Source organism: Carcharodon carcharias (assembly GCF_017639515.1).
Source record: "Carcharodon carcharias isolate sCarCar2 chromosome 13 unlocalized genomic scaffold, sCarCar2.pri SUPER_13_unloc_6, whole genome shotgun sequence".
NCBI lineage: Eukaryota > Metazoa > Chordata > Chondrichthyes > Lamniformes > Lamnidae > Carcharodon > Carcharodon carcharias.
In genome coordinates, this window is record NW_024470550.1 from 122,014 (window position 1) to 266,192 (window position 144,179).

The following is a 144,179-nucleotide window of genomic DNA, read 5'->3' on the forward strand; positions in this document are numbered from 1 at the left end:
CACTTTTTTACGCCCGATTGGGTCAGGCATGTGCTCACCTGTGAGGTGTAAAATTCTGCCCATGATGTTGTGGTTATAACAGAGACCTGACTCAAAGAAAGGCAGGACTGAGTGTTAAATATCCCTGTTTACAAGGTGTTCAGGAAAGATAGGAATGGAAGAAAGGAGGAAGGCAGCAATATTGATTAAGAAGAGCATTGCAGTGCTGGAGATCTCCCAGAGGTGTCAAAGACAATCTATTTGGCCAGAGTTAAGGAACGAAAAAAGGTGGATATACATTGCTCAGTGTAATCTTGGCCACCAAATAGCGGGAGGGATGTAGAGGATCAAATTTTCAAGGGAATTACAGAGACGTGCAAAAATTAAAGGGTACTTATAATGGGGGACTTTGATTATCCAGATATAGGGCAGAATTTTCTGTGCCCACTCGCATCGGGTGTGATCGGTAGAATGAGCACACAAGATGGTGTGATCAGTTTAATTACGGCGGGAAACCAGTTGGTGATCATCCGCTCAGCCCGTTGATGGACAGCCGCATTTCCCACCATCGGACATTGGGAGCATCATTGTATTACACCAGCATATCATTATTAGACTGGCTCACTGGAATCATCCCCCCACCACCATCATTAGATCATCCATCCACATTGGTGAGAAAGTACGCTGATGTGTTTTACAACAGCACATAAACAGCGCAGTTGGTGGCCTGCACTGTGTAGGGAACTCGGAGATAAGTGCACAGTAACATTGTGCAGTGCTCACCAGGGCCGTCTGTTGGACTTCTAGCTTCGGGGCATTTGGGTGCCATAAAGGTGCTGAGAGCACATCGGGAGAATGAGGGAACGCTGTGGTGTATTCCCACCACATTCTGGCAGCAATGACCAGCACCGCCGAGGTGCAGGCATCAGTAATGTCTCCAGGGAGTGTGAGGCTGGACCATCACTGTGATCTGAAGGCTGCACAGACACAGGGAAGAGGCCCTGGACTGAGACACCTGCCTTTCCCTTGTGCAGAAAGATTTCACATCTGAGTGACATGAACATTGTTCATCAGAACAAGGAGCCACAGGCAGGGAGACATTCTTGGGAGTTTATTGACAATAGTGAACAGTTTGTACAAGTGATTAACACCCATGCCCAGACTCAACGTTCCTAAACCTGCCGCTATGTCTTGGTGCTCCCCGGACATTCACAGTGGAGGTGGAGGCAGCCTGCTGACTGTGACACCCTGTCTGTGATGACATTGGCGGGCATCCTCTGGAGGGCCCAGACTTGGAGGGCCCTGGCCTGCTTTCAGGGTCCTGCTGTGTAGCAGTGGCATCCTCCTCAGCCTGTGGAGCTGGAGCTGCTGGGGTCACAGGAAGAGAGGAGTCAGATGGGCTGGACACTCCCAGAGTCACCTGGATGGATGGCCCCGGGGTGTGTACATGTGGATGCCTGAGGGCCCCACACTGACTCTTTGATGAGAAGGGGTAGCTGGAGTGAGATCAAGCTGCCCAGCACCCCTCTCGCACACACACTGTTGGAGGCCAACTATGGCATCAGTGATGGAGTTGAGCCCGTGCAGCAGTGCAGGAGTGATGTCCTGGACCAAGGTCTCCAGGGCGGCCTCCATCCTGCCAATGTTGACTTCGGTGCATTGGCAATGCCGGTGCTATCACCTCAGCCTGAAGTCAGATAGACTCCTCCATTGTGCCTTGCAATCTGAGGAGTGCAGCGGACATCCCTTCCTGATGTTCCCGAGTTTGCCTTTGCAGCTCCAGCAACTGTGACATGACCGAGTCCAGGCCTCCTCCATCCTCCGAGTGCCAGACACCTGGGAAGTCCCTGCCTCCGCCTGCTGTAGATCAGACAGTGCGATGTGTTCACCAGATTGTGATCCCAGGGCTACTCTAAAACAAGGTCTCACCGAGATGTGTGTCTCTGCGTTGGTGGAGGGTGTGGGTGAGCGCTGTGATGGGACTTCAAGGAGGGTGCCTCCAGATTCCTCTTCAGATGTTTCTTCAGGGCTTGATTGAAGGCCCTGGGTCATGGACTCTGTCGGCTGTTTGGCAGATGTGCCCGTGAAAGTAAGGGGAGATAATGAGTGCATGGCAGTGGCCTGTGAAAGAGGACACATCACTCACAGCATAGCTGTCTGATGGATGTTGCATTGCTGGATCCTCACTTGGTAGAGCAGCACTGACCTCACTGTCAGCACAGGACCAGTCCCGGTCATCGCCGGCCAGCTGGATGGCTCTGTTTACATAGTCCATGAGGACATTGATTTTGAGCATTCCGCCACCGGTCTGTGACCTCTTCCTCCTGCTGTGAGCCAGCTTGTCCTGGATGAATAGAGATGGAGAAAGTGTAAATAGGCCATCTGCCGGGCCAGATGATAAGTATGCCTGGCCTGTGTAGGTGGTGAGTGGTCACATGGACGGGATGAGGATAAGGAAGGTGTGTGTGAGAGAGTGAATGGCAATGTCCCTTGAGCTGGCGGTGAGTGAGGGCCCTGTGGGTGTGTGATAGGTTTGTGAGTGTGTGAGTTGAGAGTGATGAGAAGAGTGACTTACCCTGGCGTTCTGGAGGAGATCTTTCATCCTCTTTGGGCACAGGGTGGCTACCCTCTTTTGAAGGAAGTTGGCGCTGACCACCACTGCCACTGACTCCCAGGCTGGGTTAGTGCTGTTGCTGCCCACCTTGCAGTCAGAGCTGGGGTAGAGGATTGGGCCTCTCACACCACCCAAAAGTTGCTCGAGGGATGTGTCGCTGAGCCTGGGGCCTCCAGTCTTCTTCAGTTTCAGGGCCATGTCTTCCATGCAGCAGTGGTTGCCTGGGAGCACTGAGATGCCTGCTGTGGCTGGACTTTAAACATTATGCCCAGCGTGATGCAGCAGTGAGGTGATGGCATGGTGGGCGAATGAGAGCCCGGCTGCCATGGAAATGGCGTGTTTCCTGGGAGTGCATAAATAATGTGGCCAGTTTGGGATGATACAACATGAAAACCTGTCATTATGGTTGGAGGGCTTTACCTGCCTGCTACCACACTTAGTGCAAATCTGGGACAATTCCACCGATAGCCTGGGATAGTAATAGTGTAGAGGGCAGAAAGAGGCAACAGCTCCTAGTGGGCGATTAAGGCCCACCCAGCGTGACGTGCACCCGAAAGCACTGAGTGCTCCCTGTGCGGACAAGGGGGAGGAGGGAGAGTCGGGGCCTGCGCTCTTTCACGCATGCACACAGAAATCTCCCTGAGGCACAGGGCTGCTTCAGGGAGATTAATTTGATTTTTGAATGTCTATTAGGGAAGGAAATCTGTCATCCTTACCCTGTCTGGCCTACATGGGATTCCAGATCCACAGCAATGACTCTGAACTGCCCTCTGAATTGACCCAGCAAGCCACCCAGATCAAGGGCAATTAAGGGGAGCAACAAATCTCGTCTTGCCAGCGATACCCACAACCCATGAATCACAGAATTTTAACAACACAGAAGGAGGCCATTTGGCCCATCATGTCTACACTGGCTCTCCAAATGAGCATTATGACTTAGTGCCATTGCCCTGCCTTTTCCCCATGCCCTTGCACATTGTTTCTATATAGATAATCATCTAATGAATGCTTTGACTGAACCTGCCTCCACCACACTTCCAGGCCGTGCATTCCAAACCCGAACCACTCATTTTGTGAAAAAGTTTTCCCTCACATCACATTTGTTTCTTTTGCAAATCACTTTAAATCTGCGCCCTTTTGTTCTTCATCGTTTTACAAGTGGGGACAGCTTCTCCCTATCTACTCTGTCCAGCCCTCTCATGATTTTGAACATCTCTATCAAATCTCCTTTCGGCCTTCTCCTCTTCAAGGAGAACAGTCCCAGCCTCTCCAATCTATCTTTCTTACTGAAGGTTCTCATCCCTGGAACCATTCTTGTAAACCTCTTCTGCACTCTCTCCAATGTGGCACCCAGAACTGTACACAATACTCCAGCTGAGGTATAACGAGCGTCTTATATAAATTCAGCATAACCTCCCTGCTCTTGCACTCTATGCCCCTATTAATAAAGCCCAGGATACTATATCATTTATTAATTACTCTCTCCACCTGTCCTGCCACTTTCAATGATCTATGCACATACACACCCAGGCCTTTCAGCTCCTGCACCCCCTTCAAAATTTCACCCATTATTTTATATTGTCTGTCCATGTTCTTCCTACCAAACTGCATCACCTCACACTTCTCCACACTGAACTTCATCTGCCACCCATCTGCCCACTCCACCAACTTGTTTATGTCCTCTTGAAGTTCCACACTGTCCTCCTCCCAGTCCACAACACTCCCAAGCTTCGTATCATCTGCAAACTTTGAAATTGTCCCCTGTACACCAAGATCTAGATCTTTAATATATATCAGGAAAAGCAAGGGTCCAAATAACAACCCCTGGGGAACTCCACTACAAACCTTCCTCCAGTTCGAAAAATATTCATCGACCGTTACTCTCTGTTTCCTATTACTTAACCGATTTTGTATCCATGTTGCTACTGTCCCATTTATTCCATCAGTTATAACTTTTCTCACAAGTCTGTTGTGTGGCACTGTATCAAATGCCTTTGAAGGTCCATGTACATCACATCAACAGCATTACCCTCATCGAGTTTTTTGTTGCGTCTTCAAAAAACTCCAGCAAGTTAGTTAAACATGATTTCCCCTTTAGAAATCCATGTTGGCTCTTCCAAATCAACCCATATTTTTCCATGTGACTACTAATTCTATCCCGAATAATTGTTTCTGGAATCTTGCCCACCACTGAAGTTAAACTGACTGGTCTGTAATTGCTGGGCTTATCCTTACAACCTTTTTTGAACAAGGGTGTAATGTTTGCAATTCTCCAGTCCTCTGGAAGTGAAGGTGGTCCTGAGTCCAGGAAAGGCTGAAAGATTATGGCCAGTCTTCCTTAGCCTCAGGGATGGTGCCAGAGGACTGCAACATGAAAGAATAAAAAACAAGGATGCCTGTACTGAAAATAGATAAGGCACTAGCTGGGACCAGAGGAGATGCACCCAGAAGTACTGAGAGAAATGAGGGTGGAAACTGCAGAGACAATGTCCAAAATGTTCAGTCTTTGTTAGACTTGGGGTGGTCCCGGAGGACTGGAGAATTGCAAGCGTTACACCCTTTTTCATGAAAGGGTCTAAAGATAAGCACAGCGACATAGGCCAGTTAGTTTACCTTCGGTGGTGGGAAACTTCTAGAAACAATAATTCACGACAAAATTTATAGTCGCATAGACAAATGCAGATTAAATAAGGAAGGTCAGTGTGGATTTCGTCAGGGAAAATCATGTTTAACTAACTTGCTGGTGTTTTTGAAGAGGTAAAAGTGAGGGCTGATGAGGGAGATGCTGTGGTGTGGTGTACATGACCTGTGGTGTACATGACCTGTGGTGTACATGACCTGTGGTACATGCTGTGGTATGGTGTACACGACCTGTGGTGTATATGACCTGTGGTACATGCTGTGGTGTGGTGTACATGACCTGTGGTACATGCTGTGGTGTGGTGTACACGACCTGTAGTGTACATGACCTGTGGTACATGCTGTGGTGTGGTGTACATGACCTGCAGAAAGTATTTGAAGTAGTGCTGTACAACAGACATGTGAGTAAAGTTATAGCTCATGGAACAAAAGGGGCAGTATCTTTGCCTGATATATGTTAATGACCTAGATCTTGGTGTAAAAGGCGCAATTTCAAAGTCTGCAGATGATATAAAACATGGACGTATTGTGAACTATGTGGCGGATAATGTAAAACTTCAAAAGGACATAGATAAGTTGGTGGGATGGCAGGACAGGAGGCAGATGAAGTTTAATGCAGAGGAATGTGAAGTACAAGAGCAAGGAGGTTATGTTGAAATTGTGTAAGTCACTACTTTGGCCTCAGCTAGAGTACTATGCCCAGTTCTGGGCACTGTACTTTAGGAAGGATGTGAAGGCATTAGAGAGAGTGCAGGAAGATTCACAATAATGGTTTCCAGGGATGAGGAACTTCAAAGGAACACAGGAAATATAAGAGCTGGAGTAGGCATTCGGCCCACTAAGCCTACTCTGCTTTTCAAACATTTGAAAATATTACATTTGGTTTCCATATCCGAATTATTTATACAGATTGCGAACAGTTGTGGACCCAGCACTGATCCTTGCTGTACCCCACAAGTAACAGCCTGCCATCCTGAGAATGGCCCATTTATTCCTCCTCTGTTTTCTGTCTATTAACCAATTCTCAATCCATAGCAGTGTATTACTCCCAATCTCATTTGCTGTAATCTTGTTTACTAACCTCCTGTGTGGGGCCTTATCAAAAGCCTTCTGAAAATCCAAATGCACCACGTCCACTGGTTCTCCTTTACCCATGCTACAAGGAACGTCCTCAAAAAACTCCAACTGGTTTGTCAAACATAGTTTCTCTTTCATAAATCCATGCTGATTCAGCCCAATCATATCATTACTTTCGAAGTATCCAGTTATCACATCCATTAAAATAGATTCTAACATTTTCCCACTATTGACGTCAAACTAACAGGTCTGTAGTTCCAGTTTTCTCTCTCCCTCCCTTAATAAATAGTGAGATTACATTTGCTACTTTCCAGTCTGCAGGAACCTTTCCAACATCTATAGAACTTTAAAAGATAACCACCAAAGCATCCGCTAAATCTCTAGCCAGCTCCTTCAACTGTCTGGGATGCAGTTCATCTGTTCCAGGGGGTTTATCAACCTTTTGCTCCTGCACCCCCTTTAGAATTGTACCCTTTAATTTGCAATGTCTCTCTATGTTCTTTGTACCAACATGAATTGCTTCACACTTCACTGCATTGAACCTCATCTACCACCCATCTGCCCAATCCACCAACTTGTCCATGTCCTTTTGAAATTCTACACTATCGTCCACACAGTTCACTTTCGAGTTTTGTATCATCCGCAAACTTTGAAATAGTGCCCTGTACATCAAGGCCTATATCATTAATATATATCAGGGAAAACAAGGGTCATAACACTGACCCCTGGGGAACTCCACTACAAACATTCCTCCAGGCTGAGAAACATCCAATAGCCACTGCTCTCTGTTTCCTACTGCTCAGCCAATTCCATGTCCAAGTTGTTACTGTCCCTTTTATTCCATGAGCTATAACTTTGCTCATGATTTGTCAGCGCAAATTGTATTCAAATTTGTATACTTGTGTAGGTCCAAACATCCTTCCACTTTGTATACTGAAATGGATGTACTCATAGACTTGGCAAGTGATGATTCAACTAACCACTGCCAAACTCACTGTGTACAATGGCTTGCAGGCTCCATCTCTGGGATTTATTACAAACAAGTGTCACTATAACAATGCACCCTGATCGCCCCAGATGTTTTATGTTATGGAAACCACAGGTCCAGTGATCACAGGCATACCAGAGAGCAGGGACCTGTCATTGGTCACCAACCATGGTATTGTCAAGACAATGATGAGAAACACAGATTACAAGAAGCACCAGTGGAAATCCTATACTTACACTGGAAGAAAACCACCTACCTCTGCAATGCAGGCTATCAGCTGATTGGCTATGTGGCACAGTTGAAACCAAATATGCATACCCATTCCAAATTGCAAACTTCATCATATTGGAGAACCAATGCAGAATTATTATTTGGCAGACAAGTGCGGACAACCCTCCCCAGTCATTAATTCTTGATACTGCTACTGCCAGGAGTACAAGATGCTTTAATTGAAAAAACAGAGAAAGACGAAAGATGCCCATGAGCAGCAAACGGGTAACGAATTACCCAGCCAAAAGTCCAAGTACAACAGCCAACCGATGGCAAATGGAATCCAGCAGAAATCGTCATCATAGGTCCAGAAACAATATTGTATCAAGTATAAACACCAAATGGCCTGAGTGTGATGAAATAGATGCCAAATCAGAACAATAGTATAGCCAGAAACACCAAGTGAATTATTACAAATAGAACACAATCTAAGATGTAACACAAACAAAACACTCCTAACCAGCATTCTGAACCAGTATAGCAACCTCCAACCAAGATCACTATAATTAAGTCTGGACAGATAAGCAAATTGCTGATACATTTCAGAGACTTATACATTTATTGCTTTGTGCAAAGCTATATTGAGACACATTGTGATTTTCTTTTGCTGTCATGTAAATAGTTTGATTCTTTAAAAAGCAAACCTCTAGTTTAGAAAAAAGGATACTGTGATATGATGTACCTGTACTTTTAAGGGAGCATATTTAAACTGCTGTCAATCATTACTCACCTCTGTGCAACACTATGACTTTACTCAGAATGTAGCAGCTGTAAGGGTCAGACGTGCCTAAACATGTCAGTGTGAACACTGTGGGCAGAGTTTTTAGCTCGGCAGCAGGGCACGCCTGACCCGCTCGAGAGTTAAGTAAAGCGCATTGATGTCGGCCGAGCGCACTGACATCAACACGCATTCTCGATGGAGGCGGAGGCGCATCTGTCATTCATTATGATCACGGCTGATCATCCAACTCAATAACCTGCTCCCACTTTCTCCCCATATCCTTTGATCCCTTTCACCCCAAGAGTTATATCCAACTCCTTCTTGAAAACATACAATGTTTTGGTCTCAACTACTTTCTGTGGTAACAAATTCCACAGGCTCACCACTCTCTGGGTGAAGAAATTTCTCCTCATCTCAGTCCTAAATGGTCCACCCCATATCCTCAGACTGTGACCCCTGGTTCTGGACTCCCCCACCATTGGGAACCACCTTCCTGCATCTACCCTGTCTAGTCCTGTTAGAATTTTATAGGTTTCTATGAGATTCCCCCTCATTCTTCTGAACTCCAGTGAATATAATCCTGATCTACAATCTCTCCTCAATTGTCAGTGTCGCCATCAGAGAAATCAGTCGGGTAAGCTTTTGCTGCTCTCCCTGTATAGCAAATACATCCTTCCTCAGATAAGGAGACCAAAACTGCACACAATATTCCAGGTGTGGTCTCACCAAGGCCCTGTATAATTGCAGCAAGACATCCCTGTTCCTGTACTCAAATCCTCAGGCTATGAAGGCCAACATACCATTTACCTTCTTTACCACCTGCTGCACCTGCATGCTTACCTTCAGCCACTGGTGTACAAGGACACCCAGGTCTCGTTGCATATTCCCCTCTCCCAATTTATAGCCATACAGATAATGTTGTTTTCCAGGCCCCTGGAGGATTCACACTGCACGGGGCCTTCCAGGTGTCAGACAGCCTCTTTTCTTACCCTGGTAATGGGGATTGTGGTCTCCGCTGGAGGCCCCTCCTCTGAGGAGGAAGCGAGGGGCAGAAGGGAGAGGAGGCAGGTGTCCCAATGCAGCCTCCAGGGGAGGGACCTGTGGGAGGAGAGGCGCAGGCACAAGGGGCGCAGGGTCAGCATGAAGTCCAAGGTGGAAGGGGCCACAGAAGATGCCACTATCCTGCTGCCAGGGTTTACAGGCATTGATGCAGCTCCCTCAATATGTCTGAGGTGCAATGCCAAAGGAGGCTCCACCTCTCCAGGGAGACAGCGACCTCCATTTGTCAGAGGATCAGGCCTGAGATCAGCTCCGACTGCGTGAGTAGACAGCCCATGCCAGTGGCTCTGAAGGTCACAGTGGCCCCCAGCTCTTCTCTGCCTCTGGCTCTTTCCATGGTCAGTGGGGGATTTTTGTGGACTCTCCCAATCAGCTGTCTATAGTTGTGTCAAGCTGGTGACAGATGCTCTGTTCAGGTGTACATTGACTTTCATTCACTACCACACAGGCAAGGCCAGCCAGGCTGAGCGAGCCAGAGGCTTTGCAGCGATTCCCGGGTTCCCCCGTGTCCAGGGTGCTATAGACTGTACACATGTGGCCAGCAAGGCGCCAGCAGGTGAGCCCAGTGCCTTCGTCAACAGGAAGGGCTTCCACTCCATGAACGTGCAGATAGTGTGTGATCTGATTCTACAAGTCTGTGCAAGCTCCCATGACACCTATATCCTCAGACAGTCCCAGGTACCGGGGCTCAGCTGGATGGATGGCAGCTGAGTGACAAGGGCTATCCCCTCAGGAGATGCCTCATGACACCTCTCCGCCATCCAAGAACAGACACCGAGCGGCGGTAGAACAGGAGCCACGGCTCCACAAGGGCTGTGGTAGAGAGAACCATTGGTCTTCTCAAGGTGCACTTCCGATGCCTGGACCATTCAGGGGGTGCACTGCAATACCCCCCAGATCATGTGTCACAGATAGTGGTTATATGCTGCACTCTCCACAATCTGGCGCTTTCAAGGGGGGACCCAGTGGAGGAAGAAGATCTTGACACAGCTGCACAGGCAACAGATGATGAGTCCAGTGGTGAGTCCAAGGACGAGCACAGTGAGGAGAACGCTGAGGGGATAGACACTGACCTGGATAACCTCCAAGGAGACAGGGACACCCGGGACACTTTGATCCATAGCTTCTTCAGCTAGTCCACCAAATAAGAACCACCACCACATGCCAGGGCTGTAGGCTCCACACTTGATCCCTGACAGGACCAGTTCCTTGGTCAACAACATACACTTTGTGCCTTTGCAATAAAGTTTCAGGAGACACATGTTCATCATAACATCATGGTTTACCCTGTACCTACAGAACAAATGAAGCATACAAAGACCAGTTGCACAAATTAACATCTCATTTACTTGTGAATGTGAAACATTGCTGAAATTAACATTAACCGGTGTTTTCCATCATACCATTGAAAAATGGGGGAACCAAATATCACCCATGATAAGCCCATGTTGTGCTTAAGGTACTTTACGTTTTTGCTTACAGGTGCTCTCCCCTCGCTGCACCGGTATTGGGGACAGCTGCTCACTCTGCTGTCCTGTTGACCTTGATGACCTTGGTGGGCGTCCTCTGGCCAGTGGAACCTGTGCTGGCCCTGCCTGGGAGGGAGCAGCCAGTGGCATGGCTGGCAACTCACCAGTCATTGCAGCCTCATCAGATGCCCTGGTCACTGGCAGAGGGGCAGAGGAGCTGCTGCCATCATCCAGAGCGCCCTGAGAGTAACCCACAGAGACAACAGGCAGCTTGCACACCATCAGGTCGCTTTGGACCTCCCTGCTCACTATTGATGGATGGGCACCAAGCTGGGATACTGGGGGCCCAATCCATCTCCCACACTGGCACTGACCAGCTGAGGTCAATGCCGGTGTGAGGACTGCAGGTCCGAGCGCATCCCCAGGAACCCCTGATTGAGTCCCTGGAGGAGCCTCTCCATGAGAGTCGCCACTCTCTCCATGGGGGAGGCATTGTGCTCAGCCATGAGGGTTATTGCATTGCTCGTGCTCCACATGGACTCCTCCACAGTGGACACCATGGCACACATTCCCTCATGTATCTCCACCAGATCCTCCCCCACACCCTGCTAGACTTCCAGCATCTGCTGCCTCAGAGACGACTCCAGAGGCCCCCATCACCAGCCGTCGACTGAACATGTTCCTGGTCATCAGCAGTTCTCCGACTGCCAGAGCCCTGGACACTCTCTGCCTCCACCTGCACCTCAGAAGAGTGTGAATTGCCCTCACCAATGTGCACCGATTGACTACACAGCGATGTTATGCCCACTGAGGCGCTGGTAGCTGCGTTGGTGCCTCCCTGGCTGAGAGGGTGTGACACAGGTGCGGGTGAGCATGGTGGTCCTCGGTTCAGGGGTGAGCTCAAAAGGTAGAAGAAGGACATGTCATTAGTTTAAGTTATGGCACTGTCACTGTGCCTGCCTGGCACCCTGGTGAGATGGAGATATGCATCATGGTTCCCTTGTCTTTCCATTATCCATGGGATTCCAGTTTCGAGGCTCACTTCAATATAGAGCCTACACTGGAATGGTTGCAATAACGGACATTCTCACCTCAGTGCACTACACTCTCACCTTCCTCTGGCACCCCCACCTCACCACGGCTGCTTGATGGCACCTCTCTAGCTCCAGGGCTTCCTGCTTGTATCGTGTGAGGATGAGGAGGTTTGGGATCCCCCCGCCAGTCTGTGACCCTTTTGCTTTATTCATTCGTGGAATGTGGACATCACTGGCTGGGCCAGCATTTATTGCCCATCCCTAGTTGCCCTTGAGAAGGTGGTGGTGAGCTGCCTTCTTGAACCGGTACACCCACAGTGCTGTTAGAGAGGGAGTTCCAGGATTTTGACAGCGGCAGTGAAGGAACCTCTCAATATTGTTAGGGGATGTTTTCTCCTGAAAGGACAGAGGAGCCCACTCTCTATCTGCAGCGCCATTGCCGCCTGGCCAACCCCACCTGAGGAACACCTCGCTGGGCTCAGCTGATTCATGGCCCTGGAGATGCAAGGCACTCAGTCCAAGCAGCCAGGGCTCACTCCCTTGACCAGCTCCTGCCTCATTGATATTTGCCACTCACACTCTAACACAGGTCCACAGGGGGATGGGCAACTCTTAACTGTTCTGCAAAGTGACCCTTGTCAACACGTTACTCACCCTTCCTGATCGCAGAAGATCATTGAAGCGCTTCTGGCACTGGACCCCTGTGCGTCTCACCATGTCATGGCTGCTGACCCTGGATAACACTTCCTCCCAGGCCTTATTGGTGATGGAGGGGGGCCTCCTCCTCCCATCCCTGGGGACAAGTGTTTCTTCTCTCGCTGCCGCCTCCTCCTGAAGGGCTGTGAGGTACTCACCCGAGAAACACAGGGCCGGCTGCTCTGCCGGCTTGCCCTCTTGCCTGCCGTCTCCAAGGTGTGGTTTCCATTCAAAAGGATTCCAGTGGCTGCCAAGGCCGCATTTGAATTGGCCACCGGGTCACATTTGAACCCGGCGGGCATCATGCCCCCTGCCCGCGCCCACCCCTTTGCACTCATTCCCAGGTTGCGTATCATGTTGGTCATGCCTTAATTGGCCCGCCCGCGGTGTGCTACTAATCATGGGTGGCGATCGGCTTCCCGAATGTCCCTGCTCGCCCCCACCAATCCCACATGCCAAGGGCAAAATCCTGCCCTATTTTTATAATCTCATCTTCTAATAAAGGATCAAAATTATTCCTTTACCAATCCTTGTCATGTGATTGGTACATTTGTGACAAATAGAAGAATGCAACGTCCTCCATATCATCACCATCATGAGGGAGCAGCTGCTGCCTCCTACAGTCTGGAGAAGGAGAAAGGAGGAAGGGTGTATTCTGGACCCTTTGCCGTGGATAGGCTGTCTAAGATTGCCAGCTCAGACACTGCTTTCAATAAAATAGCTTCTGCTGACCAATTATACTCACCATTCCTCACCGTCATATCCAACTGAGATGCCCCAGCACACATTCCCCTGGGTCTCCATTCAACAAAAAAATTAACCCATGAAAACATTCTCAATTACATTATGTAATGATCCAGTTATACAAACAGAAATGAACTATTCAGCCTTCTGCATTCCCTTGGTGGCTGTCTTGTAGGTGCCTTTGTCTGGTCTCATGTTCTTACATCAGGCTACCCCAGTGGTTGCAGCATGGCTGGTGGAAAGCTGTTCACATTCACTGGGGGAGGCTGCAGATGGTCTTGGAGGGCATGCTTGAGCAGCTCTGGGTCTTGAGGTCCTGGCCTTAGGCTGCACAACCTTGGTATGGGTGGAAGCAGGTCTGGGATGGCAGACAGGCAACAGCAAGGGCACTAGCAGAGGTGGTAGGCCAAATATTATCATCTGATAGAGGATGGCAGGTTCAGGCACCATGGAGTCACTTCCACTCCTCTGAGGCAGTATTTCGGCAATTGTTTTAATCTGCTGGAGCACAGATTGCTGTGAGAAGCTCTTTAAGCACTGAGATCCACATCCTCAATAGCAGCATGACTCTGCATGGCAGCAAGCACAGATCTCATCACCCTCACCTGAAATTAAGGCATCGACCATCAGACACTGTATCATGGCTGGATCCACAACTGCCAAGATAGAAAGAATGGATGTTTCATTCCAGAAAGCCAAGTGGTGAAGGATAGAACTGGGTCAAATTTTTGTGTTATTTTTTGTTTATGTAGAGAGTTACACATTACAATCATTACAAGCACAGTTTTAGTCTGTGTCTATTTATTAGAAATCCCGAATTGATGCCCACCTCTTGCATATTATTAAACAATGAATATGCATTAACAATGGTCTCCAAGCTCTGTGTGATTCCCTGTTTCATGTTGGAATCAAATTCTTCTATGCCCCTTGACAGCATCATGTGGCTGTTTGGCAGACATCCAATGCATCAAGTATCTCTGAGTGCATGTCCCTCAGTGTTCTCCTGTACACTGCCCCATCAAAGTCCTCATCCATGTCCTCTGCATCAGAAATGTTCTGCAATCTCATGCTCCGCTACAATGGCACACAAACTATTCTTTCCTCTGGCCTGGTTACAGCCCATGCATACCTGGTGACTCACTACATCCAAATCCCAACTCTATACTACCCTCTATGCTGGTGGCTACGAGTGCTTCCTCATCACTAGTATGCTGCTGTTCTCTCTCTCTTCTTCCTGTATGAGTAGTGGCTGGTCAGGCAGCAGGTCTTGGGTATCTGAAGCAGAAAGAGAAGGTTGGATGATAAATGGGAACTGGGTGCAAAACATGAGGTCCACGATTACATCATCTATACTTTGCACCTCACACCATATGGAGCAGGATGAGGATGAGAAGTGACCTCCAGAATGATCTCAGCAATGTCAAGAGCTGCAGGTGCTATTGTAGTCAGCTCCATGATGTGGGATAGCATCACCTTCGTCAAGCTCAGGGGATGAAAGTGTAGTTATCCCCTGCAGTTCCCTTTTAGGGCAACCTTGCCCTGTTAGAGGGCAGAATGTCAGTGAGCATCTTGCACTGTGTACAGGTGATGTGCCTGCCGTAGCTGAATATCAGGAGGCATGTGCAGGCAGCAATAGATGGATGAGAATTTTGCAGCATTGGAAGGGAGATGGAGTATGTGAATAGGAGACATGAGCCCTGAGTGCCAAGGGGTGCTAATGGTTGAGTGATGGGGGTGTGGTGCATTGAGGGGCAGTTGGAGCAATGAGTTGGTGCTGTCATGTAAAGATGCATTTGCTGACCTTGACCATCTAGGTGAGCTCTCAGTAAAATTCTTTCACCCCTGCAGCCAGATTTTCAGAACTAGGCTTCACCTATTGACCTGCACAATGGTTTTTACAATCAGGAGGGAGCTGCCCTGGGAATCCTCAACATCGCCTCCAAGCCATATGATGTCTCATGGCATCAGGTCAAACGTGGGCAAGGAATCCTCCTGCTGATTACCACATACTGCGCACTGCACCACCACCACCTTGCACCCCCTCCCCACCCCCCAACCGCCGACCCTCAGCTGAGGAATCAGTGCTCCTCCATATTGAACATTACTTTGAGGAAGCACTGAGGGTAGCAAGGGCGCAGAACGTACTCTGGGTGGGGGACTTCAATGCCCATCACTAAGAGTGGCTCGGTAGCACCACTACTGACCGAGCTGGCCGAGTCCTAAAGGACATAGCTGCTAGACTGGGTCAGGGGCAGAGGGGCAGATGGCGAGGGAACCAACAAGAGGGAAAAACATACCTGACCTCATCCTCACCAACCTGTCTGCCGCAGACACAGCTGTCCATAAGACTAAGGAGTAATCGCTGCACAGTCATTGTGGAGACAAAGTCCCATCTTCACATCGAGGATCCCCTCCAACGTGTTGTGTGGCACTACCACCATGCTAAATGGGATAGATTTTGAACAGATTGAGCAACTCAAGACTGAGCATCCATGAGGCGCTGTGGGCCATCAGCAGCAGCAGAATTGTACTCGAACACAATCTGTAACCTCATGGTCCAGCATTTCCCCCACTCTACCATTACCATCAAGCCAGGGGAACAAACCTGGTTTAATGAAGAGTGCAGGAGGGCATGCCAGGAGCAGCACCAGGCATACCTAAAAATGAGGTGTCAACCTGGTGAAGATATAACACTGGACTACTTGCGTGCCAAACAGCATAAGCAGCAAGTGATAGACAGAGATAAGTGATTCCACAATCAACAGATCAGATCTAAGCTCTGCAGTCCTGCCACATCCAGTCATGAATGGCGGTGGACAATTAAACAACTCACTCGAGGAGGAGGCTCCACAATTTTCCCCATCCTCAATGATGGAGGAGCCCAACACATCAGCGCAAAAGATAAGGCTGAAGCATTTGCAACAATCTTCAGCCGGAAGTGTCGAGTGGATGATCCATCTCAGCCTCCTCCAGAGCTCCCCAGCATCACAGGTGCCAGTCTTCGGCCAATTCAATTCATTTCTCACATGATATCATGAAGCAGCTGAAGGCACCGGATCCTACAAAGTCTATTAAGACCGAGATAGATAGGTTCTTGATTGGTAAGGGGATCAAAGGTTACGGGGAGAAGGCGGGAGAATGGAGTTGAGAAACTTATCAGCCATGATTGAATGGCGGAGCAGACTCGATGGGCCGAATGACCTAATTTCTGCTCCTATGTCTTATGGTCTTATAGGCCCTGTGACAATATTCCAGCAATAGTTGTGAAGACTTAAGCTTCAGAACTTGCCGTATCCCTAGCCAAGCTGTTCCAGTACAGCATCAACACTGGCATCTACCCGACTATGTGGAAAATTGCTCAGGTGTGTCCTGTACACAAAAAGCAGGACAAATCCAACCCAGCCAATTACCGCCCCATCAGTCTACTTGCAATCATCAGTAAAGTGATGGAAAAGGTCATCAACAGTGCTATCAAGTGGCACTTGCTTAGTGATAACCTGCTCACTGGCACTCAGTCTGGGTTCCACCAGGGCCACTCAGTTAGTGACCTCATTACAGACTTGGTTCAAACATGGACAAAAGAGCTAAACTCCAGAAGTGGGGTAGAAGGCAGCATTTGACCGAGTGTGGCATCAAGGAGCCCGAGGAAACTGGAGTCAATGGGAATCAGGGGGAAAATTCTCCGCTGGTTGGAGTCATACCTAGCACAAAGGAAAATGGTTGTGGTTGTTGGAGGTCAGTCATCTCAGCTCCAGGACATCACTGCAGGAGTTCCTCAGGGTAGTGTCCTAGACCTAACCATTTTCAGCTGCTTCATTAATGGTCTTCCTTCTATCATAAGATCAGAAGTGGGGATGTTTGCTGAATATTGCACAATGTTCAGCATCATTCGTGACTCCTCAGATACTGAAGCAGTCCATGTCCAAATGCAGCAAGATCCGGACAATATCCAGGCTTGGGATGCAAGTGGCAAGTAACATTCGTGGCACACAAGTGTCAGGCAATTACCATCTCCAACACGAGAGAATCTCACCATCTCCCCTTGACATTCATTGGCATTACCATCACTGAATCCCCCACTATCAACATCCTGGGGGTTACCATTGACCAGAAACTGAACTGGACAAGCCACATAAATACTGTGGCTACAAGAGCAGATCAGAGGCTAGGAATCCTGTGGCGAGTAACTCACCTCCTGACTCCCCAAAGCCTATCTGTCATCTACAAGGCACAAGTCAGGAGTGTGATGGAATACCCTCCAATTGCCTGGATGAGTGCAGTTCCCACAACACTCAAGAAGCTCGACACCATCCAGGACAAAGCAGCCCCGCTTGATTGGCACCACATCCACAAACATTCATTCCCTCCACCATCAATGCACAGTAGCAGCAGTGTGTACCATCTACAAGAGCATAAGACAATAAGATGCAAGAGCAGAAGTAGGCCATTCAGCCCATTGAGTCTGTTCCACCATTCAATGAGATCATGGCTCCTCAACTCCACATTCCTGCCTTTTCCCCATAACCCTTGATTCCCTTACTGATTAAAAATCTGTCTCTCTCAGCCTTGAATATACTTAATGACCCAGCCTCTACAGCCCTCTGCGGTAAAGAATTCCACATATTCACTACCTTCTGAGAGAAGAAATCCTCATCCCTGTCTTAAATGGGTGCCCCCTTAATCTGAGATTATGCCCTCTGGTCCTAGGCTTTCCAACAAGGGCAAAAATCCTCTCAGCATCTACCCTGTCAAGCCCCCTAAGAATCTTATGTGTTTCAATGAGGTCACCTTCATTCTTCTAAACTCCAATGAGTACAGGCCCAAACTATTCAACCTAACCTCGTAAGAAAATCCCTCCATACCTGGGATCAACCTAATGAACCTTCTCTGGACTGCCTCCAATGCCAGTATATCTTTCCTTCACTGCAGGAACTCAGCAAGGCTCCTGAGACAGCACCTTCCAAGCCCATGGCTACTATCATCTAGAAGGACAAGGGCAGCAAACACATGGCAACACCTGGAAGTTCCCCTCCAAGCCACTGACCATCCTGACTTGGAAATATTTCATGATTCATCACTGTCACTGGGTCAAAATCCTGGAGTTCCCTCCCTAACAGCACTGTGGGTGTACCTACACCACAGGGACTGCAGTGGTTCAAGAAAGCAGCTCACCACCACCTTCTCAAGGGCAATTAGGGATGGTCGATAAATGCTGGCCCAGCCAGTGAAGCCCACATCCCGTGAATAAATTAAAAAAACTTATGCTGTACTGTACATTAACAATACTGATGCTTCTAAGACCTCCAAAAATGTTACTTTATAGATCACCAGAAATGAGCAATTCAATTCTGACTGTCATAGCAGTAATTAAATATGTAGTAGAAATCCAGTTTATTAACATACCAATTGTTCCAGTGTTTTACGCTGGAAGGTGAGACTTTCAAGTTGTACTTTTGTGTTAATTACCTCTTTGTCATTTTATTTGCTGGAAAAAAATATGCTCTCTATTACAGCTACCATGTTAAATGAAATAATTTGCAACAATATCATACTCTATTACAGAAACATTACATGGTGTTTTACCTATCATAAATTATTATTTCCCAGTGACTTCTGTTCTGTAGGCAAACATAGCATCAGTTTTGCAGACAGTCAAGTCCCATTTACAACAGCGAGATAAATGACCAGTCAATCTGTTTTTTGGTTCAATTGCTTAAGGGAGTAAGGTTGGCTAGGTTAATCAGTGAACTTGAACTCTTCTTTGATCGTGTGATTTTTAACATTCACCTGGACTTGGCACAGAATGATGGTTACAGAGTAACTTTCTAGTCCACTCGAGTGGTTGAGCCTCTTGATGATCCTCCAGGAGCCAATTGCTGATCTACTGCTGTGGGTCACACTGTGACCCTTTGTTGTGGCAATGGCTGTGGCTGCCAATGCCTCTTGGCTCCCTGTGGCCAGTACTGCTAAGTGCTGGAATCTTCAGCACTATTTCCAACTCACTGTCGGCAATGCTAGAGATAATCTGCTAGTTTTCCCTCAAAGCAAGGTCAGAAATCCTCTTTACACCTGTTGCCCAAGATTATGTCAAGGATTATGCCAAATTATATTCTACATTTTGGCAAATATTATTTTCTGTTAGTCATAAAGGTCCTGTTGCATCCACTTTTTCTTTATTCTCTCACTGTGAAACACACACATTCTGGTGATATTAGTCAAGACATCCCTTTAGGGAATCTGGGCTTTGAGTTTTAGATTCAGCATCTTGTATTTGATTTTTCAGTTGCTGCTTTTTACTTTTTGCTCAGTCTTTTTATCTAAAGCTGTCTGCAGTAAACTGCACTTCAATTAGTTTGACACTTTCCAAACTGACCCATGTCAATCACATTATTCTAGGCTGATCCCTTTAAACAAGGGTGTGTTTTACAAAGGAATACTCGCTGTTTAACCAGTTCTCACAGTATCTAATTTAATAACTTTATGAAAATAGAATTATATCAGTGTTATACACCAAAATTGTTTGTGCACCAGACAAGAAAGTAGCAAATGAAGATGTTCTGATGTTCAACCACAATTTTTGGATAAATCGATGAACTAAAATTAGTTTCTAGAAGTTTGGAAAATAAATTAAACAAGAGATTAAAACAAAAACACCAGACAGAAACTCCTTCAAAGAAACAGAATATAAAGATTAAAGGTCCACAATTCGGCTGTTCCACTGGACATGGCATCTCAGATGCTGCTGTTGGGGGAAGGGGGACTGTGGCAGAACCCATTCCACTGGCCAAATGTAGATAGGAGACTGGGAAATTCGAGTAAGGAGACTGGCTGAACCTACTGTAGTTTTCCCCCTCATTGAGCAACTGTGACTGGGAAAGTTCCGAAGAAATGATGTCCTGTATTCTCCTGAAGGCTCAACAGAACTAATGTCTGTGAGAATGGGTGTAGATTTCACTGTGGATCTCAGGATGCCAAAACAATCAGATAACTAATCCCAAAGAGGATTGATTATCTTACATGGATATCTTGATAACTCATTTTAAACTCTTGTAGTTGCTGGACAAGGCCCAGCCTATATCAGCTGCAGTAATAGCTTGAAGTAGGTCCAGCCTACTTTGATTCATTTGGGGGTTCAGAGTCTCAAGGCTTCTTCAAATTCAATTCCTTCTTTTCTCTAATCCAGAAATAATCTGCTCCATTGTTTCCTGAGTTTTCTAGCCTTACCTTTCCCTTTAAACTGTTGAAGGCTCATAATGAATGGCTGCTCCCTAGATATTCTACCCCTCTCAAATGTTGAGCTGCTGAAAAGCAGCATGACTGTGCCTGCAGATCACATGTTCAACATTAAGGAAGCCCAATCACCAAAATTGTTTGAGTCTCTTGCCCTCTTGATCTGCACTCCACATCAAAATAAATATCCCATTAATTATAAGCTATAGAAAATATGTTTCTCTTCAATACAAACAACACTTTTTGAAATCCGTTAGCTTCTGCACATATCAAGCTTGAGATAAGTTTTACTCAAAGATTTCTTTCAACTTGCAAATATGGCAAGTTATAAATAGTTACAGATCCTTCTTGCACAAATTAATAAAAACAAAGCACTTTAATGAAATTAATGGAATGAAAGTAAAATTATCCATTTGAACTTTATTGAGAAAGTAACACAAGGAAAATGGGGTGTGAGGAAATTCACAAAGTGAGTGGCACAGTAAAGAGATTGCTAGGTCTCTGGGAGAATTTCTGTCAGATGGTGAACCTTCAATCTCAGTCAGATTACTTTATATACCACAGAAAGTAGGAGATAACCAACAAATGCAAAAAAATGGTGGACAAAATCAAAAGCAGGGGATTCCATATCAGGTTGCACTTTAGCATTTCATTATTGTCATAGAGTCATAGAGGTCTACAGCAGAGAAAAAGGCCCTTTGGCCCATTGAGTCTGCACCGGTCAAACAAGTACCTAACTATTCTAATCTCATTGTCCAGCACTAGGCCCATGGCCTTGTATGCCATGGCATCGCAAGTGCACATCCAAATACTTCTTAAATGTTATGAGGGTTTCTGCCTCTACCACCCTTTCAGGAAGTGACTTCCAGATTCCCACCACCCTCTGGGTGAAAAATTCTTCCTCACATCCCCTCAAAACCTCCTGCCCCTTACCTTAAATCTATGCCCCCTGGTTATTGATCCCTCCACCAAGGGGAAAAGTTCCATCCTAACTACCCTATCTATGCCCCTCATAATTTTATACACCTCAATCATGTCCCCCCTCAATCTCCTCTGCTCTAGGGAAAATAACCCCAGTCTATCCAATCTCTCCTCATAACTAAAACTCTCCAGCCCAGGCAACATCTTGGTAAGTCTCCTCTGCACTCTCTCTAGTGCAATCACATCCTTCCTGTAATGCAGATTCCAGAACTACACACAATACCCTGGTTGTTGCCTAACCAGCATTTTATACAGTTCCAGCATAACCTCCCTGCTCTTATATTCTATGCCTCGGCTAATAAAGGTGAGTAACCTATATGCCTTCTTAACCACCTTATCTATCTGTCCCGCTACCTTAAGGGATCGGTGGACATGTACACCAAGGTCCCTCTGATCCTTGGTACTTCCCAGGGTCCTACCATTCATTGTGTATTCTCGTGCCTTGTTTGTCCTGCCCAAGCGCATCACCTCACACTTATCCGGATTAAATTCCATTTGCCACTGATCAGCCCATCTGACCAGCCTGTTGATATCCTCCTGTAATCTAAGGCTATCCTCTTCTCTATTTACCACCCAGCCAATTTCCGTGTCAGCCGCAAACTTACTGATCAACCCTCCTACATTCAAGTTTAAGTTGTTTATATATACCACAAACAGCAAGGGACCCAACACTGATCCCTGTGGAACCCCACTGGACACAGGCATCCAGTCAAAAAAACACCCCTCGACCATCACCCTCTGCTTCCTGCCACTCAGCCAATTCTTGATCCAATTTGCCAAATTGCCTTGGGTCCCATGGGCTCTTACCTTCATTATCAGTCTCTCAAGTGGGACCTTATCAAAAGCCTTGCTGAAGTCCAAGTAGATTACGTCAAATGCATTGCCCTCATCTACACACCTGGTCACCTCTTCGAAAAATTCAATCAAATTGAGTCAGACATGACCTCCCCTTAACAAAACCATGCTGACTGTCTTTGATTAATCCCTGCCTCTCCAAGTGTAGATTAATTCTGTCCCTCAGAATTGCTTCCAATAGTTTCCCCACCACTGAGGTTAGACTGACTGGCCTATAGTTTCCTGGTTTATCCCCTCCTCCCTTCTTGAATAACATTGGCTGTCCTCCAGTCCTCTGGCACCTCTCTTGTGACCAGAGAGGTATTGAAAATTATTGCCAGTGCCCCTGCTATCTCCTCCCTTGCTTCACTCAACAGCCTGTAGTTGATGAAATAATGGCAAAGGTCACAAAACTATCTGCTGTAAACTATTTCACCTCTTTGCCAGAATAGAGGAGTTTGGAGCATCACATGGTGGGAGAAAGCAATATGAAATATATTGACAAGTCACCCGCAAACACAACATCTGCAATTCCATCGTTAATTTAGGGAAGATTGCTGAAGTAAGATGAATGCTTTAAATCAATGATTCAATTAGCATTTCAAAATGCTGGCAAATCATTCCCATCTGCCCAGTTATGTAGAGAATCATAAAAATCTTGAATAATGGTGATCTCCTTACCTCCTTCAGGCTTGGGCGATCCTTCTGACATCACCTTCCTTATGGCAAGCTGGCTTTGGTCTTTGTTCTCATTGGCTGGTGAAGGCAGATTGTCAGACTGAGTTCTTTGAATAGGGACGCCTGCAATGCTGTGTCTGTGCTTCCTGGCATGATTCTGAGCCTGATCGCTTTTATGTGCTGTGGCAGTGTGGGTGAAATGGAAACCCAGAGTATGTATCCTCAGATGGAACCAGCTTAAGTGTTTTTCATGCAAACAGAAGTGTTCTATTTAAATAAGTTGTGTAAACACCAAAAAGAGACGCATCATGCAAAGCATTAAGGAGTCAAAACTGGCCAGTTCCTTCGCCAAGACCTGATTGCACTAAATTTGGCCAAAAAATTACTGTGATGTGGAAAGTTGACCACAAGTATCCCACAGACAGAATTCAGAGTTGTAAACAATCATACAGTCAAAATGCATTAATAAGGATTCTGGTGGAATAAGACCCTATTTTTATCTGAACTCAGTCTGTAGGTCCTGTAATGAAGTGTATTATAGTATATGATGATGATCTGATTCTAGTAATCATTCTTCTACTCCTGTGGAGTAGAAATGAAGTTCTTACTAATGATGATTATCTGTACACGTAATGGATTAATTATCTAATACTAACCTGCATGCAATACCATTAATAAAAGCAGATAATTTAATGTTATGAATCTATTATTACGGATCCGATTTGAATAGAGGGATCCATATTCTTATCATATGAATTTCATCTACAATTGGCTGTAATAATAGAAAATATCATAGGCCTGCTCTTTGTTTTAAAATGCAGCTATGGTTTCTCGGTTTATACATAAACATGCCCATGTTGTAAATGTGAAGCATGATAAACAAATTTTTGGATGAACAAATAATCACAAAGATGTAATGATACATTTTTATGCAATGATAAGTTAAGCTTTGATTTTTGTTGGTGATTAACAGTGTGGAGTTCTGTGCCATCAGTAAGACCACTTATTTTCAACTCAATAACATCATTCCACTCCCCCCACCCCCCACCTCCCACCTCTCTGCTACATCCATGCCTTTTGTTATCTGCACTCTTCTAATTCCATTCTCTTAAGCATCCCCAATTTCAGTTGCTCCATCATTGCTGACCAAGCCTTTAGTTGCCTAGGCCGTTAACTCTAGAATACTCTCCCCACACTTTCATCTCTCTCTCTACCTTTAAGATACTCATTAAAACATACCTCTTTGGCCAAATGTTTGGTCACCTTCCCCAATATTGCCTTATGTGCCTTAATGTCACAGCTTGCTTCATAATGCTCCTTTCAAGCGCATTGGCATGATTTATTACATTAGTGCTATATAAATGCAAGTTGTTGTCATTTTCCACAGGTTTAACGCTTCATCATAAATCTTGTGTTGCATTGGTCACAGGATATTGCAGAGTAGTTTGCTGATCCTATATTTACTGATAATGCACACTATTGTGCATGTTTTGTTAGTTTTTATCAGTCTTGTCAAATGCTTGTAATTGCTTTTTTCCTTTCAGCAATAAGAGATTTTGTACTGGAGCCAAACGTATGGAAGCTCTGCTTTGTCTTACTACTTGTCATATAATAGCTTATGATACCCAAAATCAAGTTAAGAAATTAGGTGCATATCACATACAGCCCAAAAAAAGCAGCTGAGGTTTGTTTTATGAAAGAGACTTTTAAGTGAAAAAAGACGGTCTTGCATTGAAAAGGTTCAGAATTGGTAATTTTTCTCTCCTAGTTTTCTTTCTAAGATGAAACACAATGTATTGCATTTTACAATTTAAGGTAGTTTGTGAACAGACCAACTGGATGACTCCAACTAGCAGGTCTGTTTTGTTTGACTATTCTACTCAATTGCAGGGAATTAGCCAATTAAGCCAAAGTGCACAGCTGTAAGTACTGTGTAAGGTGGGCTGTTGCTTTTATTAAGATTGAAGGTACTGTCAACCCATTCACCTATTCACTACAGACAGCAAATGCTCAAAGCTCTACACTAGACTTTGTGCTTGTTTGAGTTTGATTCATATGAAATAAACTTTTAAAACTAATTTAAAAGTAATTTTCATTATTATCATACATGCCCTCCCATGGATTTATAGGACGTGGGTTCATGCACACAATTACCAGCGTAGGAATTTCTGGGTCGTGGTCGCAGGAAACAGGGGAGAGAGAGCAACATCATTATCAGAATCAGTGGAATTTTACAGTCCTGTCGCGGCGGGGGCGGGGCCATAAAATGCCGAGAGCCGTTCAAAAGTCCATTGACTTCGGCGGCAGCGAAAGACACTGCCGGCCGGAGGGTCCGTATAATTCCAGCCATAGGCTGTTCTTGGACATCTCTTATGGTTTGCTCAGAATGTCACTTCTAATGGTCTGGCAGCTGGTCAATTGCCTAGCGTGTGACTGAAATCGCTCAAGGGCAGGGAGAAAATAAAATTAAAATGAAGCTAAGGGGTGCATTAGTCAAAAGAATGGCTAATAAATATGATCTTTGTGCAACACTGATGTATCCATAAGATATTTTGTTCAAATCCATATATTCACAACATATTGTGTTGGTGAAGGGGCTAACAGTACAGGAACAGCCAGTTTCACTGCCTTATCCTAAATGAAAAGTCACAGTTATAGGAAAGTGATCAGTGATATATAAGTACGGCTACACAGAGAGGTACGACTACATACAGTGAGCAGATGGTGCAAACAGTAAGAGAGAACTGAAGAAAACTGGAATAACAGAGGCTCAGAAACTTTAGGGAGCTAAGACAAAAGGCAACAGATGAACGTTAAGCTGCCATGCTGAGGAAGTTATTTGCGTCGTTTACTTGGCTGGAGTCGGAGCTGCTGCACGGCGGCTTCTGCTGCAGCAATAGCGGCCCCAGCATCTTCCAGGTGGGTCTGAGTGACGCTGGTTTTGCTTTGACTTCGCGATGGCCCATGAGAACGGAAATGTCCTTCTGAAGATGATTTTGAGCTGGCAGGACTGCTCTGGGATTTCTCAATGGTGGGCACGTGCATCTCTGGGGAAATAAACAGTGACGATCAACGTGGTTATCAGTTGCACTGAGATGATTCATTTTATTTATTTTGAGTGATTTATTTTATGCTTTCCAATCTCCATACGTTTCTTCCTTGACAGCGACCATAGTTAATGCTACTCTGTAATTAGCTAACAAAGTATTAAAGTAATCTGTAAGATAGGCCCTTCTCCCCTTTACAGGGAAATGTCTTGTTTATGCTTTCGGATCCAAGTCTGATTGAATTCAAACGGGCACCATGGAATAGGGATTTATGTTTTTATTCTCTGGGCAGGAAGCAGGCAGAGTGAATCCACCCCTGTAGAAACAGAAATATTTATGAAATGCCCATCAACATGCAAATATCGAAAGCTTTTAATGCCAATAACCCCTAGTGCTCAGATTGAAGATTCATCCAGCAAAGAGACAACTCTGCTAAGGAAGGATTTTGCAAACTAGGCATAAGAGATTCAAACAGGTCAAACCAACAATTAAAAAATATTAAGCACCATTGGACCTGAACTGTTAGGTTCAATTGCCAATTCTTGAAGATTACATGCAACCCACACATCACAGTTCAAACACCACTGTTTTAAGGGAATATTCAACATTTTGAATGTCCATTCTGTCATGACACTTCCACAAACAGCAGCATGATAGTGACCAGATAACCTGACTATTTGATAAATATCAGCTGAAGGATAAGTATTAGCCAGGACCTCGAGAGAAACTCCCTGCTCTTCTTCGAAATAGTATCATGGAAACTTTCACGTCCACCTGAGAGGGCAAATGAGGCCTTGGTTTCATGTTTAACCCAAATTACAGCACATTGCACAGTGCAGCACTCCCACAGTACTGTACTGAGTATCATCCCAGCAAGACTATTCCTATTTGTGGCAAAGGCACTAATGAGAGAGAGCCTGCACTCCACCAATGCTTTCCAATTAGAGTCAAGGAGATTATCAGAGTTACAGAGCATAGGTTGCTCTCTAAGTCTGTTTTTCTTCGCCCACCATAAGGAACTATATTGACTCCACTGTGAAGGTATCTGCTTGTCATTCATAGCTAACAAGCAGGAAATCAAGAATTGTTGGCCCTAAAAAAATTCTTGGTGATGGGATTCCAGTAGTATGTTCACTTCTGAACCTGTTTTCTGCCAGATAAATGGCAGGACTGCACAATGTTTACTGACAACCACTCGCCACAGCAGAGTTTTTCTTTACACAATGATACAACGTGCATCATAATCACATGGAACAATCTGTGACATTACAAATTCTAGAACATTAATAGACGGAATAGCATTGCAAATTTATCTGGGTGAGGAAGAAAATTTCATCATACAATGTCAGATGCAGCATACATAAAAAATAAAATCAATGTATTTGTCAATAATAATATAAATACTCTTCATACCACAGGGAATTAAAAAAGTTAATCTACTAGGCTGAATGAGGACAAAAGAATGTAACAGCATTGTTTTCTCTTGTTTCTATCACTAATATTCTCTTGTTTCTATCACTAATATTCATTCTTATTTCAGCAAACTTAGAAAAAATATAATTATTTTGTGAAAAGTTGACAGAATATGGAATTAATAAATATGATAGCATCAACAATGTAATATGAGCAAGAGTTTGTTTTGTGAATCTTTCTCTTATCATAATATTATTTATAAATCAATTCAGTCATGTTGACCAGATTCCTCAAATCACTCAGTCAGAAGATACCAACTGGCTGAAAAGTGTCTGATGCTCTTGCAAACAAATAATATTTTGTTTCCAAGGCAACTCAGAGCAACTTCAAAACTCAAATATGTATCTCAGAATCTTGTTTATTGTAATAATACATTTAAGGCTGGAAACATTTATAAACATGAAGGTAACTATTTCTGTTTCAGATCATCTTCCAATTCTCAACTTAATGCTAGAACCACAAAGTATTCTCTTAGTTCTGGAATGAGGGTGCACCTCATTGTTCAGGGATGTACTTTCATCTACGAACCAGTATACCTCCTAGTGATTTTCCTGGCAACAAGTGGAAGATAAAATCTCCTTCCTCTGTGCAATGGCATAAAATATATATTTATGAGATGAGCAAAGATATCAACAAAAAATGAATTGCAGTAACACTTCAGAGAAACAAGGAATGAATGTCACATACCCTTGGATGGATCTGGGAAGATACCATGGCTCCGACTCTTAATAACTGAAGGTTTTGGTGATTGCTGGCTGCTTTGTCCAGAATGGGACTTTGCATGGTCAATATTTTCCGCTTGGTCCTTTAGTGAATACCACTTCAGTGTGTTATCAAAGTGTGAGTTATTAGACAAGTCAATCAGTACCTGAGAAAGAACAAGATGGCAAAGGTTCAAAAGAATTAACTCACTGACATTTATGGAGATAATTTAAAATCAGAGCCCATTATAATTAAGTATATTTATCTAAATAATGTAATTAAAGGGTAATTTGATCACTGATAATGTCGAATCGTAGAATGTTTACAGCACAGAAGGAGGCTATTTGGCCCGTCATGTCCATGCCAGCTCTCTGCAAGACAAGTCCTACTCCCTTGCCATTTCTCTGTGACCCTGCAAATATTTTCTCTTCAGATAATTATCAATTCTCCTCTGAAAGCCTCAATTGAATCTGCCTCTATCATACTCTATTCCAGATCTTAACCACTTGTTGGGTAAAAATGTTTTTCCTCAAGTTGCAGTTGCTTCTTCTGTAAATCATGTTAAATCTGTGTCGTCTGGTTTTGATCCTTCTGTTGACAGGAACAGTTTATCCCGATCTATACTATCCAGACACCTCATGATTTGAATACTTCTGTCAAATCTCTACTCAACCTTCTCTTCTCCAAGGGAAGCAGCCCCAGCTTCTCCAATCAATCTATGTAAGTGAAGTTTCTCATCCCTGGAACCATTCTCGTGAATCTTTTCTGCCCTCTCTCTAATGCCTTCAGATCCTTGGCAAAGTGCAGTGCCCTGAACTGGATACAATACTCCAGCTGAAGCCAAACCATTGTCTTATACAGGTTTACCAGAAATTCCTCGCTTTTGTTGGTCTATGCTCCTATTTATAAATCTCATGATCTGTATGCTTTTTAACCACTTTCTCAACCTGCCCTGTCACCTTCAATAATTTGTGCACATACAAGGTCTGTTAACTGGTCTCCCTTTAGAATTGTATCTTTTATTTTATTTTGTCACTCTTCATTCTTTCTACCAAAATGAATCACTTCACACCACTCTGTATTAAATTGTATCTGCCACTTGTCCATCCATTCCACTAACCTGTCTATATTCTTTATAAGTTTTACACTATCTCCTTCTCAGTTCACAATGCTTCTAAGCTTTGTGTCATCCACAAATTTTGAAATTGTGCCCAAGTCCAGGTCATTAACATAGATCAAGAAATGCAATGGGTCTAACACTGACCCTAAGGAACCCCACTTTAAACCTTCCTCCAAACTGAGAAACAACCATACACCACTATTCTCTATTTCCTGTCACTCAGCCAACTTCATATCCATGTTGCTATTATCCTTTCTTATTCCATGAGCTTTAACTTTACTCACAAGCCTGTTGTATTGCACTTTATCAAATGCCTTTTGGAATTCTATGTACACCACATTTACCACATTACAAACATATGAATTAGGAGCAGGAGTTAACTATTTGGCTGCTCAAGGCTGCTCCACTATTCAATAAGATCTTGGCCGATCTGATTGTGGCCTCAACTCCACTTTCCATCTACCCCTGATAACCTTTGACACCTTTGATGGTTAACGATCTATCTACCTCTGCCTTAGAATTATTCAATATCCCTGCCTCCACTGTTCTCCAGGGAAGGGAACTCCAAAGATTCACGGCCCTCTGAGATTGAAAAAAATCCTCAATTCCATCTTGAATAAGAGACCCCTTATTTTTAAACTGTGTCCCCTGGTTCTAGTTCTCGTAGACAGGGAAACATCCTTTCAGCATCCACTCTGTCCCCTCAGGTTCTTATATGTTACAAACTTTTAATAACTCTCAAACTTCTAAACTCCGATGGATACAGGCCCAGTCTGTCCAACCTTTCCTCAAAAGACAATCTCCCCTCTGCTCCTCCGCACCCCCCTCCCCCCCAACCCCCCACCCCCCACCCCCGTCCCCCCCCAGGCATCAGTCAAGTAAACCTTCTCTGAACTGCTTCTAACACATTTATATCCTTTCTTAAATAAGGGGACCAAAACTGTATACAGTACAGCAGATGTGGTCTAACCAACACCCTGTATAACTGCAGCAAAACATCCCTACTTTTATATTACATTCTGCAATTAATGACAATATTACATTTGCCTTCTTAACACTTGTGATTCATGTACCAAGACACCCATATCCCTCTGCACTTGAGTTCTCAATCTCTCTCCATTTAAATAATATGCTGCTTTTCTGTTCTCTCTGCCAAAGTGGACAAGTTCAAATTTTCCCACATTATACTCCAACTGCCAAACTTGTGCCTACAAATTTAATCTATCTCTGTTCCTTTGCAGACTTTATTTGTCCATTTCACAACTTACTTGCCTACTTATCTTTGTGTCATCAGCAAATTTAGCACCCGTACACTCGGTGCCTTCATCCAAGTCATTGACATAAATTGTAAATATTTGAGGTCCCACCACTGATCCCTGTAGCACTTCACTCGTCACATTTTGCCAACTTGAAAATGAACCATTTATGCCTACTCTCTGCTTCCTGTTAGCTAACCAATCCTCTATCCATGACAACACATAGCTTTCTACACTATGGGCTCTTATTTTGCGTAGTAATCTTTGATGTGGCAGCTTGTCAAATGACTTCTTGAAACCTAAATACATCACATTCACAGGTTCCCCTTTATCTATGTTGCTTGCTACATCCTTAAACAACTCTAATAAATTAGTTAAACATGATTTCCCTTTCACAAAAGCAAGTTGACCCTGCCTGATTGCATTGAGATTTTCTAAGCATCCTGCTGTAACCTCTTTAAAAATAGATTCCCTACAACCGATGTTAAGCTAACTAATCTATAGTTTCCTGCTTTCTGTCTCCCTCATTTCTTGAACAAAGGAGTTACATTTGCTGTTTTCCAATCTGATGGGACCTTTCTAGAATCTTGGGAATTTTGGAAAATTAAGACCAATGCAACTACTATCTCAGTAGCCGCTTCTTTTAGAACTCCAGGATGAAGTCCATCAGGACCTGGGAGCTTGTCAGCTTTTATTTTTAATAATTTTCTCAGTGTCTCTTCCCTGGTGATTGTAATTGTTTTAAGTTCCTCCCTCCCTTTCACCTCCTGATTCACAATTATTTCTGGGATGTTATTTGTATCCTTTACAGTGAATACAGATGGAAAATATCTTTTTTCACAAAAGCAAGTTGACCCTGCCTGATTGCATTGAGATTTTCTAAGCATCCTGCTGTAACCTCTTTAAAAATAGATTCCCTACAACCGATGTTAAGCTAACTAATCTGTAGTTTCCTGCTTTCTGTCTCCCTCATATATATTTTTTTTTCCAATAAATTATAAAGTTTTTCCTTTTCCCACCTATTTCCATTATAAAAAAATAAAAAAAAATAAAAAAATAAAAAATAAAAAAAAAACCCCACTAGAGCTATACCTTGAGTGCCCTACCATCCATTCTTAATTAGCACATTCGTTTAGATAATATCACCAACTTTAACTTTAACACCTATGTGTTCTATTGTACTATTGTCGTTGACATCTTTTGATGATCTGCTTCTATCACTGCTTGTTTGTCCCTACAACCACACCCCCCCCCACCACCTCTCTGTCTCTCTATCTCTCCGACCCCCACACACACACTTTAAACCAGCTTATATTTCAACTCTTTCTTGGACTCGAACTCAAGTTCTGTCGAAGGGTCATGAGGACTCGAAACGTCAACTCTTTTCTTCTCCGCCGATGCTGCCAAACCTGCTGAGTTTTTCCAGGTAATTCTGTTTTTGTTTTGGAAAATATCTGTTCAATTCATCTGCCATTTCATTATTTTATATTATTAATTTCCCATTCTCACTCTCTAGAAGACCAACGTTCACCTTATTTACTCATTTATTTTATAAATACATGTAGAAACTCTTACTATCTGTTTTTATATTTCTAACTAGCTTTCGCTTGAACTCTAATTTCTCCTTCATTAGTCTTTTAGTCATTCTTTGCTGTTCTTTATATCCCGCCTAATCTTCTGTCCTGCATTCATCTTTGAGGAATTATAAACTTTTTCTTTCAATTTGATACTATTTTTAATTCCTTAAGTTAGTTGCAGAAGGTGCGTCCTTCCTTTAGAATTTTTCTTTCTCACCCTCATCCAGCTCCTCTGTTACCTCATCTCAAAACTCAAGCAAGTGAGTTAAACGTGATTCGGCCTTAACAAATTCATGTTGACTTTCCCTAATTAATACACATTTGCCCAAGTGATGATTAATTTTGTCCTGAATTATCATTCCTACAAGCTTTCCCACCCCCAAAGTTAAACTGATTGACCCCCGTCTCTATTCCCACCTCCTGGAGGTCAGTCGAATTCTGCCTGTTAACTCTTTCTCTCTCCATGATGCTGCCTGACGTACTGATTTTTTCCAGCAGTTTCTGGTTTTATTTCAGATTTCCAACATCTGTAATATTTTGCTTTAAGAAATTCAGTGTCATTTTGATGACTGAACTGAAATTACAAAATTAACATCAAAATGAAATAAAGAAATGGCTGCAGTAAACTTCCAAAGTGGTAAGCTCCCTTTTTATTTCCATAATTGTATCCTTTCCATATCAACAAAATATTTCATTTGTTAGTTCCCAATACTAAGCACAGTTGAGTGCACATCTAGTGACCCAAGGAATTACATACCTGAGTAATAATGCAGGGGGAGATGGAGGTACTAGGGCTAGCATTTAACAATTTACAGTTACTTGTAGAGATGTTGCAGAATGCTGAAGACTGTTTAAATTAATAGAATTCTAGAATAGGCATGGATTTTTATGCCTCCCTCTGTGTTGGAATGGAGGTGGGGGTGATTTAAAAATGGTAAATGGGACCTATTTCCAGGATTCCTGCCCTCTTTTCCATCGTATTGGATTTTTATGGCCCCAGGATAAGTGTGAGGGTAGTGAGCCTGCATGCAAAAATCCTGCCCTCGCCTACTACATTGTGTAAGTGGGCATTTTAGAACTCCCATTATTGCCATGGAGAAAGGCTCTTTCTCCATGGAAATAATAGGAGTTCTAAGATGTTCATGGCACCTCAGAGGAGCTGTAAACTTTGGAGGAAACCTGTTGTGGAGTTGGGGACCTTATGACAGGTAAATATTAAAAGTCTTGTCAACTTCAACTGTCATAATTAGATCATGTATAATAAGTTAAATTTGTTTTTAATGCAGTGATTTATCATAGGGTTCTGTCCTTAAAAGGTAAGTGAACATTAAATTGACCAGCATTGTGTCAGTATTCACATGCATTAGAACACTTTTATCCAGCAGATAAAGTGCTCTTCTGCATTCAATTGTATTGTGAATCTGCTTTAAATGTGTTATCTGTTTTCATCTTTACATTGATTTGAAGTCCAGAGATTTGATGAGCCTTTGAAGCAGACATCCATTCAATCACACCTTGAGAAATGGTTTAATTCTATTTGGTGCTCATATAGCTGTCAAAATAAACAATCAGGCATTTAATTCAAAGAAATATAATTCTCTGAGTAGCTCAAATAACTGTCAGTCAAACAAAGCACATGGTCCCCATAACAGCTTGGTAAACAACTCATACATAGCTAAATACATTATGGGGGTTGGAGCTCAGCCAGCCATTCATAATGGGATTCCATTCCACAACTGTGTCAAAAAAGGTTCTAGAGCTGAATACATTGAAAACCTTGAATTAGGCTGAATAAATGGCTACCTAGCTGAACAGATGGTTTACCTGTCGTGCAAAGAGGTCAGGTGAGTGAGTATGGAGGATGTGGAGGATGTGTATGGGCATGGGTGAGTTGAAAGGGCATGGGGAATATGAAGGGGCACGGGTGATGTGGGGGGGGGGGTTATGAAGGATGCATGGAAGGGCATTGGGGATAGGAGTGAGCATGGGAGATGTGAGGAGGCATGGAGGATGTATAGGGGTATGGAGAGGACATGGGGGTGGGTGAGAGGTGGTTTGGGGCTGGGTGGGGGTGAAGAGGTGAGGGATGAGGAATGGGGTGCCTAGCAGACATTTACTGAACTGGGCTGATGTTCTGGTGAACAGTGTAACAAATGAGGGGCTTCACAGAATAGTTCTGTTTTAAAATGTTTCATTTAATTAAAAGTGAAGCAGAATGTTTTGGACAAGGGTGATGGTGGTCGTATTTAAACTCTGCCTTGTAATCTGGTTGTCATGGAAAACAAAAATCCAAACTGAAACCTGTTGAAAATCAAGTGACAGTTTTCACAACTTGACACAGAAAAGGAACAGCTGCTTTTTGGATATAGAGACACAGAGACTGAAAGAGAAAGGAAGAGCTTTGGAGAGCAGAAAATTCCTGTTTTAGTTAGCAACCAAATTGGATGCTGGTGAGAGCTGGTGCACTGTTCAAAAAGGAGAAAAAGGGACTGATCAAATCTCTGGTGATTTAAGGAACAAGGAGTGGCTAAGGTGGGCCTTGCCGGTGGACACTGGTTTACTTAGCAGAGTGAAATGATTTTTTTTGAGAACACTGGAAGATTCGAGAAGTGAGCCCACTGGAAAGTTGGAAGTAACTTAATTGAGACTGATCCTCCAATGCTAGGTATCTGTCAGAAGTGCAATGCACTGTGAAATGCATTGTAAGATAATTTCGGATGCATTAGTTAGTTAATGTGAAAGTATCTTTCCTTCAGCTAGATGCATTAGTTGCTTCTTAAGTAATGTTTGATTTATGTGGATTTTAGCTTATTACAGTAAAGGTCTTAAAATGTGAAATCTTGTCCTTTGGTTGATTTCTGTCAGTTGCTTGGACATTTATTTTTCTTTTAAAAGTTATAAGTCTCTATGTGAATCATAACATTAGAAATGGCCATTCTAACCTGTCGACCTCAGCATCTACCCACTTCCATTCCTGCCTCAGCCCTCCTTCCAGAGGTAGAATCATAGAATCGTTACAGCACAGAGGATGGTCATTTGGCCCATTGTGTCCATTCTGGCTCTCCTCAGGAGCAATTCATCTATTGCCACTCCCTTACACTCTTCCCACATCCTTCCTTTTCAGATATTTAGTGACTTTTGAACATGTAGGAAATTTTATGGCACAGATAGACACCACTCGGCCCATCATGTCCTCACTGGCTGAAAAATGAGCTACTCAGCCTCATCCCATTTTCCAGCACTTGGTCCGTAGCCCTGGAGGTTACAGGACTTGAGGTGCATATCCAGACACCTTTTAAATGAGTGAGGGCTTCTGTCTCTACTCCCCTTTCAGGCAGTGAGTTCCAGACCCCTACCACCCTCTGGGGAAAAATGCTTTTCCTCATCTCCCATCTAGTCCATCCACCAATCGCTTAAAATCTATGCACCCTAGTCACTGACCTCTCTGCAAAGGGGAATAATTCCTTCTCACCCACTCTATCCAGGCCTGCCACAACTTTGTACATCTCAATCAAATCTCCCTCAGCCTCCTCTGTTCCAAGGAGATCAACCCCAGCCTATCTAATCTTTCCTCATAGCTGCAATTTATATCCTTGTAAATCTCCTCTGTACCCTCTCGAATGCAATTATATCCTTCATTTTTTTTCCCTTTTTCATTCATGGGATGTGGGCTTCACAGACAAGACCAGTATTTATTGCCAATCACTAACTGCTCTTGTTCAGAGGGCAGTTAAGAGTTAACCGCATTGCAGTGGATCGGGAGTCACATGTAGGCCAGAGCAGGTAAGGATGACAGATTTCCTTCCCTAAAGGATATTAGTGACCAATAGGCTTTTACAAAAAACAATGGTAGTTTCATAAAAGCAAAAATACTGCAGATGCTGGAAATGAAACAAAAACAGAAAATGCTGCAAAAACTCAGCAGGTCTGACAGCATCTGTAGAGAGAGAAACAGAGTCAATGTTTTTAGCCCATATGACTCTTCTTCAGAACCTTCTTTGTGTTGACCATGGTAGTTTCATGGTCAACATTGCTGAGACTAGTTTTATATTCCAGATTTATCAATTGAATTTAAATTCCATCATGTGTGAACACATGTCCCTGGAACATTAGACCGGGTCTCTGAATTTCCAGTGGTGTTACCAATATGCCACTGTCTCCCCCATGCTGTAATGAGGTGACCAGAATTGTACACAATACTCATGTTGTGGCCTAACTAATGTTTTATATAGTTATATTGTTTTATAACCTCACCGCTCTTATATATTCTGCCTGGGCTAATAAATGAAAAGATTCCATGTGCCTTCTTAACCATCTCATGCTACCTCACCTTATCAATCTGTCCTGATACCTTCAGGGATCTGTGGACACGCACTCACTTCCTCTACACCTTTCAGTATACTCCCATTCATTGTGTATTCCATTGCCTTGTCTGACCCCCCCAAACAGCCTACATTTTGATCCACCAAGAGAAATAGTCAACAATGAGGAGAAAGGACTTGTCATTGTATACGAATAGATCCATTTCCAAATGTTCCCACGGTCTGGTAGGCAACAGTGCGGGGATAAGGGACTCCCTCTGGATTGGTCTGTGCAGTGCGCACACCTGGAAGTTTAAAATCATCTGTTCAATTGCTCTTGATATTCCCACCCACCACACTGTGGACCGGGCATGTGCTCTGCAAATGGCGATGCCCAAGTGGCCTTGGTAGATTTGTAGAATCTCCTGATGGAGTGAGACAGGAATGACCAACTGCTCATCATACGCTAGCAGATCATCAATAAAAGTGAAGCGTTTTGGCTATTTGAAGTAAATTTAAGAATATTGCCACTTGGAAGCTGCAATGACTAATCTTATAGGTAGCACTGACAGATGTGGATGCACTCTTCATTTTCAGATGTGAATGTGGACAGATGTGTACAGATGTGGATGCACTCTTCATTTTCAGATGTGAATGTGGACAGATGTGTACAGATGTGGATGCACTCTTCATTTTCAGATGTGAATGTGGACAGATGTGTACAGATGTGGATGCACTCTTCATTTTCAGATGTGAATGTGGACAGATGTGTACAGATGTGGATGCACTCTTCATTTTCAGATGTGAATGTGGACAGATGTGTACAGATGTGGATGCACTCTTCATTTTCAGATGTGAATGTGGACAGATGTGTACAGATGTGGATGCACTCTTCATTTTCCATCTGCTCCTAGCATATCTGCTGAAGCGTTTTGCAGCTCGCCAGCAATTGTGTTGTCCTGAGTTGGGAATATGACTCAAGCTCATCGATCAGATCAACATTGTGTGTCACAGAATGGTAGACTGTAGCCCTAGACAGTGTGATGCTTCCCTGAGATGTACTTTATCTCATATGCAAATATGGAAAGTGCATGAGGTTCAATCAAAAACTCTGAATTCTGGAGGGCATCCAGGTGAGCTCTTTCTCATCAATAGTGAGACCAATGGTTTGTATTCTATCTCCATGATCGCTTTCAGCCCAACAATATAGTCAGAGGACCTTTCACAAGTCTACATTACTGCGAGGGTTTCTTTCTCAATAACTGCATTCTGCAACTCTGTGTCTGATAGTCCCTAAACACAATGCTGCTACTGGAATAGAATCTTTTCCCCTGGTTATTGACCCCTCTACTAATGGAAAAAGTACTGTCCTATCCACCCTACCTATGCCCCTCATAATCTTATACACCTCTGTCAGGTCCCCTCTCAACCTTCACTGCTCAAGGAAAACAACCTCAGCCTATCCAATCTTTCCTCATAGCTCAGACCCTACAGCCCAGGCAGCATCCTGGTAAATCTCCTCTGCACCCTCTCCAGTGCAATCACATCCTTCCTATAATGTAGTGACCAGAACTGCATGCAGTACTCCAGTTATACCCTAACCAGTGTTTAAAGCAGTTCCAGCATAACCTCCCTGATCTTGTATTCTATGCCTCGGCTAATAAAGGCAAGTCTCCCATATGCCTCTTATCTACCTGCCCTGCTACCTTCAGGGATCTGTGGATATGCACACCAAGATCCTCTGATCTTCAGTACTTTCCAGGGTCCTATCATTCACTATTTACCATCCTACCATTTTTAATGTCACCCGCGAACTTCTTGATCATATCCCCTACATTTAAGTCCAAATCATTTATCTACACCACGAACAGCAAGGGCCCCAGCACCGAGCCCAGTGGAACCCCACTGGAAACAACTTCCAGTCACAGAAACATCCCTCTACCATCACCTTCTGCTTTCTGCCTCTAAGCCGATCTTGGATCCAACGTGCCACTTTGCCTTGGATCCCATGGTTTTTTATTTTCTTGACTAGTCTGCCATGAGGGACCTTATCAAAAGCCTTGCTAAAGTCCATATAAACCACATCAAATGTATTACCCTCATCAACACTCCTGGTTACCTTGAATGTTGTGAAAATCAAGATCAAGCGAGCTTTTGCCCTTCTGCTCCCTGGGAGGTTTCTGTCCTCCCTGAGCTCACCTTAGGACACCTGCGTTACGGTGTGACAGGTGTACTGCCCCAGTCAAACTCCCCACCTGCCACTGTCCGCAGAGCGGGTTGCGCCCGGCCGCCCGGGTGCTTCTGACAAGAAACAAGAGCCCCTCGGGGCTCATCTCCCCTCCTCACCGGGTAAGTGAAAAAACAAAAAAATCTCCTCAAAAAGTTTAATCAAATTTGTCAAACACGACCTTCCCTTAACAAATCCATGCTGACTATCCCTGATTAATCTGCATCTCTCAAAGTGCAGGTATATGCTGTCCCTGAGAAATCTTTCTAGGAACTACTCCGCCATTGAGGTTAGACTGACTGGCCTGTAATTTTCTGATGTATCCCTTCCTCCCTTTTTTAATAATGGGACAACGTTAGCAATCCTCCAGTCCTCTGGCACCTCACCTGTGGCCAGAGAAGATTTGAAAATTACTGTCTCCCTCAACAGCCTGGGATACATCATATCTGGGCCTATGGATTTATCTGCTTTTAAGGCCGCTAAATCCACTAGTACCCCCTCTCTCGATGTTAATTTCCTCTAATATTTCACCGTCCTCCACCCTGATGTCTATACCTGCATCGTCCTTTTCCATTGTGAAGACCAACGCAACATATTCATTGAGGACTGTATCCACGTCTTCTGGGTCCACACACAGATTACCCCTATGGTCCCTAATTGGCCGTACTCTTTTCCTAGTTATTCTCTTTCTCTTTATATATTTAGAAATCCCCTTTGGGTTTTCCTCTATTCTACACACCAATGCTTTCTCAAGCATTCTCTGTTTTCCTAATTTCCTTTTTAAGCTCCTCTGTACATTGTTTATACTCCTCTAGGGACTCTGCTGTATTGAGCCCTCGGTATCTGTCATCAGCTTCTCTTTTTTTCTTAATCCTAATCTTTATGTCCCTTGAGATCGAGGGTTCTTCGGACTTGGTCTCCACTTTGTATTTACGGGAACATATTTGCCCTGTACTCTAGCTATTTCCTCTTTGAATGCCTCCCACTGCTCTGACACAGTTTTATCTGCAAGTAGCTGCTCCCAGTCCATTTGGGCCAAATCTCATCTTAGTAAAATTAGCTTTTCCCCAGTTTTGAAATTTTATTCCAGGCCCAACTTTATCCTTTTCCATAACTATCTTAAATCTAACTGAATGATGGTCACCATCTCCAAAATCCTCTCCGACTGACACGCCTTCCACCTGCCCGGGCTCATTCTCTTCGTTTTGTGTGTGGGTCCACCATGCTGCCTTTACTGCTCACAATATGACCTAAGATCTGAATGGAATACTTCAAGAGCTTGCACTCTTCACGCAGCATCAATCCTGCTTCCTGCATGCATTTCAAGACAGCCGTGAATATACTTTTGTGTTCCTCAACAGTTGTACTGTGGGCAAGGACATGATCCATATGGCAGATGACTCCTTTCAGGCCTTTAAAATGGCCGGCATAGTGCGCTGAAAAGTCTTGGATGCGGAGTTAATGCTGAAGGGCAAACGATTGAAGCAGAATCTGCCAAATGAAGTGGTAAAAGTTGTCAACAACTTAGATTTCTCGCCTAACGGAACCTGCCAGAAGCTGCTTTTGGCATCAAGTTTCGAGAACACTCTGCTCTTGGAGAGTTTGGTCAAGCTGCCGTCCACCAAGCACATTGGGTGGATTTCCCTCATCACTGCCTTGTTGAGTAATGTCAGGTCAACACAGATGTGAATGGACCCAATTGGCTTTGGAACTGGGACCATCTGGAACACCATTCTGTTGGCTCGGTGATGAGGGAGATGACCCCCATTTTGGTCACCTCATCATGTTGCTGTTGTACTTGCTTCATAAGCAGGTGTGATATTTTCCGTGGCGTAAACAAGCACACCAGTTTGGCATCGTTTCTCAGTGTTATGCTGTATTTGGCATTGTTTCTCAGTGTTATGCTGTATTTGGCATCGTTTCTCAATGTTATGCTGTATTTGGCATCGTTTCTCAGTGTTATGCTGTATTTGGCATCGTTTCTCAGTGTTATGCTGTATTTGGCATCGTTTCTCAGTGTTATGCTGTATTTGGCATCGTTTCTCAGTGTTATGCTGTATTTGGCATTGTTTCTCAGTGTTATGCTGTATTCAGTCCTCAGTCATCCCAGCCCAGTGAAACTTTTGGAAAATCCTTTTTAAAATCGGAACCAGATCCATGCTGGTTAAACTCAATCTTTTGGATGAGATTGAGGTTGACACAGGGTTTCCTGCTCAGGAGGGAAAGTCCTTGTTTGTGGAGCACATATAATGTCTCCTCTTATTGTTTGTTTTTATATTAGAATGTTGCTTGCAATGTACCTTTGACCTGGAGCTTGATCCCTCCTGATCCATATAACTGCGTTCTAGATGATTTCAGATATTGTTTCACTAGCCATGGTTCCTTAATTGCAGGATTGTCACACTGGCTCCTGTGTCTAACTTGAAATCTATGAGGTGACCATGTATAGTTATGTTAGCATTCCAAAACTTGAATCTGGAATCCTTGATTTCTCCCAAGAAGCATTGTTGGACTTCTTCCTGGTGCGGCTCATCTATCTCATGGACTTGTTTGGGATCCTCTACACGTCTCGAGGTTTTGGACTTACACATCTTTCCAGAGTGTCCTAGGTGGTTGCAGTGAAAGCACTGTACAGTGATTGCTGGACACTGCTCCTGTCTGCGAAGTCCATAGGCACCACAATGCTGACATGGTCTACCATTATCTTGTATTTTGTTTGGGTAATGCTTTCCTTGCCATTTGTTGCTTTGTGAACTAGATTGTTGGGGTTGATTTGTACCACTGTTTAGCTTCACCACACAAAATGGATCAGTTTTGCTGGTGGATTTCCAATTGCCTGGCAACCTGGATGTTTTTTTTTTCCAAAGTCAGGTTTTCTTTAGATTGGAGTACTTCTGAAAAACTATCAGCCACTCCCACTACTATTTGGTCTTTTATGTGATCCAACTTAAGGTCACCATAGACAGAGCCTTCAGACAATCTGTATAATTCATTTGTGAAAGAGTCTATGGGTTCCCTAGGCTTTTGGACTCTCTGGTTAAATTGTGTTCGTTCCAAAATTTTATTGCTTCTTAGGTTAAAATTGGTGTCAAAAGATTTCATGACCTCTTCAAAGTTGTTGGAAGATTCATTTATTCCTTGTCTAGCAATTATGTCATTGGCTATTGGACCTACTGAATATAATAATGTATTCACTTAAGCTTATGTTTTCTTATTCAAGCCTGATGCCATCATATATCTTTAAAAATTTCTTCTCCTTAATGCCCAATTTTGCACCTGGTCTGGCCCTTCCATCTGCCTTGGTCTGGCAGTGTTGATTTACCACCCATGGTAAATTAAATCTCTTTAATTTTGTTTTATTTGTGCCCAGTCCTGTGTGTTATGGCGCTGATTCTGGATCTGAGCTGCAGCATTCTTCAAGCTCATTAAACAATTGATTTGCCAGAGTTGCCTGATTATTGCGTTGCATTTAAAAGCTTACTTCAGTATTTTATTTTGGAATTTGTTCACCATTTTGCAATTTGGCTTGGTCCTTTGACTCTGTTTGTGATCAGGTCCCGCAACAGACCTCCATAAGCTCTGTTGGTGTCCTTTTATGCTGCACAGTGGATCTTTCTTCTGCCCTTCAACCTCCCTTCTTAGTCAATCTCCAGTTGTTCATTCAAGGTCTTCAGGCTAGGTGCACTTCTCTCAGATCAGACTGTAATTTCTTTACTTCTTCATTCTTAGGGATCTTGGGGTCCTTAATCTGTTGTCACCAGGTTGTAAGGTTATATGTTGTCTCATGAAGAGGTCTAGAGGCTTGTATGGTTGAACAATAACTTTATTAATAACACATAACTATATCAATATATAAAATATACAGTTTTGACAAGGTACTATCTTCACTTCAACCTCTACCAGATGCACCACTACACCATGTGACTCCCCACAGCATAATGGGGGTGGTAAGTTTTCCTCAGTCCCGCATTAACCTTTACAGTTCCGAACATCCTAATATTATAGACTGCATCAACTGCATTATCCTCATTAATCCTCTTAGCTACTTCCTCAAAAAACTCTATCAAGTTATTCAGACATGATTTTCCCTTAACAAATCTGTGCCTTTCTACATGACAATTTATCCTGTCCCTCAGAATTGATTCCAATAATTTTCCTGCTATTGAAGTTAGACTAACTGGCCTGTAATTAATCGGTCCATCCCTCGCTTCATTGTTAAACATAGATGCAACATTGGCAGCCCTCTAATCCTCCAGCGCCACGCCTGCATCCAATGAGAATTAGAAAATGATGGTCAGAGCTGTTAACAGGATACAAACTGGCTGACGAAGCCAAAACTAAGACACAGAGCTTTTCTTGGTTTAAAGATATTAGTGACTTGTTCAGTCTCACAGATCTCCTCCCACACAACCGAGTGTCCCAGCTATCCCCTAGTTATAGTCTCTTTTGCAAGAACAAATGATCAAATAATAATAATCAAAAGGGGGTGAAAGCTCTTGGTGGGGCGGTGCCCACCGATTGCAGAAGGCTTCCAGCATACCAGTTGACACCGTGTGCTCCCTCTCCAGGGATACCCAGCTGTGAACATAGCTTACGGAAGAGAGACAGACAGTCAGGCCAGATGAACCCCTTGACTGCCTGCTGCCTAGGCCTGTTGATGGCCACTTTGGCCAGGCCCAGGAGCAGACTTACAAGGAGTTTACCTTATGTAAACTCTTATAAATGAAACAAAAATCAATAAATTTAAGAAAAATCAATAAATCGGATGGGGTAAACAGCCCCTGGTGGGGCACTGTAACTAAAACAAAACACCAAAAGAAACATACAAAATGAAATAAAAATGTCATTTCTGGGGACGATGATACACCCCAGCACCTGTGGTGCCCACCGATCATGGAAAGCCTCTAATGTACTGACAGACACTGCGAGCTTCCTCTCCAGGGCCATCCGGCCATAAACATAGTCACAGTAGAGGGACAGACAATCAGGCCGGATGACCCCCTTGACCGCCCGCTGCCTGGACCTGTTGATGGACATCATGCCAGGTCCAGGAGGTCCCCTATTTATTTGTGCTCAAAGACAATTAATACCCTTTTTTTAATCTTAACAATGTAATTGACATGACAGAACAAACGTTAACAATGTAGTTGATGAGACATTAATAGATTCTTATTTTTCAATTAAATGCTTAGAAAACACAAGAACAATCTTTCAAAAAATGAATCACAAAGAAACAAACTTATATTTTTTATCGCCTCTGTCATGAAGCTATTAATCTCTATAATATTATTGGGAAACATTTTTCTTTTAAAATAGGAGTTTAGCCTATGGGTGTGTCTTAACTGGATTAAAACCAGATAGTCTGGGTGTTTTGATAGACCATTCAAAAAGTGGGATGAAAACTGACACCTAGCGGATATCAAGCCATATGTTTATATTATTAATAACATTGGTGCTATGAAAGGGGTTTTATTGTTAGAAGAGGCTGGTGTTACAATGAGAATTTACATTTAATGAGCAGTGGTAGCCATAACTTCAGCAGTTTAGTGTGTGCAGGGCAGAGGCAATGTGAGATCAACAACAGCTATAAGCCTCCAACTGTCTCCACAGGAACCAAAGTGAAAAGAGCCTCATTTTGAATTCATAAGGTAAAAATGCTTTGCCTGGTGTTTGGTTATGTCTATGGGTTGCTGTTGCCTTAATGGAGATTAGTTTGGGGATTTGTTAAAAGTTATGATAGTAGTAATTTGAATACATGTGTATATATATTTAACTGTGTAAATTAATAAAATGTTTCATGTAGTTTAATGTAAAACCTCGAGAACTGGTGGCCTGATTCCTGAATTTAGAGTCGCATCTCAAACTAACACTTCAAATTATAGGTTATGACAGTTTTTTAAAGTTTCCCTCTGGAATTTTTAAATAACTCAGCTTTACCAACTGCATCAGTCATAACAACTCTGTCTCACGTTATCGTACAAACAACCATTAACAGATCCCATGTTCCCCATTGTTTAAACAAAACCTTTTTTTTAAACATGTATAAATCCTTACAAAGCAATCAAATAAAATATTGGTTCTCCATGTTCTTATTACAACACAAGGCATCCCTTTTCCAGTGCATCTAATAATTTACTGGAGCAAGCATTTCTCTTTGTAAAGCAGTGTAACAATTGGTGACGTTCATCCAGCCCATTTTATTTTGGAAATCTCTCTTCTTTCCAACATTTCCTTTATACCTGAAAGGTCAATCTTCAACCTTTTTTTTTTAGTTATACTTTTATAGGATAAACATTATCCCAAAGAGAGCAGTTATCCACACCTTTCTCAGTTTGCCCCTTGTATAGAATTTTGTTATGTTAATTCTAGCAGTTGGCTTTGCTCAATGATCACAGTTACACACCCATCTGCTGGTGAGTAAGTTGGCAAACAAGGTACCACAGACGCAGAGACCAAAGTAAGTTGAAGCACATGCTGTTTATTAACAAAAGTAACAGAGCACTAACACAATGTGTGCTTCTCAAACCAGGCCCTACTCTAAACTACTGATTAACATTGTAGCCTGCGCTACACAGCAATAGGGTAATACAGTCACGTGGTCAATCTGCTCACATTCTCTGAAAGGCGTACTGCACCTCAGATTACCACAGGTTTCCTTAAGAATATTAGGTAAGTACACCACCATAGCTATTGCTTCTACTAACATCAGTGTTTCAGCAGCTAAGGTGCTTTTAACTACCCTTTTTATTTTCTTTGCTTTCCAGACCAGTGGGCAACATTTACTGTTCTTTCCCGCCAAGAAAATGATAAATCCTGCAGAGCTAGAATATCCATCTGGAAGATTGGCAAATGAAGCATCAATAAAAATGGGCTAACTTCATATCTTCTGGAACTGGAAACCTGAATGCGTATTTCTCCGAGTTTAATTTCTGTAACGTTTTATTTACTCTCAGAACTTCCTCAGTTGCAGCATGTTTCATCATAGTGCTCAGTTCCAATACGTCTGAGTGCACAATCAGTTCAACTGTCCAATCAAACATTATGATTGATCTGTTTATATCTTGGCTACAAAATCCTCTTTTTGTGAGGACCTGGCTCAATTCATTGGGATGTGATTGACATTTTCTAAATAAGATTGTTGATCCAAGATCACTCTCGACTTATTCTGCTTAATGTCTAACGCTTTATATTTAAAGGCCCCCGAAGCCTGGCTTTCAATCTTAAACTCCCTCTTTATTTTATCTATCACCCATTTCTCACTGCAGAACCTCCCCACAGAAAATCATCAACGTGCATCATAAAGATACCTGCTAGCTTCTCCTTGTGATATCAGTGGGACATTGCTGGGTCTGCCTTTAGCTTAATGTATTCTGTTTTCAACAGGATGGACCTAACTGAGAGATACCATACCCCTGATGCATAATTTAACCCATAAACACATTGTTTAATTTCCACAGTTTCCCTTCTATATCACCAGCTTCTTTGGGTGGTTTCAAAAACACTTCTCTGAAATTTCTCACGCTGCAAAAATGCAGCTTTTATATCAATCAATTTACATTACCAGGAATATGTTGCTAAAAGAGTTAAGAAAATCTTCAAGTTCACTTTTTCTACAGTAAGGGAATCCACTCTGACACCTTGATCATCAAGTCTTTCCTCAAAACCCTGAGCTACTGGTCTGGCTTTAGCCTTATCGTGCTATCAGGAAGCAGCTTTTCTGTGCATATCTACGTGTGATAAGGCTGGCTATCCCCTATCCGGTATTTCACCGTATACACCAATTTCTTTCTAACTTTCCAACTCTTTTTTTGGCATCCTTTATCAACTTATCTTACAATTTGATATTAGTGACTAAAACTTTGGAATCATAAGGGCTTCTGCTTCTTGTGGCATTTCTAGCCTGTTCTATGGTTCTTGTTCTTGTCAAACTACAACCTGTACTCATTCTTCTACACAATCTCTCTCTCCTACAATCAGAGTTCCATTCACAAGTCTGTGATCTTTTGTTACTTGCTCAGATTCTGCAAATGTATAATCAGTGCCAATTCTTCTCAAGGAAAGTACCCTAACATTTTGATTGCCCGGTTGTAAAATTACTGTTTTTCCATTATTGCCTACAACCTTACCTGGGCATTTCCACTCTTTCTGTCTTTCTCTTTTGTAATATACCATGTCCCCAGATTAAAATTTATTTCTGATGACCTTACACAATCTTCAGCCAGAAGTTCAGGTCTTCAGCCAGATCCATCTTGGCCTCCTCTGGAGGTCCCCAGCATCACAGATGCCAGTCCTCAGCCAGTTCAATTCACTCCACGTGATATCAAGAAACAGCTGAAGGCACTGGATACTGCAAAGGCTATGGGCCCTGACAATATTCCCGCCAAAGCACTGGAGACTTGTGCTCCAGAACTTGCTGTTCCCCTAGCCAAGCTGTTCCAGTACAGCTACAACACTGGCATCCACCCGGCAATGTGGAAAATTGCCCAGGTGTGTCCTGTACACAAAAAGCAGGACAAATCAAACTGGCCAATTACTGCCCCATCAGTCTGCTCTCAATCATCAGTAAAGAAATGGAAGGGGTCATCAACTGTGCTATCAGCTGTCACTTACTTTGCAACAACTTGCTCACTGATGCTCAGTTTGGGTTCTGCCAAGATCACTCAGCTCCTGACCTCATTACAGCCTTAGTTCAACATGGACAAAAGAGCTGAACACCTGAGGTGAGGTGAGAGTGACTGCTGACTGCTCTTGACATCAAGGCAGCATTTGACAGAGTGTGGCATCAAGAAGCCCTGGCAAAACTGGAGTCAATGGGAATCAGGGGGAAAACCCTCCGTTTGTTGGAGTCATACCTAGCACAAAGGAAGGTGCTCATGGTTTTGGAGGTCAATCATCTCAGTTCCAGGACATCACTGCAGGAGTTCTTCAGGGTAGTGTCCTCAGCCCAACCATCTTCAGCTGCTTCATCAATTACCTTCCTTCCATCATAAGGTCAGAAGTGTGGATGTTCACTGATGACTGCACAATGTCCAGCACCATTCACAACTCAGATACTGAAGCAGTCGATGTCCAAATGCAGCAAGACCTGGACAATATCCACGCTTGTGCTGACAAGTGGCAAGTAACATTCATGCCACACAAGTGCCAGGCAATGACCATCTCCAACAAGAGAGAATCTAACCATCACCCTTGATATTCAATGGCATTACCATTGCTGAATCAAATTTCATCTCACACTGTATATCATGCAAACTCATAAATGGGCCTAAGGCCATCACTTTCAGCCCTGAAAAGTGCCCTCAGATTACCCTGGAAGGGGAAGTTATCTCAAAAATTTGAGCAACAGATGAAGCTAGCTGTTTCACACTGCTACTATGCAGTAGCAACACAAGTGGTATTCGCCACTAACAGAATGCTGCTGTTAAGTGAGAAAGAAGCTCTGCCTATCACACAAATGAATAATGTGGTATATGAATTTCACTGCCAGTGTGATGCTAAGTATGTAAACCGTACATCCCAAAGACTGGCAGATCATATCACTTATCAAACATGTCTCTTTTGCTGTTCCCAGTGGGCAAGGTACAGGCCGTCCCAATCATTCCGTGGCTTGCAAAACTCAAAACACAGTGTCCAATATTCAATGTGATTCCACGATTGGACAGCATTTGCTAAATAATCCTCAGTGTGCTAAGAATTACGCTGACAACCAATTTGAAATTGTCAGTCAGGCTTGCAATGTGATACATTTATGTGTGCTGGAAGCTACATATATTAATAAACAGGGCCCTGTTCTTTGTAGACAGAAAGAATATGTACATCCAATGCACCTGTTTCAGCTAAACCAAATAAGTGATAGCCATTCACTGGTTCATTCCTCAGGGCAATGCCTTGACCAGTCATAGTCAAGCTGCCTGATTTAAATTTCAAACAATGCTTGGCAGTTAACTGTCAGTCACCATTAACTGGAGTATTCTCCATGGCAATGCCTCTACCAATCAGTATCCACTTGCCAATCAATCAGCACTCTCTTCTCATACAATATAAAGTTGTTGCTTCCCCTGACATTGGTATTCTTGCAATTGTCCTGATGAGTGCAAGACAAAATGTCTTTTTTTTTAAGCAATAATCAAGTTCTGTACTACCAAACGACTACTTAACAATATAATTGGCAAGACATGAACAAGGGTAACTGCTATTTCCTGCCTGGCTTCTTTGAACAGTCTGGGGTACAATTCATCCAGGCCTGGTGACTTATCCACTTTCAAGAATGCTAACCCCCTAATACTTCCTCTCTCCCTATGTTTATCACATCCAATATTTCACACTCCTCCTCCTTTACTACAATGTCTGCATTGTCCCTCTCTTTTGTGAAGACAGATGCAAAGTATTCATTAAGAACCATATCCACATCCTCCACCTCCACACACAGGTTACCTTTTTGGTCTTTTATGAGCCTTACCCTTTCCTCAGTTATTCTCTTACCCAATGTATTGATAAAACATCTTTGGGTTCTCCTTGATTTTATTTGCTAATATTCTTTCATGCCGTCTCTTTGCTTTCCAAATTTCCTTTTTGATTTCACCCCTCCACTTTCGAGACTCCTCTCGGCTTCCTGTAGTACTGAGTTCTCAGTGTCTGACATAAGATTTCCCTTTTTGCCTTATCTTACCCTGCAAGCTTCTTGACATTGATTTTGCCAATTTAGAACCTTAACTCCTGTTCTATCTTTGTCCTTTTCCATAATTATGTTAAAACTAATTGAGCTATGATCACTAGCACCAAAATGCTCTCCCACTGCCACTCCTTCTTCCGGCCCAGCTTCATTTCCTAAAACTAAGTCCAGAACTGCACCCTTTTCTTGTTGGACTTGCTGCACACTGGCCAAAAAGGTTCTCCTGAATGCACCTCAAGAATTATGTTCTCTCCATTCCTTTTACACTTAAACTATCCCAGTTAATACTGAGATAGCTAAAATCCTCTACTATTACTGCCCTGCTGTTTTAGCATTCTCAGAGATTTGCCTACATATTTGCTCTTCTATCTCGCTCTGACTGTTTGAGGGTCTATAATACACTCCTAGTCATGTGACTGCTCCAGGCCTCTACTCCAGCCTGTCCCCACTACCACACGATGAAAGAGCATAGGTGGAAAATTCTAGGTAGGAGGTGGGATTGCGACAATGGGAAATGGCTTGACTTGCCTTGGGGATGGCAATTCAGGCCATAGACTTTATTTCATGGTTCACATGCACCCAAAAGATGCACAGCATCAACTCATCAAGGGCCCTTCAATAGCATCTTCCAAACCCGCAACCTCTACCAGCTTGAAGGACTGGGGCAGCAGGCACATGGGAACACCACTATCCGCAAGTTCCCCTCCAAGCCATACACCATCCTGACTTGAAAATATATCATTACTTTAATGTCCTTGGGTCAAAATCCTGGAACTCCCTCCCTAACAGCACTGTGGGTGTACCTACACCACATGGACTGCAGTGGTTCAAGAAGGCAACTCACCACCACCTTCTCAAGGGTAATTATAAGTGAGCTGGCCTAGTCAGTAACACCCACATCCCATGAATGAATAAAAAAAAAAACATGCATATAGATATTCCCTGGGTGCAAAAAAATTACCATTAATTTGAGCAGAAACCCAATCATTGTCACAGCACTGACAAAGTCTGCCTTGGCTGCCCAGAATAAATAGCAGCTTCTAAATGTATCACTTTGTTTTTTCCCTCCTACAGACTTTCAACATCTGTTGCAGCATCTGGTGTCACTAACTGAAATGCTTGAAGATTCCTACTCATGTAATTTTCTGTCCTTTACATGCCAGATAGGAGATCTATGGTGTCAGCAATTGTAATTTATATTTTTTCCACTAAGGAACCATTAAGTTCTTTATGATAATTAATTGTGAGGCTAATTTTCAAAACAAATACAATGTAACAGCCTTTATCTACATTCATAAAACAGTAAATGACTACATACTTATTTGTTAAATGTCTTAATGATTTTTACAGTACAAAAATAAGCCATTAGAAAAGATGCTTCATCTGTGATCAGCTTTCAGGTTCTTATCGTGGCATTCAGTACACTCTTCACAAGCACGTTATTTGAACAATGCAGATAATTGGCGTTCAGATATTATTTATGATTGGACGTATTGTCATGGTTCTATAGGTAGGCACCCCCTCCCTGTGACTGAATGCCCCCCTTGACCAAGCCCCTCTCAGAGGAGGGTACAAGATCCCTTTCACAATGTGCATTTCAGGCTCTATTCTGGGATAAGGTGCTAAGACTATGATTTCTCCAACCCATCCCCTATCAGCAGATAGTCAGCTACAAAAGCGAAAAACTTGAAATCTGAAGAAATAAACAATTAACCTTTCAACAGCTTCCAGCTCTGACAAAGGTTCATTGATCTGAAATGTTTCTCTCTCTGCGGAGGCTGTCTGACCTGCTGAGTGTTTCCGGCAATTTCTGATTCCATTTTGGGCAGTTGTAATATTAGGCAAGATTTTAACTCACTCAAAACTCACCTATTTGAACAAAGTTAAAATCAGGCCCAATATTTTTAAAGAACTATTTGTTTCAGCCTTCTCTGTGACATACAAAGAGTAAAACTTTTATTTTACTTAATTTTAAATATTATTAGTATTGTTCTTTGTACAGACTGCACTGCTCAAGTGTTGCTCAGTAACCAAATTCTGCATTAACCCTGCAGTTCATTTTATGATTGCTGGCTTGGAAATTAACCTATTATCAATGATCTGTTAAATATTTTCAATTGTAATGTCCCACAATAATCAACACACCATCATTGATTCTGATGCATTGATAATTTAGCTCTGGAAACACAGATTATTGAATATCATTATTAAAAGTACACATCAAGATATTTGACCTGAGGTATTTTCCAATTAAGCTGTTGATTTACCAAGAGAATTATTTCCATTTCACTTAAAGAGAAAGTGTCTCACCTAAAGAGGGTATAAATTTATCCCACAAGTGAGTGAGATCACATAATTACAAAGGATTGTGAAGAAGCCTATTCATTCGTGAGGCAACTCAGTAACAATTTATACTTTAAAGGCAAGTTGAGGGTTATTTGCAATAAGCAATAAGACTGAAATTCAGATGTTTCAATCACTACATCAACTTGCAACTTCTTATTATTTACCATCCATTATGATGTAATGAAATATTTGAATAAAAGTACAACTGAAATTATATTAGGTTACTGTGATTTCACCATTGTGAAATAATTCTGTTATGTAATTCTTAGGAGAATGCAATATAGAAAATAATTAATAGGACTGAATTACTTTAAGAAAATGATGTTCTCAAACAGGTTAAACAATGCCTTAAACTGTAATTTACTTATGAGACTTGAACCTAGGGATTGACACAGATTTTTTGTTTTACTAATAATGGTGAGGCCGTCAATGCTCCCCTTTATTGTTGGGTAAATCATCAGCATATGTGCTGTTAAATCCAGAAAGCCTGAAGTTGCTGTCAGTGATTCATTGCTCCTCTAAAGGCTGTGCTGTTGCAGTCTTTGCCAATAGAAACCCACAATGTTCCTTGTGTCATGAACAGAGGCTAATTATCTGCTACTCAGGTACTAAAAATAGATGGTTTGTACAACCAGGAGGACCTGAGTTTTTAATGGTGTTGTAAGTGATAAATACTGAACGAACTTCTCTAACCCATTAAAATATATAGATGTGGATTCTCATTACCCCAGAAGAAAATCAACATTGCTGATTTAAAAAAAATAAAAACATAGTTTTTCTATTTTTCTCTTTTATGTCTCCCCTTAATCTTAATGTTTACTTTGTTTCTTGTACAATGATTTAAATGCAATTCATATTTCCTAATGTTTTTACTTCTGGTTTCAATTCTGCACATTTTAGTGGGAATTATTCAATCTGATTGGTTGAGGAATCTCTCTGTTGCTTGTCCTGTAGTGAGTACTAGACTAAAACAGACAGAGATTGACTGGAGGTTTCTGCTCAAAACCTTGGGAAACTGTAAGTGAAGTGAACAATAAAAGCTATTATTTTATCATTCACAGAAAATTTTATTCACAGGAAAATTCAGGCAATTATTTCACTACATTTATTTCCATCAGTAATACCTTGAATACAAAATTATAAACCAGCTGATCTGTGTCATTCGTGATAGGTAGTCTGCGATTGGAAACATGTTTGTAAATGGAATTGTGTTTAACCTGGCCTGTTTCTTTCATTCACTCAGGTACCCTGTGGGCTAAGTAATTTAAATAGGCTCATATTGAGGTCAATTAGAGACTAATTGCACAGGGAGGCTTCTGTATATTCAATCCTGGGTTCCTAACATTGCTGAGAGAACCGGTTAACAAAATTAGAAAAGCATCAACAGGAAATTGCTGACATTCTATCATATTCCATGATAATATTCAACACTTCCATCATATCACTGCTTAATCTTAGATGAAAAATGTCTTGGTTTTTCTAGTGGTTCCTCATGATCAAAGCCTCCCATTGCTGGCATCATCCAAGAATGGCTCTTCTGTACCATTTCTATAGCCTTGGGATCCAAAACTGCATTAAAACTGTGTTTTAAATCTAGCTAGTCCAAAGGTTTGTAAACCGTTAGAAATAGTTCTTTGTTATTGTACCTAATGCCCTTATTTATCAAACCTAGGATCCCATATCTTTTATTTTATTAATAATCGCATCAGGTTTAGCTCCCACTTTTGAAGATTAGTTTATTCAGACCAAGTTTCTCTGTTTTTTTTAACATTTTTAATGATTTCACAGGAAATGTGCGTCTAAGGCTTAATATATAAACCAAGACGTGGCAAAAATTATGGATATTGCCCTCAGTAATAAAAGGATTTAACAAAAAGTTCAATAATATTGCAAAAAGCTGAAAATAGAAAAATCTTTACTTTGATTTAATTTCAACAATTGATTTAAAATGACTCAATACTATTTATTTGCTAAAAATTAGGAATACTCACTTCACCAAGGAAGTCATTGGAGGAGAATCTGTCATAATCCCAGACAGTAACTTCTAGTGTCTTCTTTTTGAGCTGCAGTCAAAGCAAAATACCATTAACAGGGATTCTACCATAATTTCTCCTATAGTTACAATCATTTTCTCATTGCTACACATTCCTTTCTCTCAGCTCGCTCAGGAAACAAACTGTTTGATATACAATAACAGTCTCAATCTATATAATTAATTCTAGAAGTTAAAACATTGTAGCATTCCTGGAGTGAATACAAAATTAGTACCTATCCCAGGTTAAGATTGTGGAGAGGTGGGGCTGACATTGATAATTGTGTTTTCCTGAACCAATTGGAATCAATAAAGAGGCTGTAGTAAGTGGAGGCACATTATCTGTATGAGACTCAAATGCTAAAACTGAAAAATACTTAACAATGTAGTGCTTGTGTTACCAATGGCAGTTCATCTTGAGCAGAATTTGGGTTGTAATCTAATACTGCATAAGGTAAAGTCAAATAGTTCATCAATTTATTTAACTGAAGGCAATCACTTCTTTCAAACAAAAAGCCTTTCAGTACACGTATAGATGAGTTAAACCTATATTTACTCTTTGCATCCTTCATTACATGTACTTTCAAAAAACATATAATTTTAAAATAAGCTTCAATGGGAACACAAATGTATTTCAGTAAAACATTTATTTAAAATTAGACTTATTGCATTTTACACAATGCATGATTTGATATTAGCTAATTTGATTGTTTTGATAAATGATGCTGTTTCTTAGGAAGTCCTTACGTTACCGGTATTGGTGATGTGATTTTATTGATGTGAAATGACTTATATTTCATGAGCATATAAGATTGGCAAAGTAACTTGGGGACTTAGTAATTGTTTGTACCAGTAAAATGGATGTGATACTAACAAATTCTAGGCTCCAGTCTCAGTTGGTATCAAATATGCCCAGGCCAATTATAATACAGACACTTCTGCCTTAAAATGCTGTAATCCCAACCTCAGAAGGATATCTCCAGATGGCACAAGCCGACTTAACTTTTCCAACCTTACTCTTGAAGTTGGTTATGTGGTTCTATAATTTTCTGAAAGAACTGTTTCAGAGAGCTGTACTTTGATCCCTATAAGCAGGCTAAGACTAGCAATATTGGTTTCATGGACTCATTCTGTAGGGAAAGTAAAACAAAATAATTTTGTGCCACTTGTTCTAGACTTCAATACTTCAGGAGTGCATTAAGGTGCTCCTTCATACTACAAATAACACCACTGATGCAAAATGGTAGTGCTTTGTACCAATGCTGCATCTATAGTGTAAATGCAGCCAGAATCCAGAGTCAGTCTGACACAAAACCTGAAAGAAGCAAAGACAGGTCTCATTCCACCTCATTTCACTGCCAGTTCAGGTTCGGGTCAGTGTGAAGCATTTTTTTGCTTTGCATCAACAATAGTCTTCTGGAGTGCAAAGGCACCAGAAGGTAGTTTATGAACTTGGAATCATTCCAACATCTAATAATGGGGCAATTAAAGGACTATTCACCACGATGTGTGCAACATAGCACACAAGCAAATACACAGGGGAACGTAGAAGAAGTTTGATATCATTCATCACTTTTATGTGTTCAATAGTCACAAAAAACAATCATTTTTAAATGTGTTGTTAAGCTTTTCAAAGTCGCAAACTCTAGAGACTAAATTAATAATAGCTAATGAAAACTTACAAATTATATTAAGAGGATGTTCACACATAAAAGGATCAGATCGATGAATGAATGAGATCCAGCAGGTATGGAGATTAATGTGCAAAATAATACAAACCAATGCTAGGAAAGGTAACTTTCAACAATTCTCTTCTCAAGCAACATTGTAATTCCTTTTTAAAATATTTATGCAGTCTACATTTTTAGGAAGAGAATTTTGTATTCTAGTCACTCTCAGACTAAATTAAGTTTCTCAAGCTTCCATTTTAATATGTGACAAGAAACTGCTCCTGAATTCCCTATTGGATTTATTGGTGACTATCTTATCTTATATTGATTGTCTCTTGTTAGTCTCCTTCCCCACAAAAGGAAACACTGGGCAGAATTTAATGGAGACTGATGGAGCAGGGAGTGAGATGCAGCTGGTAGTAGAATCACATGGGAGGCGCTATTTTGGAAGCCCAAGGATGGGAACTCTGGGTCACATTATGTCAGCGCTGGGAGGCAGTGATGGAGAGATGTCAGATGGAAGTGACGGGTAGCCGTTTAAAGTTAAAGAAGTACGATGCCTCATCTGCGTGTATGTGATTGTGAATAGACATTAATGGTTCCTCGCAAATTAAATGTTTGGCATGTCGTGGGTGAGGGCCTGTCAGATCCTAGACTGTAGCGGTATCCAGGAAAGGCCTCAAGCTCTGAGGGAAAGGTCAGTCATTGTGAGCTGTCTTTCATTGGTGTGGAAACTGCTGCTGAAGGGAGAGAGGATCTCATCATAATCAATAAGCTGTGGTGTAGCTCAGAGGAGTTCAGGAGTAACCATTAATAGTTTCACACTGAGGCAGGGGCACCGTGCCACAAATGCCAGGTGCATCAGAAAGAACTGGGCCCCACTGGAAGACACCTTCAGCAAGGAAAATGACCTGTAAAGGGGGATTGAAACTGACATGGGCCTCATCCATCAAGTCTTCCTGGATCCCTGAGCAGAGGAGGAGAAGTGCAGAAGGAGTTTGGAGGCCAGAAGCAGAAGCTGCAGCCTGCCAGAGGGAAATGCAGCAGGAGTGAGTCCTAGGCTGGGCATGCTGTGTCCTAAAGCTTTCCAGACTCACATGAACTACCTCAAGATGTCGGAGGGCCAGTGCCAATGAAGACTGCAACTTTCATGGGACGCTGTCATCCATCTGTGCACCACACTGCAGAACAACATGTGATCCATGGGACTGGGTTGGCACCTAATGCCTGTGGTGCTGAAAAACATCACTGCATTGAACTTCTACACATGCAGCTCCTTCCACAGATCCACCGGGGACGCGAGAAGGGTCTCCCAAGCAGCCACTCACCACTGATTTCAAGAGGTCACCAACGCTTTGTTCAAGAGGGTAGGGGAGTTTATGCGCTACCGCATTGACCTTGATAACCAGGCAGAGAAGTCAGGGCAACTGCAGGATTTCCACTTGTGCAAGATGTAATCGCTCAGATGCAGCCTTCATTAACAGGAAAAGTTTCTACTCAATCAATATTCAAATGATATGCAACCATCAAAACCGCATCAACCAGGTGTATGCCCAATTCCTCAGGAGTCATCACGCCAATGTACATCGACACCCGCAGGTGTCACTGTTGTTTCAGCCCCCCATATGCCTTCAGAGATCCTTGGGGACAAGAGACACCCACTGAAGACATGGCTGAAGATGTTCCAAAGAACTCTCACACTGCAGCTGAGGAACATTACAATACCTGCAACACGTGTTGGTATAGACCACAATCGAGCAAATAACTGGCCTGTTGAAGAGGAGATTCTGTTGCCCAGACTGTTCTGTTGGTGCGATGCAGTCAGCCTCATTAAGGGTTTCTGGTATAATTGTTGTGTGCTGTGCTCTGAAGCACGGGGTGCAGAGAAGATTTACCAGGATGCTGCCTGGGCTGGAGGGTCTGAGCTATGAGGAAAGATTGGATAGGTTGAGGTTGTTTAGCAGCAAAGGTTGAGAGGCGGCCTGATAGAGGTGTATAAGATTATGAGGGGCATAGATAGGGTGGATGGGAAGACAATTTTTCCATTAGTAGAGGGGTCAATAACCAGGGGGCATAGATTTAAGGTAAGAGTTGGAAGGCTAAGAGGGGAGTTGAGGAGAAATATTTTCACCCAGAGGGTGGTAAGAGTCTGGAACTCACTGTCTGAAAGGGTGGTTGAGTCAGAAACTCTCGTAACATTTAGGAAGTATTTAGATATTCACTTGCATTGCTATAGCCTCCAGGGCTATGGGCCAAGCACTGGAAAATGGAATTAGTGTAGTCAGATCTTTGTTGACTGACATGGACATGATGGGCCAAATGGCCTCCTTCTGTTCTATAAATGTCTATGAGTCTATAATAATTGTGGGGGACTTAAATCTTCACATAGCCTGGGTCATTCAAATTGGCAAGCATGGTCTAGAAGATGTCCAATGTTTTCATGACCATTTCTTAGAGCAGTAAAAAGTGGAATCATCTAGTGATGAAGCTATTTCAGATCTAATGTGCAATGAAGAAGATTAATTTGTAATGTCATGTAAAAGATCAAAGTGGAAATAGTGACCATAACACCACTGAATTCCATGTTAAGTTTGAAAGTGACATATTCCAATTACAAACAAAAATCCTAAACTTCAACAAAGTTAATTACTTAGTTATGAGGGGGTACTGGCTTAAGTTAATTGGGTAAATAGAGTTAAATGCATGGAAGTAAATGAACAGTGGGAAGCATTTAAAGAAACAATTCAAAATATCCAACAAAAATACATTTCATTGAAAAACAAAAACTCAGAAGAAGTACTCATCTGTCGCTCACTCAGGAAGTTACGGACAGTATTAGATTAAACAAAGAGGCTTACGATGTTACAAAAAAACAGTGGCAACTCTGAGAAGTGGGAGCATTTAGAAACCAGTGGAGGGCCACTAAAAAGTTGATAAAAAGGGACAAAATAGATCATGTGAGTAAGCTAGCCAGGAATATAAAACAGATTATAAGAGCTTTTATAAGTGTATGAAAAAAAGAGAGTAGTTAAAGTAAATGTTGGGTACCTTAGAAGCAGAAACAGGAGAAATTATTCTGGGGAATGAGAAAGTGACAGAGGCATTGAACAAATATTTTGCATCTCCCTTCATAGCAGGAGACACAAGTTCTATATCAGAAATAGACAATAACCTCGGGGCTAAAAAGAGTGAGAAAATTATGGAAATTAATATCAGCAGAGATAAAGTATTGGAGAAACTTCAGCGGCTAAAATCCAACAAATCCCTGGGACCTGATGGCCTACACCGTAATGTTTTAACAGAGAGATCTGCAGAGGTAGTGGATGTGCTGGCTATGAATTGGTAAAGTTCTTTTGTTTCAGGAATAGTCCCACTAGATTGGAAGTTGGAAAATTTTACACCATTTTTCAAGAAAGGAGGAAGAGAGAAAGCGGTGAACTACAGGCCAGTTAGCCTAACATCTGTGGTTGGGAAAATGCTAGAATCCATTATTAAGGCAGCCTTAACAATGCACTTAGAAAAGCATAGTAAAATTTGAACAAGCCAGCATGGTTTTACTAAAGGAAAGCTCTGCTTGAAAAGTTTGTTACAGTTTTTTTAGGATGAAACCAATAGGGTAGATAAAGGGGAACCAGTAGATGTAGTATACCTGGATTTCCAAAAGGCATTCAATAAGGTGCCACACAAAAGCTTAATAAGCAAACAAGGGCTCATGGAGTTGGGGGTGATATATTAGAATGGATAAAAGATTGGTTAACATAAGAAAAACAGAGAGTGGGCATAAACGGGGTTTTTTCAATTTGGTAGGCAGTGAATAGTGGAGTGCCACAAGGATCAGTGCTGGGGCCTCAGCTATTTACAATCTATATTAATGACTTAGATGAAGAGACAGAGAGTAATGCATCCAAGTTTGCTGATGATACCAAGCTGAGTGGAAAGAGAGCTTGGAGAGGACAAAAAGGCTGCAAAGAGATATAGACAGGTTAAGTGAGTGAGCAACAAGAGTATAATGTGGGGAAATTTGAAATTATTCACTTTGGTTGTAAGAATAAAAAAGCAGAATTTTTTTGAAAGGTGAGAAACTTGAAAGTGTTGATATTCAAAGACACTTGCATAAGCTGGTACAGGGACAGAGAAAGCTAGCATGCAGGTGCAGCAAGAAATTAGGAAGGTAAATGGCACGTTGGTCTTTATTGTGAGGGGATTGAAGTACAAGGATAAAGTCTTGCTATAGTTGTACAAGGTTTTGGTGAGACCACGGAATACTGTGTGCAATTTTAGTCTCCACATTTAAGAAATTATATACTTGCATTGGAGGCAGTGCAGCAAAGGTTCACTAGATTGGTGTTTGGGATGAGGGAGTTGTCCTATGAAGAGCGGCTGAGTAAATTGGGTCTATATTCTTTGGAGTTTAGGAGAATGAGAGGTAACCTCATTGAAACCTACAAAATTCTGAAGGGACTTGACAGGATGGACACTGAGGCCAGAATATTGCCATCGGCATGTGGGAACGGGCCCAACATGCCGACCCCTAAAATGATGTGAGATGACGTTGGGCGTGCATCCCGATATTATCACGCGTCATTTCGATCGTTCGTTCGGCGGGCACGCAGCCGCCTGTCACATTAAAAGGTAATCAAGCTTATCAACAATGCTGTCCATCCAACCATAAGGTTGATGGGCAGGCAAAGAGTTCAACTGACCTTCGTGTTTTTCAGGAAACCTCACCATAGAGACTGCAGCAGTTCAAGAAGGCAGCTCACCACCACCTTCTCAAGGGCAACTAGTGATGGGCAATAAATGCTGGCCCAGCCAGCGACACCCACATACCATTAAATGAAAAAAAAACAGGGGCTAAGGAAGCTGACATAATTAAGGTTATAGCACAGCATTTGGAATTGGAAAAAGGAGAATCCAGATAGCAATTCAGCTGAATTAGTGAGAATTCTGTTGCAGATGAAGCAGAGATAGAAAGAGAAAAGCAAAAATTCAAATTGGAAAAAGAAAAAGAAATGAAAATAGTTCAAACTGGAAAAGAGGGGGAAAAAGAGAGAGATAAAAATGCTTGAACTGGAAAAAGACAGAGAAGTTCAAAAGTTTGAACTTGAACCCCAAAGAGAGAGAGAGAGAGAGAGAGTTTAGCAAGGGAGAAAAGAAATAACGAAAACAAATCAAAATCTCAAAGAAAGAAAGAACCCAGACAGCATGAATCAGCTAAAGAAAAGCTTAGGTTATGAGGTGAATGAGAGTCTAATAGTTTGGGTGAGTAATTAAGTCCCACCCTGAGTTTTGCTATAACAAAGAGTCTTTGCATAGTGCATAAATTCACTGAAGACAGAGCTGAGAGATAATTTGGAAAGGTGGCTGCAAAGCTAAAGTGGGCAAAGGACACATGGACTCTTATTTTGCAAGGTGTTTTGGTTGGAAAAGCTAATAATGTGCATTCTAGCCTTTCAGAAGAACAATCCTCAGATTGTGAGGTAGTTAAAACTGTGGCATTAAATGCTTACGAGCTTATCACTGAATCATATCAGTTGAAATATTGGACTTTAAAGAAAAGACCGAATGAAATGTTGTTAGAATTTACTAGGGGAAAATAAATGTTATTGTTAAGTTGTTTCAATCTCTGAAGTTAGGACAAACTTTTGAGAATGTGAGAGAGCTAATAATACTGGAAGAATTTTGAAACAGCATACCAATAGCTATTAGGTCACCCCTGGAAGACTGTAGGGTTTCTAAGCTACTGGAAGCAGCGGTTCTGGCAGATGGTACAATATATCACATAGGCAGCTAAGGGGCAGTAGATCTCCATTTGTAAACCCACTGGGAAGCTGGAGGAATAGAAAAGAGTCTTGCTTTAGGGAGATGGCAGATGTTATTCAGGTTAATAAAAATGTTAGTATAGAGGATAAATGTGATGTGAAAAAACCAGCATGCTTCTTTTGCCATAAGATAGAGCATCTCAAAACCAATTATTGGAAGCTGAATGGTAAACTGGTGACAGTAATGGCAATGCTTAAGGACTCTTCAGCAAAGGCTGTATCAGAAAAGGAAATGAGTGCTAAAACAGTGTCAATGGTACAAGTGAGAAGTGTTCCCTCAGAACTTACTAGAAAGGGGAATGCAGCTCAGGATAATCAAGGGAATTCTTCCTTGGATATTACTAAAGTGAGTCAGGCTACTGGAGGTTTTTGAGGTTTTGTCTTTAAGGGAGATACGTTCCCTGATTCCTCTGATGAAACAAGTAAACAAACTTTCAGAGTTGCTAGAGCAGATCCTTCATTGATGGTGGCTGGTGATATGATTTGTGTTCCAGTTGGTTTGATGAAGGAAGAAATATTAGTAGGGGATCTTTATGGAACTCATGAACCTGTTCCCTTGTGTAAAGTCAATTTACAAAGTGACTTAGTAAACAGAATTGTTAGTGTTGCAATTATTCCTAGTTTATCTATTGAAGGGGTAGATTTTATATTGGGTAATGGTTTGGCCAGGGTAGATGGCAACATGGCAATGATGGCATTGCAGCTGTTGCTTGGTCGTGTTAATATTGCCAAACTCCCCAAAATTATCATGGCCAAACACAAGAAGCTTATTGTCAATAACATATGATTGAAGGAAAGACTAATCGGTGAAGAGAACCAACTTTCATGCACAAAAGATGAGATTGCTAATGAAAAATGAGAACGGATGAGAATACTTGAGTATTGGTCAAAGGAAGTAAACCCCTTGAATGAGGAGTTTAAATGTCTAAATAATCAACTTGTAAAAATGGACTTTTGTCAGGCTTGACGCACACCAAGGCCGGGCTGGAAAACCCCAGCCACAGAAATACTAAGGTGCAGAAGGAGGGCATTTAGCCAATCAGATCTGCACCAGCTCTCCCAACGAGCAACTCACCTAGTGCCATTCCGCTGCCTTCTCCCCATAACCATGCACATTCTTCCTTTTCAGATAACAGTCTAATTCCCTTTTGAATGTCTTGACAGAACCTGCCTCCACCACACTCTCAGAAAGTGCATTCCAAACCCTGCATTAAAAAATTTCTCCCCATGTCTTCATTCACTAATTACTTTAATTCTGAGCCCTCTTGATCTCGCTCCTTTCACAAGTGGGAACAGTTTCTCTCTATCTACTCTGTCCAAAACTGCTCATGATTTTGAATATCTCTATCAAATCTCCTCTCAGTCTTCTTTTCTCTAAGAAAAACAGTCATCTCTTCTCTAATCTATTTTCATAAGTGAAATTCCTCATCCCTGAAACCAATCTCATGAATCTTTTCTGTACCCTCTCCAACACGTTTTTATACTTCCTATGGTACAGCACCCAAAACTGGACGCAATACTCTATCTGAGACTAAAATATTGACTCTCCATGTTCTTCCTACAAAAATGCATCACTTCACATTTCTCTGCATTGAATTTCATCTGCCACCTCTCCGCCCACTGCACCAACTTGTCTATGTCCTTTTGAAGTTCTACATTATCTTCCTCGCAGTTCACAATGCTTCCAAATTTTGTATCATAACTTGATAGATCTTTAGTCAAACCTAAATGAACTTATTGTGTCAGAAGTCTCCAAGTATCATGAAAAATGCCTTGAACAGGAAATAAAATGAATCAGAACAGTTTGTTGAATGCAGAATAGAAAACCAATACTGATGAACAGCTGGAACTTTGTTGTTAAAAGGGCAATTAAATTATTGAACCCTGATGCAATCTGGAGAACCAAAAGGATGAGAGGTGTGGTATGGAAGAGGCAGATCCAGGCCTTAAAAGTATATAAGGAAAATTTGAAGCAACAGATTGGGGAGCTAACGAGTAAATTGAAAGAGTATAAGGAGCAGTCAGTAACCATGGAAGAAAGATTCTGAAATGAACTGAATGCCCCTATGAAGTTGTCTAAGGGTTCTGCAGATGTCTCTGAAACAAAGGTAACTGAACTGTCCAGAGCAGTTACTGAGCTGAATGAAAAGATTACTAAGCTTGGAAAAGATTTGGAAGTTAAGAGAGTAAACAAATATTTGAGTGAAATTGTGAAAGAAGTAGAGATGAAGGTTCCATTTTTGAAATGTCACTGAGAAGAATGTGAAGGTTTGTAGAAGACTGTGGAACACCTCTTGGATGTGTTAGAAAATGTCTTGCACAAAGAGAGGAAAACTCCCTTGGTGCAGGTTTATTTATTTGGTGTTGATCAAATGTCATGTCCCTAAGACATGAAAGAGATCATAAACTGTTTAAATCAAACCTTACCCTTTTGCGTATTTAAAAAGTGGACCTTGCTGAAGCAAAAGTTGGTTGCTACAGGTCACATGAATCACAAGTTAGCTATAGTTTCTGAAATTTCCAATAGCAGTTAGAGCACAAAAGCTTAACCCTCATCCTTGTGGAATCTCACATCTCTCATTGTGAGCTCACATTACAATCAATGAAACCAGAGATCAGCAGACGATCTTTCTCCCTAGCCTGGTCCTATAACAAAGGGAGAACCATTGAAGCTTGTTATACCTGTAGAGACCTAAAAGTCACCATCTATCTCTGAAGGTGAACAATGCATTTTGACCAGAGACATAAAAAATGCTTGTTAGTCTGACTCATTAATGAACAACGTCACATGACATCAGTTTCTGGCCTGTGGAAAATTTTAATATTACATTTCTAGACTCACAACGCAGTATGCTGTTTAAACTCTAGCCCACAAATATCAAAGCAGGACTCCAGGGTGATCATCAGCCTGCATCAAAAGCTTCCTTGGAGCCAGTTTCTTTGGGAGATTCCTGCCATCATTTGCCAAGCAGAGCAAGTCTCTGTATACCAACCTCATCTTATTGCATGGACCATGACCCCACCACTGAGCATCAAGCCATTGTTTCCAGGACTGTCACTGACTTTATCTCCTCAGGAGATCTTCCTCCCACAGCTTCCAACCTGATAGTCAGCCAACCTCGGAGAGCCCAATTCTACCTCCTACCCAAAATCCACAAACAGAACTGCCCCGGTAGACCGATCGTGTCAGCTTGCTCCTGCCCCACGGAACTCATTTCTCGTTATCTTGACTCCCTTCTCTCTCCCCTTGTCCAGTCCCTTCCCACCTACATCCGTGATTCCTCTGACACCTTACGTCACATCAACAATTTCCAGTTCCCTGGCCCCAACCGCTTACTCTTCACCATGGACATCCAATCCCTCTACACCTCCATCCCCCACCAGGATGGTCTGAGAGCCCTTAGCTTCTTCCTCGAACAGAGGCCCGAACAATCCCCATCCACCACTACTTTCCTCCGTCTGGCTGAACCTGTTCTCACACTGAACAATTTCTCCTCTAACTCCTCTCATTTCCTCCAAATAAAAGGTGTGGCTATGGGTACCCGCATGGGCCCCAGCTATGCCTGTGTCTTTATGGGGTATGTGGAACATTCCTTGTTCCAGTCCTACTCTGGCCCCCTCCCACAACTCTTCCTCTGGTACATCGATGATTACTTCGGTGCTGCTTCATGCTCTTGTCGGGACTTGGAAAAATTTATTAATTTTGCTTCCAATCTCCACCCCTCCATCATTCTCACATGGTCCATCTCTAACACTTCCCTTCCCTTCCTTAACCTCTCTGTCTCAATTTCTGGTGATAGACTGTCCACCAATATCCATTACAAGCCAACCAACTCCCACAGCTTCCTTGATGACAGCTGCTCACATCCCGCTTCCTGTAAGGACTCCATCCCATTCTCTCAGTTCCTTCGCTTCCGTCGCATCTGTTCTGATGATGCTATCTTCAAAAACAGTTCCTCTGACATGTCCTCCTTCTTCCTTAACCGAGGTTTTCCACCCACGGTCGTTGACAGGGCCCTCAGCCGTGTCCGGCCCATCTCCCGCGCATCTGTCCTCACTCCTTCCTCTCCCTCCTGGAACCATGATAGGGTCCCCCTTGTCCTCACTTATCACCCCACCATCCTCCGCATTCAAAGGATCATCCTCCGCCATTTCCGACAACTCCAGCATGATGCCACCACCAAACACATCTTCCCTTCACACCCCGGCGGCATTCCATAGGGATTGTTCCCTCCGGGACACCCTGGTCCACTCCTCCATCACCCCCTACTCCTCAACCCCCACCTATGGCACCTCCCCATGCCCACGCAAAAGATGCAACACCTGCCCCTTCACTTCCTCTCTCCTTACCGTCCAAGGGCCCAAACACTCCTTTCAAGTGAAGCAGCATTTCTCTTGCATTTCCCCTAACTTAGCCTACTGCATTCGTTGCTCCCAATGCAGTGTCCTCTACATTGGAGAGACCAAACGTAAACTAGGTGACCGCTTTGCAGAACACCTATGGTCTGTCTGCAAGAAAGACCCAAACCTCCCTGTCGCTTGCCATTTTAATACTCCACACTGCTCTCTTGCCCACATGTCTGTCCTTGGCTTGCTGCATTGTTCCAGTGAAGCCCAACACAAACTGGAGGAACAGCACCTCATCTTCCGACTAGGCACTTTACAGCCTTCCGGACTGAATATTGAATTCAACAACTTTAGATCTTGAACTCCCTCCTCCATCCCCACCCCCTTTCCGTTTCTTCCCCCTTCCTTTTGTTTTTTCCAATAATTTATATAGATTTTTCTTTTCCCACCTATTTCCATTATTTTTAAATCTATACCTTTTATGCCCTGTTAGTCTTTCCACCCTACCCCCACTAGAGCTTTATCTTGTGTGTTTCCTGCCATCTATTCTTAATTAGCACATTTGTTTAGATAATTTCACCACCTTGAACACCTCTTTGATCTTTTGTCTGTGAAGTCTTTTGATTATCTGCTCCTATCACTGCTTGTTGTCCCTACAACCACCCCCCCACTTCTCTCCCCCCATCTTCCCCCCTCCCCCCACCTTAAACCAGCTTATATTTCACCCCTCTCCTAATATTACTCAGTTCTGTTGAAGGGTCAACTCTTTTCTTCTCCGCCGATGCTGCCAGACCTGCTGAGTTTTTCCAGGTAATTCTGTTTTTGTTTTGGATTTACAGCATCCGCAGTTTTTTGTTTTTATCGTCTTATTGCATCACCATCAACTTTAAAAGAATTCTGCAAATCCTGCTTCAGCTAGCTGAACCTGCCTAAACTGTAGCCCCTCCTGAAACAACCCTCACTGGACTCTGACATTTTGGGCTCTGGAAATTCGTTGTTAGTGTTCTGCTTACAGTGGGTGGTGGTTTGATGATTCTTCAAGGCAGCAGAGATTTGGAATGGTGTTCAGGGACAGAACAGAGATGATATGTCTTGAGGAGTCACAAGGTCAAACCCCTCAGCAGTTCCCACAGCTATCTTACAGTCTTCTTCACTCTACAGTAAGGTCTAGCTGTTATTTATAAATGGCTCCAGCACCTGCCCTCACATCACCCGATGACATGGGCCTACCTGCCCATCCCCTGACACCTGATTCACTGGGCCCCTGCCTTCATCTTCTAACTGGGCATCTGCCTTGTATATGCACTCCGCTGGCTACTTCCACCCCCAATGCCCATGCTGCCCACTTCTGGGTCCTTCTCGAGGACCCATGCCACTGACATTTAGTTCTGTCCACTATCTCTGTATCTACTCTATCAAAACATTTCATAGTTTTAACACACCTCTATTCTGTCGCCCCTTGGTATTTTCTTTTCAAGAGAAAGGAGATGCAACCAGTTTGTCCCTTCCTGATATAATCTCACAGTATTACCCTTCTACAGCTTTTTTTGCACGGTCTCCGCTGCCTCTCTATCCTTTATATAAAATGGCAGCAAGGACTGCACAAAATACTCCAAGTGTGATTGAACCAAGATTTGAAGCAAGTTTAACATAACAGCTGAACATGTTCCATCTTACTTCTGTGAAAGTCAAAAGTATTTGTTTACATATGTTAAAACATTAAGATGTAAATACGTGAGGGTGCAAGGTCAAAACTTCACTCTTCATCCTTTCTTCCAATACAAAAAAAATGACAGTGCTTAAATATTGACAGACCTAAAAAACTAATTAGGAAGTCACTTATCTGAATGATCATTGTCAGTTCCATCTGTGACTGTGAAAACTATAGGTGGAATTATATAGGGAATTGCATGTATGATGGTAACTTTTTTTTCAAAGGTGTAAATAATTGTAGCAGAATGTGATGAGAAATGTGATTGAAAAGATCAGGCATGCAACTGTATACCAGTTCAAGTTTCCAGATTCAATAATTCCCTTTCACCATATTCAACTCATGCAATAATAATAAACCAGCAAACAAAGCTCAAGATGGCTTGTGCAGATTTCTATGAGCTATTACACATTTCAATTCTTTCCACAATTTATTCTGCTAATTTTAGTGTTGCACTATTCCAAAGAGTTGGTCGCTTTCCTGCTGCATCTTATTTGTCCAAAGGAACATTTTGTCTGTCAATCATGTTGTCTTCAATGCAATGTTATATTCAAGTATTACCTGCTCCATCGAGATGCTTTTGTAAATCACAGTTTGATTCCATTCTGGGTTGATGCTCTTCTGCACATGCTTAGTTCTGCGCTTGTTCTCTACACTGTTATAAGACACAATGCATTATTAAATAAACCAGAGGCTATCAATTGGATATGTTTTATTTAAAGACAAAAGTGGTCATGGAAATAAGATATACATGTCTGCAATTTCAGTTTTTTTGAGAAAATCTGAGAGCAGTTTATTTCTTAGATTTTGCTTACCCAAAATTTCAAAATTGGCACTTATTTTACATAAAGAGCAACCCTAAATAAAATGGATGCGATAAAAAGCTTTTTACACTATTGCTAGTGTTTAAATTCCTATCGCTAGTGTTTAAGTATGGCACCATGGCTATTTTCCTACATTAAAGGTGACATGGATAGAAGCTGTTATTGTAGTGGGCACTGCCATGTGAAACTTGGTTGAAGCACAGTATAATATGCCTGTGCATTTAACCCCTACTATACAAATATAAATTTGAGTTGCATGGAAAATATGCTGCCTTAACGGGCAAGATGACCTTATACGTAGGCAATTCTGTTTAAGTTCCACGTAAGAGATATGATTCCTTTCTGTCTAGAACTGGGGTAGATTAGGATGTATTAAGTTAATTTCTGTGTAAGGCTTGCTCACAGAACAGCGGATTTTCAATTGTTAAGTACTTTTGTTTCTCTTTAGGCTTATGTAAAAGAATATGTATAAGAATCCTTCAGTTCAAACACTTTGCACTGCTTATAGCTTGCAAAAGCTTTCAACTAAATATTGCAGATAAAATTCCTATCTGTTATTATGTTATGACAATTAAATTAAAATACCGATGCAGATATACTGTGGCTTAAATGGAACCATTTGGTTTGGTACACTGCTGTCCTAAGGCTGTATATTTTGGGTGACAGAACATATATGTCTGATCATCAGAGACAAGGTACTGGTAACATTTTCCCAGGAGCAGTTTGTGAAATTAAAGGGTAATTTAATCATGTTGCCCATGTGAGCCCTTTAGCACCTGGCTCAGTAAAAATCTCTCACTCTGTAAGTGAAGGTTTTGTACATCAATGTTTTATCATGGATGGGAAAGTGATGCATGATAATCACTGTACTCAGCCTCATCAAATCTTCTTTTAGTCTCTTGCATCTCTCACAAAGATCATCGATATGAAAGGAACAGGCTTGAATTTTTCTTAACCAATGAGAATGCAACCATACATCTGGTGCCATCTATATATGGAATAGAATGAGATCTCTACTGACATTTTTCACTTCAAACATCCATCCAGAAATAGTAACATATATTGTACTTGTCTTGGAATTATTTTAAAATTTACTGTTCAATCACTTAATAAATAATTTCTCGATTTAAAATTCTGCAATGATTAACCCAAGTTATTTCAATTTTCCTTAAGCATTTCTGTTAAAAACTGAGAATGCAGAGAGCTCAATATTTTAGTACCAAATAAATTCTTACCCTTGCCAAAAATATTACTGTTTCAAAGTATTTCTGCTGAAAGGTTGATGAACGCAAACTGTTAGCATCAATATCCAAGTTCTTGGCCTGCATTCATTTCCAACCTCGTTAATTAATGCTTTGGTAATTCGATCTCTGCTAAAATATTTATTAGAATTTGATTTCACATTTGTAACAAATAAATTTAAACCCATGTAATATTATATTGATATTTGCATTTCCTTCTATCCTCTATGCTAATAATCAGTGACCACTTTACACCATCTGGACCTACACGATGTATGACAGTGGCTTGAATTTTACCCATGAGAGCTAACTGGAACGAGGAAAATAGATGAGTTGACAACCACGTCATCGGTGATTGAGAGAGCGTATGCTCATAAGAAATAGGAGTTAGAGTAGGCATTTGGCCTCTCAAGCTTGCTCCACCATTCAATAAGATCATGGCTGATCGGATTGTGGCCTCGACTTCACTTTCCTGCCTGTCCTCAAGAAGCCTTGACTACTTGTAGATCAAAAATCTGTACAACTCAGCCTTGAATACATTCAATGACCCAGCCAATCTTTGAAATTTGGCTAGAATACAGTCAATGCATTCATCAAAGTAATTAATATGAATTGTAAATAATTGAGGCCCTAGCACGGAACCCTGGGGCACTCCACTAGTTACAGTTTGCCAAGTAGAAAATGACCCATTTATTCTGACTCGCTGTTTCCTGTTAGTTACCTAATCTACTATTCATGCTGATATATCACCCCCAAAAGCATGAGCTCTTATCTTGTATAGTAACCTTTTATGTGACACCTTATCGAATACCTTTTGGAAATGTAAATACACTACATCTACTGGTTCCCCTTTGTGAACCCTGCTTGTTACATCCTCAAAGAACTCAAATAATCTTTTCCAAACAGGATTTCCTGTTCACAAAACCATGTTGACTCTGCTTTGCCCAACTAACACTTTCTTAATAATTGTTTACAGCGTTTTACCAATAACAGCAGTTGGACAAACTGGGCTATAGTTTCCTCCATTCTGTCTCCCTCCTTTCTTGAATAGTGAAAACATTTGGGGTTTTCTAATCCACTGGGACCTTTCCAGAATCTGGGGAATTTTGGAAGATTACAACCAATGTGTCCACTATCTCTGCAGCCACTTCTATTAAGATCTCTCATCTCTCTCTCTCTCTCTATGCCGTCTTTAATGGTCTCTCGTCTCTCTTTCTCTGCGCTCTTTAATGGCCTCTCGCCTTGCTCTCCACACTCTTTAATGGTTTCTCCTCTCTCTCCACGCTCTATAATGGACTTTCATCTCTCTCTCCATGCTCTATAATGGTCTCTCATCCCCCTCTCTGTGGTCTTTAATGGAGTCTCATTTCTCTCTCTCTCTCCATACTCTTTAATGGACTCTTGTCTCTTGTCTCTTTCTCTGCACTCCTTAACGCTCTCTCAACTCTCTCTCCAAGCTCTTTAATGTCCTCTCATCTCTCTCTCTCCCTCCATGCGCTTTAACCCTCTGTCAATTCTCTCTCCATGCTCTTTCTTTAATGCTCTCTCGTCACTCTCTCTATGCTCTTTAATGGACATTAGTCTCTCTCCACATTTTTAATGGACTCTCGTCTTTCTCTCTCCGCATTCTTTAATGGACTCTCGTCTCTCGCTCTCTCGTTCTCTCTCCGCACTCTTTAATGGACTCTCGTCTTTCTCACTGCACTCATCAATGAAATTTCGTCTCTCTCTCTACGTTCTTTAATAGACTCTTATCTCTCCGCCCTCTTTAATGCTCTCTCGTCACTCTCCCTACGCTCGTTAATGGACATTAGTCTCTCTCTCCATGTTTTTAATGGACTCTCATCTCTCCCTCTCTCTCCACGTTTTTAATGGACTCTTGTCTCTCACACTGCGCTTGTTAATGAAATTTCGTCTCTCTCTCCACGCTATTTAATATACTTTCATCTCTCCCTCTGCACTCTTTAATGCTCTCTCGTCTACCTCGCCACACTTTTTAATGGTCTTTCATCTCTCTCTCTGCACCCTAATGCTCTCTTGTCTTTCTCTCTGCACTCTTTAATGGACTCTTGTCTCTCTCCCTGAGCTTGTTAATGAAATTTTGTCTCCCTCTCCGCGCTCTTTAATGGTGTTTTGTCTCTCTCTCTACGCTCTTTAATGGTGATTCATCTCTCTCTCCATGCTCTTTAATGGACTCTCATCTCTCTTTCTGCGCTCGTTAATGAAATTTTGTCGCTCTCTCTATGCTCTTTAATGCTCTCTCGTCTCCCTCTCCACGCTCTTTAATGGACTTTCTTCTCTTTCTCTGTGCTCTTTGATGCTCTCTCGTCTCCCTCTCCGTGCACTTTAATGGTGTTTCGTCTCTCTCTCCGCGCTCTTTAATGCTCTCTCGTTTCTGTCTCTGCATTCTTTAATGGACTCTCGTCTCTCTTGCTGCGCTCGTTAATGAAATTTCGTCTCTCTCTCCACACTCCTTAATGCTCTCTCGTCTCCCTCTCCACATTCTTTAACTGACTTTTGTCTCTTTCTCTGCGCTCTTTGATGCTCTCTTGTCTCCCTCTCCGCGCTCTTTAATGGTGTTTCGTCTCTCTCTCTGCACTCTTTAATGGTGTTTCGTCTCTCTCTCTGAGCTCTTTAATGGACTCTCGGCTCTCTTTCTGTGCTCGTTAATGAAATTTCGTCTCTCCACGCTTTTTAATGCTGTCTTGTCTCCCTCTCTAAACTCTTTAAATGGACTTTTGTCTCTTTCTCTGCGCTCTTTGATGCTCTCTTGTCTCCCTCTCTGCGCTCTTAAATAGTGTTTTGTCTCTCTCCGCGCTCTTTAATGCTCTCTCGTTTCTGTCTCTGCACTCTTTAATGGACTCTCGTCTTTCTCTCTCTCTTTCTCCATGCTCTTTAATGGATTTTCATCTCTCTTTCCGTGCTTGTTAATGAAATTTCATCTCTCTCTCTCCATGCTCTTTAATGCTCTCTCGTCTTCCTCTCCACGTTCTTTAATGGACTCTCGTCTCTTTCTCTGCGCTCTTTAATGCTCTCTCATTTCTGTCTCTGCATTCTTTAATGGACTTTCGTCTCTCTCTCTCTCTTTCTCCATGCTCTTTAATGGATTTTCATCTCTCTTTCTGCGCTTATTAATGCAATTTTGTCTCTCTCTCTCCATGCTGTTTAATGCTCTCTCGTCTCCTTCTTCACGCTCTTTAATGGGCTCTCATCTCTTGTCTCTCCACGCTATTTGATGCTCTCTTATCTCCCTCTCTGTGCTCTTTAATGGTCTTTTGTCCCTCTTTCTGCGCTCTTTAATACTCTATCATCTCGCTCTGCACTTTTTAATGGACTCTAGTCTCTCTTGCTGCGCTCGTTAATGAAATTTTGTCTCTCTCTCCACACTCTTTAATGTCTTCTTCAGTGTCTCTCTGTGCTCCTTAATGGTCCCTTGTCTCTCTCTCCACGTTCTTTAATGGTCTCTTGTCTCTCCCTCCGCGATCTTTAATGAACTTTCGTCTCTCTCTCTGTGCTCTTTAATGGACTTTCGCCTGTCTTGCTGCACTCTTTAATGGAATCTCCTCTTATTCTCCACATTCTTTAATGGACTTTGATCTCTCTCTTTATGCTCTTTAATGCTCTCTCTATTTATGCTCTTTAATGCTCTTTTGTCTCTCTCTCTCTCTACGTGCTTTAATGCTCTCTCATCTCTCTTTCCATGCTCTTTAATGCTCCCTTGACCCTCTCTCCATGCTCTTTAATGCCTTCTCGACTTTCTCTCTCCACGCTCTTTAATGGATACTCATCTCCCTCTCCACGCTCCTTAATTGGCCCCCGTCTCTCTCCATGCTCTTTAATGGATCCTCATCTCTCTCTCTAAACTCTTTAATGAACTCTCACCTCTTTCTTCTCACTCTTTAATGGACTCTTATCTCTCTCTCCATGTGCTTTAATGCAATCTCGTCTCTCTCCCTCCACACTCTTTAATGGTTCCTCGTCTCTCTCTCTGACTCTTTAATGCTCTCTCATCTCTCTCTCCAATCTCTTTAATGTGCTCATCTCTCTCTATCCATGCTTTTTAATGGACTCTTTTCTGTCTCGCCACACTCTTTAATAGTCTCGTGTCTCTCTCTCTCTCTCCGTGCTCTTTAATGGTCTTTCATCTCTCTCTCTCTGCGTTCTTTAATGTCCTCTCATCTGTCTCTCCACGCTCTATAATGAACTTATGTCTCTCTCTCCACGCTCTTTAATGTACACTCAACTTCCTCTCCGTGCTCCTTAATTGAGTCTCATCTCTCTCTCCATACTCTTTAATGGACCCTCATCTCTCTCTCTCTCCCCGCTCTTAAATGGACTCTCGTCTCTCTCTCTCCCCCCGCTCTTTAATGGACTTTTGTCTCTCTCACTGCTCTTTAACGGACTCTTGTCTCTCTCTCTCTCTCCATGCTCTTCAATGCTCTCTCCTCTCTCTCTCCACGTTCTTTAATGGACTATCGTCTCTCTCTCCGCATGCTTTAATGGACTCTCATCTCATTCTCCACGTTCTTTAATGGACTTTGATCTCTCTCTCTCTGTGCTCTTAATGGTCTTTCATTTTCCTCTCAGCATGCTTTAATGGCCTTTCGTCTCTCTCTCTCTCCATGCTCTTTAATGGGCTCTCGTCTCTCTCCGGACTCTTTAATAGTCCCTTGTCTCTCTCTCTACGCTCTTTAATGGTCTCTTGTCTTTCTCTCTCTCTGCACGCTTTAATGGTCTCTCATCTTTGTCTCTGCGCTATTTAATGGACTTTCATCTCTCTCTCTTCACACACTTAAATGGACTTTTGTCTCACTCTCCATGCTCTTTAATGGTCCCTTGTCTCTCCCTCTTCGCACTCTTTAATGGGTTCTCACCTCTTTCTCTCTCTCCATGCTCTTTAATGGACTCTCATCTCTCTCTCCTCAGTCTTTATGGATCTTTCTTCTCTCTCTTCGTTCTCTTTAATGGATCCTCATTTCTCTCTCTGTGCTCTTTAATTGTCTTTTGTAACTCTCTCTGTGCTCTTTAATGGCTTCTCATCTCTCTCCGTACTCTGTCATGGTCTTTCGTCTGTCTCTCCACATTTTTAAAGGATGTGAGGCAACCCGCCTCCACCACCCTCCCAGGCAACGCATTCCAGACCATCATCACCATCTGGGTAAAAAAGTTTTTCCTCACATCCCCCATAAACATCCTGCCCCTCACCTTGAACTTGTGTTCCCTCATGACTGACCTTCAACTGAGGGGAACAAGGTCTGCTCCCTATCCACCCTGTCCATGCCTCTCATAATCTTGTACACCTCGATCAGGTCACCCCTCACTCTTCTCTACTCCAACGAAAACCACTCAAGTCTATCCAACCTTTCTTCATAACTTAAATGTTTATCCAAGGCAACATCCTGGTGAACCTCCTCTGCACCCCCTCCAGTTCCATCACATTCTTCCTATAATGTGGCGACCAGAACTGCACACAGTACTCCAACTGTGGCCTCACCAAGGTTCTATACAGCTCCAACATGACCTCCCTACTTTTGTAATCGGTGTCTCGATTGATAAAGGCAAGTGTCCCAAATGCCTTTTTCATCACCCCACTAACATGCCCCTTTGCCTTCAGAGATCTATGGACACACATGCCAAAGTCCCTTTGTTCCTCAGAACTTCCTAGTGTCATGCCGTTCATTGAATACTTCCTTGTCAAATTATTCCTTTCAAAGTGTATCACTTCACACTTTTCAGGGTTAAATTCCATCTGCCACTTATCTGCCCATTTGACCATCCCGTCTATATCTTCCTGTAGCCCAAGACACTCAACCTCACTGTTAACCACCCGGCCAAACTTTGTGTCATCCACAAACTTACTAATCCTACACCCCACATAGTCATCTATGTCGTTTATATAAATGATGAATAATAGGGGACCCAGTACAGATCCCTGTGGTATTCCACTGAACACTGGCTTCCAGTCACTAAAGCATCCTTCTGTCATCACTGTCTGTCTCCTACAACTAAGCCAATTCTGAATCTACCTCATCAAATTACGCTGTATCCCATGTGCATTTCCCTTCTTTATAAGTCTCCCATGTGGGACCTTGTCAAAGACTTTGCTGAAATCCATATAAACTACATCAACTGCACTACCCTCATCTACACACCTGGTCACCTCCTCAACAAATTCAGTCAAATTTGTTAGGCATGACCTCCCTCTGACAAAGCCATGCTGACTATCCCTGATCAAACCTTGCCTCTCCAAGTGGAGATAGATTCTCTCCTTCAGAATTTTCTCCAATAGTTTCCCTACCACTGACGTGAGACTCACTGGTCTGTAGTTCCCTGGCTTATCTCTAGGTCCCTTGTGGGACCTTATCAAAAGCCTTGCTGAAGCCCAAGTAGACTACATCAAATGCATTGCCCTCATCTACACACCTGGTCACCTCTTTGAAAAATTCAATCAAATTGGTCAAACATGACGTCTCCTAAACAAAACCATATAGACTGTCCTTGATTAATCCCTGCTTCTCCAAGTGTTGATTAATTCTGTCCCTCAGAATTTCTTCCAATAGTTTCCCCACCACTGAGGTTAGGCTGATGGGCCTGTAGTTCCCTGGTTTATCCCTTCCTCCCTTCTTGAATAACGGTATCACATTGGCTGTCCTCCAGTCCTCTGGCACCTCTCCTGTGGCCAGGCAGGTATTGAAAATTATTGCCAGCGCCCCTGCTATCTCCTCCCTTGCCTCATTCAACAGCCTGAGATACGTTTCATCTGGGCCTGGAGATTTATCTACTTTTAAGCCAGTCAGACCACTTAGAACCTCTTCCCTTTCTATGCTAATTTCTTTAATTATATCACAGTCCTTCTGCCTGATTTTCATACCCATGTCGTCCCTCTCACTTGTGAACACTGACACAAAGTATTCATTTAGAACCCTACCTACATCTTCCGGCTCCACACACAAATTACCACTATGGTCCTTAATGGGCCTGACTCTTTCCCTAGTTACCCTCTTACTCTTAATGTACTCGTAAAATAACTATGGTTTTTCCTTTATTTTACCTGCCAATGTTTTTTCATGCTCCCTTTTTGCTCTCCAAATTTCCTTTTTAAGTTCCCCCCTACACATCCTATACTCCTCCAGTTCCCCTCTACACAGTTCCCCCTACACATCCTATGCTCCTCCGACACATCCTATACTCCTCCAGTTCCCCCCTACACAGTTCCCCCCTACACATCCTATACTCCTCCAGTTCCCCTCTACACAGTTCCCCCTACGCATCCTATGCTCCTCCTACACATCCTATACTCCTCCAGTTCCCCTCTACACAGTTCCCCCTACACATCCTATGCTCCTCCTACACATCCTATACTCCTCCAGTTCCCCCCTACACAGTTCCCCCCTACACATCCTATACTCCTCCAGTTCCCCCCTACACAGTTCCCCCCTACACATTCTATACTCCTCCAGGGCTTCCGCTCTTTTGAGCCCTCAGCACCTGCCACCCTTTTTCTCTTTATCCAATCCTGTATATCCCTCGACATCCAGGGTTCCCTGGATTTGTTGGTCCTACCCTTTGGCTTTACTAGAATATGTTGGCCCTGTACTCTCCCTATTTCCCTCCTGAATGAGTCCCACTGCTCTGATGCAGATTTACCTAAAAGTAGCTGCCCCCAGTCCACTCTGGCTAAATCATATCTGATCTTATTAAAATTGGTCTTCCCCCAATTTAGAACTCTGATTTCTGGCCCATCCTTGTCCTTTTCCATAACAAACTTGAATCTAACAGAGTTATGATCACTGTTTGCAAAATGTTCCCCCACTGATACCTCTACCAAATGCCCAGCTTCATTTCCTAAAATTAAGTCCAGGACCATCCCCTCCCTTGTAGATCATTCTATGTACTGGCTTAAAAAGCTCTCCTGGATGCATTTTAAGAATTCCATTCCCTCCAAAACTATCACACTATGACTAACCCAATTAATGTTGGGGAAGTTTCGCTTGCACACAAACAGGGGAGAGAGCTCATCCTGAGTGAGACACAGCCAGAGTGAGTGTGGGTATTGGCAATTTGGTGCACAGTGGGAATTCAGTGCAGAGGGGAAGAGGTGCTCTTTGCATTTTTTCTTTGCTATCCAACATCTTAAATCTTCAGAGAGTGGTCTTGCCCTGCTGCAGCAGGAGAGGCTACAAGGGAAGGGAATGACTGGTAAGTAGTGGGTAAGGTTGGGTAAGTATTTACTACTTTTACCACTTATAATTTAAGGTTTTTTTATGGTTTATAGTTTGTAAATTCTATAGTAATGAGGATCAGGAAAGAAGGGCTCTACCATAATTGATTTAAAAAGTTTAATTTAAAGGGATAAGCCATGGCAGGAGAGCTCAAAGCCATGGTGTGCTTCTCGTGCTCCATGTGGGAAGCCGGGAACACTTCCAGCCCGGGACCAGCATGTGTGCAGGAAGTGTGTCCAGCTGCAGCTCCTGGAAGCTGGAGTTTCACAGCTGGAACGGCGGCTGGGGACACTGTGGAGCATCTGCGAGTCTGAGAGCATCGTGGATAGCACATTTAGAGAGGTGATCACACCGCAGCTGAAGAGACTTGAGGAAAGAAGGGAATGGGTGACCATAAGGCAGTCCAAGAGAAACAGGCAGGTAGTTCAGGAGTCCCCTGGGTCCCACTCGCAAATCAGTATTCCGTTTTGGAGGCTGATGAGGGCACTGGTTCCCCCAGGGAGTGTGGACAGAGCCAAGCTTCTGGCACTATAAGCAGCCTGTCTGTACAGGAGGGGAGGAAGAGCAATAGTAATAGGGGATTCTATAGTCAGGGGAACACATAGGTGCTACTGTAGCCGTCAAAATGACTTCAGGATGGTACGTTGCCTCCCTGATTCCAGGGTCTGGGATATCACTGAACGGCTGCAGGGTGTCCTGAAAGGGGAGGGTAATAAGGCAGAGATCATGGTACATGTTGGTACCAATGACATAGGTAGAAAGAGGGATGAGGTCTTGCATCAAGAATTCAGGGAGTTAGGCAGTAGACTAAAAAGCAAGACCTCTTGGGTTGTAATCTCTGGATTACTCCCAGTGCCACGTGCTAGCGAGCTCAGAAATAGGAGAATAGCGCAGATGAATATGTGGTTTAAGAGTTGGTGCAGGAGGGACGGTTTTAGATTCCTGGATCACTGGGACCGTTTCTGGGGAAGGTGGGATCTGTACAGTGGGACGGTCTACATCTGAACCAGAGCGGGACTAACATCCTTATGGGCGGGTTTGCTAGTGCTGTTGGGAGGAGTTTAAACTAATTCGGCAGGGGGAGGGGACACAGAATGTTAGCAGATTAGGGACACATCATCATACAGTAAAACAATCAAGTCAGAGGAAATACAGTTGCATCAAATTTCAAGGGAGTAAGGCAAGACTGGATGGCCTTTGCTTTAATGCCAGGAGTATTACAGGTAAAACGGATGAGTTAAGGGTGAGGATTGACATGTGGAATTGTGATATAGTAGCCATTACTGAGATGTGGTTGAGGGAGGGGTAAGATTGGCAGCTCAACATTCCAGGATATAGAATCTTCAGGCGAGACAGAGGAGGGGGTAAAAGAGGAAGAGGCATTGCATTATTAGTTACGGAGTCAGTTACTGCAGTAAGGAGAGATGATATCTTGGAGGGGGCATCCTTGGCCTGCTGCAATGTTCCAGTGAAGCTCAATGCAAACTGGAGGAACAGCACCTCATCTTCCGACTAGGCACTTTACAGCCTTCCGGACTGAATATTGAGTTCAACAATTTTAGATCATGAACTCTCTGCTCTATCCCCACCCCCTTTCCAATCCCCCTTTTTTCCAATATAGATTTTTCTTTTCCCACCTATTTTCATTATTTTTAAATGTATTTCCATCCATTGTTTTATCTCTACCTTTTAGCCTATTTCGATTCCTTCACCCCACCCCACCCCCACTAGGTCTATCTGTACCTTGCTCGTCCTGCTTTCTACCCTTAATGTCACCTATTATCACATTCCTTAGATAATATCACCACTGTCAACACCTCTTTGTCCTTTTGTCTATGACATCTTTTGCTATCTCCACCTATCATTGGCCCTCTATCCAGCTCTACTTGTTCCACCCCCCCCCCCTTAAACCAGCTTATATTTCACCTCTTTTCTTTTTTTCCTTAGTTCTGTTGAAGAGTCTTACGGACTCGAAACGTTAATTGTGTTCCTCTCCGCAGATGCTGTCAGACCTGCTGAGTTTTTCCAGGTATTTTTATTTTTGTACCGAATGAAGCTTTGTGGGTAGAGTTTAGGAATAAAAAAGGGGCAGCCACATTGTTAAGTGTTTATCATAGACCCCGCAGATAGTCAATGGGAAATTGAGGAGCAAATATGCAGAGGTGTGTAAAAACATTAACAATAGGGTAATTATATTAGGTGATTTCAACTTTCCCAATATTAATTGGGACAGACATAGTGTTAAGGGCTTGGATGGAGTGGAGTTCTTGAAATATGTACAGCAGAACATTTTAGATCAAAATGTAGAGGGTCCAACAAGGTACGGCGCATTGCTGGACCTAATTCTGGGGCATGAAGCCGGACAGGTGGCTGAGGTGGTGGTGGGGGAGCACTTTAGCGATAGCGACCACAACATGGTACAGTTTAAGTTTGGCATGGACAAAGAAATCGAAATGCAAAAAATGTTTTGGATTTGGTGAGAGTGGATTTTAGTAAAATAAGGCAGGATCTGGCCAAGGTAGACTGGGAACAGGTACTTGTGGGGAAATCTACAGAGGAGCAGTGTGGGGGGGTTGGAGGTGGGGGGGGTTCTCAAAAAGGAAATGGGGAGGGTAGAGGCTCAACATGTTCCCTCTAGGGTGAGAGGAAGGAGTAACAAGCCCAGAGAACCATGGATGACCAGAGATATTCACGTTATGATGAGGAGGAAAAGAGAAGCTTTTAGCAGGTACAAGGGAAGCAAATCAGCGGAGGCATTAGTGGAGTACAGAAGGTGCAGGGTGGAGCTTTAAAAAGCTGTTAGGAGAGCAAAGGGGGGATATGAGAAAGCTCTGGCTGGTAAAAGTTTGGAAAATCCCAAAATAGTCTATATCAATGGGAAGAGGATAACCAGGGAAAGGGTACAGTCCATAAGGGACCAAGCAGGCAATCTATGGGTGGAGCCAGAGGACATCACTAGAGTGTTAAATGAATACTTCACATCCATCTTCACCCAAGAGAATTAGGATGAAGGTATCAAACTTGGGGAGAGAGGCTGCGAGGTTCTTAAGCAAATTGATATAGGGAGTGACAAGGTATTGGAGATGTTTGAGAGGCTCAAAAGTGGACAAATCTCTGGGTCTGGATGATTTGTGTCCCAGACAGTTAAGGAGGCAAGGGAGGAGATCGCAGGGGCTCTGACCCAAATTTTTAATTCCTCTCTGGCCACGGGGGAGGTGCCAGAGGACTGGAGAACAGCTAATGTGGTTCTCCTATTTAAGAAGGATTGTAGAGAGAAGCCAGGGAACTACAGATCAGTGAGTCTCACATCAGTGGTAGGGAAACTATTGGAGAAAATTCTGAAGGAGAGAATCTATCAACACTTGGAGAGGCAAGGTTTAATCAGGAATAATCAGCATGGCTTTGTCAGAGGGAGGTCGTGCCTAACAAATGTGATTAACTTTGTTGAGGAGGTGACCAGGTGTGTAGATGAGGGTAATGCAGTTGATGTAGTTTATATGGATTTCAGCAAAGCCTTTGACAAGGTCCCACATGGGAGACTTATAAAGAAGGCAAATGCACATGGGATACAGGGTAATTTGATGAGGTGGATTCAAAATTGGCTTAGTTGTAGGAGACGTAGGGTGATGACAGAAGAATGCTTTAGTGACTGGAAGCGTGTGTCCAGTGGCATACCACAGGGATCTGTGCTGTGCTGGGTACCCTATTTGTCATTTATTTAAACAACATAGATGACTATGTGGGGGGTAGGATTAGTAAGTTTGTGGATGAGACAAAGATTGGCCAGGTGGTTAACAGTGAGGTTGAGTGTCTTGGGCTACAGGAAGATATAAATGGGATGGTCAAATGGGCAGATGGAATTTAACCTGAAAAGTCTTGGGTGATACACTTTGGAAGGAGTAATTTGACAAGGAAGTATTCAATGAATGGCATGACACTAGGAAGTTCTGAGGAACAACGGGAACTTGGAGTGTGTGTCCACAGATCTCTGAAGGCAGAGGGGCATGTTAGTGTGGTGGTGAAAAAGGCATTTGGGACACTTGCCTTTATCAATCGAGGCATAGATTAGAAAAGTAGGGAAATCATGTTGGAGTTGTATAGAACTTTAGTGAGGCCACAGCTGGAGTACTGTGTACAGTTCTGGTCGCCACATTGGAGGCAGGATGTGATGGAACTAGAGGGGGTGCAGAGGAGATTCACCAGGATGTTGCCTGGGATGAAACATTTAAGTTTTGAAGAGAGGTTGGATAGACTTGGGTTGTTTTCGTTGGAGCAGAGAAGACTGAGGGGGCAACCTGATCGAGGTGTACAAGATTATGAGGGGCATGCACAGGGTGGATAAGGAGCAGTTGTTCCCCTTAGTTGAAGGGTCAGTCACAAGGGGACATAAGTTCAAGGTGAGAGGCAGGAGGTTTAGGGGAGATGTGAGGAAAAATTTTTTTACCCAGAGGGTGGTGACAGTCTGGAATGCACTGCCTGGGAGGGTGGTGGAGGCGGGTTGCCTCACATCCTTTAAAAAGCACCTGGATGAGCACTTGGCATGTCATAACATTCAAGGCTATGGGCCAAGAGCTGGTAAATGGGATTAGGTAGGTAGGTCAGGTGTATCTCACATGTCAGTACAAGCTCAATGGGCTGAAGGGCCCCTTCTGCAGCGTGTGATTCTGTAATTCTGTGAAGCTGAAATCCCCCTGCTATTGTTACCCTATTATATTTACACTTCCCTGAAATTTGCCTACATATCTGCTCTTTTATTCCACTCTGACTATTTTGAGGCCTATAGTACACTCCCAGCAATGTGATTGCTCCTTTTTTGTTTTTAAGTTCTACCCATATGGCCTCATTTGAGGAGCCTTCTAAGATGTCATCCCTCCTTACTGCTGTAATTGATTCTTTGATCAATATTGCAATACCCCCTCCTCTTCTACCTCCTTCCCTGTCTCGCCTGAAGACCCTATACGCTGGAATATTGAGATGCCAATCCTGCCCATCTCTCAACCATGTCACTGTGACAGCAATGACATCATATTTCCATGTTTTAATTTGTGCCCTCAACTCATCTGCCTTATTTGTCAGACTCCTTGCATTAAAATAAATATCATCCAACCTTGCCAAACTCCGTTGTGCCTTAACTGGCCTTTGATTTCTATGCCTTCCAGACTCACTTGGTCTCTCTTCTAATTTTGGCTGTGCATCTCCCCGTGCTGAACCTCCTCTCAGGATCCCATCCCCCTGCCAAGTTAGTTTAAACCTTCCCCAACAGCACTAGCAAACCTCCCCGCAAGGATATTGGTCCCATTCTGGTTCAGGTGCCATCTGTTCACCTTGTACAGGTCCCACCGCCCCAGAAACAATCCCAATGTTCCAGAAATCTAAAGCCCTCCCTCTTGCACCATCTATCCAGTCACGCATTCATCTGGACAAACCTCCTATTCCTATACTCACCAGCATGTGGCACCAGAAGTAATCCAGAGATTACTACCTTTGAGGTCCTGTTTATTAATCTGCTTTTTAGCTCCTTAAATTCTGCTTGCAGGACTTCATCCCTCTTTCTACCTATGTCGTTGGTACCAGTATGTACCATGATCTCTGTCTGTTTGCCCTCCCCCTTTAGAATGCCCTGCAGCCGTTCAGTGACATCCTTGACCCTGGCACCAGGGAGGCAACATACCATCCTGGAGTCATGTCTACGGCCGCAGAAACGCCTGTCTGTTCCCCTTACTATTGAGTCTCCTACCACTATTGCTCTTCCCCTCTTTTTCCTGCCCCCCCCAGTGCAGCTGAGCCACTCACAGTGCCATGAGCGTGGCTGCACTCCCCAGAGGAACCGTCACTCTCACCATTTTCAAACACAGAGAAATGGTTCTCGAGCGAGATGCACCCTGGGGATTTCCTGTCTACCTGCCTGACACCTTTCTGCTGAATGATGGTCACCCATTCCCTCTCTGTCTGCACTTCCATAAGCTGTGGGGTGACCACGTCTAAAAATGTGCTATCCACAAAACTGTCAGCCTCACGGATACACCTCAGTGCCTCCAGCTGCCGCTCAAGCACCAAAACTCAGAGCTCAAGTAGCTGCAGCTGGTGGCACTTCCTGCACACGTGGTCAGTCAGAGTACAAGAAGGGTCTAGGACTTCCAACATGTTGCAGGCGGTACTTAACACGGGACTGAGCTGCCCTGCCATGCCTCTAGTTGAAAAAAATCTCTTACGTTAAGTTAAATACTGTAAAAAAAAAAGTTAAATTGTTTATGTACTTTAAATAAAAATCTAGAACTATTACCCTTCCTTAGCTTAATCTATTTTAAACTGGAGAAAAAACTGGAGAAAAACATTTACCCACTACTCACCAATCAGCTCTCACCTTTGTGCCAACATCACCTTTTGAAGCTTCTCCACACTCGTGCTGTTTCTGAGCTCTATGTCGCTCTCTCACGCTGTCTTGTGATGTCACTCTTGTTATTTTCAACAAGAATTGACTGCAGGACACTCTTCCCAGACTGCTTCACTGCGATGCTGACTGCAGGACACTCTTCCCAGACTGCTTCACCGCGATGCTGACTGCAGTATGCTCTTCCCAGACTGCTTCACCATGATGCAAATTGTGGGACACTCTTCCTAGACTGCTTCACCATGATGCAAATTGCAGGACACTCTTCCTAGACTGCTTCACCGCGATGCTGACTGCAGGACGCTCTTCCCGGACTGCTTCACCATGATGCTGACTGCAGTACGCTCTTCCCAGATGGCTTCACCATGATGCAAATTGTGGGACACTCTTCCCAGACTGCTTCACCATGATGCAAATTTCAGGACACTCTTCCCAGACTGCTTCACAGCGTTGCAGACTGCGGGACACTCTTCCCAGACTGCTTCACCATGATGCAGACTGCGGGACACTCTTCCCAGACTGCTTCACCGCGATGCAGACTGCGGGACATTCTTCCCAGACTGCTTCACCGCGATGCAGACTGCAGGACACTCTTCCTAGACTGCTTCACCGTGATGCTGACTACAGGATGCTCTTCCTAGACTGCTTCACCATGATGCAAACTGCAGGAGACTCTTCCCAGACTGCTTCACCATGATGCTGACTGCAGGACACTCAATATTTCACGAATTTGCAAGTCATCCTACAGCAGGGGACATGCTAATCTTCTTTATATCTTTGCAATTTTTTTAAATATATCTGCTGCCAAAGTGAGCTTTTTAATGGCTTCTCATCTCTCTCTATCTCTCTCTCCATGCCCTTTAATGCTCTCTTGTCTCTCTCTCCGTGCTCTTTAATGGAATCTCATCTCTCCCTGCGCGCTCTTTAATGGACTTTCGCCACTCTCTCTGTGCTCTTTAACAGTCTCTCGTCCCTTTCATCTCTCTCTCTGTGCTCTCTGCACTCTTTAATCGACTCTTGTCTCTCTCTCCGCGTTCTTTAATGTACTGTTGTCTCTCTCTCTGCACTCTCTGCATTCTTAAATTGACTCTTGTCTCTCTCTCCACACTCTTTAATGGACTCTTGTTCCCTCTTCATGCTCCTTAATTGACTTTCGTTTCTCTCTCTGCGCTCTTTAATGATTTCTCATCTCTCTCTCCGTGCTCTTTAATGTACTTTCGTCTCTCTCTTCGCGCTCTCTGCACTCTTTAATTGCCTCTCGACTCTCTCTCTCCGCGCTTTTAATGGAATCTCATCTCCCTGTCTCTCTCTCCATGCTCTTTAATGGTCTCGTTTCTCTCTCTTCCCTCACTCTTTAATGTTAGCTCATCTATCCCCCGCACTCTTTAATGGTCTCTCCATGCTCTTTGTTCATGACCATTCATACTAGCTGGTCTCCTAATGACTCTCCAATTTCCAGAGCCTGTCCTCTGTCCTTGGTTGGATGGAGAGCCCACTCATTGGCTACAAATTGGCAGTATAGGTTTGGGACCCCCACCCCAACCCTATAAGTTTGGGACCCCCACCCCAACCCTGTAGGTTTGGTACACCCACCCTAACCCAAAAGGCAAAATCATGTCCCAAATATCTGATAAGGAGGAACTTGATACTTATTACCATGCATCAAGTGTGGATAAAGTGGATTATGGTCAACACAGGCATATGGGAGCAGCAAATTTTAATTCGATTTTCTAACTCAGTGGATTAACTGGTAGTAAAGTACCTATTTGAGAAATTTGGAATTGTGTTTCATAGAATAAATAATCTTACACACTCTGAGTTAGTCTTACCTAAAGGCAAGGCTCGGTTATAATTTGAACATTAGGAAATAGGCAAGCCAAGAAAATGGAACAGAATTTCTTAACTAGGAGTGTCCCAGAGTCAACACCTCCTATATCTGGATGCTTTATTTTCCCAGCATGCAGAGAATGTTTGATAAACTGAAACATTTGTCAAGAAAGTGTCGATTTTGATTTTCACAATGTTGTAAACAGTTGACAGGGGAGTCAGCAGCCTGATTTTGAAAATCAAAAGGTGTAAAATGAGCTTCTGAATCTCTGTCACCAATTTTACATTCATGAAAGACAAAATCCACCCCAAAAACTTGTTAACCAGCTCTCTTGTCATGCACTTTATAAATGGAGCTGCAGTTTTCATTTTAGAAGAGTTGGGTGACAGTAGTTTCCACTTTTTTATTAAACATAAACAACAAATGAAAATGGAGGAGTTTGGAATCAAGATGTGATATTTTGTTAAGCAATATGTTTAAGATTACACTGTACAAGAAAACAAAATTCAAATACTTAGTCTTTCATTAATCTCACCATATTGATCTGCCTGGTTTTGGCTCAGTTTTTAAATTTGGTTTCACAGTACACACAACACAAAAGCTGACATTGTTGTGCATATATATATATATTAATACATATGTATAGAGGTCATGTGCGTATCCAATGATAAGAGGATGTTTAAAATTTGGACAGGAAGTGCTCAATTTATAACCTGCTACTAGAAAAGCAAACAAATGCTCTTCACACATTAATGATCCTATAATTTCAGACATTGACTCATCTGCTATTGTCCTGCACGCCTTACAGAAGGAGTAGTGAAGCTTTTCTGTCTTTGTGGGCCACAGTAGGAGCCCACAGACCAATAAAAATATCACAACATGGGGTGTTAGCAAACCTTTGGGTTCTGCTTTAGCATGTAGTCATCAATTAGATTACAGTACTAAGAATAGCCTTTTCCAAATCCCCAGGCACACAACATAAAAAAAACATTGTTTGCAATATTTTGTAAATAGACTTGCAAGATTGGGGAAGTAAATTTGACCCATGGGCTTTAGTTTGTATATCTCAGCTGTACAAAATTCAAAACTAAGGGGGTATAAAGTCAAAATGAATTGTCAGATTTCATCTGGTGTGTACTGCACATGCACATTTGATAACTTAATATATATATATATACATCAGGTAGGTAGAAAAGGTTCCATTTTTTTCCTTTGTTAATTACCCAATTGTATGCTGACTCATGGCAATATGGCCTCTGAGAATGTTCAGCTATTCAAAAGGAAACAATGCTATATTTTCAGGTACGGCCAGCTTGCAAGGTTTCTAAATAGAATTCTTCATTTAAGAATACATCATAACATCGAAGACACAATGGTATGTTGACAATATAATTACTGCTCTGAGCATTGTTTTATTTATGTTCAAAATTTCTCCATATTAGCCAATTTACAAAAACCTGAAGGCCATGTGATCTGATGGAAGCTGGGTTGTGGTCTGGTTTGTCTGAAACAAGCACTGGGTTGTGGTCTGGTTTGACTGAAACAAGCACTGGGTTGTGGTCTGGTTTGACTGAAACAAGCACTGGGTTGTGGTCTGGTTTGACTGAAACAAGCACTGGGTTGTGGTCTGGTTTGACTGAAACAAGCACTGGGTTGTGGTCTGGTTTGATTGAAACAAACACTGGGTTGTGGTCTGGTTTGACTGAAACAAGCATGTTTTCATGGATTTATATTTATAGCCAGGTGTATATTTCCATGTGTCTCTCCCACAGGCCAAAACCTGAGGTAGCATAAAATATGGGTAACTAAGGTCAAAAATTGGAAATGCATTATTGCATTGCTTCATTATCACAAAAGCTGAATACGTTCTAACTATCCTGAAACAGAGTCAGATTGTGCTCCGGAAGTGACTAACTTTAGAGTGCATTCTTATTTTGAAGCAATTATCAAGAAAGTTATTGGTTAGTAAAGCAAATGATGTTTGTTATGCCACAGAGCCTGATACAAATGTGCAAAGATATTCAGCTCTAAAGTCAGTCCGCCCAGGCTTTGTTAGTATAACTTGCACAAAAGTCTGCTCAGCAGAAATTACAAGCAGAAGGAAAAAGCAAACACTACCTTGCATTCTGGACAACCATAACTTGGCTGAAAACGCCCAAAGGTTGAGGGGAGAGCAGAAGAAATAGAAAATAAAGAGAATGCACAAAGGCAAAGACAAATCAGCATGAGATAGAGAGTAAAGCTGAGCATGTGAACTAATTCATATTAAAAACATAGGAAGGGGAGGGGAGAAGAAATAGCTACTTGGATTAGAACAGGAAAACAAACAGCTAATGTAACATGAAACAGACAGTTACCAGCTTTCTCTCTTGGATTAAGCAGAAGCCTGAACACTAATTAAAATTAATATTTATGTAATGAAACAGGACAAGAGCAAAAACAAAATCAGCATTTTTAATCATGTTTTTAGTGGAATTAATATAGGAACATTTTTATTTCTTTCCTCCATATTGGCCTGAGTGAGATTCTAGAGAATGCAAGTCTGACTCTACACTGCTTTATCAGAAGAAGTGAAAGTGAGAACATTGTCCAGTCTCGCCCTCACTTAATGGCCCATATTGTGGAATTTCACTAATCAAAACAAATATCCAGGTTTCCCTAAATAGTTAGATGTTCGGAAAAATATTTAAGTTTTTGTTCATTTTAGATTCCAAATGGACTTTTCACTTGTAAAATATGTAATGCTGTTGATAGATATTAGGTTAAGTTATTTTATGAAATAAAAAAATGGAAAGTGCTGGAAAAACTCAGCAGGTCTGGCAGCATTTGCAGAGAGAGAAACAGAGTTAATGGGCAGAATTTTCCCACTGGTGTGCAAGGCCGGGCCCTACACGTCCGTGTGTAAAGCGATGCGCAGTGATGTTGGGCAAGTGTCCCAGCATCACTGCGTGCCATCACGATATTTCATTGGGTGGGTGTGCAATGTTCTCTGCTGCGCGTCCACCATTCATTAACGGGCTACTTAAGGCCCTTGACTCACCAATCGATTACCACTTTTCGGCGCTCATGCAATCTTTGGGTTGGCGCAACGGGCAGGCGGGTAGGACACATTTGTATTAACCTCATCCACGGGCAGGATAAGAGGGCTCAGTGGGGTCATGAGTGTGCTCTGTCAAGTATTGATTTTTCAACGTTACTGATACTTGCCTGTCTGATCTGTAATCATTCAAAACACATCCCAGCTCTTTGGTCTGGACTCTTAACCCTCAGGTCCGCAGTCTGCAGTGAGGAATCTTTTCTTGGCCTGCAAGTTTCAGGAAGCCTTCCCTTAGCCTGGGAATGGGAGCTGAACTCTCCACTGGAGGCAGCTCCTCTGAGGAGGAAGGGAGGGCTAGAAGCAGGAGGAGGCCAGGAGTCCACATTCAGCCTCCAGGGGAGCATCTTTGGGAGGACAGGTGCAGGCACAAGGGGCGTAGGGCCAAGAGGCTGTCCAAGGTGGAAGGGTCCGCAGAAGACACCACTATCCTGCTGCCAGGGTATACAGCGGCAAAGCAGCTACCTCAATATGATTGAGGCTCCATCTCTCAAGGGAGACAGTCAACTCTATCTGTCAGATGATTGGGCCTGAGACCTCCTCTAACTGTGGGTGGACACCTCATGCCAGCGGCTCTAAAGGTCACAGCTTCCCTCAACTTCTATGCCTCTGGCTCCTTCCAGGGATTGGTGGGTGATCTTTGCAAAGTCTCCCAATCAGCTGTCCATACTTGTGTCAAGCAGGTTACGGACGCTCTGTTCAGATGGGCATTGACCTTCAGCCACTTCCGCTGCGACCAGGCCAGCCAGACACAGCGAGCCAGAGGCTTCGTGGCCATTGCTGGCTTCCCCCATGTCCAGGGTGCTATAGACTGTACACATGTGGCTATCAAGGCACCAGCAGGTGAGCCCGGTGCCTTCGTCAACAGGAAGGGCTTCCACTCCATGAACGTGTAGATAGTGTGTGACCACAGGATGCTGATTCTACAAGTCTGTGCAAGGTACCCAGGCAGCTCCCACGACACCTACATCCTCAGACACTCCCAGGTGCCGGGGCTCTTCAGTGCTCCAGCCCGGCTGGATGGATGGCTGCTGGGTGACAAGGGCTATCCCCTCAGAAGGTGGCTCATGATGCATCTCCACCATCCAAGAACAGAGGCTGAGCAGCTGTACAATAGGAGCCAGGGCACCACGAGGGCTGTGGTGGAGAGAGCCATCAGTCTTCTCAAGATGCTCTTCCGATGCCTGGACCACTCAGGGGGTGCACTCCTGTACCCCCGAGATCGTGTCTCGGTGATAGTGGTTGCATGCTGCGCTCTCCACAATCTTGCGCTGGAAAGGGGTAACGCAGTGGACGATGAAGATATAGACACAGTGGCTGCAGCTGCACATGATGAGTCCAGCAGTGAGTCTGAGGATGAGCACACACAGGGAAATGCTAAGGGGGTAGACGCTAACCCGGGCATACTCCAGGGAGGCAGGGACACCTGGGAGGCTTTAATCCAATGAACCTTCAACTAGCACAACACAGATGGACCACCAGGACAAGCCTGAGCTGTAGGTTTCATACTCGATACCTAAGTGCCAAATCTTCCAGGTTAGGAACAGTAACTAAGAGCCTTGTTAATAAAAATGAATGTCCCACAAAGCATTCCGAACATTTTTTGGAAACCACACACATGCAGAAGAAAAGAGGCACCCTCAGCCATGGTCACGTGTCTGAATTTACTATCACAGGCAAAGAAACTTAATGAAACAAAATGACAAGGGGTTCCAAATCAAAGCAAATCATAAAGACCTCATCTCGGGCCAACACAAAAGCACCAGTGATAAACCCGTGGTGTGCCTGAGGTGCCTTATGTTTACATTTCCGGGTGCTACGTCTTGGTGCTGACCCCTCGCTGGGAGTGGTATCTGAGCTAGATGCTGACTCTGCTGTCCTGTTGACCTCGATGACCTTGCGATCGTCCTCTGGCCCGTGGAGCCTGTGCTGGCCCCGCCTGGGAGGGAGCAGCCAGTTCCACAGCTGGCACCTTCCCAGTTGTTGCAGCCACACCGGATGATACAGTCACTGGGAGAGGGGCGGAGGAGCTGCCGCCTTCATCCGGAGCACCCTGAGAGGAGCCCACAGAGACGACAGGCAGCTGCTGCACCGACGTGAGTTCACTTTTTGACCTCCCTGCTCACTGTGGATGGATGGGCACCGAGCTGGGAAACTTGGTGCCCGCACCATCTCCCACACTGGCACTGACCAGCTGAGGTCAATGCCGATGTGAGGGCTTGCTGGTCAGAGCGCATCCCCAGGAAGCCCTGATGGGTCTCCTGGAGGAGCCTCTCCATGAGAGTCACCACTCTCTCCATGGAGGACGCATGGCACTCGGACATGAGGCTTATTGCTTCGGCGATCGTCCACATAGGCCCCTCCAACACGGAGACCAAGCCAAGCATAGCCTCATGTATCTCCCCCAGATCCTTCCGCACACCCAGTCACAATTCCTGCACTTGCTGCATCGCGGACAACTCCAGAGGCAAATCATCAGGCACCGACTGAGCATGTGCCTGGTCCCCTGCAGCCCTCTGACTGCTGGCACCATGGGCACTCTCTGTCTTTGCCAACTCCTCCAGTGAGTGTGAAGTGCCCTCACCGCTGTGCCCCAGGACACTAGCCGATGTTCTAACTCCCCCAGGTACTAGTATCTGCGCTGGTGCCTGCCTGGTAGGGATGGTGTGACGCTGGTGAGACTTCAGGGCCCTCAGGTGTGAGAGGGGGGTCTCTGCTGCTCCTCCTCCCGGCCCTGCTCTGCTGATGCTGAAAGGAAGAACAAAGACATTGGATCAGTTAATGTGGAGACAATGTCAATGTGTATCCCTGTCCCCCGGATCATTATGGGCTCATCCTTCCATAAACAATGGTCAAGCCATGTTGCAAAATTAAATCACTGAACATTCAGCACTGCCATGGCTGCTGGGAGGACAATGGTGACCTCACCGCTGGGCATAAATACCTGGCTCTGGCACCCCAGCCTCACCGACACCAGGGGACCTGGGTGCATAGCACCTCTCCAGATCCAGGGGCCTCCTGCTCAAACCGGTTGAGAGTGGCTAACTGCACATGGCTGCCTCCGGTCCTCACCCGCTCTGCCATGTTATGAACATTCGTCTCCTGAAAATGAGAGAAGCGCATTGATTTGTACAAATTATACATGGACTCTCTTCGCGAACGGCCCACTCCAACCAGAGTGGGACATTGCAGGGCTCCAGAGCCTCCTCACCTCGCTGCTGCCGAACACTCACACAGAGATGCTGGGCCTATTCCCCCAGCCCCCCACCCCCTTGGCCAAATGCTGCCTCCATCACATTAGGCACCACACAGTCTAACCTTCCATAACAAGGAGGCACAAGCACTTGGAGCACAGAGGACAGCAGATCGATCGGTGCCAACGCCACCTTGAAGCTCCCCTCCCAGCATCTCATCACCCTGACTTTGACATGTCCTGGAGTTCCAGCTCTGTGCCCTGGTGCAGCTCCTCCAGGTTACCCCTGAAACAGTCATGTGGGTCTCAGTGTACCACATGCTGCAGGGGCAGAACCCATCTCATCACCACCCTCTCAGGGTGACCTCAGATGGGCAATATCTGCTGGCCCACCCAGCAAAGGACACATGCCATCAATGATTCAATGGAGTCACTAGACACAGGCTTTGGGAAAGCCGACCTGCTGGGTTAAGTGGCCAAATGCCAACATGATACTCACCCTTCCAGAGGGCAACAAGCTGAATAGCTTACGACACTGGATCCAGGTGCGCTGCACCACCTCGCGGGAGCTCACCACCTCCACCACCTCCTCCCAGGCACGTTTCATCATGCTGGGGGGCATCTTCCTCCCATCCTGGGGAACCAGCACCTCCCACCATGCTGCCACCTCCTTGAGGAGAGCAGCAAGGCCATCATTGAAAAAACAAGGGGCACACTGGCCTCCTGCCCTACCCTCCGGCCTGGCCTGCCCAGATGGCCTACCCTCCGGATTGTGTCACCTCTATTGCCCCCCCTGCAGATCCCTTCACCCAGCCATTGTGAGCAGCCTTTCCGAGGCTGCCAGGCCTTCTGTTATCCAGGCCGTCGGGTCCTTCCGTTATCCAGGCCGCCAGGTCCTTCCGTTATCCAGGCCACCAGGTCCTTCCATTATCCAGGCTTCCGGGTCCTTCCGTTATCCAGGCTGCCAGGTCCTTCTGTTATCCAGGCCGCCAGGTCCTTCTGTTATCCAGGCCGCTGGGTCCTTCTGTTATCCAGGCCGCTGGGTCCTTCTGTTATCCAGGCCGCTGGGTCCTTCTGTTATCCAGGCCACTGGGTCCTTCTGTTATCCAGGCCTCCGGGTCCTTCCGTTATTCAGGCCGCCGGGTCCTCCTGTTATCCAGGCCGCCAGGTCCTTCTGTTATCCAGGCCGCTGGGTCCTTCTGTTATCCAGGCCACTGGGTCCTTCTGTTATCCAGGCCGCCGGGTCCTTCTGTTATCCAGGCCGCCAGGTCCTTCTGTTATCCAAGCCGGTGGGACCTTCCTTTATCCAGGCCGTCGGGTCCTTCTGTTATCCAGGCCGCTGGGTCCTTCTGTTATCCAGGCCACTGGGTCCTTCTGTTATCCAGGCCGCTGGGTCCTTCTGTTATCCAGGCCACTGGGTCCTTCTGTTATCCAGGCCTCTGGGTCCTTCCGTTGTTCAGGCCGCCGGGTCCTCCTGTTATCCAGGCTGCCAGGTCCTTCTGTTATCCAGGCCGCTGGGTCCTTCTGTTATCCAGGCCACTGGGTCCTTCTGTTATCCAGGCCGCCGGGTCCTTCTGTTATCCAGGCCGCCGGGTCCTCCTGTTATCCAGGCCGCTGGGTCCTTCTGTTATCCAGGCCGCTGGGTCCTTCTGTTATCCAGGCCGCTGGGTCCTTCTGTTATCCAGGCCACTGGGTCCTTCTGTTATCCAGGCCTCCGGGTCCTTCCGTTATTCAGGCCGCCGGGTCCTCCTGTTATCCAGGCTGCCAGGTCCTTCTGTTATCCAGGCCGCTGGGTCCTTCTGTTATCCAGGCCACTGGGTCCTTCTGTTATCCAGGCCGCTGGGTCCTTCTGTTATCCAGGCCGCCGGGTCCTCCTGTTATCCAGGCCGCCGGGTCCTTCTGTTATCCAGGCCGCCAGGTCCTTCTGTTATCCAGGCCGGTGGGACCTTCCTTTATCTAGGCCGCCGGGTCCTTCTGTTATCCAGGCCGCCGGGTCCTTCTGTTATCCAGGCCGGTGGGACCTTCCGTTATCCAGGCCGGTGGGACCTTCCGTTATCCAGGCTGCCATTGGACCCGGTGGGCTGAGCGCACCCACTGCCGCCTGCCCACTCCCGCTATGCACGGGAACCGTGAAGTACGCTGGGTGGGCCTTAATTGACCCGCCTGAGTAAAATGGCAGCGCAGACCCGATCGTGAGCGGCAATCGGGTCCATGCCTACCCGTGCCCGCTCCACCCCCTGCCATCCAGAAAATTCTGCTCAATGTTTTGTATCAAATATAACTCTTCTTTGGTTCACAAAGAAGAGTAATACTCAACTCGATATGTTGACTCTGTTTCCCGCTCCACAGATGCTGGCAGAGCTGCTGGGTTTTGCCAGAACATTTAATTTTTATTTCAGATTTCCAGCATCCACAGTATTTTGCTTTTAATTATTTTATGGGTTGGTTACATTAACATAAGGGAGGCAGCAGATAGGAAACAATTCAGGATATATTTTGAGTTCCATCTTCATTAGCAAGGATTCCAGCTATGTTGGTGAATGGGATTGTACTGTGGCAGTGTTGCTTATAAAAACTAAATGTTTTCCCATTTAATATACACTTAATTTCTGGTCCAGGTATCTCCCCCTTTTCCCTAGAAATAATCTTTATTTTGGTTGTTAAACTGAATATTAACAGCAAAGAGTCTTCATATTCAAAATATGGAGTTTGAGGCAGTAGCAGAAAATAGTTGCTACATCAATGGCCTGTTTCTATGCTGTAAAATTCAATGTAACTTCGCCAACCCATTGCAAAATACAGCCACATATCAGAAGTGTTATACAGAAGATTTGCAGAGGAAAATCAATATTACTGATTTTTCAAGTTCTGCTAGCTCAGGATTGACATTTAGTTTGGCCCAAAGCACTAATATCTCCAGTAACACATTGGAATGGTTCCATCAAGTCGGTCCATGGGAGGTGAGACCCAAAATGCCGGGTATCTATAAAAGGCAGAATGAATAATGTTTCTACTGCAAGGGACAATTGCTTGTTTTTTTTATATTTTGCGGATAAAGGAACACTTCATGCTGAAAGCATTGTTCTAAATGTTTCCTTAAATATTTAATACTTAGGGTTAGCACAACAATGGGCACTCACTTCACCTCCCCTGGTCAGCCACCCTTCCCCAGGAGGGTCCCCATTCTCAATATCCCTGATTATTTTCTATGGGGCTGCTGAAGTTGTCATAACAGCTCGTGTTGAACAATAAACTTTCATTAGAAGCTTTATTCAGAACTAGATCACTTCAAATACAAATCTGAAGAATGAGAAACTTGTCTAAACCAAGTGTGAAGGTGGGAACCCCTTTAGATGACATTGGGCCATTGGCCCATGAACAATGTGCATCATTCAGAGACATACTGGTCGAGTTTTAGTTCTTCACTACATGCTGTGTGGCAGGAAACAGAGAGTAGTGATAAATGATTGGTTTTCAGATTGGAGGAAGGTTTGTAGTGGAGTTCATCAGGGGTCAGCGTTGGGACACTTGCTCTTCCTGATATATATTAATGACCTGGACTGTGGTGTTCAGGGCATGATTTCAAAATCTGCAGATGATACAAAGATTGGAAACATTGTCAATTGTGATGAGGATAGTTTTGAACTTCAAAAGGATTTAGACATGTTGGTGGATTGGGCAGACAAGTGGCAGATGAAGTTCAATGCAGAGAAATGTGAGGTGATTCATTTTGGCAGGAAAGATAAGATAAGATAAGCAATAAAGGGAGATCCTCTAAAGGAGATGCAGGAACAGAGGGTCCTCAGTGTATACGTACAAAGATCATTGAAGATGGCAGGGCATGTTGAGAGAGCAGTTAATAAAGCTTATAGTATCTTAGGCTTTATTAATAAGGGCATTGTGTACAATAGTAAGGAGGTCATGTTAAACTTGTAAAAGACATTCGTTAGGCCTCATCTGGAGAACTGCATCCAGTTCTGGGTGCCATACTTGAGGAAGGATGTGAAGACACTGGAGAGAGTACAGAGGAGATTCACAAGAATGATTCCCGGGATGAAGAATTGTAGCTATGAGGATGGATTGGAGAGGTTGGGACTCGTTTCCTCGGAATAAAGAAGGCTGAGAGACTTGATAGAGGTAGTCAAGAACTTGAGGGATATGGACAGGGGAGATAGGGAAAAAAATGTTCCCAGTCAAGAGAGCAGCAAGAACTAGAGGGCACAAGTTCAAAGTAATTGGCAAAAGGATGAAAAGTGATGAGAGGAAAAATTTTTTCACCCAGCGGGTTGGAGTCTGGAACAAACTTCCTGAGAGGGTGGGGGAGGCAGGTTTGATCGAGGTGTTCAAAAGGAAATTGGATTGCTACCTGAAAAGAGAGAATGTGCAAGGTTTCAAGGATAAGGCAGGGGAGCGGGACTAGGTGGAATGCTCTATCAGAGAGCCAGTACAGACTCAATGGGCCAAATGGCCTCCTTCTGCACTGTAAAGATTCTGTGATACTGCGGTTTATTTAGGGACAGTTTTTTCAACACATATAAAAGTAATGACAGGAGTGACAGCATAGGGTTCGTACAGCACAGGGTTTGTACTCTTCTTTGACCTTAATGAATATGATTTCAGCCCATTTCACTGGGTGTTTGCTTTGCCATTTTCTTCAATTGGCTCATCTCACACCAAAAACAAATGCTACATAAGACATGGTAATTGGCCTTTCTGCATCAAATAGCAACAGCTTGTCAAAATCATATGCTGTGCTGGATTTTAATCTAACATTGGTTCTTTAATTAGTGGCTACACGTTTCAGTAAAGCCAAATCCAATTGTTCAGAATGAGATTATCTGGTTCATGTTGATTTAGAGAAAACTATCCAGTCAGGCTGCATCTTTTTGAAAATGATGGTTGATTGGGAATACTATCAGCTGTATGGCAGGTATTGTCTGTTATTAATACTATCAGCAGGTATTGTCTGTATGGCAGGGATTTCTGCTGTTATTTTTGTCTGAACAAGTTTGATGTCTAATTTTACTTTCAATATGACTAGTTTAATAAACATGAATTGATTTGAAACAAAAACAGAAACAGAAATACCTGGAAAAACTCAGCAGATCTGGCAGCATCGGCGGAGAAGAGCACAGTTGACGTTTCGAGTCCTCATGACCCTCCAATAGAAGTTCTGTTGGAGGGTCATGAGGACTCGAAACGTCAACTATACTCTTCTCCGCCAATGCTGCCAGATCTGCTGAGTTTTTCCAGGTATTTCTGTTTCTGTTTTTGTTTTGGATTTCCAGCATCTGCAGTTTTTTTGTTTTTATCTATGAATTGATTTGATATATATATTGATGATGTTATGACACACACAGTGTTCACAAGAGGGGAAGTTGTGCTGCCAAACTTATTCTGCTAAGGCTAAATCTTTTCCACTTTTTTTTAGCAAAAAGTAGACAAGAATATGAAGTGTGGTCCGGCTTTTTATTAGAATTAGCAAATGGAGGCAAACATGTTCTTTAATGTGTACGGAGTCTGATTCTTCTTTTCTTTCAGATCACTTACCTGATTATATCTTAAATGTTACCATATTCTATTTTCAGTCATTAAAAGCCTTTATTAAAACGTTTTGTGAAAAGAGTTGACATGGTCTTCAAGTTAAAATTTATAAACAATATCCAAAGAACAAAATTTCAGTGCAGTAGGCTCAAAGAAAAGGCATCATGGATTAGGTCAATAATTTAAATGCAGTATTTTCATGAAAATAAGTACTTGCCTTGCCATGGTAAGGGTCAGGAAAATCTATCTTTGTACCTTCTATTGAGAAATATGTTATGACAAATAAAAGCATTTTCAGCTGGCCGACAGGTAGTATTTGCAACAAGTATTTCCTGGGCCAGATTGATTTGATCACTCCACTTAATTCCAAAGATGTACATTAATCCAATCCTTCCCACACTTTGATGTTTTTTTCCATTTATCACCCTAAGTGTTCTTATTGCCACTTGCTAATTTAATTCCAATTTTTCCAAAACAAACAGACCTGTTTTCTGTGGGTGCACTACCACCTTTACCCCAGAGACTAATGGAGGAAGGGTCATTGGATATTTTCAAGGCTGAGTTAGATTCCCGATTGACAAGGGAATCAAGGCTATGGGGGGTTTATGAGGAAAGTAGAGTTGAAGCCATACTCAGGTCAGCCATGGGGCAGGATTTTACATCGCGCAGGTGGGCTCACCTGATCCGATTGGGTGTAAAATATTGCACAATAACATCGTGCAAGCGTCCCGACCGCATCGTGCACTTGTGCGATATTTCAAACAGCGGGCGCGCGAGAGTCAGCAGCGTGCCTGCCGACAATTAAGAGGCCTGTTAAAGCCCTTAATCAATTAATTTAACCTATTTTTCGCTGCCTGCCCAACCTTATGGTTGGGGGATGGGTGAATCAGCCAGGTAGCCTTTTGATTTTTAAGGAAACCTCATCCAAGGGCAGGATGAGTTTTCCACAATTAATTAAAAATAAGTATAAATTCTGGGCAGAATTTTTATTCTCTTTATGTTATTGTGACTGAGTACCATGTTGAGACATTTTTTCCAGATTTTAAACATCTTTCTTTTTGATTTTAAAATTGTTGAGCTCCCTGAGACAGCTCCCTGAGACAGCTCCCTGAGACAGCTCCCTGAGACAGCTCATGAGACAGATCCCTGAGACAGCTCCTGGAGACAGCTCCCTCTGAGAGAGCTCCCTGAGACAGATCCCTGAGACAGATCCCTGAGACAGATCCCTGAGACAGCTCCCTGAGACAGCTCCCTGAGAAACTCCCTGAGAAACTCCCTGAGACAACTCCCTGAGACAACTCCCTGAGACAACTCCCTGAGACAGTCCCTAAGAAAGCTCCCTGAGACAGCTCCCTGAGACAATCCCGCAGACAGCTCCCTGAGACAGCTCCCTGAGACACTCCCTGAGACAATCCCGCAGACAGCTCCCTGAGACAGCTCCCTCTGAGATAGCTCCCTGAGACAGCTCCCTGAGAAAGCTCCCTGAGACAGATGCCTGAGACAGCTCCCTCTGAGACAGCTCCCTCTGAGACAGCTCCCTCTGAGACACTCCCTGAGACAGCTCCCTGAGACAAACCCTGAGACACTCCCTGAGGCAGCTCCCTGAGACAAAACCTGAGACACTCCCTGAGGCAGCTCCCTGAGACACTCCTGGAGACAGATCCCTGAGACAGCTCCCTGAGAAACACCCTGAGACAGCTCCCTGAGAAACACCATGAGACAGCTCCCTGAGACACTCCCGGAGACAGATCCCTGAGACAGCTCCCTGAGACACAAACTGGGACAAACCCTGAGAAGCTCCCTGAGATACAACATGAGACAGCTCCCTGAGACAGCTCCCTCTGAGACAGCACCCTGAGACAGCTCCCTGAGACAGCTCCCTGAGACAGCTCCCTGAGACACTCCCTCTGAGACAGCTCCCTGAGACAGCTCCCTGAGACAAACCCTGAGACACTCCCTGAGACAGCTCCCTGAGACACACACTGAGACACTCCCTGAGACACTCCCTGAGACACTCCCTGAGACAGTCCCTGAGACAGCTCCCTGAGACAGCTCCCTGAGACTCAAATTGAGACAGCTCCCTGAGACACACCCTGAGAAAGCTCGCTGAGACAGCTCCCTGAGACAGCTCCCTGAGACTCACCCTGAGACTCACCCTGAGACAGCTCCCTGAGACACACCCTGAGACAGCTCCCTCAGACACTCCCTGAGACAGCTCCCTGAGACTGCTCCCTCAGACAGCTCCCTCAGACAGCTCCCTCAGACACTCCCTGAGACACTCCCTGAGACACACCCTGAGACAGCTCACTGAGACAGCTCCCTGAGACAGCTCCCTGAGACAGAACCCTGAGACACTCCCTGAGACAAACCCTGAGACAGCTCTCTGAGACACACCCTGAGACAGCTCTCTGAGACACACCCTGAGACACACCCTGAGACACACCCTGAGACACACCCTGAGACAGCTCCCTGAGACAGCTCCCTGAGACAAACCCTGAGACAGCTCCCTGAGCCAGCTCCCTGAGCCAGCTCCCTGAGACACACCCTGGGACTAACACTGAGACACTCCCTGAGATACAACATGAGACAGCTCCCTGAGACAGCTCCCTCTGAGACAGCTCCCTGAGACAGCTCCCTGAGACAGCTCCCTGAGACACTCCCTGAGACAGCTCCCTGAGACACTCCCTGAGACAGCTCCCTGAGACACTCCCTCTGAGACAGCTCCCTGAGACAGCTCCCTGAGACAGCTCCCCCTGAGACAGCTCCCTCCGAGACAGCTCCCTGAGACAGCTCCCTGAGACAAACCCTGAGACACTCCCTGAGACAGCTCCATGAGACAGACACTGAGACACTCCCTGAGACACTCCCTGAGACACTCCCTGACACAGCTCACTGAGACAGCTCCCTGAGACTCAAATTGAGACAGCTCCCTGAGACACACCCTGAGACAGCTCCCTGAGACACTCCCTGAGACAGCTCCCTGAGACAGCTCCCTGAGACAGCTCCCTGAGACTCACCCTGAGACTCACCCTGAGACTCACCCTGAGACAGCTCCCTGAGACAGCTCCCTGAGACACACCCTGAGACAGCTCCCTCAGACACTCCCTGAGACAGCTCCCTGAGACTGCTCCGTCAGACAGCTCCCTCAGACAGCTCCCTCAGACACTCCCTGAGACACACCCTGAGATAGCTCCCTGAGACAGCTCTCTGAGACAGCTCTCTGAGACAGCTCACTGAGACAGCTCCCTGAGACACACCCTGAGACAGCTCCCGGAGACAGCACCCTGAGACAGCACCCTGAGACACTCCCTGAGAGAAACCCTGAGACAGCTCCCTCAGACATCTCCCTCAGACAGCTCCCTCAGACAGCTCCCTCAGACACACCCTGAGACACACCCTGAGAAACACCCTGAGACACACCCTGAAACACACCCTGAGACACACCCTGAGAAACACCCTGAGACAGCTCCCTGAGACAGCACCCTGAGACAGCTCCCTGAGACACTCCCTCAGATAGCTCCCTGAGACAGCTCCCTGAGACAGCTCCCACAGACAACTCCCTGAGACAGCTCCCTCAGACAACTCCCTGAGACAGCTCCCTGAGACACTCCCTGAGACACTCCCTGAGAGAGATCCCTGAGACAACTCCCTCAGACAGCTCTCTGAGATAGCTCCCTCAGACAGCTCCCTGAGACACACCCTGAGACAGCTCCCTGAGACACACACTGAGACAGCTCCCTGAGACACACACTGAGACAGCTCCCTGAGACACACACTGAGACAGCCCCCTGAGACACACCCTGAGACAGCTCTCTGAGACAGCGCCCTGAGACAGCGCCCTGAGACAGCTCCCTGAGACAGCTCCCTGAGACAGCTCCATGAGACAGCTCCCTGGGACACTCCCTGGGACACTCCCTGACACACTCCCTGACACACACCCTGACACACTCCCTGAGACACTCCCTGAGACACAACCTGAGACACTCCCTGAGACACTCCCTGAGACACTCCCTGAGACACTCCCTGACACAGCTCCCTGAGACAGCTCCCTGAGACTCAAATTGAGACAGCTCCCTGAGACACACCCTGAGATAGCTCCCTGAGACACTCCCTCAGACACTCCCTCAGACACACCCTGAGACAGCTCTCTGAGACACACCCTGAGACACTCCCTGAGACAGCTCCCTGAGACAGCTCCCTGAGACAGCTCCCTGAGACAGCACCCTGAGACAGCTCCCTGAGACAGCACCCTGAGACACTCCCTGAGACAGCTCCCTGAGACACTCCCTGAGACAGTCCCTGAGACAGCTCCCTGAGAAACTCCCTGAGACACACCCTGAGACAGCTCACTGAGACAACTGCCTGAGACAGTCCCTAAGAAAGCTACCTGAGACAGCTCCCTGAGACAATCCCGCAGACAGCTCCCTGAGACAGCTCCCTGAGACAGCTCCCTGAGACAATCCCGCAGACAGCTCCCTGAGACAGCTCCCTCTGAGACAGCTCTCTGAGACAGCTCCCTGAGACAAAACCTGAGACACTCCCAGAGGCAGCTCCCTGAGACAGCTCCCTGAGACACTCCCTGAGACAGCTCCCTGAGACAGCTCCCTGAGACACTCCCTGGGACTAACCCTGAGACACTCCCTGAGATACAACATGAGACAGCTCCCTGAGACAGCTCCCTGAGACACTCCCTGAGACAGATCCCTGAGACACTCCCTCTGAGACAGCTCCCTGAGACAGCACCCTGAGACAGCTCCCTCTGAGACAGCTCCCTGAGACAGCTCCTTCTGAGACAGCTCCCTGAGACAGCTCCCTGAGACACACACTGAGACAGACACTGAGACACACACTGAGACACACACTGAGACACACACTGAGAAAGCTCCCTGAGACAGCTCCCTGAGACAGCTCCCTGAGACAGCTCCCTGAGACTCAAATTGAGATAGCTCCCTGAGACACACCCTGAGACAGCACCCAGAGACACTCCCTGAGACAGCTCCCTGAGACAGCTCGCTGAGACAGCTCCCTGAGACACCCCCTGAGACAGCTCCCTCAGGCACTCCCTGAGACTGCTCCCTCAGGCACTCCCTGAGACTGCTCCCTCAGGCACTCCCTGAGACTGCTCCCTCAGGCACTCCCTGAGACTGCTCCCTCAGGCACTCCCAGAGACTGCTCCCTCAGGCACTCCCTGAGACTGCAGCCTCAGACAGCTCCCTGAGACACTCCCTGAGACATACCCTGAGACAGCTCCCTGAGACAGCTCCCTGAGACAGCTATCTGAGACAGCTCACTGAGACAGCTCCCTGAGACACTCCCTGAGACAGCTCCCTGAGACACTCCCTGAGACAGCTCCCTGAGACAGCTCCCTGAGACAGCTCCCTGAGACACACCCTGAGACAGCTCCCGGAGAGAGCACCCTGAGAAACTCCCTGAGACAAACCCTGAGACAGCTCCCTCAGACAGCTCCCTCAGACAGATCCCTGAGACAGCACCCTCAGACAGCTCCTTCAGACAGCTCCCTCACACAGCTCCCTCACTCACTGAGACACACCCTGAGACACACTCTGAGACACACCCTGAGACACACCCTGAGAAACACCCTGAGAAACACCCTGAGACACTCCCTGAGACACTCCCTGAGACACTCCCTGAGACAGCTCCCTGACACACACCCTGAGACAGCTCCCTGAGACACTCCCTGAGACACTCCCGGACACAGCTCCCTGAGACCGCTCCCTGAGACAGCTCCCTGAGACAGCTCCCTGAGACAGGTCCCTGAGACAGGTCCCTGAGACAGGTCCCTGAGATAGGTCCCTGAGACACACCCTGAGAAACACCCTGAGACACTCCCTGAGACACACCCTGAGACAGCTCCCTCAGACAGCTCCCTGAGACAGCTCCCTGAGACAGACCCGGAGACAGCTCCTTGAGACAGCTCCCTGAGACACACACTGAGAAAGCTCCCTGAGACACACCCTGAGACACACCCTCAGGCAACTCCCTGAGACATACCCTGAGAACAGCTCCCTGAGACAGCTCCCTGAGACAGCTCCCTGAGACAGCTCCCTGAGACAGCTCCCTGAGACACTCCCTGAGACAGCTCCCTGAGACAGCTCCCTGAGACACACACTGAGACAGCTCCCTGAGACAGCTCCCTGAGACAGCTCCCTGAGACACACCCTGAGACACACCCTGAGACACACCCTGAGACACACCCTGAGAAACTCCCTGAGACAAAACCTCAGACATCTCCCTGGGACACACCCTGAGACAGCTCCCTGGGACACACCCTGAGACAGCTCCCTGAGACCGCTCCCTGAGGCAGCTCCCTGAGACAATCCCAGAGACAGCTCCCTGAGACAGCTCCCTGAGACACACCCTGAGACAGTTCCCTGAGGCAGATCCACGCGATACACCCTGAGATACACCCTGAGACAGCTCCCTCTGAGGCAGTTCCCTGAGACATCTCCCTGAGACAGCTCTCTGAGACATACCCTGAGACAGCTCCCTGAGATAACTCCCTGAGACAGCTCACTGAGATAACTCCCTGAGACAGCTCCCTGAGACATATCACTGAGACACACCCTGAGACAGCTCCCTGAGACACGCCCTGAGACAGCTCCCTGAGACATATCAATGAGACACTCCCTGAGACATATCACTGAGACATATCACTGAGACATATCACTGAGACATATCACTGAGACACACCCTGAGACAGCTCCCTGAGACACACCCTGAGACAGCTCCCTGAGACAGCTCCCTGAGACAGCTCCCTGAGACAACTCCCTGAGACAGCTCGCTGAGACACACCCTGAGATACTCCCTGAGACACACCCTAAGCCAGCTCCCTGAGGGAGCTCCCTGAGACTCTCCCTGAGGCAGCTCCCTGAGACACTCCCTGAGACAACTCCCTGAGACAACTCCCTGAGACAACTCCCTGAGACACTCCCTGAGACACTCCCTGAGACAACTCCCTGAGACAAACCCTGAGCCAGCTCCCTGAGACACTCCCTGAGACACTCCCTGAGACAACTCCCTGAGACAACTCCCTGAGACACTCCCTGAGACAACTCCCTGAGACACACCCTGAGCCAGTCCCTGAGAGAATAACTGAGACACCCATTGAGACAACTCCCTCAGACAGGTCCCTGAGAAACACCCTGAGCCAGATCCCTGAGACACACCCTGAGACAGCTCCCTGAGACACTCCCTGACGCAGCTCCCTGAGACAGCTCCCTGAGACAGCTCCCTGAGACAGCTCCCTGAGATGCACCCTGAGACACACCCGGAGACAGCTCCCTGAGACAGCTCCCTGAGACTGCTCCCTGAGACAGCTCCCTGAGACACACCAGGAGACAGCTCCCTCAGACAGCTCCCTCAGACAGCTCCCTGAGACAGCTCCCTGAGACAAGCCCTCAGACAGATCCCTCAGACAGCTCCCTCAACAGATCCCTCAGACAGCTCCCTCAGACAGGTCCCTGAGACAGGTCCCTGAGACACACCCTGAGAAACTCCCAGAGATAAACCCTGAGACAGGTCCCTGAGACACACCCTGAGAAAGCTCCCTGAGGAAGCTCCCTGAGACTCACCCTGAGACACTCCATGAGACAGCTCCATGAGACAGCTCCCTGAGACAGCTCCCTGAGACAACTCCCTGAGACACACCCTGAGACACACCCTGAGACACTCCATGAGACACTCCATGAGACAGCTCCATGAGACAGCTCCCTGGGACACTCCCTGGGACACTCCCTGGGACACTCCCTGAGACAACTCCCTGAGACAACTCCCTGAGACAACTCCCTGAGACAACTCCCTGAGACACACCCTGAGACCGCTCCCTGAGACTCACCCTGAGACAGCTCCCTAAGACACACCCTGAGACACTCCCTGAGACTGCTCCCTCAGACAGCTCACTCAGACAGCTCCCTGAGACACGCCCTGAGACACTCCCTGAGACACTCCCTGAGACACACCCTGAGATAGCTCCCTGAGACAGCTCCCTGAGACTCAACCTGAGACAACTCCCTGAGACAGCTCCCTGAGATGATCCTGAGACAGCTCCCGGAGACAGCTACCTGAGACAGCTCGCTGAGACAGGTCTCTGAGACACACCATGAGACAGCTTCCTGAGACAGTTCCCTCAGACAGCTCCCTCAGACAGCTCACTGAGACAGCTGACTGAGACGGCCTCCTCAGACACACCCTCAGACACACCCTGAGACAGCTCCCTGAGACAGCTCACTGAGACAGGTCTCTGAGACACACCATGAGACAGCTCCCTGAGACAGCTCCCTGAGACAGCTCCCTGAGACACACCCTGAGACACACCCTGAGACACACGCTGAGACAGCTCCCTGAGACAGCTCCCTGAGACACAACCTGAGACAGCTCCCTGAGACACAACCTGAGATACAACCTGAGACAGCTCACTGAGACACAAACTGAGACAGCTAACTGAGACAGTTCTCTGAGACAGATAGCTGAGACAGATACCTGAGACACACCCTGAGACAGCTCCCTGAGACAGCTCCCTGAGACAGCTCCCTGAGACATCTCCGAGACAGCTCCCTGAGACAGCTCCCTGAGGCATCTCCCTGAGACATCTCCCCGAGACACTCCCTGAGACACTCCCTGAGACAGCTCCCTGAGACACACCCTGAAACACACCCTGAGACACATCCTGAGAAAGCTCCCTGAGACACACCCTGAGACACACACTGAGACAGCTCCCTGAGACAGCTCCCTGAGACAGCTCGCTGAGACACTCCCTGAGACACTCCCTGAGACACTCCCTGAGACACTCCCTGAGACACAGCCTGAGACAGCTCCCTGAGACAGCTCCCTGAGACAGCTCCCTGAGACAAACCCTGAGACATCTCCCTGAGACAGCTCCCTGAGACAGCTCCCTGAGACAGCTCTCTGAGACAGATACCTGAGACAGCTCCCTGAGACAGCTCCCTGAGACAGCTCCCTGAGACAGCTCCCTGAGACACTCCCTGAGACAGCTCCCTGAGACAGCTCCCTGAGACAGCACCCTGAGACACACCCTGAGACACACCCTGAGACACACCCTGAGACATCTCCCTGAGACACACCCTGAGACACTCCCTGAGACACACCCTGAGACAGCTCCCTGAGACAGCTCCCTAAGAGACAACCTGAGACACTCCCTGAGACACACCCTGAGACAGCTCCCTCTGAGGCAGTTCCCTGAGACATTACCCTGAGAAAGCTCCCTGAGATAACTCAATGAGACACACCGTGAGACAGCTCCCTGAGATAACTCCCAGAGAGGGCTCCCTCAGTCAGCTCCCTGAGACAGCTCCCTGAGACAGCTCCCTGAGACAGATCCCTGAGACAGATCCGTGAGACAGCTCCATGGGACAGGTCCCTGAGACACTCACTGAGACACACCCTGAGACACACCCTGAGACAGCTCCCTGGGACAGATCCCTGGGACAGCTCCCTGAGACAGTCCCTGAGACAGCTCCCTGAGACAGCTCCCTGAGACAGCTCCCTGAGACACACCCTGAGACACACCCTGAGACAGCTCCCTGAGACACAACCTGAGACAGCTCCCTGAGACACAACCTGAGACACACCCTGAGACAGCTCCCTGAGACACTCCCTGAGACACTCCCGGACACAGCTCCCTGAGACCGCTCCCTGAGACAGCTCCCTGAGACAGCTCCCTGAGACAGGTCCCTGAGACAGGTCCCTGAGACAGGTCCCTGAGATAGGTCCCTGAGACACACCCTGAGACAGCTCCCTGAGACACTCCCTGAGACACTCCCGGACACAGCTCCCTGAGACCGCTCCCTGAGACCGCTCCCTGAGACAGCTCCCTGAGACAGGTCCCTGAGACAGGTCCCTGAGACAGGTCCCTGAGACAGGTCCCTGAGATAGGTCCCTGAGACACACCCTGAGACACACCCTGAGACACTCCCTGAGACACACCCTGAGACAGCTCCCTCAGACAGCACCCTGAGACAGCTCCCTGAGACAGACCCGGAGACAGCTCCTTGAGACAGCTCCCTGAGACACACACTGAGAAAGCTCCCTGAGACCCACCCTGAGACACAACCTCAGACAGCTCCCTGAGACATACCCTGAGAACAGCTCCCTGAGACAGCTCCCTGAGACAGCTCCCTGAGACACTCCCTGAGACAGCTCCCTGAGACAGCTCCCTGAGACACACACTGAGACAGCTCCCAGAGACAGCTCCATGGGACAGCTCCCTGAGACACACCCTGAGACACTCCCTGAGAAACTCCCTGAGAAACTCCCTGAGAAACTCCCTGAGACAAACCCTGAGACATCTCCGTGGGACATCTCCCTGGGACACACCCTGAGACAGCTCCCTGGGACACACCCTGAGACAGCTCCCTGAGACCGCTCCCTGAGGCAGCTCCCTGAGACAATCCCTGAGACAGCTCCCTGAGACACACCCTGAGACAGCTCCCTGAGACACACCCTGAGACAGTTCCCTGAGGCAGCTCCCCGAGATACACCCTGAGATACACCCTGAGACAGCTCCCTCTGAGGCAGTTCCCTGAGACATCTCCCTGAGACAGCTCTCTGAGACATACCCTGAGACAGCTCCCTGAGATAACTCCCTGAGACAGCTCACTGAGATAACTCCCTGAGACAGCTCCCTGAGACATATCACTGAGACACACCCTGAGACAGCTCCCTGAGACAGCTCCCTGAGACAGCTCCCTGAGACATATCAATGAGACACTCCCTGAGACATATCACTGAGACATATCACTGAGACATATCACTGAGACATATCACTGAGACATATCACTGAGACACACCCTGAGACAGCTCCCTGAGACACACCCTGAGACAGCTCCCTGAGACAGCTCCCTGAGGCAGCTCCCTGAGACAGCTCCCTGAGACAGCTCGCTGAGACACACCCTGAGATACTCCCTGAGACACACCCTAAGCCAGCTCCCTGAGGGAGCTCCCTGAGACTCTCCCTGAGGCAGCTCCCTGAGACACTCCCTGAGACAACTCCCTGAGACAACTCCCTGAGACAACTCCCTGAGACACTCCCTGAGACAACTCCCTGAGACAACTCCCTGAGACACACCCTGAGCCAGCTCCCTGAGACACTCCCTGAGACACTCCATGAGACAACTCCCTGAGACAACTCCCTGAGACACTCCCTGAGGCAATTCCCTGAGACACACCCTGAGCCAGTCCCTGAGAGAATCCCTGAGAGACCCATTGAGACAACTCCCTCAGACAGGTCCCTGAGACATCTCCGAGACAGCTCCCTGAGACAGCTCCCTGAGGCATCTCCCTGAGACATCTCCCCGAGACACTCCCTGAGACACTCCCTGAGACAGCTCCCTGAGACACACCCTGAAACACACCCTGAGACACATCCTGAGAAAGCTCCCTGAGACACACCCTGAGACACTCCCTGAGACAGCTCCCTGACGCAGCTCCCTGAGACAGCTCGCTGAGACACTCCCTGAGACACTCCCTGAGACACTCCCTGAGACACAGCCTGAGACAGCTCCCTGAGACAGCTCCCTGAGACAGCTCCCTGAGACAAACCCTGAGACATCTCCCTGAGACAGCTCCCTGAGACAGCTCCCTGAGACAGCTCTCTGAGACAGATACCTGAGACAGCTCCCTGAGACAGCTCCCTGAGACAGCTCCCTGAGACACTCCCTGAGACACTCCCTGAGACAGCTCCCTGAGACAGCTCCCTGAGACAGCACCCTGAGACACTCCGTGAGACACACCCTGAGACACACCCTGAGACATCTCCCTGAGACACACCCTGAGACACTCCCTGAGACACACCCTGAGACAGCTCCCTGAGACAGCTCCCTAAGAGACAACCTGAGACACTCCCTGAGACACACCCTGAGACAGCTCCCTCTGAGGCAGTTCCCTGAGACATTACCCTGAGAAAGCTCCCTGAGATAACTCAATGAGACACACCGTGAGACAGCTCCCTGAGATAACTCCCAGAGAGGGCTCCCTCAGACAGCTCCCTGAGACAGCTCCCTGAGACAGCTCCCTGAGACAGATCCCTGAGACAGATCCGTGAGACAGCTCCATGGGACAGGTCCCTGAGACACTCACTGAGACACACCCTGAGACACACCCTGAGACAGCTCCCTGGGACAGCTCCCTGGGACAGCTCCCTGAGACAGTCCCTGAGACAGCTCCCTGAGACAGCTCCCTGAGACAGCTCCCTGAGACACACCCTGAGACACACCCTGAGACAGCTCCCTGAGACACAACCTGAGACAGCTCCCTGAGACACAACCTGAGACAGCTCCCTGAGACACTCCCTGAGACACTCCCGGACACAGCTCCCTGAGACCGCTCCCTGAGACAGCTCCCTGAGACAGGTCCCTGAGACAGGTCCCTGAGACAGGTCCCTGAGATAGGTCCCTGAGACACACCCTGAGACAGCTCCCTGAGACACTCCCTGAGACACTCCCGGACACAGCTCCCTGAGACCGCTCCCTGAGACAGCTCCCTGAGACAGCTCCCTGAGACAGGTCCCTGAGACAGGTCCCTGAGACAGGTCCCTGAGATAGGTCCCTGAGACACACCCTGAGACACACCCTGAGACACTCCCTGAGACACACCCTGAGACAGCTCCCTCAGACAGCACCCTGAGACAGCTCCCTGAGACAGACCCGGAGACAGCTCCTTGAGACAGCTCCCTGAGACACACACTGAGAAAGCTCCCTGAGACCCACCCTGAGACACAACCTCAGACAGCTCCCTGAGACATACCCTGAGAACAGCTCCCTGAGACAGCTCCCTGAGACAGCTCCCTGAGACACTCCCTGAGACAGCTCCCTGAGACAGCTCCCTGAGACACACACTGAGACAGCTCCCAGAGACAGCTCCATGGGACAGCTCCCTGAGACACACCCTGAGACACTCCCTGAGAAACTTCCTGAGAAACTCCCTGAGAAACTCCCTGAGACAAACCCTGAGACATCTCCGTGGGACATCTCCCTGGGACACACCCTGAGACAGCTCCCTGAGAAACACCCTGAGACAGCTCCCTGAGACCACTCCCTGAGGCAGCTCCCTGAGACAATCCCTGAGACAATCCCTGAGACAGCTCCCTGAGACAGCTCCCTGAGACACACCCTGAGACAGTTCCCTGAGGCAGCTCACGGAGATACACCCTGAGATACACCCTGAGACAGCTCCCTCTGAGGCAGTTCCCTGAGACATCTCCCTGAGACAGCTCTCTGAGACATACCCTGAGACAGCTCCCTGAGATAACTCCCTGAGACAGCTCACTGAGATAACTCCCTGAGACAGCTCCCTGAGACATATCACTGAGACATACACTGAGACAGCTCCCTGAGACACACCCTGAGACATCTCCCTGAGACATATCACTGAGACATATCACTGAGACACACCCTGAGACAGCTCCCTGAGACACACCCTGAGACAGCTCCCTGAGACAGCTCCCTGAGACAGCTCCCTGAGACAGCTCCCTGAGACTGCTCCCTGAGACACTCCCTGAGACACACCCTAAGCCAGCTCCCTGAGGGAGCTCCCTGAGAGTCTCCCTGAGAAAGCTCCCTGAGACAGCTCCCTGAGACAACTCCCTGAGACAACTCCCTGAGGCAACTCCCTGAGACACTCCCTGAGACAACTCCCTGAGACAACTCCCTGAGACACACCCTGAGCCAGCTCCCTGAGACACTCCCTGAGACACTCATGAGACAACTCCCTGAGACAACTCCCTGAGACACTCCCTGAGGCAATTCCCTGAGACACACCCTGAGCCAGTCCCTGAGAGAATCCCTGAGACACCCATTGAGACAACTCCCTCAGACAGGTCCCTGAGAAACACCCTGAGCCAGATCCCTGAGACACACCCTGAGACAGCTCCCTGAGACACTCCCTGACGCAGCTCCCTGAGACAGCTCCCTGAGACAGCTCCCTGAGACAGCTCCCTGAGATGCACCCTGAGACACACCCGGAGACAGCTCCCTGAGACAGCTCCCTGAGACTGCTCCCTGAGACAGCTCCCTGAGACACACCAGGAGACAGCTCCCTCAGACAGCTCCCTCAGACAGCTCCCTGAGACAGCTCCCTGAGACAAGCCCTCAGACAGATCCCTCAGACAGCTCCCTCAGACAGATCCCTCAGACAGCTCCCTCAGACAGGTCCCTAAGACAGGTCCCTGAGACACACCCTGAGAAACTCCCAGAGATAAACCCTGAGACAGGTCCCTGAGACACACCCTGAGAAAGCTCCCTGAGGAAGCTCCCTGAGACTCACCCTGAGACACTCCATGAGACAGCTCCATGAGACAGCTCCCTGAGACAGCTCCCTGAGACAGCTCCCTGAGACACACCCTGAGACACACCCTGAGACACTCCCTGAGACACTCCCTGAGACAGCTCCATGAGACAGCTCCCTGGGACACTCCCTGAGACACACCCTGAGACACACCCTGAGACACTCCCTGAGACAGCTCCCTGAGACACACCCTGAGACCGCTCCCTGAGACACACCCTGAGACACTCCCTGAGACTGCTCCCTCAGAAAGCTCACTCAGACAGCTCCCTGAGACACGCCCTGAGACACTCCCTGAGACACTCCCTGAGACACACCCTGAGATAGATCCCTGAGACAGCTCCCTGAGACTCAACCTGAGACAACTCCCTGAGACAGCTCCCTGAGATGATCCTGAGACAGCTCCCGGAGACAGCTACCTGAGACAGCTCGCTGAGACAGGTCTCTGAGACACACCATGAGACAGCTTCCTGAGACAGTTCCCTCAGACAGCTCCCTCAGACAGCTCACTGAGACAGCTGACTGAGACGGCCTCCTCAGACACACCCTCAGACACACCCTGAGACAGCTCCCTGAGACAGCTCACTGAGACAGGTCTCTGAGACACACCATGAGACAGCTCCCTGAGACAGCTCCCTGAGACAGCTCCCTGAGACACACCCTGAGACACACCCTGAGACACACCCTGAGACAGCTCCCTGAGACAGCTCCCTGAGACAGCTCCCTGAGACACAACCTGAGACAGCTCCCTGAGACACAACCTGAGACACAACCTGAGACAGCTCACTGAGACACAAACTGAGACAGCTAACTGAGACAGTTCTCTGAGACAGATAGCTGAGACAGATACCTGAGACACACCCTGAGACAGCTCCCTGAGACAGCTCCCTGAGACAGCTCCCTGAGACATCTCCGAGACAGCTCCCTGAGACAGCTCCCTGAGGCATCTCCCTGAGACATCTCCCCGAGACACTCCCTGAGACACTCCCTGAGACAGCTCCCTGAGACACACCCTGAAACACACCCTGAGACACATCCTGAGAAAGCTCCCTGAGACACACCCTGAGACACACACTGAGACAGCTCCCTGAGACAGCTCCCTGAGACAGCTCGCTGAGACAGCTCGCTGAGACACTCCCTGAGACACTCCCTGAGACACTCCCTGAGACACAGCCTGAGACAGCTCCCTGAGACAGCTCCCTGAGACAGCTCCCTGAGACAAACCCTGAGACATCTCCCTGAGACAGCTCCCTGAGACAGCTCCCTGAGACAGCTCTCTGAGACAGATACCTGAGACAGCTCCCTGAGACAGCTCCCTGAGACAGCTCCCTGAGACAGCTCCCTGAGACACTCCCTGAGACACTCCCTGAGACAGCTCCCTGAGACAGCTCCCTGAGACAGCACCCTGAGACACACCCTGAGACACACCCTGAGACACACCCTGAGACATCTCCCTGAGACACACCCTGAGACACTCCCTGAGACACACCCTGAGACAGCTCCCTGAGACAGCTCCCTAAGAGACAACCTGAGACACTCCCTGAGACACACCCTGAGACAGCTCCCTCTGAGGCAGTTCCCTGAGACATTACCCTGAGAAAGCTCCCTGAGATAACTCAATGAGACACACCGTGAGACAGCTCCCTGAGATAAATCCCAGAGAGGGCTCCCTCAGACAGCTCCCTGAGACAGCTCCCTGAGACAGCTCCCTGAGACAGATCCCTGAGACAGATCCCTGAGACAGCTCCATGGGACAGGTCCCTGAGACACTCACTGAGACACACCCTGAGACACACCCTGAGACAGCTCCCTGGGACAGCTCCCTGGGACAGCTCCCTGAGACAGTCCCTGAGACAGCTCCCTGAGACAGCTCCCTGAGACACACCCTGAGACACACCCTGAGACAGCTCCCTGAGACACAACCTGAGACACAACCTGAGACACAACCTGAGACACAAACTGAGACAAAAACTGAGACAGCTAACTGAGACAGTTCTCTGAGACAGATACCTGAGACAGATACCTGAGACACACCCTGAGACAGCTCCCTGAGACAGCTCCCTGAGACAGCTCCCTGAGACAGCTCCCTGAGGCAGCTCCCTGAGACAGCTCCCTGAGACAGCTCCCTGAGGCAGCTCCCTGAGGCATCTCCCTGAGACAGCTCCCTGAGACATCTCCCCGAGACACTCCCTGAGACACTCCCTGAGACAGCTCCCTGAGACACACCCTGAAACACACCCTGAGACACATCCTGAGAAAGCTCCCTGAGACACACCCTGAGACAAACACTGAGACAGCTCCCTGAGACAGCTCACTGAGACAGCTCCCTGAGACACTCCCTGAGACACTCCCTGAGACACTCCCTGAGACAGAGCCTGAGACAGCTCCCTGAGACAGCTCCCTGAGACAAACCCTGAGACAGCTCCCTGAGACAGCTCCCTGAGACAGCTCTCTGAGACAGATACCTGAGACAGCTCCCTGAGACAGCTCCCTGAGACAGCTCCCTGAGACAGCTCCCTGAGACATCTCCCTGAGACACACCCTGAGAGAGCTCACTGAGACACAAACTGAGACAGCTAACTGAGACAGTTCTCTGAGACAGATAGCTGAGACAGATACCTGAGACACCCTGAGACAGCTCCAAAAGACAGCTCCCTGAGACAGCTCCCTGAGACAGCTCCCTGAGACAGCTCCCTGAGACATCTCCCTGAGACAGCTCCCTGAGGCATCTCCCTGAGACATCTCCCCGAGACACTCCCTGAGACACTCCCTGAGACAGCTCCCTGAGACACACCCTGAAACATACCCTGAGACAGATCCTGAGAAAGCTCCCTGAGACACACCCTGAGACACACAATGAGACAGCTCCCTGAGACAGCTCCCTGAGACAGCTCCCTGAGACACTCCCTGAGACACTCCCTGAGACACAGCCTGAGACAGCTCCTTGAGACAGCTCCCTGAGACAGCTCCCTGAGACAAACCCTGAGACAGCTCCCTGAGACAGCTCCCTGAGACAGCTCCCTGAGACACACCCTGAGACAGCTCCCTGAGACAGCTCCCTGAGACAGCTACCTGAGACACACCCTGAGACACACCCTGAGACAGCTCCCTGAGACACATCCTGAGACACACCCTGAGACACTCCCTGAGACACACCCTGAGACAGCTCCCTGAGACAGCTCCCTGAGAGACAACCTGAGACACTCCCTGAGACACACCCTGAGACAGCTCCCTCTGAGGCAGTTCCCTGAGACATTTCCCTGAGACAGCTCCCTGAGATAACTCAATGAGACACACCGTGAGACAGCTCCCTGAGATAACTCCCAGAGAGAGCTCCCTCAGACAGCTCCCTGAGACAGCTCCCTCAGCAGCTCCCTGAGACAGCTCCCTGAGACAGCTCCCTGAGACAGATCCCTGAGACAGATCCCTGAGACAGATCCCTGAGAGAGCTCCATGGGACAGGTCCCTGAGACACTCACTGAGACACACCCTGAGACACACCCTGAGACACACCCTGAGACAGCTCCCTGAGACAGCTCCCTGAGACAGCTCCCTGAGACACACCCTGAAAAAGCTCCCTGAGACAGCTCCCTGAGACAGCTCCCTGAGACATCTCCCTGAGACAGCTCCCTGAGACATCTCCCCGAGACACTCCCTGAGACACTCCCTGAGACAGCTCCCTGAGACACACCCTGAAACACACCCTGAGACACACCCTGAGACACATCCTGAGAAAGCTCCCTGAGACACACCCTGAGACACACACTGAGACAGCTCCCTGAGACAGCTCCCTGAGACAGCTCCCTGAGACAAGCCCTCAGACAGATCCCTCAGACAGCTCCCTCAGACAGATCCCTCAGACAGCTCCCTCAGACAGGTCCCTGAGACAGGTCCCTGAGACAGGTCCCTGAGACACACCCTGAGAAACTCCCAGAGATAAACCCTGAGACAGGTCCCTGAGACACACCCTGAGAAAGCTCCCTGAGGAAGCTCCCTGAGACTCACCCTGAGACACTCCATGAGACAGCTCCATGAGACAGCTCCCTGAGACAGCTCCCTGAGACAGCTCCCTGAGACACACCCTGAGACACACCCTGAGACACTCCCTGAGACACTCCCTGAGACAGCTCCATGAGACAGCTCCCTGGGACACTCCCTGAGACACACCCTGAGACACACCCTGAGACACTCCCTGAGACAGCTCCCTGAGACACACCCTGAGACCGCTCCCTGAGACACACCCTGAGACCGCTCCCTGAGACTCACCCTGAGACAGCTCCCTAAGACACACCCTGAGACACTCCCTGAGACTGCTCCCTCAGACAGCTCACTCAGACAGCTCCCTGAGACACGCCCTGAGACACTCCCTGAGACACTCCCTGAGACACACCCTGAGATAGCTCCCTGAGACAGCTCCCTGAGACTCAACCTGAGACAACTCCCTGAGACAGCTCCCTGAGATGATCCTGAGACAGCTCCCGGAGACAGCTACCTGAGACAGCTCCCTGAGACAGGTCTCTGAGACACACCATGAGACAGCTTCCTGAGACAGTTCCCTCAGACAGCTTCCTCAGACAGCTCACTGAGACAGCTGACTGAGACGGCCCCCTCAGACACAGCCTCAGACACACCCTGAGACAGCTCGCTGAGACAGCTCACTGAGACAGGTCTCTGAGACACAACATGAGACAGCTCCCTGAGACAGCTCCCTGAGACAGCTCCCTGAGACACACCCTGAGACACACACTGAGACAGCTCCCTGAGACAGCTCCCTGAGACAGCTCCCTGAGACACTCCCTGAGACACTCCCTGAGACACTCCCTGAGACACAGCCTGAGACACAACCTGAGACACAACCTGAGACACAAACTGAGACACAAACTGAGACAGCTAACTGAGACAGTTCTCTGAGACAGATAGCTGAGACAGATAGCTGAGACACACCCTGAGACAGCTCCCTGAGACAGCTCCCTGAGACAGCTCCCTGAGAGAGACCCGGAGACAGCTCCTTGAGACAGCTCCCTGAGACACACACTGAGAAAGCTCCCTGAGACCCACCCTGAGACACAACCTCAGACAGCTCCCTGAGACATACCCTGAGAACAGCTCCCTGAGACAGCTCCCTGAGACAGCTCCCTGAGACACTCCCTGAGACAGCTCCCTGAGACAGCTCCCTGAGACACACACTGAGACAGCTCCCAGAGACAGCTCCATGGGACAGCTCCCTGAGACACACCCTGAGACACTCCCTGAGAAACTCCCTGAGAAACTCCCTGAGAAACTCCCTGAGACAAACCCTGAGACATCTCCGTGGGACATCTCCCTGGGACACACCCTGAGACAGCTCCCTGAGAAACACCCTGAGACAGCTCCCTGAGACCACTCCCTGAGGCAGCTCCCTGAGACAATCCCTGAGACAATCCCTGAGACAGCTCCCTGAGACAGCTCCCTGAGACACACCCTGAGACAGTTCCCTGAGGCAGCTCACGGAGATACACCCTGAGATACACCCTGAGACAGCTCCCTCTGAGGCAGTTCCCTGAGACATCTCCCTGAGACAGCTCTCTGAGACATACCCTGAGACAGCTCCCTGAGATAACTCCCTGAGACAGCTCACTGAGATAACTCCCTGAGACAGCTCCCTGAGAAATATCACTGAGACACACCCTGAGACAGCTCCCTGAGACACGCCCTGAGACAGCTCCCTGAGACATATCAATGAGACACTCCCTGAGACATATCACTGAGACATATCACTGAGACATATCACTGAGACACACCCTGAGACAGCTCCCTGAGACACACCCTGAGACAGCTCCCTGAGACAGCTCCCTGAGACAGCTCCCTGAGACAGCTCCCTGAGACAGCTCGCTGAGACACACCCTGAGATACTCCCTGAGACACACCCTAAGCCAGCTCCCTGAGGGAGCTCCCTGAGAGTCTCCCTGAGGCAGCTCCCTGAGACACTCCCTGAGACAACTCCCTGAGACAACTCCCTGAGACAACTCCCTGAGACACTCCCTGAGACAACTCCCTGAGACAACTCCCTGAGACACACCCTGAGCCAGCTCCCTGAGACACTCCCTGAGACACTCCCTGAGACAACTCCCTGAGACAACTCCCTGAGACACTCCCTGAGCCAGCTCCCTGAGACACACCCTGAGCCAGCTCCCTGAGACACTCCCTGAGACACTCATTGAGACAACTCCCTCAGACAGGTCCCTGAGAAACACCCTGAGCAAGCTCCCTGAGACACACCCTGAGACAGCTCCCTGAGACACTCCCTGACGCAGCTCCCTGAGACAGCTCCCTGAGACAGCTCCCTGAGACAGCTCCCTGAGACACACCCGGAGACAGCTCCCTGAGACAGCTCCCTGAGACAGCTCCCTGAGACAGCTCCCTGAGACACACCAGGAGACAGCTCCCTCAGACAGCTCCCTGAGACAGCTCCCTGAGACAGCTCCCTGAGACAAGCCCTCAGACAGATCCCTCAGACAGCTCCCTCAGACAGATCCCTCAGACAGCTCCCTCAGACAGGTCCCTAAGACAGGTCCCTGAGACACACCCTGAGAAACTCCCAGAGATAAACCCTGAGACAGGTCCCTGAGACACACCCTGAGAAAGCTCCCTGAGGAAGCTCCCTGAGACTCACCCTGAGACACTCCCTGAGACAGCTCCATGAGACAGCTCCCTGAGACAGCTCCCTGAGACAGCTCCCTGAGACACACCCTGAGACACACCCTGAGACACTCCCTGAGACACTCCCTGAGACAGCTCCCTGAGACAGCTCCCTGGGACACTCCCTGAGACACACCCTGAGACACACCCTGAGACACTCCCTGAGACAGCTCCCTGAGACACACCCTGAGACCGCTCCCTGAGACACACCCTGAGACACTCCCTGAGACTGCTCCCTCAGACAGCTCACTCAGACAGCTCCCTGAGACACGCCCTGAGACACTCCCTGAGACACTCCCTGAGACACACCCTGAGATAGATCCCTGAGACAGCTCCCTGAGACTCAACCTGAGACAACTCCCTGAGACAGCTCCCTGAGATGATCCTGAGACAGCTCCCGGAGACAGCTACCTGAGACAGCTCGCTGAGACAGGTCTCTGAGACACACCATGAGACAGCTTCCTGAGACAGTTCCCTCAGACAGCTCCCTCAGACAGCTCACTGAGACAGCTGACTGAGACGGCCTCCTCAGACACACCCTCAGACACACCCTGAGACAGCTCCCTGAGACAGCTCACTGAGACAGGTCTCTGAGACACACCATGAGACAGCTCCCTGAGACAGCTCCCTGAGACAGCTCCCTGAGACACACCCTGAGACACACCCTGAGACACACCCTGAGACAGCTCCCTGAGACAGCTCCCTGAGACAGCTCCCTGAGACACAACCTGAGACAGCTCCCTGAGACACAACCTGAGACACAACCTGAGACAGCTCACTGAGACACAAACTGAGACAGCTAACTGAGACAGTTCTCTGAGACAGATAGCTGAGACAGATACCTGAGACACACCCTGAGACAGCTCCCTGAGACAGCTCCCTGAGACAGCTCCCTGAGACATCTCTGAGACAGCTCCCTGAGACAGCTCCCTGAGGCATCTCCCTGAGACATCTCCCCGAGACACTCCCTGAGACACTCCCTGAGACAGCTCCCTGAGACACACCCTGAAACACACCCTGAGACACATCCTGAGAAAGCTCCCTGAGACACACCCTGAGACACACACTGAGACAGCTCCCTGAGACAGCTCCCTGAGACAGCTCGCTGAGACAGCTCGCTGAGACACTCCCTGAGACACTCCCTGAGACACTCCCTGAGACACAGCCTGAGACAGCTCCCTGAGACAGCTCCCTGAGACAGCTCCCTGAGACAAACCCTGAGACATCTCCCTGAGACAGCTCCCTGAGACAGCTCCCTGAGACAGCTCTCTGAGACAGATACCTGAGACAGCTCCCTGAGACAGCTCCCTGAGACAGCTCCCTGAGACATCTCCCTGAGACACTCCCTGAGACACTCCCTGAGACAGCTCCCTGAGACGCTCCCGGAGACAGCTCCCTGAGACACACCCTGAGACACACCCTGAGACAGCTCCCTGAGACATCTCCCTGAGACACACCCTGAGACACTCCCTGAGACACACCCTGAGACAGCTCCCTGAGACAGCTCCCTAAGAGACAACCTGAGACACTCCCTGAGACACACCCTGAGACAGCTCCCTCTGAGGCAGTTCCCTGAGACATTACCCTGAGAAAGCTCCCTGAGATAACTCAATGAGACACACCGTGAGACAGCTCCCTGAGATAACTCCCAGAGAGGGCTCCCTCAGACAGCTCCCTGAGACAGCTCCCTGAGACAGCTCCCTGAGACAGATCCCTGAGACAGATCCCTGAGACAGCTCCATGGGACAGGTCCCTGAGACACTCACTGAGACACACCCTGAGACACACCCTGAGACACACCCTGAGACAGCTCCCTGGGACAGCTCCCTGGGACAGCTCCCTGAGACAGTCCCTGAGACAGCTCCCTGAGACAGCTCCCTGAGACAGCTCCCTGAGACACACCCTGTGACACACCCTGAGACAGCTCCCTGAGACACAACCTGAGACACAACCTGAGACACAACCTGAGACACAAACTGAGACAAAAACTGAGACAGCTAACTGAGACAGTTCTCTGAGACAGATACCTGAGACAGATACCTGAGACACACCCTGAGACAGCTCCCTGAGACAGCTCCCTGAGACAGCTCCCTGAGACAGCTCCCTGAGGCAGCTCCCTGAGACAGCTCCCTGAGACAGCTCCCTGAGGCAGCTCCCTGAGGCATCTCCCTGAGACAGCTCCCTGAGACATCTCCCCGAGACACTCCCTGAGACACTCCCTGAGACAGCTCCCTGAGACACACCCTGAAACACACCCTGAGACACATCCTGAGAAAGCTCCCTGAGACACACCCTGAGACACACACTGAGACAGCTCCCTGAGACAGCTCACTGAGACAGCTCCCTGAGACACTCCCTGAGACACTCCCTGAGACACTCCCTGAGACAGAGCCTGAGACAGCTCCCTGAGACAGCTCCCTGAGACAAACCCTGAGACAGCTCCCTGAGACAGCTCCCTGAGACAGCTCTCTGAGACAGATACCTGAGACAGCTCCCTGAGACAGCTCCCTGAGACAGCTCCCTGAGACAGCTCCCTGAGACAGCTCCCTGAGACATCTCCCTGAGACACACCCTGAGACAGCTCACTGAGACACAAACTGAGACAGCTAACTGAGACAGTTCTCTGAGACAGATAGCTGAGACAGATACCTGAGACACCCTGAGACAGCTCCCTGAGACAGCTCCCTGAGACAGCTCCCTGAGACAGCTCCCTGAGACAGCTCCCTGAGACTGCTCCCTGAGACAGCTCCCTGAGACACACCAGGAGACAGCTCCCTCAGACAGCTCCCTCAGACAGCTCCCTGAGACAGCTCCCTGAGACAAGCCCTCAGACAGATCCCTCAGACAGCTCCCTCAGACAGATCCCTCAGACAGCTCCCTCAGACAGGTCCCTAAGACAGGTCCCTGAGACACACCCTGAGAAACTCCCAGAGATAAACCCTGAGACAGGTCCCTGAGACACACCCTGAGAAAGCTCCCTGAGGAAGCTCCCTGAGACTCACCCTGAGACACTCCATGAGACAGCTCCATGAGACAGCTCCCTGAGACAGCTCCCTGAGACAGCTCCCTGAGACACACCCTGAGACACACCCTGAGACACTCCCTGAGACACTCCCTGAGACAGCTCCATGAGACAGCTCCCTGGGACACTCCCTGAGACACACCCTGAGACACACCCTGAGACACTCCCTGAGACAGCTCCCTGAGACACACCCTGAGACCGCTCCCTGAGACACACCCTGAGACACTCCCTGAGACTGCTCCCTCAGACAGCTCACTCAGACAGCTCCCTGAGACACGCCCTGAGACACTCCCTGAGACACTCCCTGAGACACACCCTGAGATAGATCCCTGAGACAGCTCCCTGAGACTCAACCTGAGACAACTCCCTGAGACAGCTCCCTGAGATGATCCTGAGACAGCTCCCGGAGACAGCTACCTGAGACAGCTCGCTGAGACAGGTCTCTGAGACACACCATGAGACAGCTTCCTGAGACAGTTCCCTCAGACAGCTCCCTCAGACAGCTCACTGAGACAGCTGACTGAGACGGCCTCCTCAGACACACCCTCAGACACACCCTGAGACAGCTCCCTGAGACAGCTCACTGAGACAGGTCTCTGAGACACACCATGAGACAGCTCCCTGAGACAGCTCCCTCAGACAGCTCCCTCAGACACACCCTGAGACACACCCTGAGACACACCCTGAGACAGCTCCATGAGACAGCTCCCTGAAACAGCTCCCTGAGACACAACCTGAGACAGCTCCCTCAGACACAACCTGAGACACAACCTGAGACAGCTCACTGAGACACAAACTGAGACAGCTAACTGAGACAGTTCTCTGAGACAGATAGCTGAGACAGATACCTGAGACACACCCTGAGACAGCTCCCTGAGACAGCTCCCTGAGACAGCTCCCTGAGACATCTCCGAGACAGCTCCCTGAGACAGCTCCCTGAGGCATCTCCCTGAGACATCTCCCCAAGACACTCCCTGAGACACTCCCTGAGACAGCTCCCTGAGACACACCCTGAAACACACCCTGAGACACATCCTGAGAAAGCTCCCTGAGACACACCCTGAGACACACACTGAGACAGCTCCCTGAGACAGCTCCCTGAGACAGCTCGCTGAGACAGCTCGCTGAGACACTCCCTGAGACACTCCCTGAGACACAGCCTGAGACAGCTCCCTGAGACAGCTCCCTGAGACAGCTCCCTGAGACAAACCCTGAGACATCTCCCTGAGACAGCTCCCTGAGACAGCTCCCTGAGACAGCTCCCTGAGACAGCTCCCTGAGACAGCTCCCTGAGACAGCTCCCTGAGACAGCTCCCTGAGACAGCTCCCTGAGACACTCCCTGAGACACTCCCTGAGACAGCTCCCTGAGACAGCTCCCTGAGACAGCTCCCTGAGACACACCCTGAGACACACCCTGAGACACACCCTGAGACATCTCCCTGAGACACACCCTGAGACACTCCCTGAGACACACCCTGAGACAGCTCCCTGAGACAGCTCCCTGAGAGACAACCTGAGACACTCCCTGAGACACACCCTGAGACAGCTCCCTCTGAGGCAGATCCCTGAGACAGCTCCCTGAGATAACTCAATGAGACACACCGTGAGACAGCTCCCTGAGATAACTCCCAGAGAGGGCTCCCTCAGACAGCTCCCTGAGACAGCTCCCTGAGACAGCTCCCTGAGACAGATCCCTGAGACAGATCCCTGAGACAGCTCCATGGGACAGGTCCCTGAGACACTCACTGAGACACACCCTGAGACACACCCTGAGACACACCCTGAGACAGCTCCCTGGGACAGCTCCCTGGGACAGCTCCCTGAGACAGTCCCTGAGACAGCTCCCTGAGACAGCTCCCTGAGACAGCTCCCTGAGACACACCCTGAGACACACCCTGAGACAGCTCCCTGAGACACAACCTGAGACACAACCTGAGACACAACCTGAGACACAAACTGAGACAAAAACTGAGACAGCTAACTGAGACAGTTCTCTGAGACAGATACCTGAGACAGATACCTGAGACACACCCTGAGACAGCTCCCTGAGACAGCTCCCTGAGACAGCTCCCTGAGACAGCTCCCTGAGGCAGCTCCCTGAGACAGCTCCCTGAGACAGCTCCCTGAGGCAGCTCCCTGAGGCATCTCCCTGAGACAGCTCCCTGAGACATCTCCCCGAGACACTCCCTGAGACACTCCCTGAGACAGCTCCCTGAGACACACCCTGAAACACACCCTGAGACACATCCTGAGAAAGCTCCCTGAGACACACCCTGAGACACACACTGAGACAGCTCCCTGAGACAGCTCACTGAGACAGCTCCCTGAGACACTCCCTGAGACACTCCCTGAGACAGAGCCTGAGACAGCTCCCTGAGACAGCTCCCTGAGACAAACCCTGAGACAGCTCCCTGAGACAGCTCCCTGAGACAGCTCTCTGAGACAGATACCTGAGACAGCTCCCTGAGACAGCTCCCTGAGACAGCTCCCTGAGACAGCTCCCTGAGACAGCTCCCTGAGACATCTCCCTGAGACACACCCTGAGACAGCTCACTGAGACACAAACTGAGACAGCTAACTGAGACAGTTCTCTGAGACAGATAGCTGAGACAGATACCTGAGACACCCTGAGACAGCTCCCTGAGACAGCTCCCTGAGACAGCTCCCTGAGACAGCTCCCTGAGACATCTCCCTGAGACAGCTCCCTGAGGCATCTCCCTAAGACATCTCCCCGAGACACTCCCTGAGACACTCCCTGAGACAGCTCCCTGAGACACACCCTGAAACATACCCTGAGACAGATCCTGAGAAAGCTCCCTGAGACACACCCTGAGACACACAATGAGACAGCTCCCTGAGACAGCTCCCTGAGACAGCTCCCTGAGACACTCCCTGAGACACTCCCTGAGACACAGCCTGAGACAGCTCCTTGAGACAGCTCCCTGAGACAGCTCCCTGAGACAAACCCTGAGACAGCTCCCTGAGACAGCTCCCTGAGACAGCTCTCTGAGACAGATACCTGAGACAGCTCCCTGAGACAGCTCCCTGAGACAGCTCCCTGAGACACACCCTGAGACAGCTCCCTGAGACAGCTCCCTGAGACAGCTACCTGAGACACACCCTGAGACACACCCTGAGACAGCTCCCTGAGACACACCCTGAGACACACCCTGAGACACTCCCTGAGACACACCCTGAGACAGCTCCCTGAGACAGCTCCCTGAGAGACAACCTGAGACACTCCCTGAGACACACCCTGAGACAGCTCCCTCTGAGGCAGTTCCCTGAGACATTTCCCTGAGACAGCTCCCTGAGATAACTCAATGAGACACACCGTGAGACAGCTCCCTGAGATAACTCCCAGAGCGAGCTCCCTCAGACAGCTCCCTGAGACAGCTCCCTCAGCAGCTCCCTGAGACAACTCCCTGAGACAGCTCCCTGAGACAGATCCCTGAGACAGATCCCTGAGACAGATCCCTGAGACAGCTCCATGGGACAGGTCCCTGAGACACTCACTGAGACACACCCTGAGACACACCCTGAGACACACCCTGAGACAGCTCCCTGAGACAGCTCCCTGAGACAGCTCCCTGAGACAGCTCCCTGAGACAGCTCCCTGAGACAGCTCCCTGAGACAGCTCCCTGAGACAGCTCCCTGAGACATCTCCCCGAGACACTCCCTGAGACACTCCCTGAGACAGCTCCCTGAGACACACCCTGAAACACACCCTGAGACACACCCTGAGACACATCCTGAGAAAGCTCCCTGAGACACACCCTGAGACACACACTGAGACAGCTCCCTGAGACAGCTCCCTGAGACAGCTCCCTGAGACAAGCCCTCAGACAGATCCCTCAGACAGCTCCCTCAGACAGATCCCTCAGACAGCTCCCTCAGACAGGTCCCTGAGACAGGTCCCTGAGACAGGTCCCTGAGACACACCCTGAGAAACTCCCAGAGATAAACCCTGAGACAGGTCCCTGAGACACACCCTGAGAAAGCTCCCTGAGGAAGCTCCCTGAGACTCACCCTGAGACACTCCATGAGACAGCTCCATGAGACAGCTCCCTGAGACAGCTCCCTGAGACAGCTCCCTGAGACACACCCTGAGACACACCCTGAGACACTCCCTGAGACACTCCCTGAGACAGCTCCATGAGACAGCTCCCTGGGACACTCCCTGAGACACACCCTGAGACACACCCTGAGACACTCCCTGAGACAGCTCCCTGAGACACACCCTGAGACCGCTCCCTGAGACACACCCTGAGACCGCTCCCTGAGACTCACCCTGAGACAGCTCCCTAAGACACACCCTGAGACACTCCCTGAGACTGCTCCCTCAGACAGCTCACTCAGACAGCTCCCTGAGACACGCCCTGAGACACTCCCTGAGACACTCCCTGAGACACACCCTGAGATAGCTCCCTGAGACAGCTCCCTGAGACTCAACCTGAGACAACTCCCTGAGACAGCTCCCTGAGATGATCCTGAGACAGCTCCCGGAGACAGCTACCTGAGACAGCTCCCTGAGACAGGTCTCTGAGACACACCATGAGACAGCTTCCTGAGACAGTTCCCTCAGACAGCTCCCTCAGACAGCTCACTGAGACAGCTGACTGAGACGGCCCCCTCAGACACAGCCTCAGACACACCCTGAGACAGCTCGCTGAGACAGCTCACTGAGACAGGTCTCTGAGACACAACATGAGACAGCTCCCTGAGACAGCTCCCTGAGACAGCTCCCTGAGACACACCCTGAGACACACCCTGAGACAGCTCCCTGAGACATCTCCCTGAGACAGCTCCCTGAGACAGCTCCCTGAGGCAGATCCCTCAGACAGCTCCCTGAGTCAGCTCCCTGAGACACTCCCTGAGACATCTCCCTGAGATACTCCCTGAGACACTCCCTGAGACAGCTCCCTGAGACACACCCGGAGACACACCCTGAGACACACCCTGAGACACATCCTGAGAAAGCTCCCTGAGACACACCCTGAGACACACACTGAGACAGCTCCCTGAGTCAGCTCCCTGAGACAGCTCCCTGAGACAAGCCCTCAGACAGATCCCTCAGACAGCTCCCTCAGACAGATCCCTCAGACAGCTCCCTCAGACAGGTCCCTGAGACAGGTCCCTGAGACAGGTCCCTGAGACACACCCTGAGAAACTCCCAGAGATAAACCCTGAGACAGGTCCCTGAGACACACCCTGAGAAAGCTCCCTGAGGAAGCTCCCTGAGACTCACCCTGAGACACTCCATGAGACAGCTCCATGAGACAGCTCCCTGAGACAGCTCCCTGAGACAGCTCCCTGAGACACACCCTGAGACACACCCTGAGACACTCCCTGAGACACTCCCTGAGACAGCTCCATGAGACAGCTCCCTGGGACACTCCCTGAGACACACCCTGAGACACACCCTGAGACACTCCCTGAGACAGCTCCCTGAGACACACCCTGAGACCGCTCCCTGAGACACACCCTGAGACCGCTCCCTGAGACTCACCCTGAGACAGCTCCCTAAGACACACCCTGAGACACTCCCTGAGACTGCTCCCTCAGACAGCTCACTCAGACAGCTCCCTGAGACACGCCCTGAGACACTCCCTGAGACACTCCCTGAGACACACCCTGAGATAGCTCCCTGAGACAGCTCCCTGAGACTCAACCTGAGACAACTCCCTGAGACAGCTCCCTGAGATGATCCTGAGACAGCTCCCGGAGACAGCTACCTGAGACAGCTCCCTGAGACAGGTCTCTGAGACACACCATGAGACAGCTTCCTGAGACAGTTCCCTCAGACAGCTCCCTCAGACAGCTCACTGAGACAGCTGACTGAGACGGCCCCCTCAGACACAGCCTCAGACACACCCTGAGACAGCTCGCTGAGACAGCTCACTGAGACAGGTCTCTGAGACACAACATGAGACAGCTCCCTGAGACAGCTCCCTGAGACAGCTCCCTGAGACACACCCTGAGACACACACTGAGACAGCTCCCTGAGACAGCTCCCTGAGACAGCTCCCTGAGACACTCCCTGAGACACTCCCTGAGACACTCCCTGAGACACAGCCTGAGACACAACCTGAGACACAACCTGAGACACAAACTGAGACACAAACTGAGACAGCTAACTGAGACAGTTCTCTGAGACAGATAGCTGAGACAGATAGCTGAGACACACCCTGAGACAGCTCCCTGAGACAGCTCCCTGAGACAGCTCCCTGAGACAGCTCCCTGAGACAGCTCCCTGAGACAGCTCCCTGAGACAGCTCCCTGAGACAGCTCCCTGAGACACTCCCTGAGACAGCTCCCTGAGACACACCCTGAAACACACCCTGAGACACACCCTGAGACACATGCTGAGAAAGCTCCCTGAGACACACCCTGAAACACACCCTGAGACACACCCTGAGACACATCCTGAGAAAGCTCCCTGAGACACACCCTGAAACACACCCTGAGACACACCCTGAGACACATCCTGAGAAAGCTCCCTGAGACACACCCTGAGACACACACTGAGACAGCTCCCTGAGACAAGCCCTCAGACAGATCCCTCAGACAGCTCCCTCAGACAGATCCCTCAGACAGCTCCCTCAGACAGGTCCCTCAGACAGGTCCCTGAGACACACCCTGAGAAACTCCCAGAGATAAACCCTGAGACAGGTCCCTGAGACACACCCTGAGAAAGCTCCCTGAGGAAGCTCCCTGAGACTCACCCTGAGACACTCCAAGAGACAGCTCCATGAGACAGCTCCCTGAGACAGCTCCCTGAGACAGCTCCCTGAGACAGCTCCCTGAGACACACCCTGAGACAGCTCCCTGAGACAGCTCCCTGAGACAGCTCTCTGAGACAGATACCTGAGACACACCCTGAGACAGCTCCCTGAGACAGCTCCCTGAGACACACCCTGAGACAGCTCCCTGAGACAGCTCCCTGAGACAGCTCCCTGAGACACACCCTGAGACACACCCTGAGACAGCTCCCTGAGACGCACCCTGAGACACACCCTGAGACACTCCCTGAGACAAACCCTGAGACAGCTCCCTGAGACAGCTCCCTGAGAGACAACCTGAGATACTCCCTGAGACACACCCTGCGACAGCTCCCTCTGAGGCAGTTCCCTGAGACATTACCCTGAGACAGCTCCCTGAGATAACTCAATGAGACACACCGTGAGACAGCTCCCTGAGATAACTCCCAGAGAGAGCTCCCTCAGACAGCTCCCTGAGACAGCTCCCTCAGCAGCTCCCTGAGACAGCTCCCTGAGACAGCTCCCTGAGACAGATCCCTGAGACAGATCCCTGAGACAGATCCCTGAGACAGCTCCATGGGACAGGTCCCTGAGACACTCACTGAGACACACCCTGAGACACACCCTGAGACACACCCTGAGACAGCTCCCTGAGACAGCTCCCTGAGACAGCTCCCTGAGACAGCTCCCTGAGGCAGCTCCCTGAGACAGCTCCCTGAGACAGCTCCCTGAGACAGCTCCCTGAGACATCTCCCCGAGACACTCCCTGAGACACTCCCTGAGACAGCTCCCTGAGACACACCCTGAAACACACCCTGAGACACACCCTGAGACACATCCTGAGAAAGCTCCCTGAGACACACCCTGAGACACACACTGAGACAGCTCCCTGAGTCAGCTCCCTGAGACAGCTCCCTGAGACAAGCCCTCAGACAGATCCCTCAGACAGCTCCCTCAGACAGATCCCTCAGACAGCTCCCTCAGACAGGTCCCTGAGACAGGTCCCTGAGACAGGTCCCTGAGACACACCCTGAGAAACTCCCAGAGATAAACCCTGAGACAGGTCCCTGAGACACACCCTGAGAAAGCTCCCTGAGGAAGCTCCCTGAGACTCACCCTGAGACACTCCATGAGACAGCTCCATGAGACAGCTCCCTGAGACAGCTCCCTGAGACAGCTCCCTGAGACACACCCTGAGACACACCCTGAGACACTCCCTGAGACACTCCCTGAGACAGCTCCATGAGACAGCTCCCTGGGACACTCCCTGAGACACACCCTGAGACACACCCTGAGACACTCCCTGAGACAGCTCCCTGAGACACACCCTGAGACCGCTCCCTGAGACACACCCTGAGACCGCTCCCTGAGACTCACCCTGAGACAGCTCCCTAAGACACACCCTGAGACACTCCCTGAGACTGCTCCCTCAGACAGCTCACTCAGACAGCTCCCTGAGACACGCCCTGAGACACTCCCTGAGACACTCCCTGAGACACACCCTGAGATAGCTCCCTGAGACAGCTCCCTGAGACTCAACCTGAGACAACTCCCTGAGACAGCTCCCTGAGATGATCCTGAGACAGCTCCCGGAGACAGCTACCTGAGACAGCTCCCTGAGACAGGTCTCTGAGACACACCATGAGACAGCTTCCTGAGACAGTTCCCTCAGACAGCTCCCTCAGACAGCTCACTGAGACAGCTGACTGAGACGGCCCCCTCAGACACAGCCTCAGACACACCCTGAGACAGCTCGCTGAGACAGCTCACTGAGACAGGTCTCTGAGACACAACATGAGACAGCTCCCTGAGACAGCTCCCTGAGACAGCTCCCTGAGACACACCCTGAGACACACACTGAGACAGCTCCCTGAGACAGCTCCCTGAGACAGCTCCCTGAGACAGCTCCCTGAGGCAGCTCCCTGAGACAGCTCCCTGAGACAGCTCCCTGAGACAGCTCCCTGAGACATCTCCCCGAGACACTCCCTGAGACACTCCCTGAGACAGCTCCCTGAGACACACCCTGAAACACACCCTGAGACACACCCTGAGACACATCCTGAGAAAGCTCCCTGAGACACACCCTGAGACACACACTGAGACAGCTCCCTGAGTCAGCTCCCTGAGACAGCTCCCTGAGACAAGCCCTCAGACAGATCCCTCAGACAGCTCCCTCAGACAGATCCCTCAGACAGCTCCCTCAGACAGGTCCCTGAGACAGGTCCCTGAGACAGGTCCCTGAGACACACCCTGAGAAACTCCCAGAGATAAACCCTGAGACAGGTCCCTGAGACACACCCTGAGAAAGCTCCCTGAGGAAGCTCCCTGAGACTCACCCTGAGACACTCCATGAGACAGCTCCATGAGACAGCTCCCTGAGACAGCTCCCTGAGACAGCTCCCTGAGACACACCCTGAGACACACCCTGAGACACTCCCTGAGACACTCCCTGAGACAGCTCCATGAGACAGCTCCCTGGGACACTCCCTGAGACACACCCTGAGACACACCCTGAGACACTCCCTGAGACAGCTCCCTGAGACACACCCTGAGACCGCTCCCTGAGACACACCCTGAGACCGCTCCCTGAGACTCACCCTGAGACAGCTCCCTAAGACACACCCTGAGACACTCCCTGAGACTGCTCCCTCAGACAGCTCACTCAGACAGCTCCCTGAGACACGCCCTGAGACACTCCCTGAGACACTCCCTGAGACACACCCTGAGATAGCTCCCTGAGACAGCTCCCTGAGACTCAACCTGAGACAACTCCCTGAGACAGCTCCCTGAGATGATCCTGAGACAGCTCCCGGAGACAGCTACCTGAGACAGCTCCCTGAGACAGGTCTCTGAGACACACCATGAGACAGCTTCCTGAGACAGTTCCCTCAGACAGCTCCCTCAGACAGCTCACTGAGACAGCTGACTGAGACGGCCCCCTCAGACACAGCCTCAGACACACCCTGAGACAGCTCGCTGAGACAGCTCACTGAGACAGGTCTCTGAGACACAACATGAGACAGCTCCCTGAGACAGCTCCCTGAGACAGCTCCCTGAGACACACCCTGAGACACACACTGAGACAGCTCCCTGAGACAGCTCCCTGAGACAGCTCCCTGAGACACTCCCTGAGACACTCCCTGAGACACTCCCTGAGACACAGCCTGAGACACAACCTGAGACACAACCTGAGACACAAACTGAGACACAAACTGAGACAGCTAACTGAGACAGTTCTCTGAGACAGATAGCTGAGACAGATAGCTGAGACACACCCTGAGACAGCTCCCTGAGACAGCTCCCTGAGACAGCTCCCTGAGACAGCTCCCTGAGACAGCTCCCTGAGACGCTCCCTGAGACAGCTCCCTGAGACAGCTCCCTGAGACGCTCCCTGAGACAGCTCCCTGAGACACACCCTGAAACACACCCTGAGACACACCCTGAGACACATGCTGAGAAAGCTCCCTGAGACACACCCTGAAACACACCCTGAGACACACCCTGAGACACATCCTGAGAAAGCTCCCTGAGACACACCCTGAAACACACCCTGAGACACACCCTGAGACACATCCTGAGAAAGCTCCCTGAGACACACCCTGAGACACACACTGAGACAGCTCCCTGAGACAAGCCCTCAGACAGCTCCCTCAGACAGCTCCCTCAGACAGATCCCTCAGACAGCTCCCTCAGACAGGTCCCTGAGACAGCTCCCTGAGACAGCTCCCTGAGACACTCCCAGAGATAAACCCTGAGACAGCTCCATGAGACACACCCTGAGAAAGCTCCCTGAGGAAGCTCCCTGAGACTCACCCTGAGACACTCCAAGAGACAGCTCCATGAGACAGCTCCCTGAGACAGCTCCCTGAGACAGCTCCCTGAGACAGCTCCCTGAGACACACCCTGAGACACACCCTGAGACACTCCCTGAGACACTCCCTGAGACAGCTCCATGAGACAGCTCCCTGGGACACTCCCTGAGACACACCCTGAGACACACCCTGAGACACTCCCTGAGACAGTTCCCTGAGACACACCCTGAGACCGCTCCCTGAGACACACCCTGAGACCGCTCCCTGAGACTCACCCTGAGACAGCTCCCTAAGACACACCCTGAGACACTCCCTGAGACTACTCCCTCAGACAGCTCACTCAGACAGCTCCCTGAGACATGACCTGAGACACTCCCTGAGACACTCCCCGAGACACACCCTGAGATAGCTCCCTGAGACAGCTCCCTGAGACTCAACCTGAGACAACTCCCTGAGACAGCTCCCTGAGATGATCCTGAGACAGCTCCCGGAGACAGCTACCGGAGACAGCTCCCTGAGGCAGGTCTCTGAGACACACCATGAGACAGCTTCCTGAGACAGTTCCCTCAGACAGCTCCCTCAGACAGCTCACTGAGACAGCTGACTGAGACGGCCGCCTCAGACACACCCTCAGACACACCCTGAGACAGCTCCCTGAGACAGCTCACTGAGACAGGTCTCTGAGACACACCATGAGACAGCTCCCTGAGACAGCTCCCTGAGACACACCCTGAGACACACCCTGAGACACACCCTGAGACACACCCTGAGACACACCATGAGACACACCATGAGACAGCTCCCTGAGACAGCTCCCTGAGACACAACCTGAGACACAACCTGAGAAACAACCTGAGACACAACCTGAGACAGCTCACTGAGACACAAACTGAGACAGCTAACTGAGACAGTTCTCTGAGACAGATAGCTGAGACAGATACCTGAGACACACCCTGAGACAGCTCCCTGAGACAGCTCCCTGAGACAGCTCCCTGAGACATCTCCGGGACAGCTCCCTGAGACAGCTCCCTGAGGCATCTCCCTGAGACATCTCCCCGAGACACTCCCTGAGACACTCCCTGAGACAGCTCCCTGAGACACACCCTGAAACACACCCTGAGACACATCCTGAGAAAGCTCCCTGAGACACACCCTGAGACACACACTGAGACAGCTCCCTGAGACAGCTCCCTGAGACAGCTCCCTGAGACACTCCCTGAGACACTCCCTGAGACACTCCCTGAGACACAGCCTGAGACAGCTCCCTGAGACAGCTCCCTGAGACAGCTCCCTGAGACAAACCCTGAGACATCTCCCTGAGACAGCTCCCTGAGACAGCTCCCTGAGACAGCTCTCTGAGACAGATACCTGAGACAGCTCCCTGAGACAGCTCCCTGAGACAGCTCCCTGAGACAGCTCCCTGAGACACACCCTGAGAAAGCTCCCTGAGACAGCTCCCTGAGACAGCTCCCTGAGACAGCTCCCTGAGACAGGCCCTCAGACAGATCCCTCAGACAGCTCCCTCAGACAGATCCCTCAGACAGCTCCCTCAGACAGGTCCCTGAGACAGGTCCCTGAGACAGGTCCCTGAGACACACCCTGAGAAACTCCCAGAGATAAACCCTGAGACAGGTCCCTGAGACACACCCTGAGAAAGCTCCCTGAGGAAGCTCCCTGAGACTCACCCTGAGACACTCCATGAGACAGCTCCATGAGACAGCTCCCTGAGACAGCTCCCTGAGACAGCTCCCTGAGACACACCCTGAGACACACCCTGAGACACTCCCTGAGACACTCCCTGAGACAGCTCCATGAGACAGCTCCCTGGGACACTCCCTGAGACACACCCTGAGACACACCCTGAGACACTCCCTGAGACAGCTCCCTGAGACACACCCTGAGACCGCTCCCTGAGACACACCCTGAGACCGCTCCCTGAGACTCACCCTGAGACAGCTCCCTAAGACACACCCTGAGACACTCCCCGAGACTGCTCCCTCAGACAGCTCACTCAGACAGCTCCCTGAGACACGCCCTGAGACACTCCCTGAGACACTCCCTGAGACACACCCTGAGATAGCTCCCTGAGACAGCTCCCTGAGACTCAACCTGAGACAACTCCCTGAGACAGCTCCCTGAGATGATCCTGAGACAGCTCCCGGAGACAGCTACCTGAGACAGCTCCCTGAGACAGGTCTCTGAGACACACCATGAGACAGCTTCCTGAGACAGTTCCCTCAGACAGCTCCCTCAGACAGCTCACTGAGACAGCTGACTGAGACGGCCCCCTCAGACACACCCTCAGACACACCCTGAGACAGCTCGCTGAGACAGCTCACTGAGACAGGTCTCTGAGACACAACATCTCCCTGAGACAGCTCCCTGAGACAGCTCCCTGAGACACACCCTGAGACACACACTGAGACAGCTCCCTGAGACAGCTCCCTGAGACAGCTCCCTGAGACACTCCCTGAGACACTCCCTGAGACACTCCCTGAGACACAGCCTGAGACACAACCTGAGACACAACCTGAGACACAAACTGAGACACAAACTGAGACAGCTAACTGAGACAGTTCTCTGAGACAGATAGCTGAGACAGATAGCTGAGACACACCCTGAGACAGCTCCCTGAGACAGCTCCCTGAGACAGCTCCCTGAGGCAGCTCCCTGAGACAGCTCCCTGAGACAGCTCCCTGAGACAGCTCCCTGAGACAGCTCCCTGAGACACTCCCTGAGACAGCTCCCTGAGACACACCCTGAAACACACCCTGAGACACACCCTGAGACACATCCTGAGAAAGCTCCCTGAGACACACCCTGAAACACACCCTGAGACACACCCTGAGTCACATCCTGAGAAAGCTCCCTGAGACACACCCTGAAACACACCCTGAGACACACCCTGAGACACATCCTGAGAAAGCTCCCTGAGACACACCCTGAGACACACACTGAGACAGCTCCCTGAGACAGCTCCCTGAGACAGCTCCCTGAGACAAGCCCTCAGACAGATCCCTCAGACAGCTCCCTCAGACAGATCCCTCAGACAGCTCCCTCAGACAGGTCCCTCAGACAGGTCCCTGAGACACACCCTGAGAAACTCCCAGAGATAAACCCTGAGACAGGTCCCTGAGACACACCCTGAGAAAGCTCCCTGAGGAAGCTCCCTGAGACTCACCCTGAGACACTCCAAGAGACAGCTCCATGAGACAGCTCCCTGAGACAGCTCCCTGAGACAGCTCCCTGAGACACACCCTGAGACACACCCTGAGACACTCCCTGAGACACTCCCTGAGACAGCTCCATGAGACAGCTCCCTGGGACACTCCCTGAGACACACCCTGAGACACACCCTGAGACACTCCCTGAGACAGGTCCCTGAGACACACCCTGAGACCGCTCCCTGAGACACACCCTGAGACCGCTCCCTGAGACTCACCCTGAGACAGCTCCCTAAGACACACCCTGAGACACTCCCTGAGACTACTCCCTCAGACAGCTCACTCAGACAGCTCCCTGAGACATGACCTGAGACACTCCCTGAGACACTCCCTGAGACACACCCTGAGATAGCTCCCTGAGACAGCTCCCTGAGACTCAACCTGAGACAACTCCCTGAGACAGCTCCCTGAGATGATCCTGAGACAGCTCCCGGAGACAGCTACCTGAGACAGCTCCCTGAGACAGGTCTCTGAGACACACCATGAGACAGCTTCCTGAGACAGTTCCCTCAGACAGCTCCCTCAGACAGCTCACTGAGACAGCTGACTGAGACGGCCGCCTCAGACACACCCTCAGACACACCCTGAGACAGCTCCCTGAGACAGCTCACTGAGACAGGTCTCTGAGACACACCATGAGACAGCTCCCTGAGACAGCTCCCTGAGACAGCTCCCTGAGACACACCCTGAGACACACCCTGAGACACACCCTGAGACACACCCTGAGACACACCATGAGACACACCATGAGACAGCTCCATGAGACAGCTCCCTGAGACACAACCTGAGACACAACCTGAGAAACAACCTGAGACACAACCTGAGACAGCTCACTGAGACACAAACTGAGACAGCTAACTGAGACAGTTCTCTGAGACAGATAGCTGAGACAGATACCTGAGACACACCCTGAGACAGCTCCCTGAGACAGCTCCCTGAGACAGCTCCCTGAGACATCTCCGGGACAGCTCCCTGAGACAGCTCCCTGAGGCATCTCCCTGAGACATCTCCCCGAGACACTCCCTGAGACACTACCTGAGACAGCTCCCTGAGACACACCCTGAAACACACCCTGAGACACATCCTGAGAAAGCTCCCTGAGACACACCCTGAGACACACACTGAGACAGCTCCCTGAGACAGCTCCCTGAGACAGCTCCCTGAGACACTCCCTGAGACACTCCCTGAGACACTCCCTGAGACACAGCCTGAGACAGCTCCCTGAGACAGCTCCCTGAGACAGCTCCCTGAGACAAACCCTGAGACATCTCCCTGAGACAGCTCCCTGAGACAGCTCCCTGAGACAGCTCTCTGAGACAGATACCTGAGACAGCTCCCTGAGACAGCTCCCTGAGACAGCTCCCTGAGACAGCTCCCTGAGACAGCTCCCTGAGACACACCCTGAGACAGCTCCCTGAGACAGCTCCCTGAGACAGCACCCTGAGACACACCCTGAGACACACCCTGAGACACACCCTGAGACATCTCCCTGAGACACACCCTGAGACACTCCCTGAGACACACCCTGAGACAGCTCCCTGAGACAGCTCCCTAAGAGACAACCTGAGACACTCCCTGAGACACACCCTGAGACAGCTCCCTCTGAGGCAGTTCCCTGAGACATTACCCTGAGAAAGCTCCCTGAGATAACTCAATGAGACACACCGTGAGACAGCTCCCTGAGATAACTCCCAGAGAGAGCTCCCTCAGACAGCTCCCTGAGACAGCTCCCTGAGACAGCTCCCTGAGACAGATCCCTGAGACAGATCCCTGAGACAGCTCCATGGGACAGGTCCCTGAGACACTCACTGAGACACACCCTGAGACACACCCTGAGACACACCCTGAGACAGCTCCCTGGGACAGCTCCCTGGGACAGCTCCCTGAGACAGTCCCTGAGACAGCTCCCTGAGACAGCTCCCTGAGACACAACCTGAGACACAACCTGAGACACAACCTGAAACACAAACTGAGACACAAACTGAGACACAAACTGAGACAGCTAACTGAGACAGTTCTCTGAGACAGATACCTGAGACAGATACCTGAGACACACCCTGAGACAGCTCCCTGAGACAGCTCCCTGAGGCAGCTCCCTGAGACAGCTCCCTGAGACAGCTCCATGAGACAGCTCCCTGAGGCATCTCCCTGAGACAGCTCCCTGAGACATCTCCCCGAGACACTCCCTGAGACACTCCCTGAGACAGCTCCCTGAGACACACCCTGAAACACACCCTGAGACACATCCTGAGAAAGCTCCCTGAGACACACCCTGAGACACACACTGAGACAGCTCCCTGAGACAGCTCACTGAGACAGCTCCCTGAGACACTCCCTGAGACACTCCCTGAGACACTCCCTGAGACACAGCCTGAGACAGCTCCCTGAGACAGCTCCCTGAGACAGCTCCCTGAGACAAACCCTGAGACATCTCCCTGAGACAGCTCCCTGAGACAGCTCCCTGAGACTGCTCCCTGAGACACACCCTGAGACAGCTCCCTGAGACAGCTCCCTGAGACAGCACCCTGAGACACACCCTGAGACACACCCTGAGACACACCCTGAGACATCTCCCTGAGACACACCCTGAGACACTCCCTGAGACACACCCTGAGACAGCTCCCTGAGACAGCTCCCTAAGAGACAACCTGAGACACTCCCTGAGACACACCCTGAGACAGCTCCCTCTGAGGCAGTTCCCTGAGACATTACCCTGAGAAAGCTCCCTGAGATAACTCAATGAGACACACCGTGAGACAGCTCCCTGAGATAACTCCCAGAGAGAGCTCCCTCAGACAGCTCCCTGAGACAGCTCCCTGAGACAGCTCCCTGAGACAGATCCCTGAGACAGATCCCTGAGACAGCTCCATGGGACAGGTCCCTGAGACACTCACTGAGACACACCCTGAGACACACCCTGAGACACACCCTGAGACAGCTCCCTGGGACAGCTCCCTGGGACAGCACCCTGAGACAGTCCCTGAGACAACTCCCTGAGACAGCTCCCTGAGACACAACCTGAGACACAACCTGAGACACAACCTGAAACACAAACTGAGACACAAACTGAGACACAAACTGAGACAGCTAACTGAGACAGTTCTCTGAGACAGATACCTGAGACAGATACCTGAGACACACCCTGAGACAGCTCCCTGAGACAGCTCCCTGAGACAGCTCCCTGAGGCAGCTCCCTGAGACAGCTCCCTGAGACAGCTCCATGAGACAGCTCCCTGAGGCATCTCCCTGAGACAGCTCCCTGAGACATCTCCCCGAGACACTCCCTGAGACACTCCCTGAGACAGCTCCCTGAGACACACCCTGAAACACACCCTGAGACACATCCTGAGAAAGCTCCCTGAGACACACCCTGAGAAACACCCTGAGACAGCTCCCTGATACAGCTCACTGAGACAGCTCCCTGAGACACTCCCTGAGACACTCCCTGAGACACTCCCTGAGACACAGCCTGAGACAGCTCCCTGAGACAGCTCCCTGAGACAGCTCCCTGAGACAAACCCTGAGACATCTCCCTGAGACAGCTCCCTGAGACAGCTCCCTGAGACAGCTCTCTGAGACAGATACCTGAGACAGCTCCCTGAGACAGCTCCCTGAGACATCTCCCTGAGACAGCTCCCTTTGACACTCCCTGAGACACACCCTGAGACAGCTCCCTGAGACAGCTCCCTGAGACAGCACCCTGAGACACACCCTGAGACACACCCTGAGACACACCCTGAGACATCTCCCTGAGACACACCCTGAGACACTCCCTGAGACACACCCTGAGACAGCTCCCTGAGACAGCTCCCGAAGAGACAACCTGAGACACTCCCTGAGACACACCCTGAGACAGCTCCCTCTGAGGCAGTTCCCTGAGACATTTCCATGAGACAGCTCCCTGAGATAACTCAATGAGACACACCGTGAGACAGCTCCCTGAGATAACTCCCAGAGAGAGCTCCCTGAGACAGCTCCCTGAGACAGCTCCCTGAGACAGCTCCCTGAGACAGATCCCTGAGACAGATCCCTGAGACAGCTCCATGGGACAGGTCCCTGAGACACTCACTGAGACACACCCTGAGACACACCCTGAGACACACCCTGAGACAGCTCCCTGAGACAGCTCCCTGAGACAGCTCCCTGAGACAGCTCCCTGAGACAGCTCCCTGAGACAGCTCCCTGAGACACAACCTGAGACACAACCTGAGACACAACCTGAAACACAAACTGAGACACAAACTGAGACACAAACTGAGACAGCTAACTGAGACAGTTCTCTGAGACAGATACCTGAGACAGATACCTGAGACACACCCTGAGACAGCTCCCTGAGACAGCTCCCTGAGACAGCTCCCTGAGGCAGCTCCCTGAGACAGCTCCCTGAGACAGCTCCATGAGACAGCTCCCTGAGGCATCTCCCTGAGACAGCTCCCTGAGACATCTCCCCGAGACACTCCCTGAGACACTGCCTGAGACAGCTCCCTGAGACACACCCTGAAACACACCCTGAGACACATCCTGAGAAAGCTCCCTGAGACACACCCTGAGACACACACTGAGACAGCTCCCTGAGACACTCCCTGAGACACTCTCTGAGACACTCCCTGAGACACAGCCTGAGACAGCTCCCTGAGACAGCTCCCTGAGACAAACCCTGAGATAGCTCCCTCTGAGGCAGTTCCCTGAGACATTACCCTGAGACAGCTCCCTGAGATAACTCAATGAGACACACCGTGAGACAGCTCCCTGAGATAACTCCCAGAGAGAGCTTCCTCAGACAGATCACTGAGACAGCTCCATGGGACAGGTCCCTGAGACACTCACTGAGACACACCCTGAGACACACCCTGAGACACACCCTGAGACAGCTCCCTGGGACAGCTCCCTGGGACAGCTCCCTGAGACAGTCCCTGAGACAGCTCCCTGAGACAGCTCCCTGAGACAAACCCTGAGACACACCCTGAGACAGCTCCCTGAGACACAACCTGAGACACAACCTGAGACACAAACTGAGACACAAACTGAGACAGCTAACTGAGACAGTTCTCTGAGACAGATAGCTGAGACAGATACCTGAGACACACCCTGAGACAGCTCCCTGAGACAGCTCCCTGAGACAGCTCCCTGAGACAGCTCCCTGAGGCAGCTCCCTGAGACAGCTCCCTGAGGCAGCTCCCTGAGACAGCTCCCTGAGACAGTTCCCTGAGACATCTCCCCGAGACACTCCCTGAGACACTCCCTGAGACAGCTCCCTGAGACACACCCTGAAACACACCCTGAGACACACCCTGAGACACATCCTGAGAAAGCTCCCTGAGACACACCCTGAGACACACACTGAGACAGCTCCCTGAGACAGCTCCCTGAGACACTCCCTGAGACACTCCCTGAGACACTCCCTGAGACACTCCCTGAGACACAGCCTGAGACAGCTCCCTGAGACAGCTCCCTGAGACAGCTACCTGAGACAAACCCTGAGACATCTCCCTGAGACAGCTCCCTGAGACAGCTCCCTGAGACAGCTCTCTGAGACAGCTCCCTGAGACAGCTCCCTGAGACAGCTCCTTGAGACAGCTCCCTGAGACAGTCCCTGAGACAGCTCCCTGAGACAGCTCCCTGAGACAGCTCCCTGAGACACACCCTGAGACACATCCTGAGAAAGCTCCCTGAGACACACCCTGAGACACACACTGAGACAGCTCCCTGAGACAGCTCCCTGAGACAGCTCCCTGAGACACTCCCTGAGACACAGCCTGAGACAGCTCCCTGAGACAGCTCCCTGAGACAGCTACCTGAGACAAACCCTGAGACATCTCCCTGAGACAGCTCCCTGAGACAGCTCCCTGAGACAGCTCTCTGAGACAGCTCCCTGAGACAGCTCCCTGAGACAGCTCCCTGAGACAGCTCCCTGAGACAGTCCCTGAGACAGCTCCCTGAGACAGCTCCCTGAGACAAACCCTGAGACACACCCTGAGACAGCTCCCTGAGACACAACCTGAGACACAACCTGAGACACAAACTGAGACACAAACTGAGACAGCTAACTGAGACAGTTCTCTGAGACAGATTGCTGAGACAGATACCTGAGACACACCCTGAGACAGCTCCCTGAGACAGCTCCCTGAGACAGCTCCCTGAGACAGCTCCCTGAGACAGCTCACTGAGACAGTTCCCTGAGACATCTCCCCGAGACACTCCCTGAGACACTCCCTGAGACAGCTCCCTGAGACACACCCTGAAACACACCCTGAGACACACCCTGAGACACATCCTGAGAAAGCTCCCTGAGACAGACCCTGAGACACACACTGAGACAGCTCCCTGAGACAGCTCCCTGAGACAGCTCCCTGAGACACTCCCTGAGACACTCCCTGAGACACTCCCTGAGACACAGCCTGAGACAGCTCCCTGAGACAGCTCCCTGAGACAGCTACCTGAGACAAACCCTGAGACATCTCCCTGAGACAGCTCCCTGAGACAGCTCCCTGAGACAGCTCTCTGAGACAGCTCCCTGAGACAGCTCCCTGAGACAGCTCCCTGAGACAGCTCCCTGAGACAGCTCCCTGAGACATCTCCCTGAGACACTCCCTGAGACACACCCTGAGACAGCTACCTGAGACAGCTCCCTGAGACAGCTCCCTGAGACAGCTACCTGAGACAAACCCTGAGACATCTCCCTGAGACAGCTCCCTGAGACAGCTCCCTGAGACAGCTCTCTGAGACAGCTCCCTGAGACAGCTCCCTGAGACAGCTCCCTGAGACAGCTCCCTGAGACAGCTCCCTGAGACATCTCCCTGAGACACTCCCTGAGACACACCCTGAGACAGCTACCTGAGACAGCTCCCTGAGACAGGTCTCTGAGACACACCATGAGACAGGTTCCTGAGACAGTTCCCTCAGACAGCTCCCTCAGACAGCTCACTGAGACAGCTGACTGAGACGGCCCCCTCAGACACACCCTCAGACACACCCTGAGACAGCTCCCTGAGACAGCTCACTGAGACAGGTCTCTGAGACACACCATGTGACAGCTCCCTGAGACAGCTCCCTGAGACACACCCTGAGACACACCCTGAGACACACCCTGAGACACACCCTGAGACAGCTCCCTGAGACAGCTCCCTGAGACACAACCTGAGACACAACCTGAGAAACAACCTGACACACAACCTGAGACACAACCTGAGACAGCTCACTGAGACACAAACTGAGACAGCTAACTGAGACAGTTCTCTGAGACAGATAGCTGAGACAGATACCTGAGACACACCCTGAGACAGCTCCCTGAGACAGCTCCCTGTGACAGCTCCCTGAGACAGCTCCCTGAGACAGCTCCCTGAGACATCTCCGAGACAGCTCCCTGAGACAGCTCCCTGAGGCATCTCCCTGAGACATCTCCCCGAGACACTCCCTGAGACACTCCCTGAGACAGCTCCCTGAGACACACCCTGAAACACACCCTGAGACACATCCTGAGAAAGCTCCCTGAGACAGATCCCTGAGAAGGATCCCTGAGACAGCTCCATGGGACAGGTCCCTGAGACACTCACTGAGACACACCCTGAGACACACCCTGAGACACACCCTGAGACAGCTCCCTGGGACAGCTCCCTGGGACAGCTCCCTGAGACAGTCCCTGAGACAGCTCCCTGAGACAGCTCCCTGAGACACAACCTGAGACACAACCTGAGACACAACCTGAAACACAAACTGAGACACAGCCTGAGACACAAACTGAGACAGCTAACTGAGACAGTTCTCTGAGACAGATACCTGAGACAGATACCTGAGACACACCCTGAGACAGCTCCCTGAGACAGCTCCCTGAGACAGCTCCCTGAGGCAGCTCCCTGAGACAGCTCCCTGAGACAGCTCCATGAGACAGCTCCCTGAGGCATCTCCCTGAGACAGCTCCCTGAGACATCTCCCCGAGACACTCCCTGAGACACTCCCTGAGACAGCTCCCTGAGACACACCCTGAAACACACCCTGAGACACATCCTGAGAAAGCTCCCTGAGACACACCCTGAGACACACACTGAGACAGCTCCCTGAGACAGCTCACTGAGACAGCTCCCTGAGACACTCCCTGAGACACTCCCTGAGACACTCCCTGAGACACAGCCTGAGACAGCTCCCTGAGACAGCTCCCTGAGACAAACCCTGAGACATCTCCCTGAGACAGCTCCCTGAGACAGCTCCCTGAGACAGCTCTCTGAGACAGATACCTGAGACAGCTCCCTGAGACAGCTCCCTGAGACATCTCCCTGAGACAGCTCCCTGAGACACACCCTGAAACACACCCTGAGACACATCCTGAGAAAGCTCCCTGAGACACACCCTGAGACACACACTGAGACAGCTCCCTGAGACACTCCCTGAGACACTCCCTGAGACACTCCCTGAGACACAGCCTGAGACAGCTCCCTGAGACAGCTCCCTGAGACAAACCCTGAGATAGCTCCCTCTGAGGCAGTTCCCTGAGACATTACCCTGAGACAGCTCCCTGAGATAACTCAATGAGACACACCGTGAGACAGCTCCCTGAGATAACTCCCAGAGAGAGCTTCCTCAGACAGATCCCTGAGACAGCTCCATGGGACAGGTCCCTGAGACACTCACTGAGACACACCCTGAGACACACCCTGAGACACACCCTGAGACAGCTCCCTGGGACAGCTCCCTGGGACAGCTCCCTGAGACAGTC

General features: G+C 47.8%; 1 protein-coding gene and 1 non-coding gene across 2 annotated transcripts; both read right to left on the reverse strand.

The window, feature by feature from the left end:
* Positions 1-25,849: 25,849 nt before the first annotated feature.
* Positions 25,850-92,001, reverse strand: LOC121273409 (protein piccolo-like). The gene is made up of 5 exons (XM_041180592.1): positions 91,886-92,001; positions 67,879-67,972; positions 53,727-53,798; positions 28,222-28,402; positions 25,850-26,061 (listed from the first exon to the last, which is right to left on the reverse strand). Exons 1-5 carry the CDS (start codon positions 91,999-92,001, stop codon positions 25,850-25,852), a joined length of 675 nt encoding a protein of 224 aa, XP_041036526.1.
* Positions 84,702-84,803, reverse strand: LOC121273410. The gene has a single exon (XR_005942017.1). It is a non-coding gene; the product is annotated as a U6 spliceosomal RNA (small nuclear RNA).
* Positions 92,002-144,179: the final 52,178 nt, after the last annotated feature.

What these genes read in the sequence shown, in the direction of transcription:
- LOC121273409 (XM_041180592.1), bottom strand. Translation starts at nt 92,001, where the DNA reads ATGGCAGAGCGGGTGAGGACCGGAGGCAGCCATGTGCAGTTAGCCACT. An exon ending in AAAGCATCTCGATGGAGCAG is followed by an intron (nt 53,799 to 67,878) that starts GTAATACTTGAA and finishes CTTTGACTGCAG; the next exon opens with CTCAAAAAGAAGACACTAGA. An exon ending in CCAATGACTTCCTTGGTGAA is followed by an intron (nt 28,403 to 53,726) that starts GTGAGTATTCCT and finishes GTTCTTTCTCAG; the next exon opens with GTACTGATTGACTTGTCTAA.